This window comes from Grus americana, chromosome 17, assembly GCF_028858705.1.
Source record: "Grus americana isolate bGruAme1 chromosome 17, bGruAme1.mat, whole genome shotgun sequence".
Lineage (NCBI taxonomy): Eukaryota > Metazoa > Chordata > Aves > Gruiformes > Gruidae > Grus > Grus americana.
In genome coordinates, this window is record NC_072868.1 from 8,690,354 (window position 1) to 8,800,141 (window position 109,788).

At 52.6% G+C, this 109,788-nt stretch overlaps 4 protein-coding genes across 6 annotated transcripts; 3 read left to right on the plus strand and 1 right to left on the minus strand.

The window, feature by feature from the left end:
* Positions 1–644: 644 nt before the first annotated feature.
* On the minus strand, positions 645–6,599 carry LOC129214418 (WAP four-disulfide core domain protein 2-like). Of its 2 annotated transcripts, none has more exons than XM_054845983.1 (4): positions 6,446–6,599; positions 2,254–2,388; positions 946–1,098; positions 645–849 (listed from the first exon to the last, which is right to left on the minus strand). In XM_054845983.1, the coding sequence occupies exons 1-3, from the start codon at positions 6,528–6,530 to the stop codon at positions 947–949; spliced, it is 372 nt and encodes a 123-aa protein (XP_054701958.1). In that variant the 5' UTR covers positions 6,531–6,599; the 3' UTR covers positions 645–849; position 946. The 2 variants fall into 2 exon arrangements, with proteins under 2 accessions (XP_054701958.1, XP_054701957.1); XM_054845982.1 differs by lacking the exon at positions 6,446–6,599 and adding an exon at positions 2,652–6,327.
* Positions 6,600–8,940: 2,341 nt separating this feature from the next.
* WFDC3 (WAP four-disulfide core domain 3) lies at positions 8,941–11,734 on the plus strand. Of its 2 annotated transcripts, none has more exons than XM_054845978.1 (5): positions 8,941–9,116; positions 9,550–9,690; positions 10,080–10,220; positions 10,305–10,697; positions 11,583–11,734. In XM_054845978.1, the coding sequence occupies exons 1-5, from the start codon at positions 9,029–9,031 to the stop codon at positions 11,597–11,599; spliced, it is 780 nt and encodes a 259-aa protein (XP_054701953.1). In that variant the 5' UTR covers positions 8,941–9,028; the 3' UTR covers positions 11,600–11,734. The 2 variants fall into 2 exon arrangements, with proteins under 2 accessions (XP_054701953.1, XP_054701954.1); XM_054845979.1 differs by having other exon boundaries at positions 8,943–9,116; positions 10,305–10,448.
* Positions 11,735–25,393: 13,659 nt separating this feature from the next.
* CTNNBL1 (catenin beta like 1) lies at positions 25,394–81,173 on the plus strand. The gene is made up of 16 exons (XM_054845704.1): positions 25,394–25,517; positions 34,275–34,463; positions 36,796–36,902; positions 38,253–38,392; positions 42,497–42,594; positions 44,945–45,038; positions 45,934–46,025; positions 49,288–49,360; positions 49,643–49,701; positions 50,441–50,589; positions 56,161–56,342; positions 66,992–67,089; positions 68,214–68,294; positions 74,624–74,761; positions 75,387–75,459; positions 80,931–81,173. Exons 1-16 carry the CDS (start codon positions 25,488–25,490, stop codon positions 81,017–81,019), a joined length of 1,692 nt encoding a protein of 563 aa, XP_054701679.1. The 5' UTR covers positions 25,394–25,487; the 3' UTR covers positions 81,020–81,173.
* A 10,346-nt stretch (positions 81,174–91,519) lies between these two features.
* VSTM2L (V-set and transmembrane domain containing 2 like) lies at positions 91,520–108,402 on the plus strand. Its single transcript, XM_054845463.1, has 4 exons — positions 91,520–91,812; positions 102,197–102,366; positions 103,649–103,699; positions 106,959–108,402. The coding sequence occupies exons 1-4, from the start codon at positions 91,704–91,706 to the stop codon at positions 107,268–107,270; spliced, it is 642 nt and encodes a 213-aa protein (XP_054701438.1). The 5' UTR covers positions 91,520–91,703; the 3' UTR covers positions 107,271–108,402.
* The last annotated feature ends 1,386 nt before the right edge of the window (positions 108,403–109,788 follow it).

Consider the following 109,788-nt stretch of genomic DNA (forward strand, 5'->3'; position numbering starts at 1 on the left):
AGAGGGCCAGGACAGCAGGAACCCTGCGGGGAGCAGGAGGTGCCAGGGAGAGCGGGGCAGGAGCAGGAGCGAGGCCCAGCTCTGAGCAGGCAGGGGAAGGAGGGGGCAGGGGGAAGGCATGGGGCAGGGATGGGGCAGGGGTGGGGCAGGTGCGGGTGGGCTTCACTGCCCACGGATCCTTCGGGCTCCTGCCACGGGTGACGTGCCACTGCCAGACTGGGGGGGCAGGAGAGGGTTTAGGCGATGCTTGTGCAATGGCACGCGCTGGCAGCCTCCCTGTCCCCTGGCCATTGCAGAGCAGAGAGCAGCTCTGCTCTGATGGGACATGGACATGACTGCGCTGCAATGGCCCCACTCTGACCACATCTGGACAAAGATGGGGGAGCTGGTGTGCTAGGGCAGCCTGGACTATGGGGCACAGTGGGGCTGTGGGGCAGCCCTGGGCAGGGACACAGGCTGGGGACCCTTGGAGACATTGTGCAGCCAGTTGGTGCTGGCGCTTCTTGTGTGCAGCCCTTCCAGGCAGCCCTGGCACCGGCACCAGTGCCCAGCGGCAGCTTGCGGTGGACAGGATGTGGCCAGGAGCAGGCAGAGCTGCTGCCCAGCTGGGAGCGCGGTGGGACAGAGAGGCGGCCACAAGCATGGCAGGGAGAGGCTGCTTTATTGGTGAGTGTGGGGGGCTGCGGTGCACCCCAAGCAAGGGACCCCGAAGAGGGAGCTGAGGCTGAAGGCTCCTAGCCGGGAGTGTGTCCGGGCTGGGGGCCATGGTGCAGGGCCAGGGCCTGGGCGTGTGGGACTCGTGTCGGGCAGCAGCTTCCCTGTGGATGGTCCGGCAGGAGGCGGCTGTGCCTGCAAAGGGAGCAGAAGGCCGTGAGCGGGACGGGTGTGCCAGTGCTCTGCTGTGAGTGCTGCAGGATCCCCGGGGTCGCTGGGTGCCCGACTGACCTCAGTGGAGTGGCGTCACACAGGAGACCTTGCCGCAGCCATTCCTGCAGCACTTCTGGCTCCCGGAGCAGTTGGAGTCTGTCTTGCACTGGTTTGCGCAGATGCCCAGCATGGGGATCCCTGGGCTGACAGGCGGGCAGGTGCCAGGCTTCTCTGCAAAGGCAAAGGGACACGGCCTGAGACCCGCCAGCCCCGGCATGAGGGGCAGGGCTGGCCTGGCAGCTCCCGGAGCCGTGGGCATGGCCCTGGCCCCTGGCTGCCGCAGAGGACAGACCCTTGTGCCGGCCGGTGGCTCCCCCAACCCATGGCTCTGCCTGTTGGTGCTCCTGCCAGCCTGACCTGATGGGGACATGTCAGGGAGGCCACACGGCGTGGTAGCCCCCCACAGTCCCTGTGCTCAGCCTCCCACTCAGGGGTGCGTGGCCAGCACAGGATGCACAACCACAGCATGTAGCCCCGACGGCAGCCTTGGTCCCGCTTTCCCCTGCAGCCACCGTGGACGGCTCCGGCTGTGTGCTCGTGGTGCATGGGCTCAGCCCGGACCTTGGTGGGGGGCACATCCCCACCAGACAGCCTGCACCTTGGTTGTGCGGGGCCCCTACCATGCCGTCCCTCTGCCTGTCGCTGCCTGCCACCGGTGCTGGGCTCTTGGCTCTGCACCACGCCGTCCTCCACTGCAGCACAGCCAGGCCAGCTCTGTCCTTGCAGGTAGCAATGGAGGTTCTGGAGCCTCCAGTTCACATCCATGTGTTTGTGGCTGCAGATCCCAAATCCTGTGCCTGCCTACCCAGGCTGCTTTCCGGCAGGACCAGCGCAGTGAGCGTACTCAGCAGGGTGGCCGTGGGGCCATGTCTGTCGCAGGGCTGGGGATGAAGTCTTTGTGAGACTCTTCCCAGGCATGGTGTTGGGAGGCAGGACAGTGCCCGTGTCCTGGGCTGGTGGCCACGCACGAGACTGAGCGGGCAGCAACGGCTGTGAGGGGGAATGGTGCACCCCCCTGCCCTCTGCACTGGCCCCAGCATTGTTCAGAGGTGTCTGCTCAACCCCCATATCGCTGGGAGGAGGAAGGGGTCAGCGTGGCCCTGGCAAGCCTGGGCAGCGGGTGCACCATCCCTGTAGGCTGCCTCACGGGAGCATACCCCGACCCTGTTGGGCTCCCCACGCAGCCCCCCGATAACCGCGCTGCAGCTGGATGTGCAACGGGCGCCCAGGCCCACAGCCGCTACCGCACCCCAGAGCACCAGTGCCACTGGCTGGGACAGGCTGTCAGCTCATGGCAGCGGGGCCGGGAGCAGGAGTGAGCGTTACCGTCGGGCTTCTGGCAGGCCTTGCCGCAGGCCGCTGGGCAGCACTTGAGGGTGCTCTCGCAGTCGCCATCAGACTGGCACCCCACTGTGCAGTTCACTGCTTCCATCGCCGGGTCGGGGCACACGCCGGCTTTCGCTGTAAGGCAAAGGCGGAGGGCGTGGGCAGGCGCCGGGGCTGCCGGCCCCACGGCAGGACAAGGGCTGCCGTCCCAAGGTGGGAGATGCTGCCGCCAGTCCCAGGGCTGTGTCCAGGGATGCTGCTGAGCTCAACCGTGCTGGGCACCGGCTGATTCTCGGCCCTGGCCCCCACCCCAGCAGGCCCCGGGGCTGGGAGTGATGCTGGCTGCTCGCCCGGGGCGTGCTGTGCCGAGCCGTGCCGAGCGGTGCGCTCATACTCACTGGTGACATTCTGGACGGATGCTGGAGGCAGCTCTGACCAGAGAGCCAGGAGCCCCGCCAGGACGAGCACGCTGCGGGCCTTGGGCATGGTGCGGGAGCCGGTGCTGCGCCTGTGGGGCCGCTCAGCCGGCCTTTAAGCTCCTCTCCAGGTGGGGCCGGCAGGCGGGAGGGCTCGGCCTTCCGGGTGGCTCCCAAGGGCCGGGCAGGGCCAGGCTCCCCCTTCATGCTTGCACAACCCGAGTATCAGGTATCTGGTGCTGCTGGCTGCCGACCAGGAAGGGGGAGCCTCGAGGAGACTGGGCGGCCATGCCGAAAACTTGCCCGGCAGGAACAGCAGCCAAGCGCCGCTGGCCACAGCCCCCGTGTGCCGCACGCTGGACCCCAGCCGTCCCTGGCCTCCGAGCCAGTGGGGTGCAGGACTGTCATGGCCCCGCGTGGGGCTTTGCCGCCAGAGGTCATGGGGATGCTGCTGGTACTGCCAGCGGGAAGTGCTGGCACAGATGTGCCAGGGATGGGGCACGGTCCAGCCCTGCCACTGCCCTGGCCGTGGTCGCAAGCTCAATTGGAGACCCTGGCCTGAGCTGCTGCTGCCCAGAGGCTGGGATGAGCCGGCGGCATGGCCAGGAGCTGTGGCTTGGCTGCAGCTGCTGTTCTCCTGGCTTCTGCTGCAGCCACTTCTCCTCCAGCTTTTGCTTCTTGACTGAAGGGCCCTCCAGGCTGCCTGCACTTCCACGCAGACGCCCGCCCCGAGGCTCCCTTGTGCCTCCCCAGCAGCCTCTGGAGCTCCTTCTGCCTAGCCACAGCCTTGTCGCATGGCCCTTGCCATCCTCGCAGACTCCAGCAGCCCCGGGGACATGGCCCGGACCAGCCGGCAGCACCGGTTGGGCGAGTGGATGGTGGGGAGTGAGCCACCAGCATGCTCCAGCTGCGTGCCTGGTGCTCCGGGGCACGGCGTTGCCAGGGGCTGTAGGATCCCAGACCCCCTTGGCCTGGCGGCTGTCCGGGATACCCCTCCCATGGCACGTGTGCTGCCCTCCGGCAGGCCAGGATGCTTCGTGGTGCCTGACAGTGTTGAGCTGGGGTTTGTTTGGATAGACCCAGCCTAGCCAAGCAGCCCAGATCACCCAGCGTGGCTGCCCTACTCTCATCAGGGTTTGCTGCTCCACCAGTTCCCGTCTCCTCCACAGGCACTGTTGGCAGTGGCTTCAACTCTTCCGGGGCTGCTGATGGTTTGGGAGCCACCCAGCACTGTGCTGGGGGGCGGGGGGGTGGCAAGGACCCCAGCCCCTTTGCTCACAGCTCCTGGTTTCAGCTTAATGCGTTGGGTTGTTTGGCTGCTGTCACAATGTCGGTCCCTCTGTGCATGCTGGAGCTGCCCGGCCGGAGTCACAGGGTGAACCCCTCTGCTGGGGGGAAACCCAAAGCATCCCAGCTCCCTGGACCCCATCCTGGGCACAGTTGCAGTATGAGCCTCTCCTGTGCAGGGAGGAGGGTGAGACCCGTCTCCAGTGATGTGCCCTTGCCGCTGGCAGAGGTTCCAGGGACAGCCCCAGCGCCGGGCTGGAGCATCCCACAGACCCGTGGGGACCGGGGGTGCATGGGGCAGGGGAACTGGTCCCTGTCCTGAGTCACGAGCCGATGTCTGCTCTGCCCGGGTCTGTCTCCAGGTAATTTAACCCCACAGTCAACAATGTGGCATGGAGCAGAGCGGCAGTAAATCAGTAACTGTTTGCTTTTGCCTGCGGTCCTCTCCCCGGTGTGGGTGTTTATGCAGTAACAGGAGCCGGTGCGGATGGCCCAGCTGCCTGCCCAGTCGCCGCTCTGCACTTCACCGTCGGCAGCGGGAGCCGACACGTGGGGACAGGGGACAGGGGACAGGCCTGGGGCGGCAGGGAGAGCAACAGGGCAGTGGCAGGGATAGTGGCAGGGCAGTCCTCCTCCCTGCGCCCTCCGGGCTTGGTTGCTCGGTGGCTGGGTGCTGAGGAGCTGCCAGGGAGGCTGCCAGGACCTGGCCACACTCGGGCTGGCCGGGATGCTCCCACTCTGCCCGTGTGGCTGGGCCCCACTGGGGACAGCGCTATGGGCAAAAGGGCTGGGCTGGTGTTTCTAGCCCGGGGCTGACACCAGAACTCCCTGAATAAAGGCGGCCGTGTTGCAGCCTGGTGGTCCCCGCGCCAGGACTGGGACATGCTGCTCCAGTGGACAGGGTGGGATGGGGATGGTAACGTGGGAGCTGCAAGCGCAAGCGTTGGCTCACACTGCCCTCCACGATGGAGGCAAGGGACCTGCATTGTCCCTGCCTGTGCTGTGCAGGGACAGAGCCCACCTGGAGCAGCAGCGCTGCTGCCGGTCTGACACTGCCCACCCAGCAGCACCGTCCCCCCGGCCAGGGCAGGGGCTGCCCCGGTGTCCCACCATGACTGAGCTGCTGCTCCCGTGCTGCAACTGCCGGTGGCACTTGCCTTTGAGCATTATTGCCCTGGTCTGACCCTGTAATTGCTCTGCCCCAGTGTATGGGATGTCCTTGGTGCTGGCAGTGAGCATCCGGAGCTGGGAGACTGAGAGTGCAGATGCCAGCAGCCAGGCTGCTCCGGAGCAGCTGGACAGGAGCAGATGGGAGCCCAGAAACGGGCTCATGGCAGGAGATGAGGGGGAAATGCAGTGGAAGGCAAGAGCTGCAGGGAGCAGTGTGGGTGTTGGTGGGTTTGCCCAAGGTTGTGCCTTGGCCCTGGTGTGCCCGGCTGGCTGCCAAGCGGCTGATCCAGCTGGAGCTGCCCGCAGCCAGCCGGAGCAGCTGGAGAGAGACTGAACGTGCTGGCGGCAGGGCCAGTGGCTGTGCCGGGCTCCAGCCCATGCACTCGGCATCGCTTTCCGGGAGACAGCAATGCTTTGGCTCCTGTCCCCAATGCGCGACATATGAGATGCTGCCATCCCAGCCCCAGCTCTGCCAGGCACTTCCTCGACAGAGGCTGAGGATGGCTGTGGGGAGCACAGAGGTCTGCCGGTGTGGCCATGGGCAGTCGTCCTCGTGCTAAGGCACGTCCCAGGGGAGGATCCTGGATGAGGATGCGGGACCAGCAGACTTGAGCCCAACCCCAAAGGCTCTTCCCTGCAGCATCCCTGGGTGGCAGTGCCCACCGCCGCTGAGCCCGGTCATGCTGATTGCACACAAACCCTGCGGGTGACCGTGGCTCCTTCATGGCAGCAGGGAAGGTGCTGGAGTCACGTCTCCCTGCCTGCTGAGGGAGGGCAGTCAATGATTAAAAGGGGAGCGTTGCTGGGCCAGGCAAGGTGCCCCCCAGGCAGCTAGTCAGCCTCCCACTGTTGGCACAGAGTGGGGAAAGCAGGGTACAGTGATAGAGAGGGACGGCCCTTCCTCTGGGAGACTTCAGGCCCTGGCAGTCAGCAACTCAGGGTCCCTGTGCTGTGTGCATGGGTGATGCACAGGGAATATCTGACCCCTTTGGGGCCCAGCTGTGCACGCAGCTGGCAGCTGAAGGCCAGTGCCCCCCATGGGCAGGAGGGCTCCTGCTGCGCCGCTGTGTCCTGCTGCTGCCACCAAGCCCACCCCCTGCCCGTGCTGCCCACGCAGCACAGACCTTGATGGCTCCGTGGCAGTGTGTGGCCAGGGCCACCCCAGCCCACCATGGGGTGCCCCAGAGCCGAGGAAGTGCCTGGCTCTGTGCCGGTGTAATTGGTCTTACCTGCTCATCCCACATGGGACCCCCGAGCCAGCCCCGCAGCCCCCCGAGAGCAAGTGTGACACAGCCGCCCCATGCAACCCAAGCACTCACCCATGCCTCCAGCAGCCGCAGTGGCCAGTTGCAGCTGGGCACACAGGGTGAGGATGCCCACAAGCAAAATTCTGGAGGTCTTCATGGTGCTCCCCACGGGTGCCGGATGGTCAGTGCGGGTTGGCAGGGGTTTATATCTGCGTGGGGCTGGGGAGGGGCCGCCATGCACATAACCTTTGGGTGCTGAAACTCTCGCTGCATTTCACAGTTGTGCCCGAGGCAGTGACAGCCCCATGATGTGTTATTGCCTGAGAAATCATTTACCACGGCCCTGTCCCAGCCCCAGCAGCCAGGCTGCAGCCAGGGCGGGGACATCAGCACCCAGCAGCACCCTCCCCGGGGGGAAAGGGAGATGCAGGCCACGTGACGGGGCCACCCCAGTGGCCATGGGGAGCCCAGAGGAAGGGGCTGGAACTCTGCAGCTTGGGAAAGAGGGGATAAGGGGACAGGATGGAGGCTGGAACATCCAGAGTGGCATGGAAGTGCGGACGGGACTTTTCTTCCTGCGACTGCAGGAGCTGGGGGCACTGGGGGAGACCCTCAGGCAAGGGGCAGAGGGTGAGGGTCTCCTCACCGAGCTGCAGGACTCATCACTGCAGATGTCAAGCACTGCCAAGGTGTGACAAGCAATTATACAAGCTTATGGGACAGGAACCCGGGGGGGGGGACTAAGGAGGATGCTCCCCTGGGGTGGTGGCCATCCTGGCAGTGCAGCACAGGGGTGTTCTGGGATGGAGCAGCTGAGGGTCTGTCCTCAGCCATACCTGCCCTGGAGACCTGGCACCTGCCTGTCCTGGCCCCAGCTTTGTCCCATGTCCCACTGTGTCTGCCCATGGAGCTGCGGGCGACAGCCAGCCAGGTCCCCACAGGTGAGTGTGGCCTCGAGAGGAGCGGAGCGTGGGAAGCCTGTGCAACGTGCCCGGCTGGGTGCACCCACTGCCCCGCGCCTTGCACCAAGCACCATTCCACTGTGGGGACAGGCGGGCGGCTGGGTGCTGTCACGTCAGCCGGCTGGAGACGTGTTCTGGCAGACGGGTGCTCCAGCAGGGTCAGCACCGGGGCTGCCTTTCACCTTGCCGCGCACCGGGACCGGCGGGAGGCAGCCCTGGAAGGGGTGGGGAAGCCCAAGGTTAACGGTGCAGGGAGCTGACAGAGAGCCCGGCGCAGCCAAGCGTGCAAAGGGTGATCGTGCTGAGGGCGAGGTATGCTCTGTGCCTGCGGGGACCCCGTGGCGTTGCCGCTGCCACACCTCGAGACTCTGCCGAGTGGGACCTTTGCTCTCTGCTCGCTGTCCCACACAGTGTGGGGGTATGGCTGGGCTGTGCGCGTCCCTGCCGGGGGTCTGCGCCATGGCACCTCTCGCTGCTGAATTGCAGCCATGCCAGCACAGTTTGCTGTGCCCCACCGAACGGCAAAGGGCACAGGCCAGCGCTGCCAGCAGGTTGGGTAGAGGCAGCCTGGCTTGCTGGGTGCAGGTGGGGCTGGCAGGGCTGCAGCAAGGCATGGGGGGCACCCCGTGGCCATGGTGGGCGGAGAGGGGCAGGACCTGGGTTTTTGAGGGGCTGGTGGAAGGGGCTTATCCTCTGCCGGAGCTGGAGATGGGGAGAAAGGCCTCGGCCAAGGGCCCGGTGTGCGGGGAAGGATGCTCCCTGCCTGGGGGTTTGTCACAAGGCCAGCCCAGCAGGAAGCAACCGTCTTTGTGCTGAGGCCGACATGACCTCTGCGGTCTCATATGAGGTTTTACAGCTCAACGATCGTATTTCCCTGCTTGGAAATTCCTGTTTGCGTCATCTTGGCTCCAAGTGGCCAAATACACTTGTTGCTACATAAACTCCGGGTCCAAAACAGAGGGAACCTTTAGCAAGAAAAGCAGGGACTGCAAAAGCAGTCCTGTCCCCAGTTTATGTGCACAGGGTCCCTCTGAGTCACACCCTTACCCTGACATGGCACGTGCTGCAGTGGTGATGTGGGGAGTCTCCAGTCTCTCCCACGCAGTGCCCGGTCCTTCGGCTGGTACTGGTGGCTCCTCACTCCGCGGGCTTTGGCCTCGCGCCCTTCCTGCCCCCGCTGCTGCATGCCCGGTGCGTGTTACGGCGTGTAGCTGTGTGTCGTTAATGACGGTGTGTTCCGAGTCCTGCCGGCACACGGCAGTGTGAAGCCTGGCGTGTCCTCCTGCCGCTGTGCCCCGGCCGTGGGGAATGGTGCCCCTGGTCTGTGCAGCCCCCTCCCTGCCTGCAGCCCCCTCCCCGCTGTGCCGCGCCGGTGCCGGGGCTGGGGCTGCGCAGCTCCGCCTGTGCCCCCGTCCGTGGTGTCTCGCAGCTCCGTGGACTCCGTGGGCTCCGTGGGCTCCGTGGGCTGCGGGGACCATCCCGGGGCTCCGTGGGTATCCCGGGTGGCGGCCGGCAGAGGAGGCTGTTGCTCCGTCAGAGCGGGCCGGGCCGGGGAGCGGGGCTGGGCTCTGCCGGGCTCCGGGAGCGCCGTCCCCGGAGGCGGAGACCGGCGCGGGGCGCTGCGCTAGCCCGGGTCGGGCCCGGGGCTCCCGGGCTGTACTTAAGCGGCCGCGGGCGGTGCGGGGTCAGCGCCATGAAGCTGGGGCTGTTCCTGCTGCTGCTGTTGGTCCCCCTGGGCCCCTCCGGCCACTGCCGGCTGGCCTCGGGGCACCGCCTGCCAGGTGAGCCCCGGCCCGGGGATGCGCTCCGAGTTCGGCCCCGCTCCTCGCCACCGCCCCAGTGTCCCCGGAGTCCCCTCGCCCCTCTGGTGGGGGTGCGCTGGAGGGGCCGCGGGTTCCGAGCTGGGACGGCCCGCCGGGACACCCGGGACGGCCCGCCGGGACACCCTGCCCGGCCCCGCGGTCCCCTGCTGCAGAGCCCGCACCCGGGAGCAGCGCGGGGGCTCGGGGAGGGGGCTCTCCCCGTCCCGCCTCACCCGCCGGCAGCCTCCGAGGCGCTGGGCGGCCCCGCGGGCTCTCGAAGCGGCGGCTCCACCGGTGCTCTGCACCGCGACGTGCCCCCCTGCCAGGGCAGAGCAGGTCCCGGCCAAGGGGGTGCCCTGCCCTGGCGGGGGGGCCCTGCCTGCGCATCCTAACCCCCTGCCCGCCCTCCCAGGGAAGCGCGGCGAGTGCCCCCGGCCCAGCAGGATCCCCCTGAAGCCCTGCGGCAACTTCTGCTCTACGGACGACAGCTGCCCGGGCAGCGAGCGCTGCTGCAGCACCGGCTGCGGACGGGAGTGCCGGCTCCCCGTGGGAGGTGAGGGGGTCCCTTCCCCGCCAGCAGCCCTGAACGAGCCTGTGCTCTGCCCTCCAAGGGGGGGGGACGGACACGGGGACTGCGGCCACCTCGGGGAGTGGGTCCTGCAGCCCTGCCAGCACCAGTGCCCCATCCTGGCATGTGGATGGGATGCGCCAGGTCCAGGCTCTTTGGAGCACAGCCGCTGCCTGTGGGGTGCATCACCCGCAAAGACTGGCATGGGTGGTCCCTGCACCCGATCCCCCCGCTCTCAGCCCCTGTGGTGTAGGGGGACAGGGGTGCCTGTTTCTCCGTGCCCCCAGGGCTTGAGGGTGGGCACCCCGGGGGTGGGCTGGGCAGTGGGATCATGCAGGGGCTGGTGGGGCTCTAACCCTGCTGGGCACCCCTAGCCAAGAGAGGCTTCTGCCCGCGGCTGGACCCTAGCATGATGACCATCTGCACGGTGCGGTGCAGCAAAGACAGCGACTGCCAAGGCAGCAGCAAGTGCTGCAGCATGGGCTGCGATGTCCACTGTGTGGGGTCAGTCACAGGTAAGGGCAGCCGGGGGGCTTGGCGGGAGAGGGGCCACGGTGGACAGACCCCACATATGAGCTGATCTCCTTTCCCACCTGCAGCCAAACCAGGCGTCTGCCCCAAGAGAAAGGTGCTGCAGACCTTCGCCCCCTGCAGCAACTCCTGCAAGGATGACACCGACTGTCCCCGCTATGAGAAGTGCTGCTTCACCGGCTGTGGCCTTGGCTGCCTGCCTCCGGACAGAGGTACCACGGCTCTGCTCCTGCCCACTGCCTGGGTCCACCAGCTGGGTCCTGCTCCCTCCGGCGGCCCTGTGTCCTCGGGTGACATCTGTCACCTCCCGCCCGTGCCTGGCCCGTGCAGGGGACGTTTCCGTCGCTATGCCTATAACCCTGCCACGGGGACCTGCCAGCTGTTCATTTATAGTGGCTGTGGGGGGAACCCCAACAACTTCAGAACGGTGGAGGAGTGCCAGCAGGTCTGCCAGCAACCGGGTGAGAGGAGGGGCTGGACTGGGCCAGACTAGGCTGGACTGGGTCAGACTGGGCTGCCCCTGCTGGGACGGAGGCAGGGGCCGAGTTGGAGAGTGGGAGCGCAGAGCTGTGCTGCCTGCAGCCAGGCAGCCAGACCCAGAGGGTCTGCCAGCCTCCCTGCGGCCGGGAGAGCAGCAGCATCCCACATCGGTCCAGCACACGGCGTCCCTGGGCCTCAGCGTGTGGCACGGGGGCCTCTGGGTGTTTCTACTGGGTGATTCCAACCAGCTCACAGCTCAGTTCTGGGAGCTGGCATCGTCTTTGGTCAGAACTAGGCAATAGTGTTAGTAATTATAATTTTGCAGGCTGATTATCAAAGTAGGAAACCTGACCACCAAGGCGCTCAGCTCACATGGGTGCAGGGAAGAGCCTGCTCTTGCAATTTGCTTTCCTATATCTCTGCCGAATGCGTTTGGCACAGAGTGCATGCTTGGGAGGGCAGGCGGCTGGTGGAGCCACGGTAGCCGCCGCTGCAGGGGGGGGGAACACTGTGTGGGCACTCACCTGGTTGTGACACTTGTTTCCGAGTGGAGCCACGGGCAGTTGGGGCCGTTGGTGGTTGAACAGCTGCCGCGGCTGCTTGGCTTCCCCGGCACAGTGGTTATATCTCCACGCAACACCGGAAACACAAGAGTTGCTCCCGATTGTGCCATGTCCTTGGGGAGCGTGGGCCAGGAGGGGCAGCCCGTGCCTGGGGCTGCAGGGTGGATGCTGGGGGGATGAATGCACTGGGGGTGAGGGCAGCAGCCAGTACGGGGCCAGCTCTGCTCCCCAGCGCCGGCAGCCCATTGCCTCCCCCCACCCTGCCTGTACCCCCACTCCTCACCCTCCCCTTTTTCCCCCCAGGGAGAGCCAAGGAGTGACCCCGAGGAGGAGGTGGCAGTGGGGCTTCAGCCCCTCCGTGGGGCCAGCAACCCAGGGGCTGAAGTCTGCGGCGGTGCTGGCTGCCACGCTCTGCCCCATGCAATAAAGCCGCCAGGACGCCTGGCTTGCAGCAGCCCAGCCTCTGCTGTCTTGCCTGACCCACACCTCCGCAGTGCCAGCAGCTCCATGTGCTGCCCAGTGCCTTTCCACTTCCCTTCCTGGCCGCATCCAGCTGCGCTGGAGCTGCAAGCCCAGACCCTGGCCAACCCCAAGGACCCTGTACCCAGCACATGGGGCGCTGGCTTGCTCGTGGTGGCAGGTGGCACCAGCCGGCCTCTTGCTCTCGGCTCTCAGCCCGGACCCCCAGCAGGCAGCCGGTGCAGGGGTCCTGGCACCTCGCATGGCTGCACGGAGCCGGGCATCACAGGCCCTGGTGTGAAACATCCCTCTCGGACACGGCCCCTTCCGTGGTCCACAGGGGCTCTGCGGTGACAGTCCCCAGCATTGCCCTGGCCAAGCACCTACAGCCCTTTGCTCCCAGCTCGGACCCTGGAAGAGCAGAGCCAGGGGAGGCAGGTCATGCTGCTGTGCCATGGGTGGGACAGGGCATGGGTGCCCCTCCGTGTGCCATCCTCTGCTCCTGCCACCAGCTTGGCCCTGGGCTGGGGCCGAGGGCTCGTGTCCTTGCTTGCTCAGTGACAGCCCGCAGTGCACAGCCGAGCCTGGTGCCCATCCTGGGAGCTGCTGCATTCCCGCTGCCACCCGGGGCTCGTCCTGGTCTCAGCACGGGCAGCGGGCACAGGGTACAGCCGGGGCTGGGGTAGGTGGAGGAAAAGCTCCCGTGCGGGTGGCACTGTCCCTGCCACGCACTGCCGCCTGCAAGCCAGGGACCTGCAGGTCTTCCCCAGAAACGCCTCCTGTCAGAGTTCATGCCGTCTTATTAATTTGCTAATTAATGAGATCCCAGAGAGGGGAGCGGGCTGTGGATGAGTGCGCTGTCTGCAGATGCTGGTGATCTTCCTGGGAAGGCTGAGCGAGGGCACACAGCACCCTGCTGTGCTCCAGGACAGTGGCACCTCCATGGCCGTCCCGCAGTGGTGCCACCCTGGCCTCTGCCTGCCACCCAAGGGCTGGGCCGGGGGGGTGGACGGAGCAGGAGGGTGCACTGGGGCTGCACTGGCTCCCTCCTCTGCGTCTGGTGCAGCAGCTGCCAGGCACGGGGGCAATGAGTCATGGAGTGGCCGCAGGATAGCCCTTGCTCCGGCCATCGCTCTGGGCATCACCAGGGAGCTGATGCCAAACTGGTGGGTGATGCCCACCCACTCTGGGAACGCCTCAGTGCTCCCAGCCCCCCGGGGACAGATCTGGGGAGCTGGAGGCTGGGGAGCAGAAATGCCTCAGAGGCGGCGTTTTCTCGGGAGAAGTGAGTTTTTGTGTCAAACCAGCGGCAGTTGGACAGTGCCGTCACGCTCCCTCCCCGTGCGCCGCTGGTGAGCTCTGCAGGCAGAGACAGCAAGGAACTTGAAATGGAAAAGATGAAAACCTCCTGAAAGTGCCAATTTATTATTCAGCTCCCTCCCCACCTGCTCTGCTCGGCCCTGAGCTGGTGCCGTGGCTGCTGCTGGCTGCCGAGATGAAAGTCCCTGTGTGGGGCAGGTGGGGAGGCAGCACCTCGTCCCCAGCACCCCGTCCCCAGCACCCCATCGCCAGAGCCAGAGGGGGCTGTGACCGCTGTGCAGAGAGCTCAGGCAGGGCCATGGTGCGTGGCCCCGGGGCTGTCCCTCAGCTCGGGGTGAGGAGGGTGCCCAGCCCAGGCATGGTGCTGCCCGCTCCAGCCCCCCATTGGGCCGTCCCCCACAATCCGGCTCTCGGGGGTTAACGGCACCGGCTGCCTGAATGCAGCGCAGAGGCTGCTGCTCCATAACAGCTCTAATAGCTCCTATCCATAACCGCTGGCTGTGGCGAGACCGAGATGGAGGCCCGGGGGGACCGGGGCTGGGATGGCACTGGCTGCTCGCAGGCAGGCGGCAGCCCCGGCCCCGTGGCGCAGCCTGGCCAGCGGCACGGCCACGCATGGCGCGCCGGCTGGCGGCATGGGGAAGGCGGCCTCCTAAAATGGGGTTTTTATTACAGCCATACATCACCGCGGCAGCCTGATGCGGGCAGACGGCAGTGATTTTTCTTCATGGTTTACAGACAAATGAGGGGAAGGAAAATTGATGTGAACTTTGCTATAGCGAGAGGTCGTGCGCGGGCAGGGAGCTGGTTATGGATGAGCTGGGGGCTGCTGAGCCTGCCTGCCCCTGGGTCCCCCCCAGCTCCCTTCTCCAGGCGGATGGATGGGAGCACCGGCAACAGTGGGATCAGGAGCATCGTGTCCAGCGTGGGGACCACGCTGCTGCTCTGGGGGGCTGGAAGTGTATGTGGGTCCAGCTTCCCTGGCCCCCCTTGCCCACAGCATGGCCCCAAGCAAGCGGCTGCACCCATCCCTCATCGGGGAGATGCTTGGGGAGGAAGGGCCACGTGGGCAGGGTTATTCATTCCAGCAGATATTCATTAGCGCTGCAAACGCAGTTTGGATGTGCAGCTTTGGGTAGGCTGCTGTCACTGGCTCCTGGTGAGATCTCGACTGCTTTCACCACAATTAAAGTTGCCTCCAAACACTGTGGTCCTGTCCAGTGTAAGATAACAGTTAATACCCTCAAATAGTGACTATCAGTTTCTCCATAAGGCCCATAAATATTAATACAATTCTAATTAGTTCCTTTAAATACATTGCCTAAATTAAGTATTTCCTTGGCAATAAATCAGCGGCGGTTTGGCACCCTGCTCACGCCCATTAAGCAGATCACGAGCTCTCCCCACCTGCCCCACGGCGGGTCCCTGCGTGCCAGGGGCCATGCCCCACGGCAGCCCGGGGCCATGCCGTGCCAATGTGAGGGCTGGTGGTGCCCGGCGGTGCTCCCACCTCCTAAGTGTCAAGCTTTGGGATGGGGAACAGTGGGTGGGTTTTGGGGCTGGAGGAGCCGCGAGCTGTCCCACGCCTGGAGGGGTGCTGGCGTCCGTCAATGCTCAGCTCCAGTGGCCCCTTCCTCCCACGCCAGCGGAGCTGGAGGGCTGATCCCTGTCCCTTCCCAAGGGGGCTGCCCAGTGAGTGGGGAACCCACAGAGCTGCCGGCGGCAGTGGCATGGTTGTCCCCGCGGCTACTTCCACAGCACAGCACGGCCAGGGCATTTTCGGGGTAAATCCAGGGGCTCGGCCAACATCCCGGTGGGCTCCAGTGCAATCTCTGATCCTGCACCCCAAAGAGAGTGGCCGGCACTGCCGGCAGGATCTTGTCAAGAGACTGCAAGAGTGCGGTTTGAAAGCGCCTGATAAAACCCCACAGTCACAGATACAAAAATAAACCAACCATTAGATTCCAAAGAGGGAAGGGAGCCCAGGCTTCACTGAACAAGCAGAGAGTGCCCTGTGTCCTTAATCAGGAGTAATATTGTTAATACATTTTTCCCCAGGTGTACCCACATTTGCATTCCCAGCAATTTGCACAATAATGAGGCGAGCTGACCATGCCTCACCCTGGCAGCAATCACCTCCAAATCGATGGCACCGTGCCGGCGAGCTCGTCTGAAAGCTCATCTGTTCCAGCTGTAGCCGTGCCGCACGTCCCCGGCGCGGCTCTGCCCCGGCTGCCCCGGCATGCCCGCAGCCCTGACGCCGCAGGGGGGGAAGCGCCGGGCGCCTCGGGGGCTGTGTGGCTGGAGGGACCTGCTGGGGCCTCCCCAGTGGGAGGGTGCTGGGGGCAACCGGGGGCTGGTGTGTGCAGGAGCCATGTGCCCAAGCGAGCCCACTGCTGCCTCCGTGGAGCCTTGGCTGGGTGCTCCTGCCCCACGCCTTCATCCCCAGCTCTGAGTCATCCTCCTCCTGGGAGGTGGCAGCAGTGGCCGTCCTGCTCAGACCTCCCCTGAGCTGGAGGAGATGGGATCCCTTCCGAGGTGCTTGTGCGTGCTGTGCAGGGGGGGGGTGTGTGTGTGTGAACGTGCACAAGGGTGCGTGTGTGCATGCAGGGGGATGCACGGAGGTGAGCAGGCGCAGGGTGAGGGTGCAGGCTGCAGGTCTAAGCAGGGGGTGGGCATGGCGTGCATCCTCTCTGCGCTTTGGTATTGGTGGTACGGGAAAAGAGCAAATACCAAACTCATTTGCTTGAGGAGAAATTAATACGGTGTGAAGCCTGTAGTGGGTGATTTAAGAAGTGAATTTAAAATCTCAACACAAATAGATTTTTTTATAAGGTCAGAAGAAAGATTAAATGCTACAGACAAGCACAGCACTTGCCATTTCCAGCATCGCTTGTACCATAAATATTTTGGGCTGGCGCCATGTCCCTGCGCTGCCCACGTGGGTCAGAACCCGCTCGCAGGGCAAGAGCCGCTCCAGGCACAGCGCAGTGCTGGGCGAGCAGGGACGTCCCTGGGGAGGGCATGACGTCTCGCCGTCCCCATCCTCACGCGGCAGCCAAGCTCTCCGCCGGCACGCAGGAGCAGCCAGCAATGGTCCTCACAGGGGGAGGGAGAGGAGGCGCGTGGTGCCGTGCTGCCTGTGGCACCAGGACCAGCTGCGGCCATGCCGGCAGGATCCGGTCCCAGACCCCCTCTGGCGCTGCCACCGGCCTGTGAAGGTGCCCATGGCACAGGGTGGGAGTCGCGCAGCCCAAGCTGTGGTGCCAGTCCCGCAGGGCGTCAGCCTGCTGCCAGCTGCTGGCTCCCCTTCCTGCCGCCCGGCAGGGACCAGGATTGATGGCAAGATATTTGAAAGGCTCCAAATGTGGAGGTTATATCGCTGAGCCACCCCCATCCATCACGAGACGTTCATTATTAAGTAACACCCTGCACGCCGGGCTGATTTCACACCTTATCTGAACCCAGCAGCTGTGCCCTAAATCCTGAGCGCCGCGACTGTCTGGAGGAATTCGGCTGCCTGTGCTTAAAATTAGTGTTAGCATCTATCATTTCCCCACACCAAATGGCTTTTGTGTCGGCACTTGGCAGCGCTCATCCGTCACCGGGGCTCTGGGCTGCCCAGCTCTGTACCCTCTCTGTCACTGTCGCAGGACCCCTCATTGGCAAAATGTCACCCAAAGAACAAGTGCAACGGCTCAGCCTCTCCCTTCCGCCCGAGCCGGCGGCACTGCCCGCGGTGAGGGTGTCCTCTATCCCCTCGGGCACTGGGGGCACCAGCTCCGCTCCTGGCGGGGCTGTCCCTGTCCCTCCAGCCCCGCCGCAGCTGGGTACGTGGCACGGGCACAGCCTGCAACCCCCCGCGCTGAGCACAGCGGCCTCTCCCCTCCCCTGGCACCGTGGCTCGCTGCCTCCCGTGGTGCCAGCCACAGCCACGTGGCTGGGCCCCTCCTGGCCACTGCTGCCGGCAGCCGTCCCTGGCGAGGAGCTCTTGCCAGGCAGGTGATGCTGGAGCTGTCGGCGTGATGAAAAGCCTCCCGCAGCAATGCAGATAACATACAAGCACAGGTCAGGCGAGGCCCGTGTAGCCCATCCATCAGGCGCAGCAGCTACAGGCGCTCCCCGTGCCACCATCTGATGCACGTTATCCGGCACAAATGTGTTTCTTCCCCCAAGGTTAAACGGATGAGTGAGGTTCAGGCACTGACAGCTCTGCCTGCCCCGTGCAAGCAATAAACAAGCTGGAAGAACCAGAGGGGAAAAAAAAAGGTTTGTTTTCTGTCAAATGCTCCTTTTGATGGTGCTGGCACAAGGATGGTGGCAGCACGGAGAGGGGTGCAAGGATGGGGATCCGCTCCTCGTGTGGCCGCAGGGCAGCCAGTGACGGGCATCGTCACAGCTGTATTGGGTACCACCGTGTCACCAGCGGTGACGGGTGGGTGAGAGCGAGGGCTCGGCGAGACATTGGACCACCAAGCGGCCCAGATGCTCAGTGTAGCCCTGGCATGCTGCCGAGGTGTGCTGGGGCTGGCGGGGATCAGGCAGGACGGCGGCAAGCCAGCACGTCCCCCTGCCACATCTCCCGTGGGCAGCCCCAGGAGCGGCGCTGCGGGCTGGCAGAGCTGGCACTGCAGCCGGGCAGGGGCTGGTGCTGCCCTCTGCATCCCCACGTCTGTCCCAGCTTGTGATGCCCAGGGCCTGATCCTGCCTGGGACTGCCCACCCACTTTGGGCACTGCCCGCAGCCGTGGCTGAGCCGTGGTGCCCCGGGGTGCGTGCCAGGCAGGGGTCCGCTTCCCTGCACGGTGTCCACACTGGGCTGCCGCTGCCCTCGCTCAATGTCACACTTGGTGCCTGTCAACTTGAAAAAAGGTTTGCAGCCGATAAGCGATCGGGCTGTCAGCTGCGGAGTGCCGCTTGCTCGTGATTTACTGCAACGTCGCTAACGGAGCACAGATTTTTCTTAATCTAAATTGAAAACTACTCAAGTAGAAAAATAATTTCATTGCTTCATCCTGAAGGGGTAGGGGGAGAGGAAGGGGAAGAGCTGTGCCAGGGCAGGCAGGTCTCGGGCTGCTCATGCCCCTCGTGCCCCCCATCCCGGCCGGGCAGGGCCAGCCCCATCCCACCAGCCCCCCGTCACTTTGGGCAGCTCCTACGCCGGGGACAAGCGGCAACTTCTCCAGCTCAGGCAGAAAAACCCTGTTGCCGTGCCCCACACCGGAGCCTGGCGGGAGCTGCTGGCATGTGCCCAGGGGCGAGGTGGGTGGCAGAAGCAGAGTCCCCACCCGTGGGGCACAGGAAAGGCCTTGGGGCATTCCCATGGGGACACAGGACGGTGCCACATCCCTGCAGCATCCTGGAGTAGCACAGAGATGGTGGGAGCAGCAGTGCTTCGCTGTGCCCTGGGGCTTCGCTGTGCTGCAGCGTTTGCCATGCCCCAGCACTTCGGTGTGCTGCGGTGCTTTGCTGCACCAGGGTGCTTTGCTGTGCCCCGGTGCTCACCGTGCCCTGGTGCTTTGCCGTGCCGCAGTGCTTTGCTGTGCCGCAGTGCTCGCCATGCCCCCGTGCTTCGCTGTGCTCCAGTGCTTCGCTGTGCTGTGGTGCTTTGCTGTGCGGTGGCGCTCACTGTGCTACGGTGCGGCATGGCAGAGCAGGGCGAGGCGCGTGTCTCGGGTGTGTGCGTGCCTCTGATCTCAGTGAGGAGGCTTTGATGGTCACGGTCTCCACTGGTGCTTTGGGTCCAGCCAGCAAAGCTGCGGACCTGCAGCCCCGTGGACGTGCCGACACGGTGGGTGTGCAGAGGCTCCTGGGGCTCTGGGCCAAGCACCCAAATCAGCCCCGTGTTCGGTAAGGGACCACGCCGGCCTCCCCGGTGGTTGGGTGCATTGTGCATGGCACCATCATGGGGATGCTGGAGCAGCCACCGTCCTCACCACGCAGTGCAGGAGGCAGAGCTGGCACTTGGGCTGGAGTTGCAGGCAGGGTCTCACTTTCGGCAGCATTGAAGAGCTCGCACTCTGCTTGGAAAGAAAGGCTTAAAACGTCGGGTCCCCCTGATCACCCCGGCTCTGTTAGGGGCCAACGGCGCTGGCGGGTATTTAGCGGGTGAGCCACGAGCAGGCAGACACACGTGTGCCCGGTGGTGCCGATATGCCCAGCCCTGATCCATCCGGATTTGCAGCACTAAATACCAGTGGGGGCTGGGAGAGGGGCTGGGAATCCACTACACCAGTGTGGGGCTCCTGGAGCACGGCTGTGCCGGCACGGGTGTCCAGGAGCAGGGCTGTGCTGGTGTAGGGGTTCCTGGAGCATGGCTGTGCTGGCTGGGGCTGGGCTCGTCCTGTGCAGGAGCAGAATCCGGCCATTTTCCACCAGTCAGGAGCTGGGACAGGGCGTGGGGAGGGGGCACCCACCAGGGCTCAGCTCCGGGGTGATGGGGTGCAGCGTCGTCCCAGCCCCACTCTCCACCCACGAGGCTGTGCCACAGGCCCCCGGTGCCAGTGGATGCTGGTGCAGGAGAGACGTGCTGCCTCATGGAGAGATCGGTAATTTGGAGTGCGAGCGAATTCTGGGAGCATTTGCTGAGCTGGATAATAACGTGCCCAGTGAGCTGCATCCCAAGCACGCCGCCAAATTAAAGAAATTTTTTTCCCCTTTAATTTAAAAGTCACCGTTGGGAAATCTCTGTCGGCCTCAGCAGTGATTTCCCCCCAGGCTGCCTTTCTGGAGAAATCTTTAATTTTGATTGTCACACTTTGTGGAGTTTAACTCAGGGAAGCAGAGCCATAAATAAGGTGCTGCTCCGGCATTAAGGCTCCAGCTGTGCTGGGACAGCGAGTGGCACTGGTGCGGGTGGGAAGGAGGGAGCAGCAGCCACAGCCATGGCCACGACCACCCCACCGGGGCTCACGGGCACCGGCCGCCCTCTCCCCTCGCACCTTTCCCCCTGCCCAAGCTCCCCTCTGCTCACCCCAGCCCCTCACAGCCTGATTTCACAGGTCAGCTCCCTTTAATTAGCTGGGTCCTGGCCCCCCCCGCCTGCCTGCCAAACGAATCGGCAGGTTCATGAAAATCTCGTTAGCCTTACTCCACAGCTGGCTTCCCCACCAGCTCCGGCACTTCCCGGCCCTCGTGGTGCTGGCCGGCTTGGCAAGCACTCTGCCCTGGCACGCCGGCACCCCGGGACACTGGCCAGGAGTCATGGCAGGCGTTACACCGAACCCCTTCGGGCTGGAAAGGCGGCACCAGGGAGAGAGGGCAAAGGCTGCAAGTTTTCCTCTGTGCTCTGGTTTGTCACCGGGCTTGGCCGGCCACGGTGACACGGGGCTGGAGCAGGCACCATGGCCAGCCTGGGGTGGGGGGCAGCTCCCAGGGCTGCCCCGGTGCCTCCAGCTTGGTGGAACTGGTGTGTAACCCTGGAGAGGGGCCTCTCCTCGCCCTGCTGGGGCCTTGGGAGGGAATCGCCCGGCAGCCCCATTAGCAATTAAGAAAGACGGAAGAAATGCAGGTGCCTCCCCTCCGGCGCAGAGCTGGCGCGGCGGCGCTGGGGTGAGCTCCGGAAAGGTTACAGCCTATTTGCATTTTACCCTTCAGTAATTTCAACACTTACGGGTGCAATTAAGAGGCAAACCTGGTGTTATGAAGCTATCAGCGTGGAGAGACCTGAATACTAACAAACTCCCGTGCGTGTTCCCATCCCGGGCCATCCGATCTATCCGTGCTAACACTGCAGAAATGCCAGCAGATTTCCACCGGCCGCAGTAATGGGCCTCGACTACATTAAATGCACATTTTTACACTTGTCTGAGAGCCCAGCCCTCCCCAAGCCATTCAGGTGATGGGCTGGGTGCTCGCTGCGGGCAGGGCACAGCGGCCGCCGAGGGGAGCGGGCATTAGCATGGCAGTATGGCGGCCGGGGCAGAACCGGGGCTGGATTGGTGCCACGCTCGTCGCCCGATCAAAACGTTTGAGCCAACATCACCCTGCAGAAGACAGCCCCCGGGCCTGCTTTGTTTTACAAGCAAACCACCGACGCGGCAGCGCTGGCCAGACAGAGATGCCCGGCATGGCCCTGGCGGGACGTCCCTCCTGCAGGACGGGGGGGTCCTCCACGCTCGGCAGCCCCCTGCCCTCCTGTGGGGGGTCGGGGGCTCTGTGGACGCTGCTGGTGGGACACCAGGCTCGGAGAACGGCCGTCTTTCCCTTTAAGCTTCATCCCCATTTAATTGGATAGTTTTGAGCCCCGGCTCATGATTTCTGCAGCAATTTGGTCTGAGATTTCTTTCTTTCCCTCCATTATCCACTCTGATTAACTCAGCTGCACCTGTCAGCTTTTATTTGGCGGCGCGGGGAGCGCCTGCGAGAACCTGTTAAAATGCATGAGTTTTATCACAGCCACTCTTTCCTGGCCAGCGATGCTGAACCGGGAGGGAAGGGGCTGCAGGGAGCCGGGCTGTGGCAGGGGAGGGAAGGGGCTGCAGGGGCCCCCGAGGCTGGGGTGTGGGTGCCGCAGGGGTGCCGGTGTCCCCCTCTCCACCCCAGCAGCGCGGGGGAAGCCCGGCTGGGAGCTGGCCCAGGCTGGGGGCGGTGGGGAGCCTGTGGGGTGCAGGCAGCTGCGGGCAGGGCCCTGCCACCACCCTCCGCTGCCAGGGTGCTTAGTGGCTGCAGCTTTTCCGCTTTGCAAATGCTCATTTTACATTCCATCTATAACTTGTTCCCTTTTTCTCATTTTAATAAAACCAAAGGCATCCGGAAACACCGTTGCACCCAAGAACGAGCGAGATCTGACATAATTAAAAAGTGGCTTCAATCAGGCTGTTTTCCTAATGGTTTGTCATATCAGCCCACACCGCCCTGCACCCCCCGTGCTCCCAACCCCCTGAGGCATCATTTACATTTCTTAATAACCCCTCATTAATATTCATGATGTGGGGAGGGTAATAACGGCTGAGTGCACACCACTAATTCAATTTCAGCGAGCCTCAGTGTGTTTAGTTAATCACCGGGGGACCTGGGTTACTCAGTACAATTATTTATTCGGAATTAGATCTCAAGGCATCTGGATTGAAACCTGAACTCGGAATAAAATTAAACCAGGATTCTCCTCCTCGCTGCCTCCTCCTGCCACTGCTCCCAGCTGTGGTGCTGAGCATCCCCCCGTGGCCGTGCCCTGCCGAGGAACCATTGTTTCCACATCGGCACTCATGCTGCGCTGCCAGGACCATCGCGGTGGCTGGGACTTCTCCAAGTCGCCGGTGGCTGCTGGGTCTCAGCTCCTCTGTGCCCATCTCCAGGGCCAGAGCCGCAGCTGGGGAGGCCGTGGGGCCAGCTGGCAGCACTGGGGTGCCAGCTGCCCATCACTGCCCATTTGTGCCGGTGCAGTTAGGGGAAAGAGGTTGGGAAAAGTCCGGTTTGGGCTGTCCTGTGACATCCTGGAGCCCTGGGGGTGTCCCCAGGGAAGTGGGGGAAGGTGCTGTAGGTCCCACTGCCTCTGGCCGGCCAGCCCTGGGGCTGTGGTCAGCACTGGCGATACCCCAGCCCCTGTGGAAGGTGGGTGCCTGGGGACATGGAGCCCGGCTTTCCCTGGGGTCCTCACTCTCCCGACCAAGCTAAGTCACAGGGTTTGCTCCAGCCTGTCCAGAGCATCCAGCCCCTTCCCTCAGCTCCCCAGGAGAGGCTGGTGCTGGCCCCACACAGAGCCCACCACCCAGGGCGGCCGGCTCATCCCCATCCTTTCATTTCCTTGAGGGCTTTTTTTTATACTTTGATTTTGTTCCTGGTTTTGCTTTTTTAATTCAATATTTTGTCCCTGTGCTCCAACTCCCCTTATTGGATAAAAACTCTCTGTTATTGAATCCTGCCCTGCAGCGGGTTGGTGAGAATTGGGTTTCCCAGGCAGCAATACGGCCGTTTCAGAGCGTGATGAGGCCGGTAGAGCACGGGGACGGGAGGGGGGACGGGAGGAGCCGGCAGAGCCTGTGGTTGTTTCAGTGAGAACTGCACTGGGCTGCACTCTGCAGTTCCCCACTCTGCCTCCGTCTTACCCAGCACAGCGATGGGCAAAACCATCGCAGCAAAAAGAAAGCCTTTGCGGGTTACTTCTAGATGCCATTTGCAGATAGAGAGGGGCTTTAAAGACAGCTTGGGGACCAGGTTTGCACGGGCTGGGAACCTTCCCACGATGGCTCGATGGATCCGTGGGGCTCCCGCCCACCCTCCATCGCCATCAGCCTCCCGGTGCTGCCGCCTGCCAAGCCCTGCGACAGCCAAAGCTCGGGCTCTGTCCCCAGCCGCGTCCTGGGGGCTTCAACTGTCCTTCCTGTGCAGCAGAAGGGACGGGAGATGCTGGCGCCCAGTGTCTGGTTTGCGTTCATTCCTTTTAGTGGCGGCGTTTTCACAATTAATTTACTTCACAGGCGTGGGGTGCTGGGCTGTGCCTTGGCCGGAGAGAAGCAGCACCTGAGCTTTGGTGCCTTTCCCATGAGGCTGGATTTCCGGCTATAGAGTTTTAAGTTGCTTAATGCAGCAGCCACTTCCCAAATTCCTAACTTTGTTTTCCTGAACATCCCCCCCCCGGCCTCACAGTCCTTCCAGGGAAGCGAAACAACCATTTTCTATCCCTTTGTCTAATGAGGAGAAACTTCAGGTGGGAGGTGCCGGCCTCGCTAGCTGCGTTCAGGTTTCTTTTCTCCAATTTGAAGACAATTCCCTTTGCCCTCCTCAACTTCCCCCCTCCAGCACCGAATGTGTTTCCCCGCCTGCATTTGCGCAGCGAGGGAAGGGAGCGGGAGGAGAAACATCGGAGCGGGTGAAGATCACGATGCCTGGTGTTTCTGTCTTAGACGGAGGGTCAGTTCTTTCCCGCTGCACTTGTGTTTTACAAGGGCTTGTTGTGTTTACCACCATCGCTGGTCAGGCTCCCCAATAGCTGTATCATGTTCCCAAGTACGTGTCAACACTCCTCGAGCGACTGCGAATGTTCTGGTTTCACAGCTGGTGAATTATCTGAACACTCAATAAAGCGAAGCCAGATGATCCAATAATTATCTTCTATTTATCTCATCTTTAACATGCAGATTTGTTGAGTTAATTTTGTCATGACTGATATCTCCTATATTTTATTGAAACAACAGGGGATGCTAGGGACTTCTTTGAAAACATTATATATATTTTTAATTTCGTGAATGTTCTCAAACCAGACTCCTACTGAGATAACTGCGTAATAGCTATGATCATTATGTTATGAAAAATTATTTTAGTTCAAAGCTGTTTTTTAAAGCATAGTTGAAATAAATTCAGTAAGATTTTGGCCAAGTCGACTCTCTTCTAATTATTCATATTTGTTAAATTGAAAAATGCTTCTATCTGTCTGTGTTTCTGCATCTTGTTGAATTACAGAGTTGTCACAACCTCAGCAAACAGAGGGATTGTCACGTCCCCTCCTGCTGCATTCAGTGCTCAGTTATTGGCCTCTTTTCAAGGTGACAGCGGTTAATGATGCTGTATATAAATAGAAGCGTGTTGTCAATAAACGTTGGCAACAGCCTTCTGCATTTCCAAGCCTGCCTCAGCCCCGGGAAGGATTCATGGAAGGTTACAGAAGCAGCATCAAAAGAAACCACTGACTTTTGGTAGCTCCGCTTTGCAGCGGTGAGGGTCAGCTCCCGGGGGGCTTTGCTGGGGTGCCGCACCCCCCGACTTTGGGTGACGGCAGCCCCGGCCCCACGCAGCGCCCAGCTCCGGCGGCACAGCTGCGGATAGGACCCACGGTCCCCGCGGCACCCACGGCACCAGGCGGTCACGCTGCTCCCTCCAGGGCCCGGCCGCTCGGGGAGCAGCTCGGGTCTCTGAGGGCTCGAGGGGCCCCTGTCACCCGGGAGGGGACTCGCCCTCTCCCTGTTCTGCAGCAGGCAGCACACTTTGCCACTCTCCCCCCGCCTCCCCGGTATCAGTCAGTGCCGTTTAGCCCTGGGCCGGCGGCTCCCCTGGCCAGGCCGCTGCAGCAGGCCGAGCCCGCCGCGGGACGGGTGGGAGGTCAGGGGTACCCCCAGGGCCGCGGTGGCCGGGTTGGGGGGCAGAGCAGGGTCCAGCTCCAGGGACCCCTGAGCCGCTGCCCCAGCCGTGGGGCTGTGGGGTGGCCCCCGGGGTCGGCACGGCCCGTGGGACGCGGCTCCAGCCCACTCCTCACCCACGCCGCGGCAGGGCTGCCCGGCTCTCTGCCCTCTCCCGGCCGCAAACATCCCGGGGCTGCTTTGCGGCAGTGTGGCGCCTCCCACCTCTCACTTTCCGGCAGTACTCCTCACGCCTCTCACTTTCCGGCAGAGTGGCGCCCTCCCGGCTCACGCCTGCGCTTCCTGCCTTACGGCACAGTGTCGTGCGACTCCGGTCGTTGGCGACAGTTTCCCGGTGGCGGGGCCCGGTCGGTGCTATGGATGTGGGGGAGCTGCTCAGCTACCAGGTGAGCTGCTCCGCGGCGGCTGTCGGGGCGCTGGAGGGCACCGAACGGAGCCGGCGGTGGAGGGGCCCGTCAGGGCGGCGGGGCCTGCCCCCGCGGGGCCTGGGCCGGCGGCGGCCTTGCCCATGCCCCCATCCCCCACCGTGCCGGTGGTAGCGCTCGGTGCACGGGGAACAGCCCGGGCCCTTCCTGCCCCCACCTTGGGGAGGGACGAGCGCGGCCCTGGCCGGTCCGTGCTGGGGGTGGTAGAGGCCGCGGTCCCCAGCGCCCCGGCCGGGAGCGCGGAGGTGCCCTCACCCGTACCCCCCGCTGGGGCGGCAGCTCCGGGCCTGGGCCCAGCCGCGCTCGGTGCGCTCTGACAGGACCCGGTGACGGTGTCGCTAACTTTTGGGGGCTTCTCCCCCCCATTTGGGGAAGCGGTGCCTCGGTGGGACCCGGTTACCGGGGGCTCTTCGGGAACGCGGCTCTGCTGATGCCGGTTCTCCCACAGACGGGCACGGTTTGATGTTTTTGCCGGCGTGCGCCTGTTCCTGCAGTAAAGCCTCTGCTTGTTTCAGGGCTTGGGACTCGTTCCTTTTTTCTACCTGTTTAATGACACAACCCATTAATTTTGATTTTTACCAAAGTCTTCTGAAAAAGTTTTCCTTCTTATAAAAAATTTCCTTTTATCTCGTGAGCGTTTCTCCCCTCTCGGCATGTGATCGGTATTTGGAGGTCAGTTTCGAAGCAGATGTGGTTAAGCACATATTTATTGTCACAAAAGTGGATTTAGCGTGTTCCCCTGTGGATCGGGGAATGAGAGCACTGATTTGGAATAATGTTTTGATACTGTGCTGGGATTTGTGCACACGATAGTGTTGACTTGTACTTTAATTCCTAGACAAACTGCAGCAGTGGCCTTTCCCTGCTGAATCAGTAAGAAAAACACTCTAAGACGTTATCTACCTTGTAAGTAATTGAGGAGTTATGTCAGTTCTTAATTACTACATTTTAATTCAGCACCCAGGATGCTTTATGGAACTCCTTCGTATGTGCCATCCTGCTATGCGTTATTCTGCGGGGGCACCACACGTGTTCAGAGGTGAAAAGAGCATCCTGCTCTTCAGTACCTGTTTGTCCTTTTGGAATGTGTTATTTTGAGATGCCCAGGGACGAGGGAAAGTTACCTTTGGGTCTGAGAAATTTCCCATCTTCTTTTCCCAGTGGCACCAAAATACTCTGGCCTATGGCTGTAGGAATAGTCTTTCTCTGAGAACTCCATTAGATTCCTACTTGATTCAGCTCCAGGACGTTTTCTTCTGTGGATTGCTCTGTCTGTCTCTAACATCCTTCCTACTTCATCTGTTTGTGCGGTGCTGACAGCGTAGTTCTGCCGTTCTGAGATCTGCTCTACTTTTGTATTTCTCTACCTACCTTTTTTTTTCCCCCCTGTGATTTTTTCAGTATCAAATTAGAATGATTGGTCTTCTCCGCCTCAGTTATGGTTAATGATGCTGCCCTTTCCTTGTTCTGTGATGCAATTTACACCCAAAGCGCAGAAAGGTAAACCTGTGCTGAACTTCTGTTTGTTGTAATTTTTTTAACCAAGCTCTAGTTTGGGTTTTTGTTTGTTGGTTTTTCTCTTGTTCTGAAAATGTGAAGTCCGCAGGATTCCCTTCTGCTCGGGAGGAAAATGCATGTCCACTTTGTTTTGATCACTATGATTTCTGCGCAGCTTTCTGTTGGATGAGCTTTCTATACTGCAATGAGGCTAGAGGTAAAGAAATGCTGCTTAGCTGCTGGGTATTACAGTTTCAATTTCTTTCCTTGCTGCTGAAATTTGTCTTAGCTGCGGGACAAAACATTCTGCAGCTTTCAACCAACTACTGGAATTGTTTCTGAAGGGTCTGTCCTGGCTCCGTGGTCTTCTGGTGTCTCACCCAAATACGAATAGTTCTTGTGTTAGTAGATGAGAGAACGCTTCAGAGTAAATGTTGGATTTCAGTGTCACTGAATTCAGATCTCCAGAATTAGGTAAAATAGTGAATAAAGGTGAAAGGAGTGGAGGAGCAGAAGGCAGATAAACAGCTCTGATTCTGAAAAAATGAGATTCCCTTCCGTGAAGGCACTTCTGCCTGAAAGATAGAAACAAAAGTTGGAAACAACAGGTTTCACTGCCTCCCACCCTGCATGCGTCAGGCATCTGCTGCAGCTCTCACAGGCAGGCGAAGCAGGTGCCCTCCTATATTGTTTTTAGAAATGTACATTCTTGTCCACTGAGTGTATAAAATTCAGAATAATCAGACTTCTGCTGTGCCTGTGCCACAGAGAGGATACTGACGTGTGCGTGACAGGTAAACAAAGTGAGTGTTGCTCCAGGCTGCCTGCTGTACCCGCCGTACCCCTCTGATGGGCTGCGGCTGCTGGGAGGAGGATGGCTCGGTGCCTCATACAACAGCTCCTGACCTGCTCCGGTTTTCTGCCTGGTGCTGTAAGGTTAACTTGAGCGCAAGTCTGGGTGTTTTCATGTGCTGGTCTGAGGAGCGGGGCTGGTTCAAGATCTCCTCATCCATCCCTGCTGCAGGGGTGGCACCGGCTGTCAGATGGGAGGGCCAGATGATGGGTGGTGTGCATCTCCGCTGTCTGATTTTAATCTCTTGCTGGAAATGAGTTGGTCTTCTCAGCTTCCCTCAGCACAACCCAAAATAATTGCTTTTCTCTTATATTGTTTTGAATTTGTCTCCTCTGAATGCCTAATCGGTGCCCTTGCTTAATCAAGATGATGCTCTCCCTCAGTGCCAAACTTGGCATGGAAGATTTCAGGCACTGTGCCGCCAATTCAGCACCAAGTGTCTGTCAGAGTGGGAAAAGGAACCTTTTGCAACAAAAAATACAATTAAACAGCACCTGGCAGTTTATACAAAGCTCAGGAATCCATAAACTTTATGTGTTGCTGCAAAACAGTTGCAGATGGTCTAAACTGATGATTAAATATTGCTGCTGTTCTGCCCAGAAAGACTGTGCCCAGATCCTGTGTCTGGTCTCTGATTACGAAGGGTAATTAAGGGGACGAAGCCAACTCCAGTTCTTTTCAGAGATCTCTTTTAATTGTCTTGGGAGGGAATAAAGGAGATTATTTTAATTCTCATTAAATGCAGATTTCACCACTGTGAGTGATCATTACAAATTGCTAATTTTTTAATGGAATAATAGTAAAATGAAATAACAAAAAAAGCAGTAAATAATGGGATAAGGTCTGACTTCACTGAGCTGGGTGATCTCCTTGTTGTTTGAATGAGTTGAGTGTCCTTTGTAGTGGGATGTATCTCCATGTCTCTGTGGAGGCACATAATAATTTCTGCTGCTGATATAGATAATTTACTGTAAATTTGCAATGTAATGAATGTGTCTGACGGCAGAGGCAGCTCAGCTGAGCAGGTTGTTGACTACATACAGCCTTGTTACCCTGGTAGCTCTTGTCCTGCCTGCAGGTTAAAATGAGGAGCTATCACCAGCTCAGCTGCATACCCCACGCTACAGAGCTTGCATTGGTACGTTAACGGGGTTGCAGACAAATCTATAATTTACTATTTGGTGTGTAATCTTCGGCTGCCGAATCGGAGTGTGTGTAAAAGCCTGTCAAGGCAGATCCCTGCCTGTGCACCTCCCCGCAGGGGTCCCGATGGCTGAGTTTCGTTCAGTCCCGTCCCAGTCATGGCAGAGCCACTGAAGCCAGGACGGGGACACGCGACCGGCTTCTGCTGAGCTCGCGGAGGTCTCAGGTGGGCAGCTGCAGGTTCACAATTGTCATGTTTAATATGTTTTTTTTCTGGATACAGTTGCAGGAGGCAGATTTCCTGCTCGTTTTTTTTGAGGGGCACTGATGGATGCAGTCACCTCTGTAGGGATGGGAGAAGACAGATAGGGAGGGAGGTGTGCGGGGGGGCCATGGGAACGGCCTTAGCCATAGGACCACTGTTAGCCCAGGGGCTGAGGCTGTAGCCTTGGGCTCTCTGGCTGATCCTCCAGGAATACAAACAGATCGCTGTCTCTGCTGAAGACAATGCGCTCGTTCTTGATGTACCTTCACACAAGACTTGGTCCTTTCAAAGCTTTTACTGGCTGTCATCTCTCTCCTCATCTATTTTTGCATTGGTTCAGAATGAAGTAAAGTAAGGAACTGCAGGAACAGGTATGGGATAACCAGTCTTTGTGCCCTCCATACAAACATGCATCTCTTGGTCCTTGGTTATATATAATAACTATTTTGTGTCTTATTATATGGTAACTCTAATTTAGAATGTGGAGATGAAACTTCAGGTTTTGCTTTTATGTCTTTTCTTCCTCTACGTGCTTTTCGCAGTGGCAAGCTGCCTTGAGCACTTGTGTGCCCCACAGAGTGGAAAAGTGAAGAGGAAAGGGGTTAATTCTCTCTGAAAGTAATAGTCTGTACCCATGTAGGTGCAGTGCATATCTTTCATTTCATTTGCTTCGGTTTGGGTGATTTTGGAGCTCTTGGGACTTCCTGAGATTACTAGATTTTCCTGGTACCAGTTCTTCCAGTTTTTAACACTCAGATCCTGCACCATCTAAAAGTGTTGTGCTTCAGGAAGAAAAAAAACAACAAAAAGTAGGATTGATGGTAGCCTGGTTTATCACAAATGTCAGAAACAAAATTAAGAAGTTAGTGAAGATACCTCTGGAGATTTGGGGCTTGCTTTCAGAAGTCCTAAATTGACAGCTAATGCATAGCTTTCTGCAGTGGCTCTTCTGGGCAGGCTGCAGCTGGCTGAGATGTGGTCACAAAAGAAGCTACATCGCTTACGAAGATTTATTTCAGATTTCATTAACAAATAATTTCTGAGCTTCACAGTAACAAGGTTACTTACAAAGCAGATGTCTTAGTAATATGAAACTCCATTACTGAGACTTCCCTAAACCTTCCTGATATTTGGAGAAGGCTGGAAGCAATCAGGGACCTAAACAATATGTTTTCAGATTTTATGGGATACTTAATCCTGATATTAATGTGCAATCACTGCTTTGAGGGAGACCAGGCAGGGGCCCCAGGCAGATCATTGTTCTTTGATTTAGGACGTCATTTCTCTCACCTGCACCGCGCACAAGGCGGGTGCTGTTGTTTCTGCTGCCCAGACCAAGGGCAGGCTCTGCGTTCTGTGTCCGTGCACAAATGAGGAGCCGTGTCTGGGGTGTATTTCTAGAGGAAATCTGCCGCCCGAAGCCTTGGACCAGGCTGTAACAGGTTTGGATATGTCAGTTAACATCCAAAGCAAATACAGCGCAAGACTAGAAGAGAAGCAGAAAGATAATTCTCCCTTTACCTATCACCAGCTTTTGTTTACTTTATTGTATTTTGTAAATGTCAGCTTTTTTTAAACCCTTTTGTATTCATTGTTTTTTGTGTGGTGATATCAGTGTTAGATTTAAATGAAAATGTCTTCTGAATAAATTACTGTGAATGCACTGCATTCAACAGGAACAAAATTAAGCTTAACTAACAAAACAATTTAAAAATGCTTTTCTTGTGCATTTTCTAATGAATTCCATCTTCCTGCCAAATGCACCTTAGCTCAACTGAGTAAAAAAAACTCCACATTTTATTTATCAAATGATTAACTTTCCCATTTCTACCAGAAAGCAAAACTTGTGTAGATGGGTGTGAAGCTATGAAATTATTTAAATAAATGTGTTTAGACACAATGTATGTGTTTGCTTAGCAAAATGCACCAGTCTCAGTGCAACAATGTGTGGGCTTAATTCCTGTTGGTTTGTAACGGGTCCTTTAGAAAATACAAATGCAAACCAAAGATGAAAATCAATGAACAGAAGCTAATGCTTCTCTTAAATCAGTTGTTCGTGACTGTGCATGTCTTGTGAAATGAGCAGAAACCCAGGTGTTTCACTTATGCCTTGATTTCTTAGTTTTAATAGTGCTGGTTGGAAAACTGCAATATTCTTAGTAAGGTTTTGCATAACATCAATAACGAAAGGAAAAACCTTAATGCTTGCTTAATAGCGTTTGCCCGGGAATTCAATTACTGTCTATTGCCAATATGTTGGCAGCATTAATAATTGCATGCTGGGCACTTCCATAATTTATCATGATTTCTGTTATGTATTATAGAAGATTCCTCTCCCCCAACAATGCATAAATACAAAAAAGGATAAAATAATTGAGATTGAAACAGAGTATAAATTCTGATACTGAGGATTGTGTACTCAGAGGAAATGGGGTTGGTTTCATGATGGAGTTTTAATTTAGATTTTGTTCTGGTGATAAAGTCCCTTCCCATGCTACATTACTTTGCATCTGACAAACCACCAGCTCCCTTGATCCCTCATTACAGCTGCAGTCTCATTGAAGTTTTTGTTCCTTTTTTAATGTTTAGGAATGAGAGTGAGGAATGAGATTCTGGCTCCCTAAATTAGGAACATCCAAGGCAGATCTTGTAGGGTGTTTTGCTGTAAAGTTCAGGACTTCTTATGTCACTAATTTCTGTATCTCTGTTTGTAACATTCATCTGTCAAAGGTGGTTGAGGATGAATTGGGTGTTATTGAGGAGTGAGTGGAAGGACATAGGAAGGACAGAGACCTGTGCGCCATTAAGGGCACTGAATAAGGAATATGTATTTATCAAAGTTTTTTTCCTTAGATGATGTCATTTAGAAATGCATCTTTTTTCTTTTCTTTATTGGGTTGCTGATTGATTGGAAAGGGTTTGAATTACTCATTGACAGTGGTGCATTTGTTTCTATATGGACCTATGTGAAATTATATTTTAATGTACCTAGAAGATAAGTAATAGGAATCTGCTTTAAAAAGGAAAAAAAAACCAACCAAAAAAAAACCCAACCAAAAAAAAAATCAACCCACAAAACCTACCACAAAACCCTCCAAGCAAATAAATTTTTCATTTCAAGGAACGTCCAGGTATGCTTCTACTTCACGGCTATTGAATTATGAGCTGAGTAACTGCTTTAAAAGTGCATCACAGCACTTGAGAAGAGTTTTAAGTCAGGAATGTACCATCCTTAATGGAAACAGCAGAGATGATGTAGGGAGAAAAGAGACAGATAACTGAGTTTGAATAGGTCTAGCTGGGAGCAAGCATCTAGAGCTTTGATTTGTGCTAATATGTTGTCTGGGAAACTTGATTCTGCATCTTCCTCAAAGTGGTGACAACATGGTAACCCTGAAAACAACATGATCTTGGTCAGTCTGCTGTCCAGTTTGCTTCCCATTATAATTAACACTTCAAGTACTTTTTGGGTGGTCTTTTTGGTTTGCATTTGTAGTTTGTTTTTTTACATCTCTCCTGAAAGCAGAGCTTTCTTGAGAGCAGAGTTTTCATTTGCTAGCTTTTCATTTATATTGAAATAAATAAAGACATAAATGCTCTCTGGGTTGTGCAGAGAAGCAGCCGTAGCTGGTCTGCAGCATGCGCATCTGAATCGTGGTGAGATTGCCTCGTGAACCTGAAAGATTTATTGCCCTCTGGGGCCAAAAGTTCCCAACCTGCTAGGGAGCTGGAGGTTCCCACCTTGACCTGTCAGGAGGATGACACTGTCCCCTATTCCCTCTGCATCTTTCTTGGAATCAAAACCGCGAATAATCCAAATCTCAGTTAAAAAGCAGGCTTTATGTTCATGAAAGCATGATGTGACTTTTATGATTTTAGACAAAGGGTCCCACAAAGAAGAATGAGGTCTTCCTGCTAACTAATGTTTTATGAAACAGACTGGAAAAATGTTAGACCTAATGAGGTTACAAAATCATCTACCAGGGAACTTGAGCAGTGATAGAAAGTAAAACTATTTTTCTTATTGTTTTCATTGTTCTTAACACACAGACTCCTTTTAAATAGTAAAGAATTAAGCTTTGTTTTCCTGTAGTTACAGAGCATGGAGTACTCCTGTTCCAGCTTGGTTGTCCTCCAAAAAAATATGAGAAACCAGATGTAATATCCTTATAGTTTTTGATGGGAGAGATTTTTTCCTTCTATTGCAAATGCTTTCATCCTTTTTTGCCTAAATTAAAACATTGGATTAGGGTTAATGGACTTTTTCTTGTCCCCAGCAAATTACCTTTAATTTTGACACTTAAATATAAATTGTGGAATAACGTAATAGGTTGTTCCAAGCAAACCATAAAGCTATGGGCACTGCTTAATCTGGTGCTGAGGCCCTGCAGAATTGCAGCAAGCAACACTGGTCCTGTACTCTAAATTAGGGTCTGATTCTGCATTCAAGGGCCTGGGGAAGTCAAGGTGAATTAGGATGCACACAAGAATTCAATATAATCTCATATACTAGGTGGGTAAAAAATTATCTTTCACTGCTATCTGCTTGAGCATATTGGTCTTCTGTGTGTAAAAATGAGGTTGTCTCAGTTGACTAAGCTGATTCCAGATCCTTAAGATGGTCAGCTGTACAGCTGCTGAACAGTTCAGTTTGGCCAATTCTTGTTTTTGAAATACTAGTCTTTGCTGCCTGTGAAGATATTTTCCTGTGAATTGTGTTCATAGATCAAACAAGGTAGGATGTTGACATAGCTCTTGGCAGAGCCATTCATCTACTCATGTGATGTTCCACTTCACTAAATTAATTTCCTTCCCAGTTTTCAGAGTTGTTAAGCGTTGTGTAAGCAAATGTTTTAAACAACTTGTAAGAATTTCCTCATTATGCCTTGTAATATTGGTATTCTGGTTTGAAAGGGTCATAAAAGACGTGTATTCATTCACCTTCTTTCTCTGACTTTAGCCTAACAGAGGGACAAAAAGACCCCGTGATGAAGAGGAAGAAGAAATCAAAGCACGTCGGAAACAAACTAGTGCACGAGAGCACAGTCGTCACAGGGAAGAGGAGTCTGTTGCACTGGAAGAAACCGATGATGAGAAGAAGAAACTTCTTCAGATAATTGAGAGGGATGGAGAAGAGGAAGAGGAGGAAGTAAATCACTAGTGTCCTGTGGGAAAGGGGAGGCAGCGGGAAATAAGCAAACGCTAAATCACTTCTCCATGATTTCCATTTCTTACCATGTAGATGATTTTCACATGCCTAATACAGCTTAAGGTTATGGTTTTACTTTCCTGCCCAGCAGGATATTCATTAATTTCCAACAGGCTTCTCAAAGATATCTTCTAAAGGTTTAAAGCAGGGGCATAAGGGAGGGAGAAGGGAAAGTTTTCAAACCTAATCTCTGTTTTAGGCTGAGAATACCTAAATCACCTTCTAAAATATATTTTTAGGAAATAGCTTCTGTATTCCTAACTCTTCCAGTTTCTTAACTCTATTATTCTCACCAGTTCCCCCAGCCATGCAGCTTCTCCCACTCTCCCCCTCTTTGTAGCTGTGCAGCAGCAGCAAATAAACATTCTTCTGTACAAGAAAGGTCTTGGGTCAGAGGAGGGGGGTAGCAGCTGTCAAGGGTAAATGATTTCAAGGCTTGGAGACAGAAATCCAATGCAGCATTGGCCTTTCTGCCAAGGGCCAGGGAAAAGATCACTTTATAAATGTGACACATGGATTGGTATAAATCTAGAAGGTATTTGCTTCTTGCTGCCTGTGTCCTGTTTGATAAAAAACCAAGTGATATTCACTACTGCAGAGTCATGTAGGTTTGTAAAATATCATTGTCCGTTGTATACAGCATTGCTAGCATTTGTCTTTGAAAATCTCCCTCAGTTTTTTTGATGTTCAGCTATTGCCATTACAGTTGTTGCTGATAACGGAGAAAGATAATGCAGGATTTCTGTAGCATTTTGACTCCAGGATGAACGGACATAGCCAAAAGTCCTCTTGACTGGCTAGAGTCTTGTGGATTCCTGCAGTGCACCAGTCCGTTGTCTTTGTCAAGTGGAGTTCTCCCATCCTGGCATTTTAAGATCTGGAAGTCCAAGGTTTCTTTAGAACCAAAATCTCTTGTTCATGTAGTTAATGTAAATGCCATCAAAATGCGCTTTGTACCAGTAAATTTGATGGAAGGAAGCTAATCTGTAGGATACTGTAATACTGAACGCAAATTAAATACCAGATACAAAGCAGATGCTAATGGAGATATTGTAGTGATATGTGTTAGAGAAAGCAAAAAATCAAATGAAATAGGGGGAAGGAGTGTCAGCATCTGTGACAATATCTTTGTGGATTGAAATCCCATTGCAGGAAGAATATGGTTTGGGCACGGTAGTATTGATTGCCATAATGTGATGGTGACATGAGTGGGATGGTGCTAAGACAGGTCAGGCTTGAGAATGTGGGAAATCCAATAATAACGGAAGACTTGGACTGGTGTTATTATTGCAATGGAGTTTGCTGAAGAAATTGAAATTTTCTATCTTGTACAAGATTGGTGCTTAGAGTCGCTAACCAAAGAATCTTCCACAACAGAAACGACTCTTGATTTAATCCTAAACAGGGGATGGGACACACAACTTGGCCTAAGATGTGAAGGTTGTTTTTTGTTTTGAGAACTTCTCTTTAATAGTGATTGTAACATAGTCAAATAGAGGAGAGGGAAGAGGTTACACAAGAAAATCTGTCTCATAAATGTTTTATTGAAAGAAATGCATTAAAATCATGAAACAAGGAAAATAACAGAGTTGTGTTTGTAGATGGCAGGGAGGTAGCTGAAGTTATATTACTGATGTACGGTAAACATAATGCCAACTGAGAAACACCTTAGAAGAATTTAAAAAATAAAAAGAAAGTACTAGAGTAAAATATTTTTTTTCTTTAGAAAAAGACTTTAAAATAGAAGTGAAAGCTTATCCAAGTGAGGAGAATACAAAAGAACATAAACTCAGGGCAGTTAAATGTAGACCTACAAAAAGAAAAAGCACAATGAGCTTCTGAAAAGAAACTGTCCATGGGTGTAAGTTGCTAATGCAAATTTACTCTAATGTCAGAAGCAAAAATAAGCCTCAATACGTGCTGACAAGAACAGCTCAAGGAAGATAGGCCATTGCAAAAACTGGGTTTTTTTTTTCATTGATAGTCAGTTTCAGAAAGTGTAGGGAAGCTCTTCTGGTTCTTTTCCAAAGAACCTTCCGTTGGTAAACCTCTGGTTTATAAAAACCCGATTTAGGAGGTTTTGCACTGGGGAGCTTGCTCAGGTCAGAGTTGGAGTAAATCAATAAATGAATAACAGGGTTGTACAAGTCTTGGCACGTTTCTGCAGTGAGAATTCCAGGGTTGCTGTACTCACTCTTTTGTGTTTTGCCAGGTAATTGTTCCAGCTGTCCAAATGCTAAGCTCTGATTTCTACACTTTCCCATTTGGTTAGGAGGAACCTTTGGATGAAAGTTCAGTGAAGAAGATGATTCTCACCTTTGAGAAGAGATCTTACAAAAACCAGGAGCTGCGGATCAAGTTTCCTGACAATCCAGAGAAGTAAGATTATGCTCAGCCCCTCTATTACCCTTTTTTCCTTTGATTTTAGATTTCAGCCCTAATTTAATTTCTTGAATATACAGACGTTTTCAGTTACATAAGGCTTATGTAACAGCAGTTATTGCCATGTAGTTCTTCTAAATTGTATTTGAAACTAACTTTGTTAATTAAAAATGACATTATCAAGACTTCTGGTGGCAGCACAAAGAGAATAATTAGCAATGAAGGGAAAATTTTTACTTTATTAAATTCTTGCTGTTTTTAATATGATAGATTGTGAAACTTCTGTACTAAAACTCGAGTTTATGTTGTTTTTATTTTGGGAGTGCACAAAGTCAATAAGGTTTTGTTGGTTTCGGTTTAGGTATCTAAGGCTTTGTTCTCAAAAGTAAGTGCTAACGAGCTCTTCCAACATCAGTCCTCTTGGCAGTTGGCACTGGAGGGCCATCAGCCACGCTGCCAGTTCTCTCTTTTTCAGTTCTCTCCTCTCTGCACTGTCTCTGAGCAGTGGTCTTTTCCTCACTGATAGGCAGGTGGGAGGTGTTTGAGGGGTGGGCTGAAAGAGCGAGATCCTGGATTGATGAGTTTTACTTTCCAAATAATTAAAGATTTCATACCATCATTTTGCGTGAAGGTGTTGTTCTTGCATATGCAGTTAGCGGTCTGTGTGGGAAGAAAAGAATTTCATATTATGGAGCTTTCAGATGCTGTGGTGAGCGGAACGGCTGGATGGGGTCTGAAAGCCACCAGACTTTGTGTGTGTGTGCACACTTCCACACCTGTGGTTCTAGTGAGCCTCTTCCTCCTTTCATGGAGTTTTGTTATTCATGTTAAATGAATTTCTTCCCCCACTTGAGTGCCATTATTTTTTGTTCAGTTTGCTGTTCTTTCCCTTACCCAAATTCTTTTTATGGACTTTACTTCAGACTAATACAACCCACATACTAATATGTGGTAGCTAGGGCAGGTGCATCACTCTGGAGAATTTATTTTGTATGCAGAGTTTTTTTCATGTGTAGCTACAACCTTTTGATTTTTTTTTTTTTGACGTTCTAGAACCAATTTATAGGATCGGAACAGATCTACTTATTTAGTCTATGTAAATTACATAGTAGGAAGGATTATCCTACTACGTGATTAAACTTCAAGGGGCAGGCATAGGACAGGATGAGGCGCAGACTGCCTCTAGGAGTTCTGGACTCGGAGTCGTTGACGTGACCACAGAGGATCAGAAATGCCAGGGGTGACAAGTCTTCCCTGGTATCTCTGGGAAGGTGGTGGTCTCTGTTTTGAAAGGAGCTGTGCATTGAACACAACTGATTTTTATTAACTGGTTTTGTCTTGCTTCAGGTTCATGGAGTCCGAACTGGATTTAAATGACATCATTCAGGAAATGCATGTGATCGCGACGATGCCAGACCTGTATCACCTGTTGGTGGAGCTGAATGCTGTGCAGTCTCTCCTTGGGCTGCTGGGACACGACAACACAGATATCCTTCAGCTGTTAAAGTAGCTCTCATGTGAGAGGCTTTCTACAGACTTTTCTGTAATCTCTTATATCCTGCTTTCACAGGCTACTGTATGTTTTTCTCTTCTTTCCCACCGCACTGAATTTATGTCTTCTTTTTTTTTCCTCAAGTGAAAGCCTTCTTTGTTCAAGTAATATTGATTCTGAATTTTTTCAGTGCTGTTATTCTCCTTTCTTGTTTTATGAACCTTTCATCTAGGTTTGAGTGGCTGCGTTAGTGTGAACAGCTGAACAATACAGGGAAAGCTAAAGTCTGGGCTTAGCAGCGTATAGCCTTGAACTGTGTGCAAACTTACTTTGGAACAGTGCCCAGTAAAATTGAATCTGATTAACCCCTTTTTGTTTAGAGCTGAGCTGTCACACTTGCAGCTATTTGCCATGGACTAGCTCACCACAGTGCTACACCTTAGTTTGTAAATGTGATAAATCCTTCGTGTGCCCATACCTTTAATTTGGTGTGCTCAGAGCCTGAGGTTGTGGGTTGCCCCTCTGGTTATGTAAATATCCAGAGACATTTCTGTGCTCAGTTCTTGTGTCACTGAACCCGATCCCTATGTGCAGCTGTCTCTTGTTCCTTTGAAGATCTGAGGACATCTCAGAGAGAGTTTTCTGTCTACACTGTTGAAGATTTTGGTAGTTTTGAACAAAAACGGTGTCGTTTTTTGAATATCCTGGTGTCTTGATGCTTAGCTGTCAGCTGATAAATAGAACTATGTCTGGCTTACTATTGTGCAGTCTTTAAAAGCAGAGCTCAGCTTGCATTGCTTGGAAGATGTTCTATGGTAGGTCAAGCTGAAAAATTGTGACGTGATTTGAGAGACTGTGTGTCTGTGTCCTGACAAACATTAGTGAATGGAGGGAGCAGCGAAGCCTGGTGGAAAGTGCAATGGACTTACAGTTGGGACTACAGCAGGCTTTTTTCTTTTTTCTTTTTTATTGATTCATGACCTTAGGAAAGTAATTTATTCTTTACTTTTCTGTATGTGTAAAGAGGTAGATAATACTTAGCAGCTTTTTTGAGATGTTTTGAAATATGTAATGTTAAAAGGACTGTTAGTACTGAGTGTTGCCAATGCGCAATCTTGGTTTTCTTTTTTAGCACTTTTCCTTATAGTACTATGCATTAGGAATTCCTAATTCATTCTTTCTAAGTGGGTGCAGTGATCAGAAGATAAAAACAAAACATAAATATTTTATTGCATACCAGTTTATATTAGAAAGCATTGCTTATGCGTTTGGGTATTTTGAATTGTATCTAGCTGAACCTTGATGTGGTGAATGCTGGTCCCTGCAAAACAACAAACACCACAGCTTTCCTTATCTGTGATCTGGGATGGAAATTACTCTCAAGTAAATGTTTGTTAACAACTTACTGTTGTACAGTGGGAAACACCTACCATGCGTAACCAGTTTCCTGGCTACCATAGTTTCATTACTTATTTTTATGCCAGACACCGCAGGCTTTTTGTGTGCATGATATTAAAAGCTTATATTGAATTTCTCATTCACAGGGAAAATATAAACTATGGGATTTTGACTGGGATAGCAGAGCTGATTCATAGCTGGAGTGCACAGGAATACAGCTTGCTTTGTCCTCTCAGCCATGAAAAGCTGTGTCCTAGGGTCACTGCTGCTGTCAAAGACTTGTCAGTATTTCCGCTGTGAACTCTTTTTAATTGGTTTGCAACTTGCCTGTCAGTTAGTTTATGGGTAGAAATTTGCCCTGTGAATTGCAATTTTGGGAAAAGTATATTTCTTGTTATAAAACTGCTGAAGTGTTTTCAGATCCATTGGAGGCAGGACGCAGGCTGTAGTAATGCCTCTCCTCTGTGCTGCTGCTGCTTATGCACAGAATAGAAACACTATTAAAGTGAAGCATCTAAACATAAGACTAAATTGATACAGCTCGAGTTTTCTAATGACTTTTTGTTAAAACAAATGGAAAAGGATTTTAAAAATGAATTCTTCAAGGAGAGAACTAAACAAATGGCTCTTCAGATGTGATTTAAATGTAGTGTCTTGAGGGACTAATGCAAGGAGACAAAAGCAGCGTCAGGGGGAGCAAATGATCTGCTGAATGATTCATGCAGTTTTACACAATACATGTGAATGAAAGATGATCATCCGGAAGATTTTATTAATGGAAGACAGGAGAGCTTCAAGTGAGGTTTTGCTTTTCTATCCCCTAAATTTTATAGGACAACTGATACTCTCACTGGAAGCCTCAACAGAAGCTCCCTAGACAGGAACGCCCTGCGAGATGAATCTCCTCTGACTGCTAGAGTTCTTTGCTGTGTGTTCTCAGAAGAATCTGGCTCAGTTGTCTTTACAGCACCCAGTAGAGAGCAGTAGCCTTCAGTTAATTCTTCCCTTAGCGTTCTCTTCTCCAGGTTGATCAAACCCCATTCCCTCAGTCTTTCCTCACATCATGTGCTAGCCCCCTGACCATCTCAGTGGTCCTCCGGTCTCCTGAGTCCAGTATGTCAAGGTCTCTCTTTTACTGAGAGAGCCCACAACTGGACAAAATATTCTATGTGTTGCTTCATGCGTGCCAAGCAGCAGGTAAGAATTCCTTCTCTTGACCTGCTGGTTTTGCTCCTGCTAATGCAGCGCAGTCTGTGATTAGGCTTTGTCACTGCACTGGCACGTTGCTGACTTGCCTTCAACTCATCCACCAGAACTTCCAGATTCTCTTCTGCAGAGCTTTCCTCTCCAGTCAGCCCCAGCACGTGGGCTCATTCCCTCCCTTGTATAGGACTTTGCATTTGTCGAACTTCACGAGGCTTCTATTGGCCTGTTCCTCCAGCTTTTGTTAATTAATAGTTGATTCCTTGCAGAATAAATGTAAGGCAGGTTATTTTCTCTTAACTTGCTTACTGAGTCACGCTCCAACTTGCTTTTAAAAATTGTACCCTGGCACCTTTGGCCATATTTTTCAATAAGCATCAGTGACTGTCTGCCCAGGGAGGAGTAACCACCCTTCTGTTTGGTTCCTGATGGCAGTTGCAACTGGAAGTGACATTCCCCCCATCAAGAAAATGTACAGCTAGCTTTGGCTTGGTTAAGGGGTGCTGTAGAGTATAAAGAACATAGTAGTCTTACTGATACACATCTTCTGCAGCACCTAGATGCTTGGGACTTGGGATAGGCAGTTCTTTTACAGTCTTTCCTGGGATTAGATAAATCATGACTGAAACCGTGCTAAGAAAAGACAGATGAAAATACTTTTCCTACTGCTGCTTGTGTGTCTGAGCAAATGCCCAAACAGGAGAACCGGGAGGATGGATTGTTAGCCTGTGCATTTTAAAGAGATTCATCACAAAGTTGTTATATAGGACATGCAGAAAACTGCATATCCTGTTCTACCCCAGTGGGACTCGGGCAAGATTGATCAGCGTGTCTGAGAGAATAGGAAAGTGGGTCTAATGAGGTGGAATATGTCTCATCGTACAAGAGAGCTGTGTAGCAGTCAGGGGAACCGTGTGTTATGCAGCCCAGAGTTAATGAGTGAAAATTGGGCTGGCAGAAGCTATGCTGTTCCTGCGAGGTCTGCGGTTAGAGGAGCATGCTGTCCTAATTGGGCCAGGCAGAAGGGGCTGATCGCTCCTGCTTCCTGCAGTGGCCTTGTTAGGTGCGGGCCGTATCAGGTTAGCGGAGGTATTGCTGAGAGCAGAATACCCAAATCAGATTATTGTAACTCATTTCTCTTTGCTTATATTCAGTCTTGACAATGCAAGATGGTGTCTAGTTATACCAACTCTAGCAATTTTTGAAAAAATGAAAAAATAAGTATCATCAGGAAACAGTAAAATTGCCTGATACAGTTAGCACGCAATCAGATTTGTTTTTATCATTCATAATTGTTAGAATTCCCTGATTTTGGTGCTTATGAGAACTGTCTGCTGAAGTAGTCTCTCTGGTATTGGCTCTGGTGTTCCTGTGCCCCACTGCTGTAATGTATCACCAGTTGTTTTGGATCGTGTCATGAGCATGTTGGCCTAAAAGCAATCCGTGTTTGATATTAAATGTGTCTACTTCTGTGTTGGTAGTCCTTAACACCTAGTACATGTTTCCATAGCTGTGGTAGACTTGCTTCAAGAACTGACTGATATAGATACTCTCCATGAGAGTGAAGAAGGAGCTGAAGTCCTCATAGATGCTCTAGTAAGTAATAAACTCCAGATTATTTTAGTACCTGTACAATGTCTGCCTTATGCAGCACAGTAGAGGATACGCTGAACTGCCACAATTTCCGCAGCTGTGGTTGTCTGTATTGCCAACACCGCGATGAAGTTAGCCAGGTTGGGAGCCTGCTCTCTTGTAGCCGAAATGCTCTATTGAGGACCACGATGGGTGTTTTTAACGAAATGCCAGAGTTTGGGGAGTAGGTTCTTCTTGCACCTTATTTACTGCTTCTTTTTTGGAAGGAACACGCTCATATTGCAAAATTTGTGTAGGCTGGGAGATTTTTTTCCTGCAGGGAGGGAGAATGAAGTAATATTTGTGACTCGGACAGTGTCCTATTGAAAATAGGAGCTTGATTTGCATTTTTCTTCCTTCTTGCGGAAAAGGGTGACCTCTGTTCACCCATGAAAAGTTGAGGTTTGTGACGGGGCTCAGATTATTATCTGAAGGACAGCGGGGCTGTTGTGATCTTTCAGTCTAACCTCTTGCATGGGAGACCAGTAATCTTCTACCGAGTAACTCTTGTTTCAAACCAAAAAATCTTGCTTGAATTGCGCTTGAACTGGGACATCCGTTGTTAAAGTGAGGGTACGTATTTTTCTTAACAAGAAGTAAAAGCGTGAAAGTTTTCATGTAAAGAGCATTTTAAGGGTGAAGGAGGGTTTAGAGGTAACAATCCTTTTTGGCGTAGAGATTAAACAAGCCCAGAAAATTATCTACGTGCAGTAGAAGATGTGTTGCTCTGTCTTAAGTGCTCCCTGCCTGGTTAACTCTCTTGAGTGCCTCTTGGTGTCCGTGGTGTAGGACTTCCCCTTTTCTTGGCATTTGTGCTGGATGCCTCCTGCTCCTCGGCTGTGGGAGGAGCATGCTGAACCAAGCAGAAGCCCTCCAAAGAACTGATGCCCAGCAAAACTTGAGTTTTACATGCCTGTCCTACCTTTGGGCAGCTTCTGCTAGTGAATTGCTGTGTTTGTGAATCACTGTGGCTGTGTCTTGTTCTGTAACTATTATGTTGAAATTGAAAGATGCGGAATTATGGGTTTTCTTTTGTTTGCTTTGTTTGGCTGCTCTGTTTTCTCCTACAATCCTTCTTGTCCAGTCACTATAATGTTACCTTTCAAAGGTTAATGACAGTGGCCCAGAGCTGAGTTCCTCCAGCTGGCCTCTGGGCTGTTCTTAATTACTCTGCCTTCTTGGAAAGATGAATGAAGAGGTAGAAAGAAACTGCTAGAGAAGATGTTTTCTATAAAACGTGCAGAGAGGTAGTAAATCAAGCAAAGTTCTTTCTCTGTTTTCCTTGTCACCAGCCCACTGATAATAGCCAAGTTTTAGAGGTTTTATTGTCCTCTGAAAAAAAACCCGTCAGGCATATCTTGGGAGAAATGTTTAGATATCTGCTTGTTAGATTACTTTTTTTTTTTTAAAGAAAGTAGGTATAATGTAGGGTACCTGTGAAGATTGTTGCACTACCTTCCGCAGCAGCTGATACTTGTATTTTTTTTCCGCCTGTTCACTGGGCCCTAAGCTAGTTAACAGTGTTTGAATTGGAAACGTTATTTTGTTAAATGTTATTTTGTTTAACTTTTCCAAGTTCATATCCACAATGGCAAGTTAGCCAAAGTCAAGCTGGACTCTGTCCAACTGTAGCTTTAAAAGCATACTTCTTGTGTTAGCTTTTTGATTAGGAGGCTCCACCTGCAGATGTGGGTTCCTGCTCCTGCTGTTGATTTGTCTGGGTTACGTTAGCTTGCTGAAGTCATCTTGCTACATTCATCTTGCTAGGATTTAAATGCAAAACTTCAGCTGGTGATAATTCAGCTTTTGGATTTGAACCTGCGTGTGTGAGCGTTGTTCCTTCAGCTTTTTGTACCTATTAAGATGGAAGAAGTAACAAAAATGTAGGCAGACCAGCATTAAACAGTTGAAAGTGGAGCTGCTTGCAGAGCTGACAGCTAGCCCATCCATGGTGGTTTGTGGTGCCTCGCACTTAAGGATGCTGAGGGATTATAAATCAATCAGGCTGGTTCAGGAAATAAGACTGTGACAAGGTGCATGTTTTCCTCCAGATGTTTTTCTGTTTAATCTGAAACACAAAAGTTGTTTAATTAATTAGAACAAACATAGTGGCAGATTTACTTGGTGATTCCTTTGCTTCCTCTGAGATTTTAGAGCGAGATTGTTAATGTCTTCTGATTATGCCTGGCAGGATTTTTCAGTAGGACTTATTGATTTTTATTATTTATTAACCCCCCCATTCTTTCTCCTTCATCTTCCTTTTTTCAGCCGTCTTTCTTATCTTTTTATCTTTCCTATGACCCTGGTGATTTAGGTGGAGGGCCAGGTCGTGGCCTTGTTGGTCCAGAATTTAGAGCGCCTGGATGAAAGCGTGAAAGAGGAAGCCGATGGTGTCCACAACACCCTGGGTAAGTGGCTGTTGCACAGCCTCTTGCTTCTTCCAGTATTTTGTATAAAGGGGGTGTGTGTTATCCCTCCCCTTCCTTTCTTCCCAACCTCCTGTCCCACTGAACTGCCAACACTGAGGTAGAGGACCTAGTGCAGCTTTTGTTTAAGCACAGCTTTAACTCACGGTAAAGCCTAGTCTCTTGAGCCAGTGTTTGTCGCATGGCTGCTGGTAAGGTGTCTCTTCCCAAAGCGGTTATGCAGGGAGGTGCTGGTACACGGATGAAACTGTGCACTGCACCAGAAGGAGAGTAAATACCCTGTCCGTGTATTTACTATGTACTTATCTGTGAGCTCTACTTACTCTGTTATGAGAGCTGTTTATGTCTTAACAATATATTTAACTTGCAGGTAGTAAACCATTTGTATTTCATGTAAGTACATCGTTACCTCTCTGTTCCCCAGTCTTTGCACAACACAGTAACTGCTTTGCAGTGTGTTGCTGTTATTAACATTTAGACCGTCATCCACTCCTTTCAGTCATTTGGGATGGTAATCTCCTCAGGACTGGAAGAATGAGAGAGACTGGAAACATGAATTTTGGAATTTTTACTGCCACTGTTAGTTTTGTTTTGTGCAGTGAGAATTGCTGCTGGAGTAAAAGGAAGGTATCTTAGGCTTCTTACAGCAGGAGCTGGTGTCACTCAGAGAATGGAATGTGTGGGTGATGTAAAAACTGAGAGAGTATCATAGACCTGAGCTTAAGTCTCACTCAGAAAAAGGTAGTTTTGCAAATAAGATGTAACTTTGAGAAAAGCAGTGCAGCCCTAGGAAGGACCTGGCAGAGCAGTGTTGATACAGGCCCGAGCTGAACTGCAGGTGGGGAAAATTGGCTGTTTTCTGTGCTTTTCTACTCAGCAATCGTTGAGAACATGGCAGAGTTCCGACCAGAGATGTGCACAGAAGCTGCGCAGCAGGGCCTCATGCAGTGGTTGCTCAAGAGGCTGAAGGTGAGCTTGTTTTCCTGTTGTCATTTGGGAGATATCACAATGAAAATGTACGAGCCACTGGTCTGGAAGCTGATGTGCTCGAGATGGTGTTTGGCACAATATTAAAGGCCCAAGGCTATTGGCTCTTTCCATTTGTATAGGTTATCTTTGTGATAGGTTCTAACATTTGTGAATGCGGTGAATTCAAAACTCACCTCAAACTGGGAAGTATGTCCCTTTCAACTTCTTATAAACCAGCAAAATTAAATGAGTTGGCTTTATGTGTAAGAAGCTCTACGCAACGTGATGCGAGTCCGTGAGTAGAAGTACTCTCATTTTCATAGTGTTTGCCTGGAAGAGTATCTAATGTTGAGCCTTCTTGAATGTCTTTTGGGTTTTACTTGTTTCTGTGGGAGGTTTTTTTTTTTGGTAACATGTCCTTGGTCCTGCCGTGAGAGCTATGGTCTTTATTGCAGAGTTTTGGTCCGTTCACAGCACAGCAAAACAGCACTCGGGCGGCAGCCATCGATGTGGTGGTCCCTGTAGCTGCAGAACTGCGGCATTCCTAGCTCAGGCATCAAAAGTGCTGGAACTCTGCCAGCACCCACCTTCCTTCCATAGACCAGTTAGTATGAACTTAAAACATCATTTCAAATAAGCCAGTTTTGTGTGTGTGTTGAAGCCAAGTTAAGGACAAAAGGTTAGAATTCGGGGTTTGTGTCCTCCGTGGTTTTAGTTTAAATGGACATAGTTTAGTCTTCTCTTTACATTGTAAACATCTTACCATAGAAAGAGTCTTTTTTTTCTGTTTGTATGATTCCTGTATGGTGGATTTCTGGTCCGTGGCTAAGACCTGGAGGAATGAAAAAGCTGATTAGTGAGCAGGGAAACTATAAAGACCACTTTATGCCTTTGCTTCCTACATATCTCACAGTATTTTGAGTTTCAAGTGATGTCTTTGTTTAACTGCTGCTGGCGGTGGCTTTTTCTTTGAACTCATCTAATTGCCTTTTGAATTCAAAATTACTTTTTGATATTCTTAGCATCCTGTGGCAGTGAGTTACACAGTTTAACTCTGTCTTGTGTGATAAGATGCCTAAACACTTCCTGGAAAATACTGTAGGAAATGAATGGATAGTTCAGCTCTCTTACAGAGCTAGTGAAGGGAATTTAGCAAACTGATTCTGGCTTTTTCCTAACCCTGTTAGGAAGGCATTAGCACTTCCACACTTAAACGTCTTTACAATTAGAAGGCCTCTGAATCACAGAAATACTCTCCTGGCTTTGTTAGTGTGCAGATACCCCTCTGTGTCCCTCATATGCTTGTAAGCAGAAGTAACCTGTAATTTCTCACTACATGTAGTAACGTAATTATATTCCTTTTGCTTAAAAACAAAAAGTGAAGTTAATTTTATTCCAGGCAGGTGTGTACTGAGTGTAGGTCTGCTGCCTGCCTTGTAATTACTCTGGCAGCTGAAAGACTTAGCAACTTGAGAAAACAAAATAATCACAACTTGAATTCCCCTGACTAGCGCCACAGAAAATGAATGTTAAAGGCCTTCGAAACTCGGTGCTGAATGTGTCTGTCTTTTGCCCTGGCACGTGCTAACTTTGTCTGGGTTTGGGGATATGTGATCAGGCAGTGCTTTTTCTTACTTAGATGCTGTTGTGGGGAGCCGCATGCTAATGAAACACTTGCCCAGGCACCTTTGGTATTGGTGGTGCTTGATCTTGAATTTCTCGCCTTGACAGATGTGTTTAGGATTAAAACAGGATCGCAGCATCTGAGTAGAGTGTTGTGCTGCTGCAGAATGTCTACGGGATAAGTTTTAAAATCAGGGTTCTGTTAAGGCATTGGTAAGGACATCTGGCACACAGCAGAGAGTGTGAATTTCTGTTTTCTGACTACATTTTAGGTTGCATAATTGTATTCTGACTGTCAGAACCACCTCAGAAAGCTCAGATGGAGAGCTTAATAGCTCACTTCTCCAAACAGAAACAGGGTTTGATGATGATGTGTGCAGCCTTGAGAGAACAGAGTGTTATTTCCTAACGCTTGCTGTTGGTCAGCAGTTGGTACGCACCGTGATAGGAGCCAGCAGAGCTGTACAGCACCGAGGGCCTGCCGCCTTCCCCCTCTCAAGCCACTGATGGTTTGGAAGTGTTACGTGGTTGCTATAAATACCATCATCTACAGAGTGGTTGGGGATCGTTTGGAATGAAAAGCTTTATTTAAAGTCAATACTTGGTAGTATTTGGGATCTTCCTGCTTTTCATGTTTTTGTGTTGCATGGCACTTGTGTCTTGTGACCTTTTCTTTGGTAGCGGGTCAGGATAATTGGCCTACACGTAGCCTTGCGCAGGCAGGTTCATTCAATCAAGCTGCAGGTAGTCGTGCATTTGGGGAAGAAAATTGTGGGTGACAAATGGTATGTTTTAAGCCTAGTACTTATTGCTTGCTTTTTTTTCCCTCTCGAGCAGTGGAATACAAATAGCTGGTCACTGATGATTTTTAGAATTGTTTTGTTTATGAATTCCTTCAGTAAACCAGTTTGCATTATTATCTGGTGGGTTAATGTTTAGTCTGTTTCTGTAGATGAAGCAGCTTTGGCAGCACGCAAAAGCATTGGATCCTGTTCAGAATCCCACTTCAGGATTTTTTTTTTTTTTCTTCAAATTCAGCATTTTGGTTTCATTGTTATTTTTTTATTTTTTAACATATTATGAGAGTATGGAGGGAATGTATGAAATGAAAGTTAGGTGACTGTGCAGGCTAAACCATCTCATGTACTTCTGATTGTGACATTGTGATCCTCATACAAAACTCTGGCAGTTACTATTTAATGTTACTGTGATGTATTTTCTGAAATTTTGGTTTTGATGACAGGTGCAGACTTTCAGAATAGGAATAAGCCCCACACACTCATATAACATCATGGAAAATTTATCACAGAAAGGAGATTCCGTGTTGCAAACAACTGGAGACTGTTCTCCAACGTTTTGAGCCAACTTGATCAAACCTACTTATGTAGGACAGCGTGAAGGATCACAGCTGAGTTTCTCCACGCGTGCGCATGAGCGCGCGCACACACACACCCTGTCATCCCTGAATCAGAGAGAATTATTACTGTTTTGTCACTGAGGCATACTGCAAAATTACCGCTGTTGTATTTTGGTTTAAGTATTGCTCATACGTTCGGTGATTTGATTAAGGTGTTCTTCAAATCAATGAAATGCTGAGAGCCGTGCCCTGATGAGTCTCTTCTTCCTTCTTCACCAACAGGCTAAGATGCCTTTTGATGCCAACAAGCTGTACTGCAGTGAGGTGCTGGCTATTTTGCTCCAGAATAACGATGGTGAGATGTGCCTCTGGTATCAATATTCTGTTAGGGTAGGATCCAGGCTTCTTTCAGATCACAGCAGCACTCTTCTGCCTTCGTCTTCCCTTTGCTCGTGCGCTCTCTCCTGCGCGTGTACTCTCTCACATACGCATGCGCCCTCTCTTTCTCTGCAGCTTTTGTACTCTGTCAAGCTGTATTGATTTTGTTTGCTGATGTATCAGTGTTAGATGGCTGTAAAATCTGACAGTTAGCTTCATTTTTCTCTCTCTTTTCCCCCTTCCCCCCACCTCCGTCTAGACAACAGAGAATTGCTTGGGGAGCTGGATGGGATCGATGTGCTGCTTCAGCAGTTATCTGTGAGTAATTCACATACACCCTCTCTACCGTCAGGAGACTTGCAGGCTGGGTGTGAGGAGGTGGAACAGATTCTGGGTGTAGCGCTGTCCTGGCAATCTGTAGATACGGAAGCATAGCAGTGCTTTATGTTTAGTGGTGGCATAGTCCCTGAATAACTTCCATGCAAGTGTATCATCCATGGTAAGTGAGGTTAATCCCTGTTTTACAGGTGTTAATGTAGAGGTACACAGAAGTTAAATTATTTTGTTATAATTACGTGGCAAGTTGGAGATAGGCAGGGTTAGAATTTGGCCATCTTCAGCATTCTCCACTCCAAGCACTGGGCTGCATTGTGCCTACATTTGAGGTAGCTGAAGGTAATGTGTTATTACTTGACTTTTATTTCTCGAGGCAGTACTGTCAGTAGGTTAGGGTGCTGCAGAGCAGACCCCTCAGGTGTGTGTTATGCCTGGGAGTTTTCTGGTAACGAGCTTATCCACATACTTTTGTGAATTGTGCAATCGGGGAATTTCCCCTTCTTTTTGGAGGCCCTGTATTGTCTTCCAGCTGCGGGGTTGTTGGCATACAGTTAGGCAGTAAAAAGGGCAGCAGAGTTACAAGGGAGAATGCATCACTGATGTGTAGGACTGCAGGCTTATGCATATCACGTGCTGGAGGCTTGTGATGTAGAATGTTCATGAATACTGTACAACAGTGAGCCCTCCATTTTGGGGTAATTGTGTTTTCTTTGTCATGCAGGTGTTTAAACGACACAACCCTAGTACAGCAGAAGAACAGGAAATGATGGAGAACCTGTTTGACTCCCTTTGCTCCTGCTTAATGCTCAGTTCCAACCGTGATCGCTTCCTGAAAGGCGAGGGTCTACAGCTGATGAATCTCATGCTTAGGTACCCACATAACTTTGTGATTTTCTTGCCTGCTTTTGATGTACCAGCACACACTCTGGCTAGATACTTGTGGTTCTTGGTTTATAAAATTTTTGTGTTAGCACATTTGTTTGTTTCCTGGTTATTTATTTTTTTTCCCAGCATGTCAGTTGAACCTTCTCAGACAGATAAGCTCAACTCTTTGTCTTTAGCTTTGTTTCCTGAGAACTGGGGTTACTACACTAGCTGCTGGAAAGTAACAGCACAGGTCTACGTGGCAGACACCCAGATGAGAGGATGCTGTAGGTCAGGCCGCTAATCCTCTGAGGATTTAAAAGACCCCTATGACAGTAAGAGGGACCCTTTGGATGTCTCTAGGGAAAATGTTTTTCCTTTTGTTCCACAGCTAAAGCTTCACTGTGCTGTGTATCCTCTGAGCTGGTGAATTTTTGTGGATGTTGATACAAAAATTGCTTTTGTGAAATAAGCACAAGTATGTCTGTCTTCTTGTGACATGTTTTGTCAACAGTGAATCTCCAGGGCTTCTGTGCTCTCTCTTCACTTTTATGTCCTAGCCTGGTACTGAATTGTGTCTTCTGAGCTGACTGGCTTCCTCCAGACCTCAGGTCTGGGCGCAGTGGGGTTCTGTCTGGCTTTCCCCGGTGTGCCAGGCTGCGTGCGGTAGCTGGTTAGCAAACGACAGCAAGAAATGATGTATTCCTGCAGCGCATGGCTGGGTAATGTGCAGCAGCAGGGAACTGAATAAATAACCAAACGTGGATTATTCAAATAGGAACACTGGGTTTTCTTGAGGCTAATTAAAGAAAACCTCCAAAACTAAGAACAAGAGGGAAGCCTCCCTCTGCCTCGAGTACTAAGCCTTGCAGAACTAATTACTTGGAGTTCTTGTGCCATGTGGGTGGGACTCAGTGTTTGGATTTTTAACAGTTTTTCCTCATTTTTGTACCAGGACCCCAGCTGGAATGTTACAACAAGAGGAAAATTTCTCCCTGGATGCATTTTTTTTTTTTTTAACACTCCCAGTAGTTGTGAAGGCGTTAGGAGGGACAAAACATGACTTAGCTTCCAGCAGCAGCTATGTCTAATGGAAGGAGTTTCCAAGACCTTAATCTTTTGATGCTTAGTATCCTAACTTATTCTACAGTCTGAATGAGATTGGTAAAGTGACAATGGGAAAAAAAAGTAACAATTCATGGAATATTTTATGGAAGCTTATATCACTACTGTCCATAAACATGGACTATACTGACAGCTGATTTTTTTTTTCTTAATCTCTTCTAATATAGTTCAGATAAGTAGAGAAGTTGAAATTCTTCTTACCTGGCTGTTTGAGCAAATAATGTGAGTTGATAGTTGACTGAGTCTTGTTCCCAAACCAGCTCTCTTCTGGCCCTGACTTTTCCTACACTGCAAATCTCTATTAGAGAGAGCAGCACCTAGTTGGACAGAGAGAGTAAACTTCAACTCTAGTCTGAAGACATCATTAGAAAGTGTTACGCTCGTGGTTTTATTGCTGACTGATGTTCTTTAGGAGCAGCTTTGGGCATGCTCAGCTGCAGCTGCCGGGGATTACTTGTTTTTGCAGGTTGTGGTGTGATTGAAGGTAGAAAGCTCTGCTGGACTTAGTGCTTTGGTGAGGAAAATAGAGCGTGTTTCTGTAGCTTTCAAACCACCAAACAAAGCAAAGTATCTGAGAACTGATGCTGCAAGGTTTCGGTGTTTGCTCCTTGTGGGTTTTTTACATATTTTAATATCCAGAAGACATTAAATAGCTATTAATTCTGTTAACCTCTGTTATCATTGGGAGTGTTCTTGGTGTATGCTTAAAAGCTGTTGCAGGTGCTCAGTTTTTCTTAGTACTGCTTTGGTAACCACAGACTAACATTGTAAATGGGGAGTGAACCTCGATAGTTGTGATCTAGAGAGCTGCACAGGAGTATTATACTTCTGTATCTTCTTGATACGCTCATGATAAACAGCAAAGAATAGAAATGCCATTCGGTTGTGATTGACCACCTCGCCCACAAACAGGGCAGAATATTTTTCTCTCCTGTCGGTGTCCTCTGAAGACTGGGGGGAGAGATCTGTTGTTTTCTGGTTTTACTTTGAAAGCGGTTAATCATTGTACCATAGTCTGTGCAGATGAAAGGACAAATAAGCAAAGTTGAAAGTTTATTGACATGATGTGAGATAGATAAGCTGTGTGAGAATAAAGATATCAGGCTTGAATCTCCATTACTGTCTCAGAGAACATAGCATTCTGTATCTAGTGTATCTACCCAATACATCTAGCCAAGTTGTTCTGCTAATAATGGTCATGTCCACAGACCTACAGAGAAGTATAGCATCTTTCAGCTGAGCATTTAACATATTTGAGAGATTTCTATAGACAGCAACAAAAACAGGACTACTTTCTGTTATGCTGAGCCTTAAACCATATGACCAACAGCAGAAGATATTGTCGTTTTGTGTGAACTTCTACTGGTTTATGGGGACACAGTGGTGACTCCTGAAAATGGGCACAATGCGGCTGATGTGTATTACGTGCCTGTCTGTAGGAAGCCATGCCCTGGATTTGGTGTGGTCTCGGACTTGCAGTTGGGAGTGGAGCTTCACGGAGCAGGTAATGTAGGAGGTGAGCAGAGGGGTCTGGGAGAAGACCAGACTGAGAAGGACAGAGCCTGTGACAGCAGAAATTAAGTAGGAAGTTTTGAAGTAGGATGAGAGCATGGGTATATACAATTATTTGATTTGCATCTGTACAGCAATGGAGGCTTGTTTATTTTATGGAGTGTCTTTATCAAAAATAAGATGGTTTATCAAGGTGGTAGCCACCAGTGAAAAGTTTATAAATGTCACATAGAATTAAATTATTTTTTTTTTTTTAGGTTAGGAAGCACTTTTTAGCACACAGTCCCTTAGCCTTGCCTTGGTAACCTAAATGCAGTTTACCGTACAAAGCCAAAAGAGACAAAAACAGGCTTGTAATGTCAGTTCTCTTGCACATACTGACAGGAAGCTTATTGCTTTTGCTGTAAAATTGTGTTAAGGTTTGGAGGAGATGCAGCCATTCGGTTCCCGGGGGATGTGTCAAGAAAGATTCTCTGTTGCATAGGAAAAATGACATGTGGCTTTCCCAGTTATTAACTGAAGGCGCGCGTGTATGCACATAGACAAATGCAGCAAAGGGAGCTTACAGAAATGTGCATCACTTGGGCACCACAATCTTCTACTCTGCAGCTATTCAGTGGCTTTTCTTGACCCTCAGAAAAACATTTGCTCCTGGACAGCAAAAGCAAGGTGAAAATGGACAACTCTGTACGGCTTCCCAAAGCTTGACTGTAGCTATTTCAGACTATATTTTTTATTATTATTAAAATTCTTTTATGTTTTCTTGTCCTGCTGTTCCTAATGACCCCGTGGAAACTTAGACTGTCTTTTTACTAAATCTTCTGGTTAATTAAACGGAACCATTTTATGCAGCACTTTTCCAGGAAATCTAGTATTCTGCTTTTGGAAAGGGAGAGGTTGTGTTATGCTAATGTGGAAAGTCCAAATAATGTTAGCACCTCTTCTTTTTGAAATAATAAATGTACCAACGGAGTTCTCTCAGATGGAAAGGTATTAAAAGGAGCAAACCAATGGTTAGCAAATAAAGTTGTAATTCAGAGTTCCCTATGAAGACCGAGGTCACTCCCTATTTGGTGATACTCACGTCTGCTTGTCTTTGAATTAGTGTTCAGCTAAAAGTTACCTCAATAAGCACAGATGAGACTAAGATAAACTGCTTGCCCTCTGGCAGAATAAATATTTCAAATAAAATCAACTCTAGACAGTCCAGTCAAGCAGCTATTGATCTCTAAAAGCCTGAACTTAAACCCAATGAATATTCCAGAGATCAGCTCTGTGCAACCTTCCTAAATGCTGATCAATATGCAATTACTTCCCCTGAAAACATTTCTTACATTGTCTGGCCTAAGAAGTACTTTATTTCTAGCTCCCTGTAGAGGGGAGGTGGGGGTGCTGAGCTACCCTCTTGCACTGCTCTTCGCTTGTGGGTAGAACTTGCTGCTGCACCGGATCCCAGCTGTGTGTGGTGCTTTCAACAACCGCTTCGTGCCCATTGGAAGCACCCGTGGCTGCACTAGGCAAAGTAACTTTCTTTTAGGCTAGGGTGTTAATGTATGGTTGGGTTTTTTCAGTTTGTGTATTGTTAGGGGTTCACAAAGTTCAGTCTTTGAAGGGAATGTGTTTTTCACAGCTCTCTGGAGCTTGAGCTTTAGGGAAGCCCTGGACAAGCAGACATGAGGTCCGGGTGGCTCAGCGTATGCTGTTTGCAGGTGGGCAGGCTGCTCCTGTGCTGCTGGGTTTGGTAGGTGCATGCAAGGGCAGTGTGGGTGCTGCTGCCTCCCCGGGGGCAAACAGGAGGGGGCTGAACTGCATCAGTGCTTTGATCTTCATAGATCCTTATTCCAGGTCTGCAATAATACCTGAGCACCTTAGGGTAGCGCAGAGCAACTAGTGTTTGTCTGAGAATTGTTCTCTCGTTGTCACTCCAGGTGAAGAGCATGGCATGTTTCTGGGGGATTTATTTTTATATGTGCCTGTAGCTATGTATTTGTAGAGAATAAATTATCTTATAGAAGAGAAAATCAGAGGAGATTGCCATGCACTGGGGGTGGAAAGTGGTGGGGTTTGTGACCGTCCTGTCCCTGGGGGATTGTCCTCCTGGCCTGGCCTTTGGGGACACTGAGGGCTCTTGTTCTTCAGCTCACGTTAACTCCTGCTGATGTTTACCCGGTCTGTTGCTTTTATGGGCTGTATTAGTGATTGGGTTTTCAGTTCACGTTCCACAAGATTTTTTTAAATTTTCCCCTGGATGAATTATAAATTCCTCTGGTTTTGGTTTGAGAGGTACAGAGCTTTTGGAGATCATTTCCAGACCATCTGTGTGCTGTTGGTGTGAGTTACCAGCATCAGCATTTTGAACTCGCATTAAACCAGAACTGCCCAGAATCTGTCTGCTTCCTTCCAAATGAGATTTCTAGAGGTGGAATTTTCTTCCTGATAGCTGACCACCAAGCTACGCTTACCAAACTTACTCCTTAATTAAACTGAATTATTGCTACATCTAAATCCGGATCTTCTTGGTGTGTGACAGTATTTGCCTTGTGTACCCAGCCCAGTCTCCCCTGCCGTTTTGTGCTAGTGTTTGTAAGGTGGTAATGAAATACCTTCTTTAATAGCTGAGAAATAAAAAAAAAAAGCCCAAGCAAACATAAAAATAAAATATATAAAAATGAAATAAAAAGAAAATAGAAAAGAAAAAGAAATAAAAGACATTAAAAAAGAAATAACCAAGAGAATATTCTCAACCACAGTTTTGAAAAGAGTATTTGTCGATATAATGTTTTGGCTTCTTAAAGAAACCCTTACTTAGAGCTTGTGCTCAGACTCTTCATACCTTCCTTTGTCACATTCATTTCCCTTTTCATCTTGTCTCTTTCAAATAGTGTGGTCCAAAGCTCCTCATGTCCCTGAAAATTTTAACTTGCAGCTTTCTTTTCACAGAGAAAAGAAGATTTCCCGCAGCAGTGCCCTGAAGGTGCTGGACCACGCCATGATTGGACCGGAGGGCACCGACAACTGTCACAAGTTTGTTGACATTCTAGGTCTGAGGACCATCTTTCCACTCTTCATGAAATCGCCCAAAAAGATAAAGAAAGTTGGAACAACTGAAAAAGAACACGAAGGTAGGCGTGCTTCCAGATCCTTCTTATTGTCATGGAGGAGGTGAATGGAAGTGTCGTGGTTTAACCTGGCCGGCAGCTAAAACAACAACACAGCCATTCGCTCACTTCCCACCTCCCAGTGGGGTGGGGGAGAGAATTGAAAAGAAAAAGGTAAAACTCGTGGGTTGAGATAAAGAGAGTTTAGTAGAACAGAAAAGGAAGATGATGATGATAATAATGATAATAGGATATACAAAACAAGTGATGCACAGCACGTTTACTCACCACTCGGAACTGATGCCCTGCTAATTCCTGAGCCGCACACCTCCTGGCCAACTCCCCCATTTACATACCAAGCATGATATCACACGGTATGGAATATCCCTTTGGCCAGTTTGGGTCAGCTGTCCTGGCCGTGTCCCCTCCCAGCTTCTTTGGTGCCCCAGCCTTCTCATTGGTGGGGCAGTGTGAGAAGCTGAAAAGTCCTTGATTGCTTGGTAACAACTGAAATATTCTCATTCTTAAGTCCAAAACACAGCACTATACCAGCTGGTAGTAAGAAAATGTAACTCTATCCGAGCTGAAACCAGGACAGGAAGGCAAGTGTCTGAAAAGTGCCTGCAACGAGGAGGGAATGGCACATCACCAGTCTTTTCAGAGCTCCTCCTGCAGCTTTCAGGTCCAGGCAGCCTGCCCGCTCCCTGTTGCAGGCTAGCTCTTGATGACACACTTGCCCTGCTTGTTTTGGTATCAGCAGTTCCTGGCAATTCCATTTCATGTGCTGTTAATAAGTTATTTTACTCCTGTAGGGTCTGTTGTTTGAAGCTCTGACTCTTTGATGCAAAACTCTTTTGAAAAGAGTAATGAGGCAACTACAAATGTCACCTCAAAAGCAGTGTTTTCATGGCTCTGAGCACTGAAGTGTGACTCGATGAACATCAGGCATTGCAGAAATAAACTGCGTGCTTTTGAAGTTGCTTTTTTTTTTTCCTTCCCCTTTTTCTATTTTTTTCCTCTCTCCCTTGGAAAACTCTGCTTTACCAGAAATCTGCTGTGGAGTATTACTGCAGGACCTTATGCTGAACTGAATCTAGGGTCAGTCCCTCCTGCGTCTGGTAACATTACCTTTTCCATTTTGTTGATAACTGACTGTGTTAGAAGAAACTTTAAGTGCTGCCAGCGATGCTTGAGGTTTTGTGCCAGTTGATTACTCATATCTCAGTTCTATAAAGGGTGAATATTGTCAAAAGCAGAAGAGGTGTGAGTGGGTTTCAGGCTTGCAGCAAACCAAGGGAAAACGGAAGGAGACAGCAACAAAATGGAAGCTTTAAACCCAAATACCCTGCTTTGGTACAGTCCTCGCAACTCTGGTGTAACCAGATGTCCTGATGTTCTCCGAAGCAGAGGCAGGGAGGTGCTGTCTCCTCCAGACCTGGGCTGAGATGCTTGCTGGGACTGAGCAGCCCCTTTCTCTGGAAGAGCTGCAGAACTGGGGGCAGCTTGGTTGGCATCTGATTCTTCTCGTCCTTCTTGAGGATGGGGGGAACATGTGGCAGTGGCTGCTGTCCTAGCACGGGAGGAGGGAAGGGGCTTACCTGCAGCCCAGCACCAGCCATAGTAACAATTGACACACAGGCTGCCAGTTCTGGCTGCCTTATCTGTCTTGTATTGTGTTGCTTGTCTTGGATAGATAATGGTGAGGAAGAAACGCTGTCGTGTGTTCATGTAATAAAATTGCAGAGAGTGCAGTTGTGCTTAGATGATGGATTTGGGGATGTTTTGAAATCTTCATTTGCAGTATGAAAATAAGGTTTAATTCTTACTGAGAGAAAGCTCAAGCTAGAATATGAGCTTTTGAGTAGAGGGATCTGGGTCTGTAGCTCCTGTCATTGACTTAAATTTTTCAGTTTGGGAAAGTGAGTTAATCTCTGTCTCATCTGCTTCGTCTTGAGACTGCAGATGACATCTGTATGAAATCTTGGCTACTGTGAGGATTAGGTAGCAGTCTGGAAAGCCCTAAAGGGGTCAGTTCCTAACTATTTCTGTGATAGGGGAAAAAAGCAAATCTGCCCTCAGGAAAATGGAGTGATCTGTACAGTCTTCATATCATACCTCCATCTCATTAATATTCAGAAGAAATGGAGGACATTAAGATGAGTCCAGAAATCAGTTTTATTAAAATAAACTCTCCCTAAAATGCTGTGGTAGTAAGTCCAATTTTCTTTGTTTTGCATCACTGGGCAGGTGAGTTACTGAATTTCTAACGATGGGAGTTAATTGAGATGTTTAACAGGGTTCCCCTGGAGCCTGTCACAGCCATTGTCCTGACATGTGCATAAGCAGCACAGTATATGTTTTTACTTTGCCAAACGTTGCACCAGCAATACAGTAATTACTGTGTGCTCGGGGGCACTGCTGGTTGATGGTCAGCCCCTGTGAGCCACTGGCTGAACAGGAATACTGCGAAGACTCCTTGGTGCCTGCTGATTTTAAAGGAAACGGTGCAGGTATAGCGAGACAGAAGTGATGCCCTCTGTACTGTGCCGATCCTAGGAACATGCTGCATATCTCTTTGTTTATTTATCAAAAAGAATTTTAGTGTTCAGTCTTCTCTTGTCATCCTTTCTTGTAAAAACTTTATCCTGTGTTCAAACTGTTTGAAAAAATAAAAATCAAAATTGAATTAGAATGATCCTCTTCTGCTAGGAGAGTGTTCATGTAGATGTCAAATGGAGGAACACACTCCTTTAAAGGATTAACTAGAATGGCTTTGTAGCCCAGGCATCAGTATTTATTAAAAAGCAGTTCTAAGGAACTGCGCTGTGAACGCATTTGCTGTAATGCCATTGAGACTGCGTCGGGACAGACACTTGTGGTTATGCTGCAAAATATGAAATTATTAATGGGCTATTAACCCCGGAGCCTAATTACAACTGCTTAAAGGACAATCCTGTTAAAATGCTTCAGCGCTGGGTGAGGTACCAGACAGCTCTGCCAGAAGCGTTTGTCCACTGAGACTCAACCTCTTCCATCTGTCCGGGGTGTCCCTTTGTCTGCAGCTGCAGAAGTGCTGCCAGGCTGCAGGTACCAGCAGCAGCTGGGGCTCGAGGATGCTTTAGTAGTTAGCTGCAGAGACACTCTTCTCATTGAGCGTCCAATGCTCCATCTTTACAGCACAAAGTCTTTCATATGTGTCTGGTGGTGGTAGGAAAATACTTCTCTTGTCTTTATTTTATAGTAATGTCGCTTTTTACATAGGAGATAGTCCATAAAATAATGTTTATTTTATTGTCTCGAAGGCAATGTTCTGAATGTGACAGAATAATAACTACCCTAGTGAAAAAATCTCACTGTGACTTGACGAGCTTTTATTTATTACGGAAATTTATAATCCAAATTAAATTTGATAAAAATAACTTTCCCGTAATGTATTTCTCTCTGTTTTTAAAAGCTAGCATAAAGGTGGCAGTGCTGGTTAGCTGCATTTTAAACACTGTCAGTGTTTAAAAATTATTTTACTCTAGGGAGCCCATGAACAATTTAAATCCAAACTGCACATATTTATGCTTTATATACACTATGTAATTAGGAAAAAAGAAAGGGAAAATTTCTTAAGTATCTTTATGGATGGTCTGAGCCCGAAGATTGAGCTGGTGGTGTTTAACTGACTACACATTATCTACATTGAATTTTGCCTGACTTTGTGCAGATCATTATATACTTCTGAGGGTATTAGGTTCGGGAAAAAAATCTCATTTGAAGCAATTTCCCTTTTTCTGAGGCAGTGAAGCAACTCAAAACAAATATTTTGCAGTTGAAGACAGAAATGGCTTAGAGTTTTCTTATGTCTGTGGGGTCAAAATACTTGTGAGTATCCAGCCGAGTTGGCCAGCCTTAAAGAGAAATAGCCCATCGTTGTAGAAAGCAGTGCGTCTCAGGGTTTTGTTGTGAGTTTGTTGAACAGCATTAGCGGGGTCCCCCTGAGATGCTGCTTGGTGTTCTGTGGAGTGGATAGAAAGGCGGATGAGGCAGGTTGTAGGAGGTGGAGAATTAATGACAAGTATTATTGCAGCAATCCATTTAATTCCACTAGATGCTCAGTGTTTGTTTTTGTGATTGACCGCTCCCTGTAATCTTTCTGATTAAGGATTGTGATCCCTCCAGAAGTGTAATCCAGACAGGTGTAGAGTTGGACACTGAGCACCGCATGCGAGGTACGATACAGTATAGTTTGCCTGTACCCTTTGGTTGTGGCCTATCATACAGTAAGTTACACATGGTAGTATAATATAGCCTACCTATAGTGAGCATTGGTAGAAAGGTAAAGGCCAAATTGTGGACAAAATGTGCTCTTGGTCAGTCTGAGACCGGGGACTACGTTATGCTTATAAAACGGTGAGATGGGGCACTCTGAGAGGAGCCCGACTGCCTTGTGGCTTCGGTGGAACTGAGCTGGAAAGGCAGAGAGGGCAGAGAGGCAAGTGTCTAGTGTGTGCAATTGCAGGGGATGAACAGAAATTTGGCACTGTGTAGTTCTTTGCATAAATATGGGGTAAGATTTGAAATAATACTTCCGTATCGTGAATTTTGAAATGTGGGGGATGCTCTATGGGTGTCTGTGTTCCAAAATTTCTTCTGTTGCAGAGCTGAGGGTCAGCTTGTCTTTGCTGTCCATAAGGGTGCAAGGTCTCTTGGTACGAGACTTCCGCAGCAACAGTGGAATTGAAGCGTTGGTTGCTAACTTGAAATTCTTGAACAGTCTCAGTGAGCTAAAAATGGAGAAAACGCAAATTCCTTCCGAATTAGAGAGTCGGTAGCGAAGCAATCATAACTTGCTTGATAGGCTGTATATTCTCCTGCTCTTTCTCAGGACAGTTATTTGCAGTCTAGTTTTGCTCACTTGGAGAGTCTAATGAACTATAAAAGGATGTTTGTCCAATTCATCTTCATTTAAATGCCTTCTCTTGACTTAGATGTCAGTTTTACTTAGGAATGCTTAATTTGATAACCTGAGAATTAGTTCAGCCAATTTCCAAATGAGAATTCCTGTCACTGTGTTTTTTTGCCTGTTTGCCCTCTAACAATAAGGAAGCCTCTTTTGGAGATGCTCAGCTATACACTTCTTTTAAAAAACAACAGCAGCAAACCCCATTTCTAAGTAAATCTGCTCTTACTCCTTTGTGACATAGACTGAAAGGCAGCAAAGCCCTTGGAGTGAATACCTGCTGCAGAACTAAGTTCCCTGGGCATGGAAAAGTGAAAAGGCAGCAACAGAAAAATGACCTGATAGAGTATCTTTAACTGAAAACCCTCTGCCAGCCAGCAGAAAATATTTTTCATCTGGTGGCCTTCTGAAGTGAATACCTAGGGAAGGCATCAGTCTGTTTAAACAGAACTTTATTATGCCAATTTGTTATTTTACCATCAACCCTCCAAAAGATGACAGGAATCTGTTGCTTGAATGAGCCATGATGCTGAGTGCAGAGTTAAATTTATCTCAATTAAAGTTAGCATTCTCTGTTACAAGAACATCACAAAAATAAACTTTCTCAGTTGATAGAAAGATTTTTGGTTTACATTCAGCATGATGCTTGGATTCCAGCTTAACAGGGACATTGCGTAGAGCTTTTTCAACCTTTCCAAGCCCCACTTTACCCACCAGTAAAATCGGTATTTCTTACTGTTGTCAGTACTTGAAGATAAGATGTTTCTTGGCAAAATATTTTGAGATAGTTGAGTGGGTTACTCTTTAAAAACATAGAGTATTAATGCATGTGAAAACAGGTAAGCTTATTAGATGCTACAGCATTGGAATAGCATGTCCCTGGTTCTACCCATAATTCTGTAATGAACCGAAACGCTAGTGGAGTGCAGGAGTGGTGAGTCTTCCGTAATTTTACAAGCTGCATTGCAAAACCTCTCTGTGAATGCATTTCATAGGCGTCTGAAAGCTATGTGGAGGAGAAACCAGAAGTCGCTCTCGGCACTTCTCTTCTGCTGCGGAGTTAGGCTGGGGTAGCCACACGCCTGGTCCCGGGTGTTCTGGCAGCGTGGCCTCGGCGCTTGCCATGAGCATCCTCCCTCCCAGAGCCGGGGGAGCTGCTGGTCCTTGGGATGTGCCGTAGGCTTTGTCCGGGTTTCCCAGCAAACAGACACGAAGCCGCAGAGTTTTGTGCGTAGGAAGGGTAGAAGTTTCTGAGAGAGATGGCTTTTGATTTTTTTTTTTTCTGGTACTTTCCTGCTTCTAATTAGAAACCACAATTTATCTTAAGAGTTCTTTACAAGACAGAAGGCTCTTAAATATATTCTACTGGATTCACCAGAATACCCTGCTCATCCACCTAATGGCTGCTGTCCCCTTGCACCCAGAAGCACATTCCTTCCCCTTCCTCCGGAGGATGCTTGCCTCATCTGCATCCGTATTGCAGGGGAGTGTGCTTGAGCTTCTTCCCCTGCTAGGCAGATGTCCGTTATAATGAAATGTAAAAAAAAAAAAGGGGGGGGGGGATAATAAAGGCAGAGGAGTGTAATGTTACGGCTTGATTTGACAGGACCTCCTGCTGTTGCAGCTGCCAGTGCCAGCCATGGAATAGATTAATCTGTATTCCAACACGCCGCAGCTGAAGTCAAGATCGATCTAATTAGGGTGTTTTAAACACTGCTTGCATCTGAAGTCTTCGTGCCTGTCTGGAAAAGGAAAGGCTCCCGAGAGTCCGAGGTGATCCTGGTCTAAGGAGGACGCTGGTGCAGCTGGGTGAGCTCTTGTGATGTGACCTGCCCTGGCACCAGGGATGCGGCTGGCACGGTGCGCTGCACTGCAGAAAGAAGCCTCTGTCTTCCTATATCCACGAATTTGTGAGATTTTGGGACATTTGTATGGAAAAAAAAGTTGTTCTTGATGCATACTAGCTGCTAGCTGCTAACTGTTATTCCTTTAAAGGAATCTTTGGTGGTGCTGACCACAGCTCATTTTGGTGTTTGCTTCCCAAAGGAAATACGTTCAGTCGTTCTTAGAAATGAGGGCGAGGCAGCAACTTCTGCCTCTGGCCTTGTCTGTTACCCTCCTTGAAAACGACTCTTTTTGTGCAGGTGATGTGGACTTTGGCTGAGTGTTGGCAGGATTATTTAGGATTTCCCAAAATATTCAGAGGCAGGCAGGCTGCCCCAGGTGTCGCCTGAGGGCGATGTGCAGCTTGTGGCCTCTGTCTGTCAGCTGAGATCAAAGCTGGGCAGCTGCAGGTTTTGCTTTCCGAGGACTCAGAACAGCACCAGCTACTCATCCTTTTCTAAAGAAGAGCAGATATTGTGATTGTGGACTTTTAAAATTTTGCATATGTGAGATAGATATTGGTGCAGTCCGTGGGAAAATGGCAAGACCCCGCCCGTCCGCCCGTCCGCAGAAACCTTCACTCCCAGGCTAACACCTCTCCCTTCTGATTACTTGTGCTTTAATTCGTTGAATAATGGAATTATCCCATAGCACTTCTCTTACCCCAAGGTTTGTCCTGGATTTGGCTGGTGTCCTTGCACATGGATGTTGGTGTTTATTGGGCCAGGAGTTGCATTATGGCATAATTGTCATTATTTTTGGGGGGGGGAGGAGTATGAAAGACACTGGTGCATTTTTTCAGGAAGCTGATTAAAAAAAAAAAAAAAAAGGTTTAGGTAGTTCAGAAATGTTTTTATACAATTCTTTTTTTTGAACATTTTGACCAGGCAACTAAATATTTCCTGGCTTTTCTGGAGTGATATGTTGAAAGAATAACCTCATTCTTAAAAAGCCTGTGTCAGCTTCTTTAGGCTTCTCAGTAGTTTTAAAGATTTTATTGATAAAATGAATAAATATCTGCATATGAACACCAAAGCAAAAATGATGGCTAAAATACATTTCCTAGTAAAGGAGTATTGAAAAAAAGCAATGAAGATATATCATTGGTGAGACTATTGCTACTAAAATACTGTGTCAACACTTCTAAACACTTCTAAAAAAAGAAGGTTTGGAAAAAAATAGTGTGAAATACAGAGTACTGACTTCTTCCTTAAACAGCAGAGCATCTGTTGGGATATAGTTTAAAAAAGAAGTCTTAATTTTGTTGTATTTTTTTTTCACCTTAAGAAAACAGGATCTGCAAGGACTTTGGAGGCTTTTACAATATTTTTGAGGTAGACACTTAATTTGGTGTCTCTTTTTGTGGAATAACTGTGTCTCTGCAGCGAGAGCGTGCACTGACATACCCAGAGCCATCCTTCACCCCCGTGTTATCCTGTCGAAATGACAGAGCAGCCGCACGGTGCTGGCCACCCGATAAACCTGTTATCTCCTCTGCTCCTCCTGCCAGCAGCTCTCCCAATCTCTTTGGTACATGAAAAATTGACATCACCTCAGGCAGAAATCTGTTTCTAAGGAAGCTACATTTATAAGTAGCTAATGAAATGGGGTGTGTGCGTGTGCGTGTACAGCCTCTTCTGTTTGCTGCCCTTATGTAGTATGCAGATAATCTGTGCTACGGAGAGGGCAGACACAACTTGGACAAGCAGCCTCTGTGACTTCGCCTTTCCGCAGAAGCGTAAGCTGGCAGTTAGTGCAGAAGCTCCCTGCAAACACATCGGTGTCGCTTGTTCTTTGTACGCTGGTGCAATCGATCAAGGCTTCTTGTGGCTCCAGGCTAGGCAGCACTGTGGAAATGCATGTTAAAATGATTTGACGGCAATAAGATGATGATCCCTTTCCTCTGCACGTTGCATTTTCCTCTCTGAAAACAACAAATCTTGACGCTGCCTTCTCCTCTCCCCACCCTTGTGGGTGCGGAAATGTTTATGGCCATTATTGTTCATCAGTCTTAATCAGCAAGATTAAAGTGAGGACATGTTGGAGAAGTTACAGTTTTGAATATATTGAGATATCTAACACATAAGGTCTGTGCTTAATGCAGACCTGTAGGCAGGAAGCAATACCAAATGATTTAGCAAGGGAGAGAAACTCGTGCCTCTCTCATTTGCTTTGCACCTTTGTGCTTGGTTTTATTTCCCCATATTAAAACCATCTACTCTTTGATACTGCTAACATCATTCCTGGTCTTGGCATATGTTTTGCAAATGATTTGTGTCTCCGCATCTCCTGCGCCCGTGTAGGAGTGATACTGGGGGTACAGATGAGCGCAGTGTGGGCACTCTGCTTCCCTTTCATGAGAGAAGGAAGGCGGACGCCTTCCCTGGGCTCTTTCCCTCACCTCGTGTCAGCTCCCGGGGGTGAGTTGGGTTCTTCTCCCCTGGAAACTGTTCGTGGGCAAAATGAAAAAGAGCCAGAGCATGAGGGTTGTAACTTGAGAGCTTGACTTGAAACGTTTCAAACCCAGTATGAATTTATATGTATTTTGTATATAAATTGCACATAAAACCGGTGAATCCTTCTGAAGAAACAAGGACACAGAGAAGCATTTGCTTTTGTACTTCACTGAAGTCTGGTACAGCCAAATATTAGTGGTTAAAGAAGTGTAAGACACCCTAGGTAAAAAATTGTGCTTTTGGAGAAGGTCATGTCGCTTTCTGTCACTCAAGGAGCAAAGAGCTGTGGTTTTGAACACCGCTTGAACCCAGCGCTTTGCAGCAGCTGGCTGCGCTGAGGCAGTGCCCTGCGTTGGAGAGGGATGGCATACGGGGGGGGCGTGCTGGGAAGAAGCAGCTTCTGAAAGGGGTGCAAGGCACAAAAGCAGCAATGCCATGTGGCCCTTTGGTACCTCCTTTGGTGGTCCCCTACTGAGGGACATCTGTGTTCCTGCACACTTCTTCAGAGCTCAGTCCCGCTCCTCAAGACGACCAGTGCTGCTGTGGGGTCGGGGCACTTGGTTCAGTCGCCTTCCGGAGTGAAGCTGTGCTTGGACATTTACACAGATGTTGTCTCTTGTGTGCTTGCAACGTTGATTTTTTACTTGGCTCCAAGGCTTGTGCTGTAAAGTATGACCCCCAAGTGCAATTGAGAAGACTGTAGAACACATTTAGTTGGTTGTTTCTGGTTTGTTGTGGCACATTCATATTCAATCCAGGGGATTTTCTGTAAATACAAGTGGTTTGTTTGAGGATTTTTTTCCTCTAGCTAATACCGGTTAAGTCTCTGCAGGAGCTGCACACTGGCACAGTTATTCCTTTCTCAAGCTTTCCTGTTTCAGTGACTGTTCCCTGCTTGTCAAACTAAGGGTCATTTGAGTGACAGTGCTGGCTTTGGCCTGGATTCCTTTCAGCCCCAAGGGAGGGAGGCAGCATGTGCTGTGCCTTTAGCTGTGAGGGAGGGTGCCAAAAAGAGACTGTGTGCTGCTAGGCAGGTGTGCCAGCCTGGGGAGGTAAACTGGAGCAGAATTTGTGCTTTACATAAGGCGCTTTTTTCAGGTTGCCGAGGAAAAGCAGGATCAGTGTGGCAGGAGGAGTGCAGCAGAGCCAGAGGAGACCTCGCTAGCTGGGCTGTGATGGGCGAGGAGCTGCCCCTGCTCGCTGCAGACACGGCTTGCTGCTCTCGCCACCACTCTGCCTCCGCTCCCTGGTGATGGGAAGGAACTGGGGTTCCGCTTATCAATGGCTACATGCAGGCATGCTAGTAGTAAATTTAATGGCATGTTACAGAGAAAATAAGCTCCTGTTCCTGATCTCAGCATGCAATTTTCATTTTGTATCTCCAGAACATGTCTGTTCTATCCTGGCCTCCCTTCTGCGAAACCTGAGAGGGCAGCAGAGGACACGGTTACTGAATAAATTCACAGAGAATGACAGTGAGAAGGTGAGTGCTGAATGTGTGTCTGCAGTCTCTGGGCTACCAGGCTGGGAGGATACTTGATAACAGCAGGGTGCCTGTGTACGCTCGCTAAGTCACTGAGAAGCCGTTACTGTACCTGCCTATAGTCTCATACTCTCACAGGCCATCATTCTCACATATCTACAAACTGAAGAACTGGAAATACCTTTAGTGCTTGGCCTCCCCACATCATATGTGCTCTTGTTTTCTGGTGCTCTTGCACATGGTAGTAGCGATTCTCAGCCCTGGGTTGTGTGTCTCAGCTGAAGCCTGATCATACAGCACGTGTTGTGTGGTGGTATGTTGTGCTGGCTCTGGGAGACCAGGGCAGTGTGGAAAGGTGCCACTTTCTCTAGTGAAGCTCTTTTGCAGAGACTTTAGGAATTGTTATAGTAGACATTTAACATTCCCCGTTCCTCTCCTAGAATGTGTCACTTTAGTGGTGTTTACTCTGGGAAATTCTTTCCAAAATATTTACATGGTGATGGATAGATCAAACAGCTGTGAAACAGAAACAGCAGCTTTTGCAAAACAGTAATTCCCAAGGGATTTGTAAATTCTGCCACTGGGGAAATACTGGTTCCCTAGTATTCCTCATTAGTGTGTCTTAGAGGTGTTTTTCATAACCTGGTCTACCAACTACAGAAAATTTCCCATTATTAGATTGGCTTTCAGTTGCCTAATACGGTTCAGAGGAGAGCAGGAGAGCTGTAACATGTCTGATACATTTAATGTAAGCTTGGCTGCATGCAGCGTAGGCAGAAAGGTCCACTGAAGAAACCAGGAGACCTGGAGAAGCACAGCACAGGATGGAGAGTGAGCAGGGGACACCTGTCTGTTTGCTGCCTTCTAGCTGGAGCTGACGAGACCATATTGTGATATGGGATTACATTCAAATGCCTGCAGACTCAGCGTGCTCATCTGACGAACGCTTGTACGGTCCTTCTGTAATGTATTCCTTCCTGTGAGTGACAGAATTGCCTGTTACTTTGTGAAGACTGCAGCTGGGAGGAAAACAACATCGCATGAAGGATTAAAGATGATTGCATTGTTCTTTTTTTTTTTTTTTTTTTTTTTTTTGCTTAGGTCTCTCTCTTCTGCTCTTGCAGGTTGATAGGCTGATGGAACTGTATTTTAAGTACCTGGATGCAATGCAGGCAGCAGATAAGAAGATTGATGGAGAGAAACACGTATGTATTGCTTAAGTTTTTCCAGCTCACATTTATGATACCTCTGTACAGGCATGTCATCTGCACAGAACTTCTGGCTCAGCCAGGTCACTCTTCTGAGCTGAGACCTCATACCTGTGCTATTACCTCTTAATTCTTGTTGCCCCACTCTCCAGTTTCCAGTTAATCTCGAATAAAATGGGCTGAGAACTTCTCTATAGCAAGTGCTTCTGATGTTTTCTCAGAGTGAATTTTACTAGGAGGGCCTAAGTCTGTGCTTCAATTTGCCTTCGCTTTTACTTGACTGAAATCTTGCTTGGTTTGGCAGATGGAGAGTAAGTGAAATGCAGAGAGACAATTACATGATAATGTGCGAGGCCTCCTACCCTGGTCTTTAGAGTTCTGATCAGCTGCGAGAAAGCGTCTATTTTGATTAGTTAGATGAGGCTGCAGCCAAAGGCTGGTGTGCTCTCTGCACACCAACAGTGAATCGTTCTGAATGACATGAGCCTTGGTACCACACAGTACTTTCTTGGAACTGAAGCTGGAACAGGCTTTTTGAAAGAGAATGAGCTGTTGGAGTCAGGAAGCAGCTTGCAGAGCTGTTAGCAAGCTTGGCCAGCTTCCCACAAGATTATCTGTATCAGCACTGAAGAGGGTGTGAGATTGATTAGCACTGACGGAGAGTAATCACTGCAGCCGCCGTCCCCGCACGTGGGCGAGCTCAGCATGCCATGGGCTGCAGCCCCCCGCCAGGCTCCGACAAACAGCTGTCTACCCACGGCCAAGGCCACTTCTCTGGGCGCTGGCAAACATTCTGAGGGCATTGGAGCTCAGCAGCGCTGCTGCTGCTCTAAAAGGCATGGGGGCGAGCGGTGAATGGAGTTGCTTTTGCTGCCAGCATTCACGCTCCATATGGACAACTGCAGCTTCACAAATGAATGGTGGCCTGAAGAAAAACAGCCTTTACCCTTTCCTGCTATCCCTTCACACTCCATTCATCCTACTCGGAACAGAGCAAGAAATTTTTTATTCTTTACGTTTCAGTGTTGGTGTGTGGGTTTTAGAACTCAAAAACCAGAATGGATTTTTCTGGCTGGAGTCGGGCAGCATATGGGCAGCTGCTATACAGAGCCCTTAAATGCAACATGCAGAGCTGGCGTACGTGCCCTTTATCCAAAAAGATCCTGAAGCAGTTTACAAACGTTAACACCTGTAGCAAGCAGCCAACACAAAGCAGGGGTGAGGAGAATTTGTGAATAAGCTTGTGTAAAAGCTCTTTAATTAATAATATTAACCTATTCATGTTTACTGATGTGTAAGAGAAGAGAAACCAAAAGAACCTCAGGTTTTCCTCGTGTATCCAGAAGGATTTTGCCCCACTGCAGGTCTCTGTAGGCTGGAATGGCTAGAATAAATGGATCTCAATTCTTTGCTCCTATTAGAGCTAATAGTAGGATTTGGCAGAAACATCTCATATGTGCAATATATTGGGCACAATGTGTATCAAATATGATGTTGAGGTTCTTTCCTAGCTTGGAATACTCTTGGAATTATCATTTACTTTGTTTTGTAGCGTCCTCAGTGGTCAGTGGGACACAGTCTGCTGAGATCTGAAGTGGCTCAAGCGGTTTTCCCATGCAGAAGTAGGCAAAAGCCATCATTCTGTCCATCAAATCATGGCATTGTCTGGCTGTGACAGGATTTATGGAGCACTTTAATGTTTCTAGTTTGGCACATGAATCATTGAAGTGGATGGTATGAACGCTTGGTCCTTTAGAAACTCTGCTATGTCACTTGGGGGCTATTGATCTTTCTCTTGCAGTAGAGGACATAGTACCCCAAAAATCTGGAATAAAGATCCTCACCTTTTTCCCTGCCCCAAAGAAGAAAGGTGGCTGATGAGATTTTGCAGGTTCAGCTTATACTGATGAGAGTGAAATCCAAGTCTGATGGACAGAGTATCCTGCTCTAAGTCTTGCATTACAAGAAGTTAAAACCTGATTATACAAGGAATGCCTGAGTGTATCATACCTGATGTTCTGTCTTTAGCAGTGCAGCTGGCATAAGAAGCTCCTGCTCTTGCAGCTCTCTTCCTTTTTCTTTCTTTTAGCTTGGCTTATTGTAGTGATCTGGTTTATAGCCCAGCCCTTTCGACTCTGGTGGTTGAAGGTGTGGGAATAGTTGGAGGTGGAAGGGAGGGGAGGAATTTCTGAAGTTTCTGAGGAAGAACAGTTGTAATGAAACTGCTCCCTGAATCTGGACAATGAAACAGGACGAGGTCCGGAGGAAGAGCTTCCCTTCTCCTCGGTGTTACCCACTTGTTTGCTTCTGTGGAATCTATTCAGAAGTGATCAGAGGTTATATTAGTGATTACCCTAATTGCCATGTGAAACCCAGGAGCAAAGCCCATGTGAGTATTTGTCTCCAACACCTGATGCCTGTCTTAGCACTTTTCTCAGAGTTTGTTAACAAAACCCAGAAAATATCTTATCCCCTCTCAAATTCTTTAATTCTTTCTGTAGGAAATGGTGCAAAACCCTATTGCTTTTAACTCCCTCTAAAATGAGGCATAATTACAGACAGCAGCAATTGCCTTAGTGATCTCTAAAAATGGTAGGAAAAGACAGGAGATGGTTTAATATTTTTATAGTTCCACAGAAAATCATGGTCAGCAGGTTTATTCGATAAAATATTCTCATCAGATGCTTTGCACTATAATGACTTACAAATTACATGCTAATTGTGCTACAGTTAAGTCATTCCATCCTTGAAAGGGAGAGGTGGAACTCCTAGCATGAGAGCAGTGTCCACAGATTTGGATAACTGAAATAGGAATTTGTATTTGCCCATTGTTTCAGTTTGGTTTAGAAAGACCGAATTGCCTGGCGTTGTACTGACAACAGGACGTAGTGTTCTGGAGTGGGGCTGAATTTGCACTGTCAGTACTTTGCGGTCTTCCAGCAAACGGCCAGCAAGCTGAAGTAACTTTCTTGCTGAGACTGGTGGGTCTGTTTAGATGACTGCCCTAACGTGGTTCCCGTTTCTTGCTGTTGAAGTCGAGCTCGCGCTCTTGCAGGAGCTGCTGCTCTGTTTCTCCTGACTCGGAAGCGACGGTATGCTTTGTAGCAATCGCAGTGAGCTTTTCAGCTCTTGCAGGTTGGAGGCTCAATTGACAGAAATTCAAGCGTGTTTCTGCTTGTAAGGCAGAAATTAAGAAAGTCCTTCCTGCGGCAGAGGGCTCTGATGGCTTCTTGTGTGGTTCTGAGAGCTTGGTCACCTTGATGTGACCTGGATGTCTGCCTGCTCTCCAGGCTGCAGTAGAGTCCATGACCTGACTAGGGCTCAGTCCTAATCATTCTGTGTTTCAAGGAAAATGCTGGTCAGTCTGCTGAAGAGACCGTGTGGTCTGCAGCCTCTGCATGTGAAAGAGACTCCTGGGGAAATTGTTGTCACAGCTGTGAGCTGAAACCAGATGGTCCTGGGCAGTCCTTGTTATGATGGTCTGACTTCACCGGAGGCTTCTGCTTGCTCCTCTCCTCTTGCAAGTGTCGGTCTCTGTCTCCTGTGTGTCCTTTTTGACCAAAGGCTCAGAGATGACCTTGAATCTCACTACCTGCCTGTGGTCTGAAGGCACCTTCTCAGCATGGCTTGCATCGCTTGTCCCTCCCCAGTAATACAGACAGAAAGTAGTAAGGGGAGAGAATCTGCACTTAGTGTAGGAGACAAGTTAGGACAGTTGTTTCTGTGCATGGCCATTCGGAGCCTTCTTGTCTCTGATGCCCTGGATCCCACCCAGTGAGGAAATAAACCCAGGATCCTGGCGGTGTTCTCTGTTCTCGATCAGTGCCCATCCCTTCTGCTCTGCCCGGCATTGCTGTGTGTGCTGGGGAAGGTGAGTGGTAGGTGAGGAAGGAGGAGGATGCAGAGAATCTTTTGGGCCCTACTCCAGTGACTACGTGAAGCAGATGTGATCTTTTGTATAGCATTGGCAGATCCATTGTATCTTTAGGTTTCGAGTCTCTACTTGACACCTCGAGGCCTGTCATTCCTGCCTCATTAGTGTGAGAGAAGCTCATTTTAGTTTCACAGAAGCCCATCTTATTGCTGTCTTCTCCCATCAGCAAGGGGCTTCTCAGTACATATTGTTGGCAGATTAGAAATGGCATCTGAGTGCTCATTTGGAGGTTAGCGACTTGACAGCTTTGAAAGAGAGACAAAGTGGAAAGGTGGCTATTTGGTACTGTACTGGGAGGCAGATTAGCATTTAAAGGGTGGTTGTGGTTTAAAAAAAAAGAAAAGATTGTGAAAAGGCACCTTAAAACTGTACTTGTCTTCTAATTCATATCTGCTTAATTTACTGGCACAAAATAATCTTGCTTCTCTGTCGAGAGGGGCTGTTATAACTGCTGCCTTCTCTGTGTAATCAAGACAGCAGTTGCCTGGATTCGGCTCCTGTGATCGCCGTGCTTGGATCAGAATACAGAACAGACATGGCCTTTGTTTCCTGCTCTGGAGATTCAAAATCCTGGCCTGTTGATGTTTCTCTGTTCAGGAATTTAGCACTGTTGAGAAGAGTAGCCAATAACTGTGTGTTCAGTGAGGAGGGTAAGCGGTAGTTTTGGGAACAAGTGCCTTGTCATCTTTCTGGAATGGGTTTTTTGGATATTTCAGTCAATATTCTGATCTCTTGCTAGCCAGAATCAACACTGCTTAGCTTAAGAGACCAGATTTGATCAGGCTCATGTGATTTGGCACAGATATAGGGTGAGGAAAGTAACTCCTTGCACAAAATCGGATTTTTCTTTTTCACTGGCAGGAACTTGTATGCAAGTTTTGCCCAGTCATACCTGTGCCCATGATTTTGAGAACTTGGAGTAAATTACATTTGTGCAAGTGCCGGAGTCTAGAGGATCTGATGCTAAAGCATCCTGGAGTGTAGCCAAAGCAGTTGACTTCATGGCTTTGGTAACTAGGCATTTTTTAAAAACTTAATTTGTTCTTTCACTGGCAAGCTAGATTTCTAGGAGGAACGGAAAAGTATTTCATTACCTGTGCTTTCCTCTCTCACTTTTGGGAGGCAGTGGTAAACATCTGTACTTCTGAGTCACTTAATCAGATTTCTGTATGGTGAGCATCCATTGCACTCTGTCCAGTGAGAAGTGCACAGGGTTAATTTTCCTTCTTGTGCCTAAAAGACACTACCTACAATTAAACGTGAGGGCTTGGCTTGACAAAACCAGGAAAATTTGGTAGCCTGCATGAGCTCTGGTGCTGGTGACCTTGCATGTGTTTGCCTGGAGCGTGTGCACCCCAAGGAAGCACTGCTTGCTGAGCATTACAGGTACAGTGCTCTCACTGGTGATGGCTCTAATGAGAAAATATTGCTCCGCTGGTGTGTGCCCACCTGCCAGCCGGCTGCATAATAAATCACACAAGCTGCAGTGAGCTAGCAGGGTCTGACAAGCTGCTTCCTTTATTTAAGAACAAAACCAAAAAGCAAACCCCAAAATGCAAAAGGTCACATGTAACATCGGTATTTTGGCCTGTGGGTCTCCATGAAAATGCATGCTGGGTTCCGCTGGTGGACGTGGCCGGCCTTTCTCAAGGGGGAAACTGCTCTGAGCTTATTGCCAGGCTGCTTTTGCCAGTTTTGACGAAGATGCTCTGTCTGAACGAGGCAAATGGAATGGCCTCTTGCCTTCTGCCTTGGGCCTCCATTTGGGCAGGTCTCGCTAGTTAAACACCATATGTGCAGACAAAGAGCGAACCCTCGGCATTCCCATGGAAGCCAGTGGTCTTCTGCTACCAGACCCTGGTAAATAAAGCTGGAAGGGCAAAGCTGTACTGGTGCAGAATTTTCGGACTGGTTTTCTCATTCATCAATCGATGACAAAGTTGGAAGTCTGATAGGTCTTTGAGTCTGCTGGAGTCATGTTCTGCACTGCTTAACAGCACCCTCAAATGGCCAGTAAAAGAGCAGGTTTTTTGTTCCATTTTGACAAAGAACTTATAAATAATAGATATACTGGTTTGTTCCATGTTCCCAGTCTGTCAGTTGCTCAATTTAGAAATGTAATTTGTATGTTTAAATTAAAATTTTAATTTGCAGATGGACACACTTCACAACCAGCAAAGGCTGAGCCTTGTTCAAAATTTAATGAAATGTTTTGTGGATTTAAATGAATTATTAAAAGAAGGACTTCCTTGGCAAGAAGGATATGGATGTTAATGTTTTGGGAAACAAAGCATTTCTTAAGAAACTGCAAATATCACCAACATTTTGCTGCTACTAATAGGAAGTACTTTTAGAGACAGTCATCACACCTTTGCTTCGTGTTGCTTTACAGGACATGGTGCGTCGGGGAGAGATAATAGATGATGACATGGAAGACGAATTCTATCTCCGTCGCCTGGATGCCGGTCTCTTTGTTCTACAGCTCATTTGTTACATCATGGCAGAGATCTGTAATGCCAATGTTCCCCAGGTAAAGCTATCTACAGAGTTGGCAGATCACCTATGTTTTCATCCATGATACAAACAAGACTCTAAATCCTGGCAAATACTGCCTCACTGAATAATCTGCTCTTTAATTCCTTTTTTTTGGGAGGAAACCTCCTGCTTATTGCACTTGTGTCCATACAATTTCATCAAGTTATAGCAGTTAGGAGGGCATTAGTGGGTACAGAAGCCGATCACTGGCAGTGAATTCATACAGTATGCAGTGAGTGAGGTCACAGTTTGAAATGGAAAAGCCCTATTTATGCCATTGCTGAGGGAGTAGTGGAAGGGGATGTTCTCTCAGAAGGTCTCACAAAGGCACAGACTACCGCAGGTGACTCTTCTTGATCCATGCAGAATACTGCATCTCTGCCGACGTGAATACATTGGGGTTTGTGAATGTGTTATGTGGTTACTTGTACCTGTGCCACATGCCTTCCTGAATGTTTCTGAATATGTGCTCTGGGACTGTGGGCTAGCAAGGCTGAGTTGGGTTTTGTGGTGCTCAGCGTTTCCTGCTGTTCCCTCAAAAGAGAGCGGGGAAGAAGGGGTTGTGCATGGTTTTGTGTTGTATTGGATATTACTTTCTTCTCTTTCCTGTCCCCAATCAGATTCGTCAGAGAGTCCATCAGATTCTGAACATGAGAGGCAGCTCCATTAAAATTGTTCGACACATCCTAAAGGGTGAGTTGAGATATTCCTGTGCATGTGTCTCATCTCTTCCAGGGACAGCTTGGTCATCACTTTCTACGATGAGCCTTCACATGTAATTCTCCTTGACTTCATGAGTGTCTTCAGGCAGCAGTTGAGTAGTGTTCTGAGATCTGGGCAGGGCTGGAATCACCCTGATAAAAGACAACGCTTTACCTTGGAGTTAGGAGATTTGCTGTTGTCTGCTGTCGTGGAACAGCACATCACTTCATGCTGCCATCAGCTGCAGACTGGCTGGAACTCACTGCTGACGTTAATGCTAGAGTAAATATTTAAGGGAAGTGTATATGCATGCTAGAGGGAAGAAGAGCGGAGTCTCATCTTTCATTAACATGGCCCTGCACTTTACCATCTGCACCATATTAGTATCCGCGGTGTATTTGTCTTGTTCTTAGTGTCAGATTAATATGGATTATAGCATTAAAGTATCCTCTGTAGCTTTAAAATGTAGCTGTTGTGATTTGCAATCCCAGTTTTAAAGTACTGCTTGTTATTTTTAATGCTTATGTTGAATTAGAGCAATGCTTATTTGAGCCGTGGCTCTCATCTGTAGCCTGCTGTCCTTCAGCAGAAGCAGCTAATTGAACAGGGGGAGAAGAGGACAGGACTCGGACTCTCCCCACAGCCTGCTCGGAGCTGCAAGGCTTAGCGAGAGAGCTGGTAACCTGCTGCCCGCAGGAGGTGCCTCCTTATTTAGCAGAGGGTTGTGCGGGATGTGTCCACTCCTGAGGGGCTGTGTTGTTTTTGGTGAGGGGTGAGGAGTCTCTCTCTTCTGGAGAGAAAGGAAGGTTGGCAGCATCTCCGTGGGTACTGGGCTGTAGGTTGTGTTGTTTTGATGTCTCTGCTTTCTTTGGGAATAACAGTGATGTTCTCCTTGCCTTTTCTCTGTGCCCCCCTCTCCCCCAATACTGACAGCTTTTTTATTGCAAATGCTGTTGTTTTTATCCCTTCCCATTTGCAGGAAAGAAGGGGATCAGTAGGATGGTTGGTATGATGAAATTAAGAGTGATTTTCTGACAGTGTGAGATTACCAGCAGCTATAGTCAATTGCTTTGGCCCTTGTCCTTTGTCAGCAAGTGCAAGTTAATGCCTGCCAATGAATAGAGGGGACTGGATAGGATGTCTTTTCTGTTTTTAATAGTGATACCTGACAGTTTCTGCCTCCACACTGTCTGTTTCCAACTTAGGGCACAGCTCACATCCACTTTCAGATTCCCACGCTTGACCTGGGCCACAGGTGCCCGAGCGATTTTTCTGCACACCTCACTGTATTTACACACCTCACGTTCATGTCTTTAGTTTGTTGATTTACATACTAAGCTGAATTGGAGGGCAGCTGCATTAAAATTTCATCTGATTCTTTCTTTCACAGACAGTGACTTGCATTGTGAAACTTTTTCAGTGGTTTTATCATGTCTTGCATGACTTGCAAGATTGTACAGCAGGTTCGGTATTCTCAGCAGTAACGCGTTCTCTTCCTGAAGAGGCCACACGTGGTATGTTGATAACATAGGTGATGGATACAGTATTTGGGGCTCTCTCTTCAGCTCACCCCAACTCTCATGCCTGTCAGTGTGAGAGACGTGTGCCATCACAATTGTCAGTGACCTTAAATTTGTTGGTGGGCCCTTGTGAAACACTGAAACGGGGCCCAGAAGATTCCTACCAGGAGCAGCACTGAGCTTATCTGCAGTCTGTGCTGGTGAAATTTAAGTTTTTCAGTAGTTACACACTTATGTCCAAACATGTTGTTGGTGTAGATTCACCAGCTTTTAACAGAAGTGAGGCCATGGATGAGTACCTGCCTCTCCAGAGGAGTCGGCTTGTTGAACACAGCTTGCCTGTTGGACTAGTTTGGTTGTGGACCCTGGAAGCGTGCCTCCTGGGGGAATGGGGGGCCAGTGGGGGATTTCTGAAATTTAATTGGTGTCCGAACTGTAGGACTCTCTATCCCAAATGACGGAGAGATTGGGAGCCTTGAGCCTTGGCTGAAATGTTTCCAGACCACTTTCCAACTTGCTCTTAGGACAGATGGGGGCTGGTTTATTTTTACTTTTTGTTCAGTGTTTTGCTCTTGTTCAGTTTTTATTTTCTATTTTTGCATACTAATTAGATGCTTGGTTTTTAGTTTGATTTTTATGGCCTACATATTCTCCATGTTTCTCTGGCAACCTGACAGCTGATGGATCCCTTGGGGTTGCTCAGAATTACTTATGATGCAAGTGAGGAAGCAAGACTGTTTTCTTACGGTAGGGCTTTCAAGGGGGAGGAGTGGGCAGGAAATAACTGAAGGTTCATTAAATGCATTTCTTCAGGCTGACCAGTCCTCCCACAGTTCCCTTTTCTTGAAGATCAAGCATTACTTGCAGCAGGACAGGTAGTTTAATCCTTTGGAAGAAAACAACTGAATGGTGTGCGCCTTGGCTGAGGGGATGTTTGTGGGATGGAGACTGGTCTTCATGACAGCAAGTGGTGACTGTATCTTGGGGCAATTCCTGGTCTCCATCTCTCTTATCGGGAATGGAGTGAGGCACAGACCTCTCTAAATAGCGATACTCAGCCCTGGAATAGGAAAGCACATTGTTCCTTACTGATCCACAGAGACCAGCCTTTGGTACCTGCTCCCTCTGGGGAGCTGCTGTCAGGGAGCCCTGCAGGAGCCGAGGTGCAGAGGTCCCTCCCCAGAAGAACTGAGAGGTGATGCCTGGTTAGACATCTGGTTTCAGTGAAGGTGATGGGCACGTCAGGGAGCCGGGAAGGTGGAATGCCTACTGAATGTTATAAACCGAACTTGTTAGCATGGGTAATCAAAAAGAAAAGGTAGGCATGTTATGAGGACTGTGCTAAATTTGGCCTGTGGTCCCTCAGTATATGCAGGCTTTATAGCTTCCAATATCCATTACAAGCTTCAATATTTCCCTATTGATTTTTACTGTTCTGTAACCATTGTATTTTGTCTAATGAAGCAGAAACCAATCTTAGGTCCTTTCCCTTTGTGTAGCTACAGCAATGTGTAAGCTCTGTTTAACTGTTGGCAGGGGGAGCTTACATTTGATTCTTTTTGCTGTCTCACTGAAGTGGTGGAATTTTAAATAAAAAAGTAAATACATAAAACCTCAGTGGGAAATTTTTATTTTTTTAAGCCTGATTCTGGGGGGCTTTTTCTGGCCTCTTCAAATTAGCATTAGCAACTGTTGGTAACCCAGTAAACAGCCTGCCTTGGGAGTCACTGGGATTTTAGTCTCACGAAGCCTAAATATGTAGAAGGAAAAATGCTGAGCTTTTGGACAAGGCTAGAAGAATTTGTGGCTTGCTTTTGCCTGAGTGATCTCACCGGGACAATAGAAGGGCTGTGTCATTTAGTAGCACTCGGCAGTTTCCCTGCTTGAGTTGTATGTTCAAGTACTCAAACGGTCCTTAAAGCTAAAACCGGGGCTGGGCCACGAGCCCGCTGCCTGCGGTGCGGATGCTTCGAGCGCGGAGCTCTGCCTGCAACCGGGGCCGACCCGGGCTGCCCAGCGCTGTGCCAGGCTCAGAGACCACGTCCGTCCCTCACGTGGGTATCCTGAGCTGTCAAGAGGTAGCGGCAGGCAGGCAGGGAAGTGTTGCCCTTGGGCTGCAATAAACACAGGCAATTGCCGTTGCTGCATCTGTTTCAGAGGCATTTACTCTGACAAAGCACGGAAAGGGCTCACTGGGAACAGAGCCTGCTCCTCTGCGAGCTCCCCGCAGGGGCACGGCTGCTGACAGAAAGCTCTGGTACTGCCCGAAGGGAAGAGGAGAACCTGAGCTAAACGCTGGCCTTAGCTGGCACTTTCTCCTGGGAAGGTAACCCCGTCTCTGCCATGGTGGGGTTTGTCTCCGGCCAGGAACGAGTGGCAGGTTTTGATCCCCGGACGCTGTGGTGTAGCCCTTTGCTAAAAAAGCGTGCGAACAGCAGCAGAGCTGACACCGGGCTGCCAGGGCCTTGCCCTTTTTGCAATTAGCCAGTACACAGGTAGCTACAACAAATCTATTAGCTTGCTGCTGTCTTCATTAAGTACAACGGAGAGTTTCTCCTCCATCTGAGGGAAGAGTTCCCTGTACTGGTCCCCCTTCTCCAGGACAGCGAGGAGGTCAGGTTCACTTGCAGCAAAACCTCAGCGTTACCCGCCTGCTCTTGTTACAGGTACTGTAGCAGTTTATAAATATTAAAAGGATTTCTCCCAGAGGCCCTGGCAAAGAACTCTGCTTCTTGTACACGGAGAGAGAGAGTGCACGCAGGAGGGAAGACTCCCACATCAGCTAACTTCTCCCTGTCCTCACTCTTTTCAGTGCTCTTATAATAAAGGCTTTGATGGAGCTCAGAAGCATGTAGCAGTGCTGAACATATAAATATTAAAGCAAACTTTCTACAGCAACTTACCATTCAGATGCTGAATACAAGCTGTTCTGTTTGTTTAGGAAGAAGGGAAAGAATGCAAGAAGGCAGAGGCTGGAAAACACTGTCTAACCAGGCAGTCTGCTCCTGATTTACTAAGATTTGTTCAGCTCCTTGCTTTCGCAGCTCAAAACCTGCTTTTCATTTTTTCTTTTTAAAACCATCTTTGAATATGCAGGTTCTGGTGGCAGGAAGGAGGGAGCTGGTACGTGGATGAAAGCTGCCAGCTTTAAATGAAGGTCAGGAAGGGAGAGCTGCAGAGGAAATTCTTGGTTTCACGATGTTTGGCTGTGTGTGTGGATGGGCAAGACCTTGATCGGGGTCTGGTATCCTCTGCCTGAAGACAAGGAGTTTGTAGTTAAATCTGAACTGGTGTGTTTTCTTCTGTAAGGGTTAAAAGTACTTGTAGGTTGGGGAATTGGTCTCCACTTGACAAAAATCCTCATTTTAGGATGCTTGGACAACAGACAGGTTAAACCTAGGGTTAGGAACATTTAACCAGTGTGTAATAGCCCCTGCCCGACTGTCCCTGGTGATACTCAGCATTCGAAGGGACCTTGAAAGGCAGTGTTGTCCAGCACTGTTTTGAATTTCTCGGGCTGAGGCCAGCGATACGACTGTCCGGATCAAACACCTGCCAGTGGGCTGCTCTTTTGGGATAACAGAGGAGTTGGGAGGAGCACCCGGGATGTCACCCGTCTAAATGGTTAGACTTTGGGGAGCAGGTACTGCCTTTGGGTGCTAGTGTCTGCTTGGGGTCATTGTGCTGCTCAGTGACCAGAGCTGGATGTTCCTGCTACGGCCTCTGTTTGCTACAGAAGCTTTTAATGAGGGGTCAGTAGGTGTTTATTATGCAAAGCTTTAACCCTGAGGATGTGGAGAAAAAACATCAATGCTCCTTGCGTTCACTTGTTTGCAGTGGACGCAGATTTAGATTCTGCTGAGGTATCTGCAAGAGAAGTTGGCCGTCGTTCATTAGTATCTCACTCAAAGCCTGTTGTCTGTATGCTTTCTCCCCCTACAGAGTACGCGGAAAACATCGGGGATGGGAAGAACCAGGAGTTTCGGGAGAGCGAGCAGAAGCGGATCCTGGATCTGCTGGAGAATTTCTGAGGACTCAGGGGCCAAATTCCATGTCTGCCACATCTAGTTCTCCCTCCTTCTGCTGCCCTCCTCCAGCCTTGATTGCACGATAAAGTGATGTTTCTATGAAACTGCTTCTAAATGGGATTTTGGAGATATTAAAGATAGTTTGCTTTTTTTTAAATTCCTCGTTTGTTATTTAAGTAGTCTGCTGTGAGTGGGGTTGCAGCTGCACACCTTGCAGTTGGGCAGCTCAAGATTTTCCTTTTTTTTTATTTTTTAATTTTTTTCCCCCCAAGTCAAACTGCAGTGCTCAATGTGAAACAATACAACAGTATATGCGTTAGAGGGAGGGTAAAGAGGAAGCCCGGATAGCTCAAGAGCTTGTTAGCAAGTTACTTCAGCCTGATACTTTAGTGAAAACATACAACCCACTATACTGATGTAAACTGGGGAGGCTGAGGCTTTGGTATGTGTCCAGTTCAACTGTTCTGCAGTGGCAGAGGGAAACCAGGAATCAACCACATTAGCCATTCCTGCTACATCTTCCCAAAGGTGAGTCAGAATCAAAGGCAAGTTTTGGCACAGGCTGGTCAGCCGTCACCCCTCCTGAAGGGGACGTTGGGGTGAGTCTGTCCGGGTTATACTCAAAACTAAGAGGGAAGGTGAGTAATCAATGAAACGCCCAAATTCCATTGACTTCCTTTCACAGTTGGCTTTAGGTCTTGGCTGTGTTTGTTCTGTAGAAAAATCAGTATTCTGATTCTTGAACCAGGAGTCTGGTTTTTTATAGCAGCAATAAGTTCACCAATAGAAGAGGGAAAACCCCACTCGTGCAGCCTTTTGCAGGTGCGCTGCGGAAAGACCAAGTGATTTGCCTCTGACCGACTGGCTGATTGCAGTGGAACAGACCGCAGCTCATTTTTCTGTTACCCTTCCGCACTTGCAGTGTAATTTCAGATGTCAGCCTGCCAAACCCCACCGCTTCCCCGAGCAGTGACTCCCAACTGGGACAAGAAGTAGCTGAGAATATTTTCCCGCATCCTCTTTTCTTCTGCTAAAGTTAATGACTGTCATCACAAAACATCGCAGCTCCAGCAAGCTGGGCCTTGCCTAATTTAGAGAGATTTGCATGCTGGCAGCATTCATTTTTTATCTCCAAGAAAAATGCATTGTCAGGGAAGCTTAAAGGCTTCCTTCAATCATGACTGCGTAGGCACTGCTGGCCTGGGTGCTATCAAACGCTGTTATTCAGGGGATCAACATGGAAGTCATGGTTTCAGCAGCCACAAAGCTACAAAAATACATTTTTTGGTGCAGAAGTTGTTTGAATTCCTCATTTTTCTTCTATTTTCAACCCCCTTCCTTTATCCTTCAGATGTGTTTAGTTTTTTACTTTACTTGAGTCTTGGAATTGTTCCCTTTCCACCCCCTAGACAGTGGATTTGTGGTCAAAGCTGGCCTCTGGTTTTCCTCCTGGAAGATGATCTGTCCTTCCCTATCTCACAGTACCCTTGTGTTTGAAAAGCCGAGGAGAAAGGGAGGGGGCGTGAGGAAGGAGGTTTGAGGCAGAACGGAAAGGGGACCCTCAGGAACGTGAAACAGCTTCAACTGAAAAGTAGGTGCCACGTATCGGGGGGGAAGGAGGGCAGGGAGGTTCTCGGCAGTAGTACTATAAACTGCTTGAGTACAAGGTAAGTTTTTTTTTAAATCTAAATGTACTGTCTTTAATCTGATTTCGTTCGGTTTGCTGCACATGCGTGCGCGATCATTTCAGTGCACGGTTGGTGAGCTGGTACGGGTGTGCAGTGCACGATCGCTGCTCTGAGTCGGCTCCTCTCAGATGGGGAAAACCTCCAGCGGTGTCTCTGGTGGGAGTGAAAACCCCTCTCCTGTGTTGCTGCTTCAGCTGGAGTTTTGCTTTCAGAAAGTAAATTTCTCCTCCTTTACCATTTCCATTCTCGATGCATTAGCTGGGTTACTAAATATGGAGACTGTGCTGAAAATCATTCCCTGCTCTAATGGCTGGCCGGCTCGCTTTCCGGGAGCGGTGCTGCTGGAGGGAGCTCAGGCTGCTCCTAATGAATGTTCCTCTTGTATAAGACAGCTTTTCTTTGATTGTTTTTTTTTTTCCCTTTTGTAATTTGTTAGCTCTTCAAAGCGCTTCACCAAATCCTTTAAGTCTCTGGATAGTTCACTGAAAGAATTGGTATTGAAGCAGCGGTGATTTAATGTGGTGTGTACCCTGCGATTACGTGGGGTACTGCTGCTTCTGCCGGGATGAGAGTTGCTCTTGGAGCGGGTATTTGTGCTAGAAACGAGCCCAAGCTTTAACGACTCTCACCAGGTTGTTTCAGGGTAGTTTTCTTCTGTGTTTTTTCATTTGCTCTGTTGCTGTCACGGTGGATTGTGCCAGTGAACGCTTGCTGGGAGCATTCGTGTCAAGGGACGGTGGGTGACGGAACCGAAGGCTTGGTGCCGTGGCGTGCGGGTTCGCTGGACTCCCAGGGCAGCGGGGAAGGGCCCTGTCATTGCTCCGGGTGCCAGCGGTCAGTGCTGTCCTGGCTTGGGAGAAGGGTCACGGCTTTCCCACCTGGAATGGGGACAACTTGTGATGGGGACTGGGGCTCAGCATCATCCTGTGAGCTGGCGTTCTCTGTGCCTGGCAGTACGGGCTGCAAAGGGCGGCTGGGGTGCGGGACAGCCGCTGCTGGAGCCACTGCCCGCTCTCTAGCCCGGGTGGCCGCAGGAGGACCCGGTGCCCGTGCTGCAGCGTGAGTCGGAAGCAGCACTGGGAGATCACAGCTTTCTTCTGGGGGCCGCAGGGCCGGGGACGTGGTGCCACCCCCTGCCCTGCCCCTCGTGGCTCCCGTGGCTGGCGAGGTCCTGCCGTGGTGCTGCACCGTGCCATGCCGCAGCCGCAGCCCTCCCCAAGGTACAGCACAGGAACCCGCCGCTGAGCAGCCTGATGGCAGCGGCAGCTCCCACGCCAGCAGGACAGCCCGGCTCTGGGAGAAGGAACGCCTTGCGTGGAGTGTTTTCATTTATATTTTTCTTCCTGAGCCGAAGGAGATATTTGCAGGGATTACAAAAAGCCAAAATGCCCGCGCCTACCTGAGCACAACGCAACCGCCGTGTGTCTCTGTGACAGATAAGGATGCTCCAGATGTTGCTGAGGAATTAGCTCAGAGCTTGTTATTGCGAGTCAGGCTTTTACAAGACGGATGATCAATTATTCTCTCCTCCTAATTTCCAAACTCTTTCAAAGGGAGGAACCCCACTGCACAAGAGTTCGGATTCTCTGCCGGTGTACCGGAGGGACTGGAGGCAGCTCCCTGCCCTGGCTGGGACATAGGAAACCCGTTATCTGGTACAAACCCCTGGTAAAGCACGAATAAACCACTGAGCGTCCCCGATGCCTGTTGGGTGTTGGTGACCTGGGGTGCTGCATTGGGGTCTGGCTCCCCAGCACGGACGGGAGGTCAGAGCCCCCTGCTCCTGCCTGCGCTCCCCCCGCTCCCGGGACCATCCCTATCCATGTGTCGGTCTCTGGGCTTGCATTGCCGCTCCTAATGCTTGTGCCTGGAGAAATCCCTGCTCCATAAATATTTTCAACAGATAAATAATGAAATTTGGTGAGGAGAGGGAGATGCACTGAAAGAGGGTGATGATCAATAAATCACGATCTCGGTTTGGGCCTGCAGGAGCTGAGCTGCTCTCTCAAAAGCAGATTTTATCGGTGCGGTGCCTGGGGCAGGGAGGTCGCTTTGTGCCTCTCCTGCGGTCGGGGGAGCCTTCGGCACCCGGCTCCACCGCACGCCTGCGCCCTGACCGCGAGCCCTGCTGCTGGGAGGTGTCGGATCCTCTGCCTTGGTCCTTGGGATGGGCTGGATGCCCACCTGGGCCTGCTGTTATTAATTAAGATAATTATTCAGCTTAATGTGCTGCTGCAGGCCAGCTCATTTTTGCCGTAATGTTGAGCAGCACAGAAAAGCCTTGGAGGTATGAGGACGGGCGCCATGAGTCTTAGCAGCTGTGGAAAATGTCGTTATTGTAATTGGGGGAGGATTAAAGGGTTGAGCTAATAACAGATTTTCTTAATGAAGCATTTGTAGGTTGTGGACAGTGGGATTTGTTCCCTGGTTTAACCCCTTCTGATTTTTTTGACCCTGGTTAAAGTTCAAGGGCAGCAGCATCACCGTTGGCTTTTGGGCTAAATGTGGGGCGAGGGAGCGGCGCAGCCCCCGTTGGGCTCCGAGCTGCTGGAGATGATGGTGGGGACGTCTCTCGAGGTGACAGGAGCTGGGCAGCTTTGTCTGGCTCATCCGTGAGCCCTCGGCACGTCGAGCCACGCGTTCCCCTGCGCGCCCGGGAGTGGCCCCGTGCTGTCTGCTGCGGCCGGCTCCGTCCCTTTTCCGTATTCTGCTTTTACGGCAGCACCAGCCGCAGAGCTGACGCCAGCGAGGGGTGAGCGGGGTGAGAGCGTCGGGGGACGTGCCCCCCTCGCCCCAGTTCCCCTGTACCGGCTGGGTGCCGGGCCGGGCTGCAGCATGGAGGCAGCAGAGCGTGCAGGGAGAGAGACCGATCTTCATCATGCTTCTCATTGGGTCGTGTTTTCTTGTCTCTGATTGTAAACAGATTTGACTAAAGAGGTAAATTAGAAGTTAATTAGAGGGAACATGATTGATGAGGCACTCTGGTGATGGGGAGGTAGGAAACTTGCACTCTGAGAGGAAGGAGAGGGGAGGGTGTTCTGCAGCAGGAGCATCGCCCTTCGCCCCGTGGTGCTCCATGCTCCCCCTTCCCTCTGCAGCGGGGACCGGGACGTGGTGTCGGGGGAGGGAAGCCCAAGGCTGCCCTGGGCTGAGGCCAGCTGTGGGGAGCAGCCGCTGCGGAGGGGATGTGAGCCCATCACCTGGGCGTCCGAGCTCTGCAAGGGCACTGATCCAGGCCAGGTATGGGGTGCACGAGGCTGCTGAGCACCAGCGGAGGATTTGGAGAGCAGCAAAGGATGGGAAAAATGCTGTCCCCGGTTTACAGGGCTGTCGGCTTCCTCTGTGCCCGTGCGGGCTTTCGCCCCAGTGGGGTTTGCCTGGGCCAGGTCTTCTCCAGGACAGTCTGGGCTCTGCTGGTGCTGGGACGAGTCCTGGGGAAGCCGGTGCAGGAAGGAGGAGGCAGAGGGATGGTTACGCCAGCCCTGCCGTCCGTAATGGGGTGGGAGCCCCGCTGCAGGCAGCTTGCCGGCTCCGGGGAAGGCGTCGGATCTCAGCTGCAGGAGCACTGGTTTCCTCCCGCCAGGAGCGGCAGGAGCTGGCAGCACTTCCCCGCAGCCGCAGGAGACCGGCACCGTCCTCGCCGTGTGTCTGAATCCATCTTCAGCTCTGCTCCCAGCTGAGCCTCTCTAAACGGGGAGAAATGAGTGTAAATCGTGGCTGAGGAATATCTCTTGACATCCTGGTAGAGAGACCCAGGCTCCACTAAATACAAAGAGACACTGTCAAAATTGGGAAACAAACCTTCAGCGGCACAAATAAGTCACTTAAACTATTGATTATTTTTTAATTTTTTTTTTCTTTTAAGACTTGGGTTTCAGAGAGGACTTTTCTCATATGGCAGTAAATAACCTGAAGGGGGAAGGGGTGGTTTGTTTGGGGTTTTGGTTTTTTGTGGGTGTTTTGTGGGTTTTTTACATTTGATTTTTTGGTCCTTGAAACAACGGTTTAGAAAGAGGGAACCGTTGCTGAAATGATTGACACCTGTGACAGCGCTTCTCCCTCAGGAACCTGATGGTGGGCTCTGCAGAGGAGGAAGGAGTTAATGGTCTGGAAATGGGCATGAATTGTTCTCTGAAGAAATAATTCTCTTTCAAGTAATTTTCCTTCTGAATTTTATGCTTTGGATAACCTTGCCCTGTGCGGGGGCTGCTCTGGACAGGGACCAGTGACTCCCGAAGCCCTTATGCTCTGGGTGGAGGATCCCACCGCCTTCCCCAGCGCCGGGACCCCCGGGGCTCTCCCAGGGCAGGGGGTCGGGGCTGCAGCCACCCCCGAGCTGGGCAGGAGGACGGAGCGGCCGCATTTCTGTGGCCCAGGGATTCTGTGGGTCCCCGGTGCTCTCCCAGCTGGGTCGTGCCGCCGGGAAGGGCTGTGCCGGTAGTGGCACGAGGAGCCCGCGGCAGTGCTGGAATCTGAACCCGGCGGCTGGTTATTTCTGGGGCTGGGTTCCCTCTCCCTGAAACCCTCTCCCGAGCCTGCCTCCCTGCTTGATTTATTTTTTTTTAATGATTATTTTTTAGTTGCTATGGCACAGTCGGGTTGTGTTCGCTCACCTGAGCTCTCCCACCTCGCCGCCTCCCCTGGCTGCTTCTCTACAGCGGGGTTTTTCAAATGGGTGCTGTCTCCGTGGCTTATTGTGCCCGAGATGATTTGTGGAGGAGAAGGTTGTAGTGTTGGATGTCGGTAGTGTTGTTTTCCTGCAGCGCACGCAGACCTTTGCAAATAATCTAATAATGCAGGAATGTCAAACTTCAGCTGTGGAAGGAAATCCTTTTATACAGGGATTGTCAAGTCTCTAAACAAGTATCAGAAATGAGCTCGTATCAATGTGGAGGGTGTTTATTCTGCCCGTCAGAGAGATGAACAACCCAATCCGCTCTCCCAGGCAGCCGTGGATTTGAGCGTTGGCTCGTGGACCTCGGGAGAGCTCCGTGCCCGGCCCCACGGCTCGTGGGGATGCAGGACCTTGGGGGAGCGCTGGGGGCGAGAGCGGCTGCCGGCAGGACAGGCAGGCAGCGGGGCCTGGAGAGCAAACACCGTGCCCCAGCATCGGGGGTGCTGAGCCTCAGGGTGCCCCCGCACAAACCCTTAAAAACCTGAATTTCAAAACAACACCCTCAGCACTTCAGTAGCTGTGGGCTTTTTTTGTTTGGGGTTTTTTGGGTTTTTGTTTTTTTTTTTTTCTTCCCTGGATGCCGTAAGCTGAAGATGCAGTTGCTGGGTAGCTCTGCTATTGAAAGAAAACACGGGGTTTGGATTGCGTCAGCACGAACATGAGCGGCACTTGGTTGCCAGCAGGAAGGACTGACCCTGTCTCGGTTTGGTTCTGGGTGTCCTTGGGGAGTGCTGCGCTGGGGCAGGGAGACACCGGGGGACAGTCCCTGCACCCCGGCCGCAGCGGGTGGATCCTCCAGTGGGGATCCTCCTGGGGACCCGGTCAGGGCAATTCCTCAGGAGGTGCTGCTGATGTGGCTGGGCCCCCCCCTCAATTCCTTCCAACCTCTCATCCAGCTCTTTAGAGCTTCATTGCAACCCCCAGCTCCGCAAGCTCGCCTTTGCCACCCAACAGATGGGCATCCCAGGGAAAACGTGCGCACAAACTTCACGGGTGCACAAGGGGGATCGCGGCGGACGCTGTGGTGTCGCTGCGTGGAAATGGCCACTGGATTCCCCCATCTTGTGGATGCCCACCCTGAGCAGAACCGACGGCATGTGCAAAAGTAAACGGTAGGCAGAAAACCTGGCGCTAACGGAGATAAGAAACGTTTCATCCTTGAGAGCGAGTCCCTGGGCACATTCGGCTGGAACAAGAGCCCTGCAAGGGAGGCGCCAGCTATTTCAGAGCAATAGCAAGCGTGCAGATAAGGGACCTCGTTATGCAGCGAGCGCTGGCATCTATCTGGTCCAGGAGCTGCTGGCTCTGCTCTCACTTCTGTGTGCGAGCGACCTTCCCTCCTATCCCTGTCAGACACACAGGGGTTCATCAGGGCTGCGTGGCTGCAGCAGCAGACAGCATCTGCTCTCAGCCTTTTCGCTGATGAATTAAAATTGAGGAGGAAAATGAAACCTTCCAACTGCGCTCGAGATGCACGGACGCTTGGCTCTTCCCCTTCCCAGTCTACTGGGCCCCTGCGCAGACCCGATGTCCGTTTGTCATCCTGCTGTGGCGGCAGAAAATCAGCTGGAAATGGGACTTAATTCAGGCTCTGCATCTGGAGGTGTTCCCAGCTCCCAGAGGGATTTATGCTCTCTTTGCTTCCTTGTGGCATGATTTAAATATCTCTGATGATACACTGGAAGATCCTGGCAGGTTACAGCCGTTGAGGTGCAGTCATACAACCTCAGCACCCGCTGTCCCAGCTGGCTGGTGGGGGCCGTGCCGCCCCTCATGCCGGGGGTGCAGGAGCTGGGTCTGGGATGGGGACCCCTGCTTGGGACACGCAGTCCCTGCTGGGTGACGTCTCCGGCTGCACCCATGGGTGGGTCCTTCACAAAGTGGGGGTGTCAGGTCTAAGGGCACAGTCTGTAAATACTGTTTCAGTGTGGGTTCCTTCAGGTCCCCTTGCTGACCGGTGGCAGAGGAGGGACCTGGGGCCACACAGCAGCCGTGAGACCGGACTGCCCAAACCACGGGGCTTGCTCGTGCTTGGCCTTCGCTGCTTTTTCCTGTTGCACTTGACCCTGTGCATGAACTCCGTATCTTAGTGCCGGGTGTTTGGCCTCCATGCATGGCTCTGGGCTCCTGTTTTGCTCAGGATCCAGCCCAGAGCTGCTCCCCAGCCCCAGTTGCTTGCTGGCTCCTGGCCAGGGGGCCGTGGCCCACCATCCCTGTGGGGGGCGGCTGGAGCCCGGTGTGGCCCAAGGAAAGGGTCTCTCTGCTCAGAGCAGAGTCTGTCCCTGGGCCCTACTGTGATGGCTGGGCACGGGGCTGTTTCTCCTGGGCACAGGGAGGAGCTGCGCCGGCCCAGGTGGCCGGTGACTCCTGAGCTCTTCCAGCATCCTCCTCCTGCTCCTCCCCAGCACCGTGCGGCTGCCACCGGCTCCAGGGAGCTTTCCCTCGGGAAGCCCAGAGCCCTTCGCTGCTGCTGCTCTTCCAATATCCCAAAGCGCGGGACCTTCTGAACCCAGCCAGCCGCGGCTGCGGGCGTCTGACTCGTCCATTACTGCTGCTCCCTCCTTCCCCCAGCTTTTAACTCTAGAGGGAGTAATGAACTTGGGCAGAGATCAATGCTGTCTGCTCTGCTCTGATGTGGGCTTTATTCTGACATGCGGAAAACACTGCAGCAGGTAGAACTTTTTTAAAACTATTGATTTGTAACGCAGGTATGAGGCAGCGCAGCTGCTGCAGTCGTGTGCGGGGCTCTTCCCGGCTGAGCCCAGGGACCCTGCCTCGCAGGGCAGTAATGGGAAAAATACTCCTGCTCTTTCTGCTGGAGGAACCCTGCTGAGGGAAGGGCGAAGAAATAGTTTGTATTCTCAAGTCCAATTTAAAGAATCTCTCTGTAGCAAGCATCTGTCATCTCATGGCAGAAAACACCTGAAATAATCTGATTTTTACTGTTTATCTAGAGAGCAAATATCCTTCAGATTGCTATGTAGTGCACAGATAATATCATGAGAGTGAAGGCTGCATCTGTGCCTTCCCTTCAGTGACGAAGCTTGGTGTTTAGGGTGGAGATATACTGCCTTGGGGCTCCTCTTTACATTTTTAGACTTTTCAAAATAGGTGTATAAATTGTATAGGTCATGGTGCCATGGTTCTGATCTGCTGCACAGTGCAGGTCTGGGGAGATGCCAGTGCTGTCGGTGGGTTTGGTTTCTAGATTTGTACAGCTGAAGGGAGATCAGGATATTGCCCTTTATATTAAATGCTTTTTGTGGCAGGAGCAGGTTTGTTGTTCCCAGTCTGGCAGGGTGGTTGTAGGGAACAGCCTTTTTGCTGCCGGGAGGGTTGGTCTGGGAGCTCTCTGCCTGGCTCTGCTGTGACCAGCAACACTCCGGCCGAGCCTCGAGGGCGGGTTTGAGCCCACATGTACCCAGGCTCCGAGTTTTTCATTTTGAGATGAATCGTGCATGGTCTGGGGCCACGATTGCGCTCTTGCTCTTCCCTTAATGCTTACAAAAAAAGGAACAAAGCACCCCTAGACACACCATTTCACTCCTCTGTCCCCCCTCCCCACGCTGCAGCAGGAGCCCCAGGCAGAGCCGGGGAGCGGGCTAAGGGTGCAAGAGCCCGAGCGCTGCTCCCTAATTATCCGATCATCATCTTTCTCCATGAATCATTTATTTGCCCTCGTGGGGAGGGGCGAGGTGCATCCACCGGCCTCGCTTCCCGCACTGCTCGGGGAGTGAAACGGGGGGGGGCGGGCACCGCACCCCGGCACCGTACATCGCGGTGTCCCCCCACCCCGGTCCCCGCTCCCCCGGCACCGCTCTCCGCGGGGGGCCGGGCCGGGCGGCGGGCGCTGTCCCGGGTGCTGAAGCCGCCTCCGCCGGGACCGGCGGCGCCCGGGTGTCGCGGGGACGGGAGCGGGCCGGGATCCCGGCGGAGACACCCTTCCCCGCGTGGGCCCCGTGGGCGCGGCGGTGCGGGGGGGTTCCGGGTGGAGCGGTGCGTGGGGTCTCGCGTGGGCGCGGCGGTGCGGGGGCTCCCGGCAGGGCGGTGCGTGGGGTCTCGCGTGGGCGCGGCGGACCCGGCCCCGCCCCGCGCAGTTTAAGAATGAACCGTGGGAAAAACTTTGGGGGTGTGCGCGGGGCCGGGATCCCTCCGCCGGGCGGGGGAGGCTCCGGGCGAGCCGCGGCACCGCCTCGGCGCGCGGCGCCCTCCGCGCGAGGGAAGAGCTCCGCAGCGCGGCGGCGCCGGGACCGCGGCGCAGCCCCGGGGACAGGGCTCGGCCCGGCGGCGCCGCCGCCCCCGGGACAGACGCGCCCGCGGCAAGATGGGCGCCCTGGCCCTGGCCCTGGGGATTTTCCACTACCTGGGGCTCTACCTGCAGCTCGGCGCCGCCTCCCGGCACCCCCCGTGGGACGCCCCGGCGGCGGGCAGCGGTGAGCGCGGGCAGCGGGGCGGGCGGCGGCCGGGGCGGCGGCGTGGGATCCGGGGCTCCGGCGGCGACTGCCCCCGGCGCGGCGGGGGGGGGCCGGCTGCGTTCGGAGCGCTCCCGGGGTTCGGTCCCCCGCGGTGCCGGTTCACGGCGCTGCCGGTCCCCCCGGGTGCCGGTCCCCGGCCGTCTCGGCCGGGCGGGGCTGGCGGCGGGTCGGGGCCGCCCCTGCCGGGCGGCGGGACGGGTGGCGGGAGGGTCCCGGTGCCGGCGGCGGCGCTTGGCTCCGTCGCCGCGGGCAGCACCGCCTCGCGGTCCGTCGCGCCGGCGGCTCCGGGAGCCGGTAGCGGGGGCGGCCCGGCCGAGCCGGGGCTGGGCTCCGCCGCTCCCGTTCCTGGGGCCCGGGGGGCGGCCTCTGCCTCCGCCGCTGGGCTTCCGAGCCCGAGGGGCTTTGCACGGTGCATCCCCGTGCACATCCTCGTGCAAGCGTGCACCACCGCGCACATCACCATCCACACCACCGTGCAAGCGTGTATCCCTGTGAACACCACCATCCATCCCCGTGTAAGTGTGCATCCCTGTGCACGCTGTCGTGCATCGCTGTGCGCTGCCACGCACCACTCGCAGCAGGAGTGACTCTCCCAGCGAGTGCAGCGAGGCTCCTCTCCCGTCTCCCGTTCCCTGCCTGCCGTGGCTCCTCTGCCAGCTCTGGTGCGCGATGGTTCGATGGGTTGGTGGTGCAGCCGGGATCCAGCCAGGGGCCGGGAAAGGGGAACCTCTTCCTGCAAACCCCTGCGAATAAGGTCTGTCCTAGCGTGGGGGGCAGTTCCTGTCCATGCCGAGCAGGTGATGGGAGATCAGAGCCCCCTTGGAGGAGAGCACCGAGAACCTCCTTACTCTCTGCGGGGTGACACGGACGGGTTTAAATCTGAGCCTGCTGAGTGAACGTAGGGTGTGTGCTGGGTGTCCGGTGCCTGGATCGCAGCCGTCCCCCTCGCATGGTGCCGGAGCTCCCGGCATGTGGAAGGGAGCTGCTCTCTGCCCCGAGGAGCCTACAGGCAGTTGAAGCCTCGGGGCCGTGCCATGGAGGTGTGCGGTGTCCTGCAGCGATGCAGTGCGTGGGCCGGCAGGTACCTGCCTGCATGGGGAAGGGATGATCTGCCTTTGTGTTGGGGGGGTAAAGGCAAGAGGGTTTCCGGACCTGCCAACCTGGCGTGCCGGAAGGAGATGTGGGCGAAGAGACTCCATTAGTCGCTGCTGCTCCCCTCAGAAATTCAGCAATAGGCAAATAAATAGTGAAATGGTCGCTGTGAGGGAGCAGGGAGCGAAGGAGAAGAAATATTCTGGGAGGGCGAGTGCACTTTGGAGCCACATTACAGCTTGCTACTACGAGCAGTTCTGCAGCAACTCACTTAATCACAACAGAAACCTTTATTAACGATACTGAAAAGCAGTGAATAAGTGGGTCATGTATAATAAGCCATTTGTGTTCAGTAGGTGAATACCAATTTGATAAAAGCTGTGCGTGCTGAAAACCTGTATAAATTGCTCTTTAGCAGATCGGAGATTGATCATTTCATTACTCGCTGGTATAGCGTTCCCTCCGCACCGCGAGAGCCCGGCGGGTTGGGGGCGCAGAGCGGGAGAGGGGCCGGGGCCGAGGGGATGGATTCAGCTGTGGCCAGCAGGGACAGGCACGTCCTGCCAGACTCTGCCTGGAGCAGGCAGTGTCCGGAGCTCGCTGCCATCTCTGCCTGGTGCAGGCGGCCTGGAGGAGCCTCTGCTGCGCTGAGAGGGTCTGGCACAGCCCAAGAGCATGTTCACTGTTATCTTTAACTTGTCCGCAGTGGATACAGTTGAACGGGAGCAGGGCACACTCCGCAGGCATCAGCGGGTGCCATGAACACCTCTCGGCTCCCCGACTCTGCCTCCCTGCAGGCGTGAGCAATGTGCCTCCACTCACATGGCAGCCAGGGCTGCTCAGGGAGGAAAAAAAGTCTCCGTCAAAGAAAGTCCTTTCCCTGCCCCCATAGCAAAGGCTCTGTCTCCAACGAGGATGGAGCGAGGATCGGCTCCGTCTGCCCCGCTGCCCCCAGGAGAGTGCCTGAGCCGCAGGATGCCTCCCCACCATCCCTCCCCTACCCACAGCTCTGCCTCTCCCCTCCTCTTCCCTCCTCTCCTCTCTTCTTCTCTCCTCGGGCTGGCGCCTTCAATTATTCATGCCCCCCATTGCAGACAGCCTGTGCTCGCTGGGCTGGTGCCATCGGCTTTCAAACCGGCGCTAGCTGGGAAGCTCCAGCCGCCTTCCCAGCCTGCCGGCTCCGGGAGCAGGGCAGGGAGAGCCATTCGGTGAGCAGCTTGCATTCCCGAGGAGAAGCCGCCTGGCTCCTTCCTTGCATCGTTTGCAAGCGTTAGTGTCTCACCGTCAATAAAGCTGCTGTTGAAGGGCTGAAGGCTGGAGGGAGCAGTGCCCCAGCTCCCCGGGGTGCTGCCCTTCTCTTTTCTTGCACACCCTGATGATTATTCTATCAATTACTTTCATAAACACTTTGCATTCTGCCGGATTTTTTCATGCTTCCTGATGGGAATTCTCCACCTGATGTGTTTTTCCTGCTGCTGTTCGTGCAGTCATTCAACACAATTACTTCTGACACCTCTCCTCATCAAATGTCTGTGCTTTCTTTTCCCTTGAAGAAGCTGACAGACGATGGGCCAGACACTGGGAATTATTACGTTAGGACAGTGACAGCTAATTTTAATCATAACGTTCCCTGTGAGCGAGGCAGCAAATCAAACGAAGAGCTGGTGTGGCTGCGCGTGGTCTGGGAGCCGTGGGCAGCGTGGCAGTGCCGGGGCAGGGAGCGGGGACCTGGACGGAGCTGGGGAGCTGGCAGCTCTGCTTCGCTCCCCCCTTCAGTGGGTGCCGCTCCAGGGGCCAGGGCTGGGTGGGCGCCCAGGTGGGGTCCTGATCGGGTGCCTTCCCCATCACGGGTGCTCTGGGATTTTGGTTCATGGGGCAAGAAGGACTCGTGTGCCTCAGGACAGACAGCCCTTCCTGGCCCCATCTGCCAATGGCTTTGCCTTTGTCCCTGCTCCTCTTCTCCTTGGCCGTTTCCCCTGGCTGCAGGTTTATCTCCTGCCTGGCTGCCCCCTCCCCATGGCTCCTGCTGCAAGGGGTGTGCGGCTGGACATCGGGGCCGTCGGCTGGGCTCGGCTGTGCCGGACGCGTTGGTGCCTCACAGTGCATGCTCTGCATGGAGCTGGTCCAGGGTGAGCCCTCCAGCGAGCGGGGCGGGCAGAGCCAGGCGGGAGGGTGCTGTGCCCGTGAGCACCAGGTGCTGCCGGCTCTGCGGGACGGGCGCCGGCACCGTGTGTGGCATGGGCAGCTTTCTCCACAGCGGTTGCTGGTGCTGATCACTTGTGTTTTGGGTGCTGGGTGCGAGACCGGGAGACCTGATCTCCAGCGGAGTGGAGCTCCTGTCGGCCCCATCCCGGTTCCTGCCCGCTGCCGGGTGCCCTGCCTGCTGGGAATCATCCCCCGGCAGAGACCAGCACCAAAGCTGAGTGGCAGCTGAGGGATGGCTGCACAGTGCTGCCAGGGGTCCCGCTGGGAGCCGTTGTAACAGGCCATTTTAGGTTTTTGATACTTATACTATCAAATAACTGCTCCTCCTCATTCCCCTTGGGAAGGAATTGTCTGAGAACCACGACTCCCTGGGAGCAACGAGTCCCCTTGCCTGGGGAAAGCTCCTCACAGCCGGGGCCGCTCTGGGGGAGGGTTCTCACCGCTGGCGTCTCTTTTGCCGTGGCGGTAAAACCTGGGCAGCGGGGAGGCTGCTGGGGGGGGCAGAAGCTGGAGGGGGCAGCCCAGCCGTAATGGTTCACTGTTAGAAATACTTGCAGGTTTCAAGGTTAATTCCAGCTTCCTGGCAAGGTGAGCTCTGGCCTGATCACAATCACTGAATTAGCTGGATTTTTTTTTTGTTTTTAATTTATGCTGCAAATTTGAGCTAATTCTGCTGCTAATATGACAGTAAATAGGGACAGAGAAATGGCACTCCCATCCCCAGCGTGCCGGCGGGAGCCCTCCCGTCCCCAGCCAGCATTCACAGCGCTCCAGCCTGACGCTTCCCTTGGAAAGGGCAATTGCAGGATCACCGGCGGAGAGCAGCGCTCCTGTAGCGCCGGGGCCAGGCTGCGAGCGGCTCGGCGCTGGCCGGGTGCTCACCGGGCCGGCATCTGCCAGCACAGCCAGAGGCTGCCGGAGCGGATCTGTGGCTGGATCCATCCCGGGCTCCAGCCCTGGCCCTCGTCTTCCCCGCTGGCCGCTCGCCGCTGAAGCTCTTTGCCCCAGCACAGCTGCTGGAGTCGGAGCTGCCTGCCCTGCTCCGGCCGGTGACGCTGGCTGTCATGCTGCTGTGTTTATGTACCGGTTTGTGGCTGTGATGTGTTTTTGGTGACCCGGGGTCAGCATCCCTGCTCGCAGGCTTGTCAGGAGGAGATTTATTCACAGATGTTAATAGGCAGATGGGAAGAGGGGGGAGGTTTTAGCCCAACCTACATAGCACATGCCAGCAGCCCTCGTGTCCCCACTGCGGGGACGGCGTGGGCCCGGCACAGCCAGCGTGCTGGAGCAGTACCCGGGCTTCTGCTCCCGGATCCACCCAGGGAAATGCCTCCTGTGCCTTCTGATCTCCCAGGTGACTCCTGCATGGGCAGCCTGTGCTGAGGGGTGGAGGGGCCCCATGATGCTGAGGAGGGTCCATCTCTCCTTGTGTTACAGCCCTGTGCATGTGCCGGGATGTGCCGCAGGCACCGTTGCTGCTGGGGGGAACATTGGTGCCTCTGCAGCCGAGACTGTCCCTCTCCATCAGCCGGGGGGTTGTGCAGGTACCTGGGGAGGGGAAGGCACCGTCGGCTGCGGTTGCTGTCAGACACCTTTGCTTTTCCTGCAGTGGTGCGGGAGTGCGGGGTGGCACAAACCCAGCGCGTAGGGGAGCCAGCCCCATGCCGGGGACGCAGGGCATGGTTTGCGTGGACTCGCCAGTGGGCAGGAGCAGGCCCTCGGCAGCTGTCCCTGGGGAGGGCTGAGTGCTGCCGACAGCCCTGGTGCTGTGGGGTGTGGGGACAGCAGGGACAGGGAGGACGGGGAGGGGGACGGCCGTCTCAGCAGCTCTGCAGGGTCCTCTCCAGGGGATCTCCAGTACACGCTCGGCAGCCGGCAGGGAGGGAGCAGCTCGGCTCTGCTGGCAGTGCCGGCTGCTTTGTCCTGCCTCTGATTTTGCCCCGTGGTGGTGGGGGGGCCCTGGTGGCATCTGGGAGCTGCTGGTGGTGGGGAGCGGGTGTGAGAGCGCTGCAGCCCCCAGGGCAGGAGGGTGGTGATGGCAGCACAGACCCGCTGTACCCTTGGCAGGTCTGGGTGCTGGTGGGGACCAGCTCGTCTGGATGTGGCCTGGGGCACCGAGCTGTCGGTGGGACGTGGCTGCTGACGCCGCTTGGGGCCAGGGTCCATCGGAGCTGCTGGGGGCATGCCCTCGGCTGGGGTCCAGGGCCCCCTTCACCCCAGCACAGACCCAGGGCTGTGGTGGCCATGTCCGGAGCCGGTTCCCTTCGTGCCGTGTCTCTTGGCACACTCCTGCTGCCGAGGGAGCGGATGATGGGAACGTGAGGCTGAGCCGGCAATTAGTCCTCTGAGTGTCTTGACTCACTGAACCATAATAAACCATGAATTATGAGTGGGAGCTTTGTGAAGGGAAGAATAAGCCACACTCGATCGCAGCCCACGGCATAACAGCAGCAGCCGGAGGGAGGGACGAGGGGCGGCAGAGGCTGCTCCGGCGGCACCGTCCTGCACCCACCCGCCCCAGGGCAGCAGCAGGCAGGGTCCTGGCCGGGTTCCAGGGGGGCTGCGTGGCCTCACGTGCTCCACAGGGCAGGGATTGGGGGGGAGGGTGCTGGGGGGACGGGGCAGGGGGACGGGACAGGGGTCTGGCAGGTCATTTCCAGGCGCCCGGGGCGATGCGCAGCCTGGCCTTGCCCGCTGGCTGCCGGCAGCCCTCCTGCCCGTGCCGAGCAGGGGCTGCGGTGATGAATCCTGCCCGCTGTGGGGAGGGAGCGCGGCAGCCTGTATATCTCTGGTTTATGAGAACACCAAGCTGTCCCAGCAGGCGTTTTCAATTCCGTTTATCTGTGTTTCCCCATTGAGTTCATTTTATTTCCCCTGATTTTTGTTTCCTGGAAGATTTATTGATCCTGATTTTCTCAGTTTATGACAGGTAGCAGGCCATAAAGCACGCGGAGCAGCGAGCCCGTCACCGGCCCCCTCCCTTGTACTGGGAGGACGCAGCACCAATGTCAGTGGTGGGGAGGGGGATGGTGCTGGGCGATGGGGGGTGGGGGTGGGCAGGGGGATAGGGTGGGCAGGGGGATGAGGCGCTGGTCAGCTCTGGCAGCTCGGCTGTCCCCTGTCCTGGCTGGCAGTGCCGATGGGAGCAGGGTCTGGGCAGTTCAGCTGCCCCGGGGACAGGTCCGTGCCCAGCTGTGGGGCTGCTCGTGGCTGGGGGCTGCCGGGGGGGGCCCTGGATCTCCTCTGCCCAGGCCCCTGCAGAAGGTGCCTGGGTGGCTGGGGTCCACGGCATCCAGCGGGGAGGGCACATGGTGCTGCTGGAGGGACGCGACCAGCCCCTCTGTCCCTCCCCGAAGGTGTCCCCTCCCGGTGGTCCCATGGGCACACCAGGCTGGGATCTGAGGGGGCTCTGTGGACACACACTGCCCTTCTGTCCCACCACCACTGTCATGGCCCCCTTCCAACGGACCTCCGGAGGGTCCCCAAACTGCCCATCACTTCCCGAGGCAGTTCTGAAGTGCCGGTGCCAGCTGCCAGTTCATGGCCCGAGCAGAGGGCAGGGCTGTAACAGCCCTCGTTAAAGCAATTCTTTATTTTACCTTTGCCAGCAGCTGCGGGTCTGGCGCTCCTGCCTTTTGCTTCGGCATCTGCCGCCGGCTCTGGGCGGGGGGGTCGGGCCGTCTGCCGCTCGGGTGCCCAGTCACGGACTGGTGCACAGGAGGGATGGTGCCCGGCAGAGGTGGCTGTGCCGGGGCCCTGGCTGCGCGGGGCTGAGCCGCGGCTGAGCTGGCACCACTGCAAAAGCACCGTTAAATGCTCGTGCTGGAGTTCAGCCGCTCTGCAAACATCTGAGCTCCTGGCTCCCCCGGTGGGGTCTGGCCCCACGGCCCACCAGGTGCCGACCACCCGCCCCGTCCTGTGCAAAGGCTGTGCAGGCGAGCGCAGACCAGACAGACCAAGAGATGTCTGCCCCCAGCAAAGGGGTGACTGATGACACCGGTCACTTGTTCCTGCAAACACCGAGCCCTGAGATAGATGCCTCTGCCTCCTCCTTGCCTCACCAAGGCACTCCTTCCTCGACGGCTCAGCCTTGGCTCTCCCGGGTGACCCTCGAGGTGAAAGGGCTTCGTTGCCCCCCAGGAGCTGCCGTCCCCCTCCATCAGACTCTGCTTATTTCTCGGTGGGGGCAGGAGAAATGAACAGTCCCCTGGGTATCTCCCTTCTCTCGCTGACCTGTCACCTGGAGTTTCTCTACCCATCCGTCTCTCATCTCACATCCGCTCTGCCGTGACGCTTTCTCCTTTGCAGACGCATCCGTCCCTATTTCGCCTCCCAGGCTCCGGGTGCTCTGCCCAGGACGTGGTTACCTGCAGTTATTAGGAGCCTTTATTGCTTTTCCCTGTAATACACCAAATGATTCATTCGTAGTCGGGAAATGGAAATCCCCCAGGAGCCGAGGGACGAGCTGTCCTGGCCTGAGCCCGCTCTCCTGGCACCTCTCCCGGGCCATCCACCACGTCCTGCTCTCGTGGTGCCACACAGGACCATCCTGCTGCGACGCCGGGGCTGGGGACTGCGCTGGCCACGGGCTGCCCCTTCTCCGGGCTGTGCCGGGGTGACTGCTGGGGTGACTGCTGGTGCTGGGGGACCCGGCACAGCCCAGTGCCCCGTGGACATGAGCTGCGTGGGTGTCCCTTGGCACTGGGGTCCCGGAGCCCCCTCCCCGCAGAGGGACCGTGGGGGTGGAAGCTGGGATGGAGGGGGAGGGCAGTGAAGCAGAGGAGGGAGATGAAGGGCCAGGATGTGCAGGGAGGGAGGGACGGTCCTCACCTTCACTCCTGCTGTCAGACCTTATTGTCCGTCCGTCCATCCCTCTTTCACGGGATGGGTTATGGGCTGTCTGCTAGGTGTTTCCAGCTTGTCACTCACAACCGCTGCGCTGGGGAAGTGGGGAAGGGCCAGGCATGGGGAGGGGGTCTGGGGCCAGGGTGGGGAAGGGCTTGGCATGGGGAGGGGGTCAGGGCCCTGGAGACAGCAGTGGGGTCTGTGATCCCCACCAGGGATGTGGTGTGAGGGGACCCCCGGGGCAGGGGCTGCTGCGGGGCTGGCGGGTCCCCAGAGGAACCTGCCCTCCTTTGGATGCACTTTGAGGCAGCTGAGCCCTGGGGTTAATTAATACATATGCTTCTCAATTAAAATCTGAAAGAAAGAAGGTGCTTGATTCAATCAAGCCTTTTCTCCGCTCATCTGCCAAATTCCCGTCTGTGGGAATGGATTTTAATTGTGTTCGGAGTAATTTGGACACGGCTGGAGCCCTCAGGCCGTTGCCCCCACCCCTGCTCTGCACGCCCGGCCAGGACCACAGGGTCCCGGGGGGTGGCGTGGGCTCTGCCGGGACCCTCTGGCTTTGGCCATTGCTTCTGCCATCGGGAATCCTGCGGAGCAAAAGCCCCATGCCAGGCCACGGCGGGGCAATGGGTGGGTGAGCGTCAGTTAACGGCTGGACATAACGGCCCCGGATGAGCCCTTTGCCATGTGCCGAGGAGCAGCCGGCGCTGGGCAGCGCCAGACCCTCCCGCTCTTACCGCAACCTTCAGCTGCCGGAACCGTTCCCGGGATTCCCTCTGCTCTGCGGCACGGAGCCCATGTGGCTGACAGCACCGGGATCCCGGGCAAACGGGGGCGCGGGAGCTGTGCCGGGAACCCCGCCGGGAGACCCGGGCTTGTTAAACCCCTTATGCTGGGTATTTCCCTCGGTTCCCCTGCTAAGATGGATTAAAGGAAAGTGATAAGTATATGGGATTTCCATGCGTCCGGAGAGACAGTTTGATATTAAAGGTATTAACTTTTCCGTCTGGGCCGATAATAATTTGTTTTCAGAGGGGATCAGCGCTCAGCGAGGATTCCCGGGGAGCTGCATGCTGCTCCCGATGGGATGCGTGTCCCAGGGGGCTCTGGCGGCACCGGGGGGACCCCCATGGCGGCTGTGAGCTGGCGGCACCGGCAGCACGAGGTGGCCGGCAAAGACGGGAGGGCACAGGGCACCTGGCGCAGGTACAGCAGGACATTGATCCGGCCTCTGTGACCAACCCGGGCTGGGCACCAGGCGCTGCGGCAGGGACAGGCAGGGACAGGCAGGGACAGGCAGGGACAGGCAGGGCTGGCTGGCCCCACACTGGAGCAGATTCCAGCTGGACCAGGTTCATCCCAGTGCTGCCCCCGGCCCCAAAGTGATGCCCCTTGGGCGGTAGTGACAGGGTAGGCGGCCCCCACAGCCCCTGCCCCTGTCCCTGCCTGCAGCCCCTGCCCGCAGCCCCTGCCCGCAGCCCCTGGTGCCCACCTCCATGGCCAAAGCAGCGGCAGGGGAGTGCAGGGAGGCTGGCAGCCCCTGGCTCGGCCATACCGGCATGGGGGGGGCTCAGCCCCCCGTCCCCATGCTGCGCCGTGCTGGGGAGAAGGCACCGCAGATTGTGACAATAACATTTGCTGGTGACCTGCACGCCGGGGCCGTCTTTACAGAGGAACAATAATCTCTCCAGAGGAGATGAAAAGAATTCTAATTACATCTCCGAACAATATTTGTTTTGAGCGAGGAAAGCAAACCATATGGCATGTGGGAGACTGTTTGGGGGCTGCATTAAACAAGGATTTGTTTTTCATTTATGCACTGATCTAAGCAGAGATGCGATCATGCTTTATTTATTTATTCCATCTCAGATGCATGGGGGGTCCTGTTCCTGCTCTAGGGCTGGGGGTCCCAGGGGGCAGCGTGGGAGCGGGGGGTCCAGAGGCTCCTGCTCCCTCCCTCTCCTCCCGCTGCTCTTTGCAAAGTGCCGGGCTGGGATGGGCAAGGGGCAGCTGGGGACAGGAGGGTCCGCCTGCCTGGCAGAGACCCATCCCTTCCGCCGAGGGTGCGAGTCTGTTTGGCTGGGGAAGGGTCCGGGTGCTCCTGGTGACCCTGCTTGCGTGGCCGATGGCATCGTCCCTCGCCGGGGCGGTGGCATGTTCCCGCAGGCGCCCGCAGCCCTCGCTCTGTCTCCCACAGCCCTTTTCACCGAGACTCCCCACGACATGACGGCCCAGGCGGGCGAGGACGTGGAGATGGCGTGCTCCTTCCGAGGCAGCGGCTCCCCCTCCTACTCCCTTGAGATACAGTGGTGGTATGTCCGCAACCACAAGGACTGGACGGACAAACAGACATGGGCTTCCAACCAGGTAATGCCCCCTGTCCTCCCTCTCCAGCAGCAGCATCAGGAGGCAGATCCCTTCCCCGCGCTCACCCTGGGGGTTCACTTCCAGCAGCTGTCAGGGCTCAGGGGGACCCCATCCCACCACAGCGTCCCCAGCACTGACCCAACCTGCAAACAGCAGGGTCTCACCCCCCTCTGCTCCGTGCTCACGGGCAGAGAGAAGCCTGGGGGGTCGCATGGCACAGGACCGCTGCCTGGGGTGCACGGCTGCACCAAGGATGCTCCGGGGCGCGTGGCCGGTGAGGCTGGGCTGTCCTGGCCGCCCTTCCCAACTAGCCGAGGGGCACGTGGCCCATCCCCTGGGACTGATCCCAGGCGGAGGCTTTGTCTTTGTGCTTGTGCCTTCTCCCACCTCATCATGAACTCGCCGTCCCCTTGCATCCATCCCCGCGTCCTCCGCTCCCCCGGCCCTCCCTTGTTTTCCCCATTTCCATGTGTATCGGTCTCGGCAAACAGCTGTCTCTTTATTTCTCTTTCTGTTCACACAGAGATAAGGGCCAAATAATGGGAAGGCAGCTTTAGGTATTTTAATGAGCCTTTATTATTGTGTCTTTGGCAGAGCTGCTATTGGTATTACCATAAATTGAAAAAAGCACTGGGAAGTGCTGCTGCTCGGGCTCACTGCCGGGGGGTCGTGGGGGCTGCGGGGGTGAGGGGCCATCGGGTGAGGGGTAGCGGGGGTGCCCGGCGTGGGGAGTGGGCGTGGGAGTGGGCTGTGTGGCACAGCGGGGACCCCGGGCGCCTGGGCCCCAGTGCCACCAGCGGCTGCCGGAGGGGACCCAGGGTGCTGCTCGGCTCTCTGGCTAGTTCGGGAATATTTATGGTAATTGGGGCAGGTGCTGGCTGCGAAGGGGCCGGGGACAGCGGTCACTGCCGCAGTGGCGATGCTCGGTGAGCAGGTCTCCGTTGGGGAGCACCCGCTGATGGAGCCCAGCTGTGGCAGGGACCCACGGGTGAGCACCCCGTCCCCCGTGGCTGCCGCGGTGCTGCTGTTCCCTCCCCTTCCTGGCTGCCCCGCGCTGCCGGTGCAGCTCCCATCTGCCCTGAGTGCCCGGGTTTGCTGGGGCTGGCAGCCCCCTTCTCCTCCTCGCTCGGAGCAGCCGTCCCGCTCAGGGCAGCCAGCCCACGCCGGCCCGAGTCGCTCCCGGGGGTGGGCAGGGGTCTGGTGGGCTCCTGCCTCCTCCCGGCTGAGCTGACGGTTCCTCTCTCCTCTCTGGTCTCCCTCCCCATCCCGCTCTTCCCAACAGCTGAAAACATCGCCGCAGGAGGAGCCTGGGAAGGACGCAACAAAAATAAGCGTGAGTTTGGCTAATGGTTCTTGCAGGGGCTGTGGTCGAGGGCTCGGCTAGAACATTTCCCTGCGATGCTGGCACTCAGCGCTGCACCGAGCTGGAGGAGCGGGGGAGTGTCCTGGGGTGGGTGTCTCTGTGCAAGGCCGGGTGCCACAGTTGAGGTGTCCCGGGAGGCGGGGGGGGGGGGTGCGCTGGTCCCGTCGGTGCTGCCGTGCCACGGGCTGGCGATGCCAGGGCAAGTGGGCTGGATCCACCCTGGATCCAACCTGGTCCATGAGCTCCATCTGGCTCCTGTCGGCATCTGAGGGACACGTTTACGCTGAGAAAATAATCTAATTTACTCACCGGATTAGCATCCCAAAGCCATTTAGGCTCACGTGAACAGAATGAGGAGACACTAATCAGTTAAATAAAATAAATGCTCTCGGCCTCCCGCTGTCAGGCATGTGCCCCCTCCCCCCTCCCGCTGGCCCTCTCCACCTCGGGGGGCTCTGCGTTTGGGGGTGCCGCAGAAATGGAGCAATATTGGAAAGCACTTCCCACCATCACCCCTGCCCTGGCAGCCTCCTCTGGCTCTTTTGTTTCTCCCTCACTGAGTGAGCGAGGGGGGACGGTGCTCGCCATGGCCACACACCCGCCGCTCCGCGGGGCTGAGGGTCCCCCACGCCCAGGATCAGTCCCTCTGCCCACCGCTCATCCCCGGGAAATGCCAAAGAGCTTCACGATGGAGGGCATCGCCTCACCTCCCGTCTGTGGGGACCAGCGTGTGTAGATTCTCTTGCCATCAATGAATCCCCCACCGGGACTGTATCCCCTTTGTTCTATTCACGTCGTGGGTCCCCAAGGTTTCAGCCCCATTTGCTACTGTTCCCACGATGGGCACTGCGATGTTCCCACAATCCACGTCTGAAGCCCAACAAGTGCCTTCAGGACCCCTTGCCGGGGTGCCGCAGCTCGCCACTCCATGAGCGGGCACTGCCAGCCCCTGGGGACGATGCTGCTGCCCACGGCAGACAGCAGGAAGCTTTGCAAAACACTGCCTGCACGGCTCGGGAGCGCCGCTGGTCCCCCCCACCCCGTGACACCCCAGCTCTGCTCCCAGGGTGCAGGGCTTTGCTCCCCCGGTGAGGATGTCAGGGTCCGGGTGCCCGATGCTGATCGGGGGCCACAGGCACTTTGTGACAAGGGATGGGGGGGTCATCCTGCACCGGGCAGGGATGCACGGCCAGGAGCTGGTGCTGTGTTAGAACCAAGGGACAGCAGGTCCCGCGGCCAGTGCAGCTGCACGGAGCCCGGCTGGGGCGGCAGGAGGGGCCGAGATGGGTGCTGGGGCTGCGGAGCCGTCCTGGGGCCACTGCTCCCGCTCAGCTCGGCCGTTGCATTTTTCAGCATAATTAGGCAGTTAATTGCACGCTGCAATGTAATCGATGTGTGTGCATATGTAACCAGGATTTATTTCAAAACGCTCGGGGTGTGGCACTTCTGCCATCTCCTCCAGATCGAGCCAGCAGGGAGAGGTTTCAGTTTTAAACCTTTTTTTTGTTGTTGTTGTTATTTTAAATGTCCTTGATCATTGAGTGTTTATGGAATGGAGGAGATAAATGAATATGGGTGAGACACCACCATGAGTGGTTCTGATAAAACGTGCGTTACAGCCACAGAGGCAATGGACTGGGAAAAAACGGCAGCGTCAAACAATGTGAGAGGATGTAAATCACACGCAGAAACCACCACACCAGGCGTGCCCTTGGCCATTTTTTATCCACCAAAACACGCTCGGTGCTGGAGGTGCCGGTGCCGGCATTGCCTGGAGCCACCGCGCTTTGCAGGGATGCGGAGACGGAAACCATTGTTGCCCTTTGTCGTGAGGTAGCAAACATGACGGGTTTGAGGTTTATTTTTTTTCCCTTCTTTTATAAAAAAACCCCGCTGTTTTGCTGCCGAGCAGCTGCGCGTTGTAGAGCGGAGCTGGGGCTGGGCACCGCCGTGGCTGTCTGTCTGTCCCGGCCCATGCCGGGGTCTCTCCACCGGTTCCCACGGGGCAGCACGGGCCGTCGCTGCCCTGCCTGAGCCTGCGAAGCTGTGAGCGTTATGACCAGTCATAAAATTATCCCTCCCGCTCATAACTGAGCCACGGGCTGAGGCTCGGTGACCTGCTGGGCAGCGGCTCCACGGCTGCCGGGCTGCACCAGCAAATTGGGGTTTTCTTTTATTAGTTCTAAATTTCCCAGCCATTAATTTCAGTGACTTCTTGCTCTTCCGACACAAAGGGGTTTTTTTGAAGCTCCTTTCCTGCAACGGCCTCAGCACCCAGGCACACTCGCACCGGGGCCTGGCAGCTCGTCTCCCTCCCACCCCACAGCCCCCGTGCACAGCCCCTGCCTGCCCCCTGCCCCGTCTTGGGCACAGCTTGGAGCCTGCCTTGTCCCGGCCCCCCTGGCCCCCCATTCCTGGCGCTGCAGGATCAGTGCTGATGGCCGCGCGTGGGCTCTGAGCAGCCCCAGAGCCGCCCTTTGCAGTGGCCCCAGCCACAACATGTGGCACCGGCCACCTCGCAGCAGCCCACAGTGTGCAGGGTGGCCGAACGCAGCTGCTTGCGTGTGCTCGCGTGTGCTCGCGTGTACATGCGCGTGCAGGTACTGGCGGCTGTGGCGCCTAAGCCCGTCGGAAGGGTCAGTGACGGGACCCCCATCCCTGCGCTGCCACCCGTGTTTCTGCGCTGCCTCCTTTGCCTTTTGGGCCGGGAGTTTGTGGCTCTTTGGTTGTGGCTCCCAGCCCCATTTCTAAACACCATAAAATCTTCAGCTAACAAATGCAGCGGCAAGTAGAAAAATGGCCTTTGCCATCCAGTGTGATTATAGGGAACAGAGCCAGGGGCCTCGGGGCGGGTTATAAATCTGATTTATTGACCCAGCCCAACAGCAGCCGCAGCTCTGGCTAGTGAGTAAGTCTTAAATTTCATTGGGTGATAAATACTGAGAGCGAATCAATTTGGTAGAAAAGCTAATTAGCCGGCATGGTTCTGCATCGATCTCCGAGCCCTGTGCGGCTGGGCGCATGCCGGGGACTCCATCATCCCATGGTCCCGGGCTGGGGTGTCCCCATGCTCGTTGCCCGGCTTTGCCCTCCACCACATCCTCGCCGGTGGGACCGGCTGGGACGTGATGTGGTGGCACGCGGTCAGGGGCAGCTCTGCAGGGCTGGGGAGGACCCAGGGTCGTGGGGGTCCCGGGGGCCGCCTGACCTCCCGTGTGCCCCGCCGCAGGTGGTGAAGGTGGTTGGCAGCAACATCTCCCACAAGCTGCGGCTGTCACGGGTGAAGCCGGCGGACGAGGGGACGTACGAGTGCCGGGTGATCGACTCCAGTGACGGCAAGGCGCGGCACCACAAGGTGAAGGCGTACCTGCGGGTGGAGGCGGCGGGGGGCGCGGGGCACCCCCAGGACACCCAGCTGCGGGGCGCCCCGCTGCTGGACCCCGCCATGCCAGGCTCAGCCCACGCGCACCACCACCACCACCACCACAAAGCTGGGAAGGAGCTGAAGAAGCGCTCGGCGGACGCCTCCTGCGTGCTGTAGGTGGGCGGTGCTGGGGGAATGCCGGAGCCCCCCACCGCCCCGGACTCAGCGGAGTCGGCGAGGGTCCCGCACCCCCCGTCAGAGACTGGCCCGAGCTCCCTGTCTTGCCCACCGACCCACACCACCCCTCCTCCTGCAGCCGCTGCCGGCTCAGTTTTGTCCCCAGCCCTGGGGTGCGGTGGTGCAGGGGCTTGGTGCAGGAGCGGGACGGTGTCCGTGCCGGGGGCGGGGGGCATCGCTGGGACCGTGCCTGGGGCCGAGGCGTATACCCATGCGTGGTGGTCCCCATCCCCGCCAGCCCCATGCGAGCGGGCACCTCCCTGCTTGCTGCCACCCGTGGTGCCACGTGCCACGTTGTGCCCCAGCTTTGGGTGCCCAGCACAGACCCCCCCCACCCGCGGGACCCTCCCTGCCCTCCCTTGTGCTTTGCAGAACCAACCGTCTGTTCCCGTAGGACGCCCAGTTTAGTTGCTCTGTTCCAGCCCCGCAGTGCGTATATAAGTTCCAGCATCCATCTTACAGACCGTGTATATCACCTCTCCCTGCCCCTGCCTGCCCCAAAGCTGCCCCAGCACGTCGAGGCCTGAGCTCAGCGGAGGAAGGATGGCAACGGCACGCTCCCGGCACGCTCCCGGCATGCTCCCCAGCACAGCCGTGGCACTGCAGGCTGTGCCCCAGCATCGCCCAGCCGAGCAGCCCGTGCCCGGGGAGCCGTGCTGTCAGAGCTGGCCTGCTTTCACCCATTGCTCCTCCCGGCCCTTTGCATTTCACGGAGGAAGGGGGGCTCAGCCGTCAGCCCTGGCTGCCCTCGTTCCATCCCCACTGCCCGTGCCGGCACGGCTCTCGGCCCCCTGCTCCTGGCCAAGCTCCCCTTCCTCCTGTGCCACAGCACCGCACCGCCAGGGCAGGGTCCGGCTCATGGGCTCTCGTGTTACAGTGCAAATGGCAGAGCCCGTCCCCCGTGCCCCCCCCCCCCCGTGGGTAAACACTGCTGCTGGGGATGGAGCCGTGGGGAGGGAGAGGGGGGTCCCCAGTCTCCCTGTCCGGGTGCTGCTCCCCGGCCGCCGCTCGCCCACACCTCCACGCCTGCCACCACCAGACCTGCTGCAGCTAATAAAGCTCTTTAAACGAAGCCTCTGCGGGTCTGCGCTCTCTGTCCCTGGCACAGTGAAGGGACGTGACTTGGGCACTGTCTTGGCTAAAAAGGGTCACAGCTGGGGCTGCCCCTGGGGGCTGCTGGGCACTGGGCTGGGGCGGGCTGGGGCTGGGGATTGGGACGAGGATGAGGATGAGGATGGGCATCGGCATCATCGTCACCTGCAGCTGAGGGCTCAGAGCATTTAAAAGCTGCAGCTGGGGAGCTCCCTACTCTGCTTTCCCTGGGAGCAGGGTGGTGCTGTCCTGTGGGTGCAGGAGATGGCTGGATATCCCCAGGTGAGCGGGGACCACTCTGCACCATGGGGTGCTGGGTGCAGTGGGGAGGCTGGGTGGGCTGCTGGGGCTCTGGTCCCTCTTTGTGCTGCCATGTGCCAGCCCTGACCCCTGCCTGGGTGCCTGGAGCAAAAACCTTATGTCTGGCCGGGGTTGGGGTCCCCAGAGCAAGGGTGCTGGCTGTCCCCTGGGACTGGGCTCTGCCCCACCTTTGGGAGAGGAGCTCCCAGCATCAGCAGTGCCTGGCTCAGCCCCAGCTGCCAGGAGTCCCCTGGCTGCTTTGCAGCTTATTAATCCCTGGAGCTCTGTAGCACTCACCTCTCACTTTGCTGATATGAAGCAATTTGTCATGTGTTAAGAGTAACAAAAGCAAAAGCCGCTGGCCTGGTGTCAGCCAGCACTGGTGGCAGAGGAAGGGCACAGCACGGCTGGTGACCGCAGGCTGTGGCGAGAGCCGTGCTCCCCTTTGCCACCTGCTGTGGGTTTCACTCGCAGAGACAGGGTCTCAGGGGAGCAAACAGCACATGAGCCTGTAAACACGCAGGGTACTCTGTCAGGAGAAAAATATTAAGCAGCTGCGGGGCAAGGGGGCTGTTGTTGGCAATGCTGCTTTGCCACAAGCAATAACAGCCATAGCTCTCCCCGGCAGAGCTGTGGGGGCTTGTGCTGCACTTGGATGCTCTTCGTCAGGGAACTGGATCGCTGGGGGGGAGGAGAGGGAGCGGGAGGCATCGGCCACCGGCACAATAAAAAACAGCCTACAGAGGAGGAAAACGAAGAGCCGGAGCTGCTTTGGGGAGGGTAAAAGGCTGCAAATCACCTCAAATGGAGAGTAAACAAATTGCTGTGTGGGGTAGTAATTTGCAAAACCTAGAGGCGAGCTTTAAAAATAACAGGTTTTATTAGAAGAGATTAATTTTGCTGAGTTTATATGAAATCTTGGGAGCAGAAATGAGAGGAGAGGACCCCGCTGGATCTGTGTGCAGGACACAACAACCCTGTGGCAGCGCCTGACCCCAAGGGCTGCATGTGGGGCTGTGCCCCCAAGCCCCGGTGCAGGGGTCTCCCATCTTCATGGTGGGGTTTG

Bases quoted from the DNA above. Each gene is read 5' to 3' on its own strand.
- LOC129214418 (XM_054845982.1), bottom strand. From the start codon at position 2,739: ATGCCCAAGGCCCGCAGCGTGCTCGTCCTGGCGGGGCTCCTGGCTCTC. The intron at 2,389-2,651 runs GTGAGTATGAGC...TTTGCCTTACAG, and splicing joins ATCCGTCCAGAATGTCACCA to CGAAAGCCGGCGTGTGCCCC. The intron at 1,099-2,253 runs GTAACGCTCACT...TTGCCTTTGCAG, and splicing joins GGCCTGCCAGAAGCCCGACG to AGAAGCCTGGCACCTGCCCG.
- WFDC3 (XM_054845978.1), top strand. From the start codon at position 9,029: ATGAAGCTGGGGCTGTTCCTGCTGCTGCTGTTGGTCCCCCTGGGCCCC. The intron at 9,691-10,079 runs GTGAGGGGGTCC...GGGCACCCCTAG, and splicing joins GTGCCGGCTCCCCGTGGGAG to CCAAGAGAGGCTTCTGCCCG. The intron at 10,221-10,304 runs GTAAGGGCAGCC...TCCCACCTGCAG, and splicing joins CTGTGTGGGGTCAGTCACAG to CCAAACCAGGCGTCTGCCCC.
- CTNNBL1 (XM_054845704.1), top strand. From the start codon at position 25,488: ATGGATGTGGGGGAGCTGCTCAGCTACCAG. The intron at 56,343-66,991 runs GTAGGCGTGCTT...TTGTATCTCCAG, and splicing joins AACTGAAAAAGAACACGAAG to AACATGTCTGTTCTATCCTG. The intron at 68,295-74,623 runs GTATGTATTGCT...GTTGCTTTACAG, and splicing joins AGATTGATGGAGAGAAACAC to GACATGGTGCGTCGGGGAGA.
- VSTM2L (XM_054845463.1), top strand. From the start codon at position 91,704: ATGGGCGCCCTGGCCCTGGCCCTGGGGATTTTCCACTACCTGGGGCTC. The intron at 102,367-103,648 runs GTAATGCCCCCT...TCTTCCCAACAG, and splicing joins AGACATGGGCTTCCAACCAG to CTGAAAACATCGCCGCAGGA. The intron at 103,700-106,958 runs GTGAGTTTGGCT...GCCCCGCCGCAG, and splicing joins AGGACGCAACAAAAATAAGC to GTGGTGAAGGTGGTTGGCAG.